The 141,910-nt window shown below is 42.3% G+C and overlaps 12 protein-coding genes across 14 annotated transcripts; 6 read left to right on the top strand and 6 right to left on the bottom strand.

Moving 5' to 3' along the window:
* The first annotated feature begins 1,956 nt into the window (after positions 1–1,956).
* Positions 1,957–4,901, top strand: LOC144707812 (Galactose oxidase/kelch repeat superfamily protein). Its single transcript, XM_078581062.1, has 2 exons — positions 1,957–2,064; positions 3,803–4,901. Exons 1-2 carry the CDS (start codon positions 2,035–2,037, stop codon positions 4,742–4,744), a joined length of 972 nt encoding a protein of 323 aa, XP_078437188.1. The 5' UTR covers positions 1,957–2,034; the 3' UTR covers positions 4,745–4,901.
* Positions 4,902–29,152: 24,251 nt separating this feature from the next.
* Positions 29,153–32,326, top strand: LOC144707802 (Acyl-CoA N-acyltransferases (NAT) superfamily protein). The gene is made up of 4 exons (XM_078581052.1): positions 29,153–29,632; positions 30,020–30,078; positions 31,955–32,011; positions 32,089–32,326. Exons 1-4 carry the CDS (start codon positions 29,192–29,194, stop codon positions 32,186–32,188), a joined length of 657 nt encoding a protein of 218 aa, XP_078437178.1. The 5' UTR covers positions 29,153–29,191; the 3' UTR covers positions 32,189–32,326.
* A 7,440-nt stretch (positions 32,327–39,766) lies between these two features.
* On the bottom strand, positions 39,767–44,079 carry LOC144707785 (uncharacterized). Its single transcript, XM_078581032.1, has 2 exons — positions 43,329–44,079; positions 39,767–43,061 (listed from the first exon to the last, which is right to left on the bottom strand). The coding sequence occupies exon 2, from the start codon at positions 41,934–41,936 to the stop codon at positions 40,992–40,994; it is 945 nt and encodes a 314-aa protein (XP_078437158.1). The 5' UTR covers positions 41,937–43,061; positions 43,329–44,079; the 3' UTR covers positions 39,767–40,991.
* Positions 44,080–44,581: 502 nt separating this feature from the next.
* LOC144707765 (uncharacterized) lies at positions 44,582–66,855 on the bottom strand. Its single transcript, XM_078581010.1, has 8 exons — positions 65,817–66,855; positions 62,115–62,191; positions 46,795–46,963; positions 46,619–46,707; positions 46,384–46,548; positions 46,209–46,286; positions 45,568–45,671; positions 44,582–44,903 (listed from the first exon to the last, which is right to left on the bottom strand). The coding sequence occupies exons 1-8, from the start codon at positions 66,322–66,324 to the stop codon at positions 44,798–44,800; spliced, it is 1,296 nt and encodes a 431-aa protein (XP_078437136.1). The 5' UTR covers positions 66,325–66,855; the 3' UTR covers positions 44,582–44,797.
* A 641-nt stretch (positions 66,856–67,496) lies between these two features.
* LOC144707775 (transmembrane protein, putative (DUF1191)) lies at positions 67,497–69,183 on the top strand. The gene has a single exon (XM_078581022.1). The coding sequence runs from the start codon at positions 67,953–67,955 to the stop codon at positions 68,910–68,912; it is 960 nt and encodes a 319-aa protein (XP_078437148.1). The 5' UTR covers positions 67,497–67,952; the 3' UTR covers positions 68,913–69,183.
* Positions 69,184–83,239: 14,056 nt separating this feature from the next.
* On the top strand, positions 83,240–84,097 carry LOC144702336 (uncharacterized). The gene has a single exon (XM_078574378.1). The coding sequence runs from the start codon at positions 83,240–83,242 to the stop codon at positions 84,095–84,097; it is 858 nt and encodes a 285-aa protein (XP_078430504.1).
* An 8,776-nt stretch (positions 84,098–92,873) lies between these two features.
* LOC144707744 (Leucine-rich repeat protein kinase family protein) lies at positions 92,874–104,416 on the bottom strand. 2 transcript variants are annotated; one of them, XM_078580983.1, is made up of 24 exons: positions 104,199–104,416; positions 104,019–104,089; positions 103,808–103,927; positions 103,482–103,645; positions 102,078–102,228; positions 100,920–100,991; positions 100,654–100,725; positions 100,202–100,345; positions 100,049–100,120; positions 99,903–99,974; positions 99,252–99,326; positions 98,156–98,224; positions 97,964–98,032; positions 97,681–97,752; positions 97,505–97,591; positions 97,361–97,429; positions 96,500–97,005; positions 96,230–96,382; positions 95,642–95,925; positions 95,289–95,340; positions 94,732–94,982; positions 94,482–94,616; positions 93,297–93,680; positions 92,874–93,015 (listed from the first exon to the last, which is right to left on the bottom strand). In XM_078580983.1, the coding sequence occupies exons 4-23, from the start codon at positions 103,576–103,578 to the stop codon at positions 93,336–93,338; spliced, it is 2,847 nt and encodes a 948-aa protein (XP_078437109.1). In that variant the 5' UTR covers positions 103,579–103,645; positions 103,808–103,927; positions 104,019–104,089; positions 104,199–104,416; the 3' UTR covers positions 92,874–93,015; positions 93,297–93,335. The 2 variants fall into 2 exon arrangements, with proteins under 2 accessions (XP_078437109.1, XP_078437114.1); XM_078580988.1 differs by lacking the exon at positions 104,019–104,089.
* A 124-nt stretch (positions 104,417–104,540) lies between these two features.
* On the bottom strand, positions 104,541–107,767 carry LOC144707758 (V-type proton ATPase subunit E1-like). Its single transcript, XM_078580998.1, has 6 exons — positions 107,569–107,767; positions 107,124–107,224; positions 106,658–106,814; positions 105,630–105,823; positions 105,435–105,534; positions 104,541–104,714 (listed from the first exon to the last, which is right to left on the bottom strand). The coding sequence occupies exons 1-6, from the start codon at positions 107,668–107,670 to the stop codon at positions 104,679–104,681; spliced, it is 690 nt and encodes a 229-aa protein (XP_078437124.1). The 5' UTR covers positions 107,671–107,767; the 3' UTR covers positions 104,541–104,678.
* Positions 107,768–108,035: 268 nt separating this feature from the next.
* LOC144707716 (root phototropism protein 2-like) lies at positions 108,036–110,584 on the top strand. Of its 2 annotated transcripts, none has more exons than XM_078580944.1 (4): positions 108,036–108,193; positions 108,276–108,345; positions 108,443–108,823; positions 109,322–110,584. In XM_078580944.1, exons 1-4 carry the CDS (start codon positions 108,174–108,176, stop codon positions 110,447–110,449), a joined length of 1,599 nt encoding a protein of 532 aa, XP_078437070.1. In that variant the 5' UTR covers positions 108,036–108,173; the 3' UTR covers positions 110,450–110,584. The 2 variants fall into 2 exon arrangements, with proteins under 2 accessions (XP_078437070.1, XP_078437078.1); XM_078580952.1 differs by having other exon boundaries at positions 108,110–108,193; positions 108,427–108,823.
* A 1,823-nt stretch (positions 110,585–112,407) lies between these two features.
* Positions 112,408–114,956, top strand: LOC144707726 (serine/arginine repetitive matrix-like protein). The gene is made up of 5 exons (XM_078580962.1): positions 112,408–112,641; positions 112,961–113,066; positions 113,246–113,360; positions 113,480–114,091; positions 114,164–114,956. The coding sequence occupies exons 1-5, from the start codon at positions 112,476–112,478 to the stop codon at positions 114,452–114,454; spliced, it is 1,290 nt and encodes a 429-aa protein (XP_078437088.1). The 5' UTR covers positions 112,408–112,475; the 3' UTR covers positions 114,455–114,956.
* On the bottom strand, positions 114,410–116,420 carry NAP7 (non-intrinsic ABC protein 7). The gene is made up of 6 exons (XM_078580972.1): positions 115,977–116,420; positions 115,753–115,803; positions 115,156–115,377; positions 114,922–115,044; positions 114,671–114,847; positions 114,410–114,605 (listed from the first exon to the last, which is right to left on the bottom strand). The coding sequence occupies exons 1-6, from the start codon at positions 116,403–116,405 to the stop codon at positions 114,519–114,521; spliced, it is 1,089 nt and encodes a 362-aa protein (XP_078437098.1). The 5' UTR covers positions 116,406–116,420; the 3' UTR covers positions 114,410–114,518.
* Positions 116,421–132,058: 15,638 nt separating this feature from the next.
* Positions 132,059–132,385, bottom strand: LOC144702257 (cysteine proteinase inhibitor 1-like). Its single transcript, XM_078574267.1, has one exon. It carries the CDS (start codon positions 132,383–132,385, stop codon positions 132,059–132,061), a length of 327 nt encoding a protein of 108 aa, XP_078430393.1.
* Positions 132,386–141,910: the final 9,525 nt, after the last annotated feature.

Here is a 141,910-nt window from a genome sequence, read left to right as displayed (position 1 = left end):
GATACCAAATTATTTAAATATGTAAATATGTAAATCTATGACTATGTCAATATGAAAATCTATCACTATATAAATACAAAAATTCAATTATAAATATAGAGAAATGTGCACAAATACAGTTTTGCCTTTGATTCTTTAGTGAATCCATGGAAAAAATGGGATCTTTAGGTAGTACAGCTGTTTATTCAACTCTTTTAATTAGTATTTTTACCTAAATTTTGACTTTGATTTTTAAACTTTCAATATGTCTTTTTTTCAGAGGCATGTGACCAAACATAAAGGTTTTACTGAACTGAAACAGAACTCTGACCAAACCAAAACCTTCATTCCCTATTCATCACTCCCTCTCAAAATTCTATAGCCTTCTAGTGTGACTAGATGGTAAGAAGATAAACTAAGTTCTCTCCTTCTCAAAATTCTCTCTTTCTAGTGTTAATAGATAGTGAGAAGATCAACTAAATATTCAAAAAGAGATTCAAGAGGAGATCCTCTATTCAAGTGATTTTGTTGATACATCTAGAGGTAGGACACATGAATGCATTTAAAGTGGTACATATCACATCACAAGAAAAAAGGCCCAAAGCATTTCCTTTTTGTAGAAAGTGTAATGAGGGTCATCTATAAATGAAACAATTGCGCAAATATATACATTCTGATTTAGGATGTACACTGAATGAAAAAAATTTGGAGATGTTGACTATGAAAAGAATATTTGATATCACAATTTGTTGAGTTTAAACCACTAATTATAAAAGCGAATAATACATTTTATCTTATTTCTATCAAATGTTAGGATAATTGACCAGTGGTTAGATCTTGTGAAATATTTATCGAATATTAATCTTCTAGCAAATTGTTGCTAATCCCAGAACTTAAGAATTAAATAGCAAAATCAAGCCATTAAATCCACAATACACATTAAAATCTGTTTGTTAACTGACCTATGACTTTTCTTTGAATTGACTTTTGGGATAAAAGTAGAATCTTGAGTATTCTAGAATATTCGCTGCTCGTGGTTGTTTTGACATTGTTTCTTCTAATTATATTCCATTCATGGTGTGTGATTTATATGATAAACTTAGGATTAGCCCAATATTTTCTCAAAAAAAGAGTAGTATGTAACTGTGTTAATTATAGAGCTTGAATTAAAAGTCAACTTGTTTTTTCAACTAATCCTAAGGCAACAATGTGCCCACCTGAGGTAAAATTTCCTTTTGTGTAGAAGAGAGAAAATCACTCGAACTTCGATTCTTGATCTGACGACAGATTGATGAACTAAAATATTGTACAGCAATTGTTATTTTCAAATCCATTAAAATTGTATTATAAGATATTGGACATTTTCGATAGCATAATGATTCTGATTTCCTTTATTCTATGTTCAACCCATCTAAAAGCTGTCGTCAGTATTCACTCTTATCCCTTATGATTATTTAGATAACCTTTAATAGCTATATAATTGAGGAGGCTCTTTTTCAAAGATGCATATTATAAAAAAATGTTAGTCAATTATTGGTTCCGATGACAGTAAAGGATATTACAAAAAAATGAATATTTTATACATCACAATAAAGGGCCTGCTATTCACGCCTGCCGTACCAATATCTATAGGTTGTGTAGATAACAAATAAAAAGTTGTAACTAAATAAATCAAAAGTTGTAGTTTTAAATCAAACATGTAATTAAAATAAAGGTGCTGAGGGTTACTGACGTACGGGGAATTAAATGATATCATCAACATTGTATGCTTAAACCAGCCATTCTACATCACTCTCAAGAATAAAAAAAAATGGTGTGACATGATTGGCCTACCCATTTTAATCAGAGTTTAGGATGTCCTGTTTCACCTCAGTTACAATGGGAAAACCACGAAGCACATTGGAAACCATAAACCGCTGTGATCTCCATTTTTGTCCTTCCCAATAATAAATCGTATGGTGGGAATAATATAACGTATATAAAGACTAGATTGTATCTGTGGCATGATTGAACCATCGAGAAGATAGAGAAGAGAGAGAAAGAGGAGAGAGATAGATGGCGGAAATCAGTGGGAAGTGGCTCAAGGTGGGTATCCTCTTCTCTTTCGGAAGCATGACCTTTGTTTTTCTTCTGGATTCTCTAAACGCCCTTTAATTCTTGCTTCGACCCTATTCTTCGAACGTTCCGTATTCTTTTTTTCAGCTGAATCCTATTTCCGGTTTCTTCAACGTCTAAACCTGATCTCAATTGGAGAATTCTGTATCGTCGGGCGAAAATATTTTATGTTGTTATGTCATTTGCTGGAAAATTTCTCCAAATCCGTCAAATCTCTGTTGATTATCCGGTCTAGGTTACCGTTGAAAGCGAATTCGTATTTAGATTTCTTTCTTGTTTAAAACTGATCTTTGATCTTGCGAAGCAATTAGTGGTTAGAATGTCTTTCGTTCTCCAACATATTTGTTCATTTCTTGTTTAAACTGATCCCCAAGGAACAAATCTGTATAATTTGGAGAAGACTCATGATCTTACCGAGAAATTAGTTGTGAAATTAAGGGAAATTAAGAGAGAGAGAGAGAGAGAGAGAGAGAGAGAGAGAGAGAGAGAGAGAGAGAGAGAGGTCAGGAGGCGTAGACGCGAAGAAGGGGGAAGATTAAGGTGTGAGACGAAGAGAGAGAATTCAGAAGGAAGGGGAAGATAAAGGTGTGAGACGACGAGAGAGAAGTCAGAAGGAAGTAGGTGCGAAGAAGGGGGAAGATGAGAGTGAGAGACGAACAGAGAGAGGTTAGAAGAAAGTAGATGCGAAGAAGGGGGAAGATGAAAGTATGAGACGAACAGAGAGAGATTAGAAGGAAGTAGATGCGAAGAAGGGGGAAGATGAAAGTGTGGGACGAACAGAGAGAAGTCAGAAGGAAGTAGATGAGTTTAACAGGGAAGATACAAATGTGAGACGAAGACAGAGAAGTCGGAAAGGCGTAGATGCGAAGAACGGGGAAGAGGGAAGTGAGAAGGGCGTGGATTTGAAGACGGGGGAAGAAAGAAGTGAGAATGGCGTAGATTCGAAGTCAGGTGAAGAAAGAAGTGAGAAGGGCGTAGATTCGAAGACTAGCGAAGAGAGAAGTGAGAAGGACGTAGTTGCGAAGCATTGGGAGGAGAAAGGCGTATGAGAGGAAGAGAAAGGTAAGAGGGTTACAGATGCGAAGAAGATAAAAGAGAAAGAGAGACGCCATAAGGCCGTACATGCGAAGAAGGGGGAATAGAAGGTGTGAAACGAAGAGAGAGAAGTCAGAAGAGTGTACATGCCAAGCACGGAGAAGAAGAGAAAGGCGTGCGAGGAAGAGAGAGAGAAGGGGCGCTCTGGACGAGACGAGGGAGGGCAGACAACGGAAGAGAGAAGAAAACTGGGAGACGGCGAAGGGAAGAAGGTAGTTGTAATGAAGAGGGTCCTACAGGTAGAGGACGCCCAAGAAGGTGTTTTGGAGCCTAAGGCATTGTTGTACTGAGGCCTGAGGTTTCCATAGAAAGACAGTTAGTGAAGATGCAAAATACTGGAAGTTGGCGGTAAACTTTGGAATACGGTTGGAGAGCAAAGAGAATAAAACGTAAGCAAAAGCGAGATTGATAGATAGTGTTATATAGAGAGATAGAGAGTTTGATAGAGATAGATATATTGAGGGGTAGATATATTTAGAGAGAAGAGAGAGAGAGAGAGAGAGTTTAATGGGGTATTGAAAAAGGCTCGGAAGATTGGAAATTTTCCCGATTTGATGGCCCACGACACGTTATTGCATGGCAAGATAAATCCCACTGTCGTCCCATCATGCAGCTGGAGCAAAGAGGATCCGGGCCAGGCGCGAGAAGCTCTCACGCCATCACAGTAATCGGCAGCAAAGCCTACGCTTTCGGAGGAGAATTCGTCCCCCGCGAACCCGTAGACAACAAGATCCACGTCTTCGACCTGGAAACTCTCACCTGGTCCGTGCCAGACGTCGCCGGCGACGTACCTTTGCCGAGAGTCGGCGTCACCATGGCCGCCATCGGAGCCACTATCTACGTTTTCGGCGGCCGAGATAAAGACCACAAAGAGCTCAACGATCTCTACGCGTTCGACACGGCGACGAGCGAATGGTCTCTGCTCTCAACCGGCGACCTCGGCCCTGCCCACCGTAGCTACCACTCCACGGCGGCGGACGACCGCCGCGTGTATATCTTCGGCGGCTGCGGGCTCTCCGGCCGGCTGAACGATCTCTGGGCCTACAACGTGGTGGAGAGGAAGTGGGTGGAGCTTCCTAAGCCTGGTAAGAGCTGTCTTCCAAGAGGAGGAACCGGGCTGGCCGTGGCCGGGGGGAAGATCTGGGTCGTGTATGGGTTCTCCGGGGAGGAGCTCAGCGACGTCCACTGCTTCGACCCGTCTACGATGGAGTGGACGAAAGTGGAGACGAAGGGGGAGAAGCCGTGCCCGAGGAGCGTGTTCTCCATTGCCAGCTTTGGAGAGAAGGTGTTGGTTTACGGAGGGGAGGTCGACCCCAGCGATCAAGGCCATCTTGGGGCTGGAAGTTTTGTGGGTGACGCGTATGAGCTTGACGCGGTGGGCGGGGTTTGGCGGAAGGTGAAGGATGAAGCGGAGGGAGAGCATCCTGGGCCGCGCGGGTGGTGTGCCTTTTCGGTCGGTCGCAGGGAAGGTAAGGAAGGACTGCTCGTTTACGGTGGGAATTCCCCCACTAATGATCGCCTGGGTGATATCTTATTCTTCACCCCCCACCTCTAAAACTGCTCTGGTTGAGATGATTATGTCATCTGCGGGCAGTCATGAATAAGATGATGGAGACATCTCCCTCTGTGTCCCTCTCCTTCTCTCTTTATGCGTCTATTTGTAAAAGTCCAAACATTCCTAGTTCACGGCAACCTCGATGGATTTTTCGCCATTCCTGTCAAAAGCTTGTTGTCTGAATGATGGGTTGTATCCGTGGAAAGCATCAAGCATATGACTCGGTGTGGCGGTAGACTAAACAATATAACAGCGCTTAAGCAAAACCCATTCAGAATTTACTGCTTTCAGATTTCAATACTTGTCATTCCATGTGCTGGACAATGTAAAGTATGCTTCAAAGTTAATCAATGAACCTTAAACCTCGCTTGGTAGTTCAAGGGTCACAAGGGGTAGTGAGGGTGTGATTTAATGAATTATAATATTGGTTTTTTTGTGAAATAAACGGTATATTCAATAAAGTGATTAATATCCCCAATTACTAAACAATTGTGTTTTCTTTCAACTTAATGCGCTCTAACTGCACAAAGGAAGATACGACGCTTATCTGTTTAGAAATGTATGAAGCAATTTTCAAAAAGATACTAAATCTCAGATACAAATAAATCATATATTTTTGTGGCATCTTGAAGCCAACGTCTCACATTACAGTCAAATAATGCGAGCATAGTTACTCTATAATAAATACATATATTGGTTATTACCCAGATGAAGACGGATGAATAAAACTAAACTAGAACTTTCAAAGATTAAAGTTATATTATTCTTATACATAAGATTAAATCAGTCTCACATAAGATTAATAGATTGATATCTCTCAAGGATTTTTGGATAAAAACATAATCCTCTTTGATATAACTATATTTTAGTGAATTGCACGGGCATCTAATATTTCTTATTTTATTGATCACATGATAATTATAGACTTTCCTTTTTAATTATGGTTATTTGATGCAAAATGATTTTCATGGATTCTAATAAATATCTAATATCAAAATTTTGAGATTTTTTATTAAAAGAAGAGTTTTGTTCTTCTTCTTGGGCAAGAAACACGTTGCTAGGTATGACCGATCCAAGGGTCATGCTCTTAGACTGATCCAGCTGTACCCAAGATGCCACCAGGGGATTATTTATGTGAAATTAAGTGTTTGCAAGAGTTTTGGGTCATGGGACAAGGGTAATTATCCCAATTGTGCACAGATCCCCTTGTCCACGCCCGCAAAGATAAGTAAAGAGATAGAATAGAGGTACCACGATAGGTCACTGAGGATTCCTTGGGTTCCACCAGCAAGTGCTTATCCCCTTGGAGTTGACGATCCATGGATGAGGTGCTATCATCACACACATCAAATGTCTTCCGGTTGGCAGCGCAATATTGTCCATGCCTAGGTAGGATGTCGACCAGTCCCTCTTCTATTGAGTGGATCCAGCGAAAGGGAGATGATGCAATGAAGTTCTATGTCAATGCGATGGAATATTGGAGAAGAGTTCTCCAATGATTTCAGAATGCATCAATAAGATGAGTGATTAGGATTTGATTGTTGACCATAACCTTGGTTATCTTAGGCGGATTAAGTGGATAAGGGATTTTATGTACATGGTAAATGATGAAAGAAAGGTTACATGAGCAAGTTAATGCACTTCTTTATATCTTCAAAAGCATATGATGTAGCTTGGAACACCACAATTGAAAATTCAACCTATCAATTGGATTAAATTAACTTATAACATGATATATATAACTAATTTGGAAGGGAAATAAAAGATATTGTGCAAATAGACTCATTAACTAGACTGATACATGGGCCTAAAGGGTCACCCACAAATGTTCTTTTAGATATATGATAGCATACAAATAAGCATGATAATTTGTGTTTATTTCATGCATTTTAGGGCATAATTAAGCTAATTTTATTCATGTTATCATGAATTTTATGTAATTTTCACAAAAAATACAAAACCCATTAAATAATAATTTTTGCATTAAATTCTGCATATTTTATTGTTTATAATGGATTAAATGGAAATTATATTTAAAAAGAATTAACTTAGTAAAATTTTCACCCAAAAAGGAGTTGTAGATAAAGAGATATACAATTTTAAATTTTAGAGGATTTTCTGGATTATATTTGATATTTTCCAAGTATTTTTTAGGTTAAAAAATGGCAAAATCGAGGCCCATTAAGGAGGGATGATGTGGAACAACCTGGTGGCTCTCTTTTCTTGTGGAACAAGTCAATTTTGTGTGCTACAATGATGGATGATGTGGCAAGCTCTGGTGGCTCCCTATTCAAATGGCTATAACTTTTGATCCCATGGGTAGTTTTGGCTGAAATTTCATGGGGAGACCCTCCTCTTATTTCTCTTTTCGTGATCTATGGCTGAGCCAATAAATAGAGCCTATAAAAATGTGGGCCGCCACATGTTGCCATTCGAATTGATCAAATGATGATCAATCAAAAGCATTTCAATGATCAGCTGCATTCATCATTGTGAAATGGTGAAATTATGGCATCATGAATCGCAATGCCATAATGCCCCAATCATTGCCTGACACGTTCCATTTATTTTATTTGTAATAGAAAAAATATGGAAATTAAAACACAATAAATGTGATGCAATAGTCAATGAAGAAAAGAATAAAAATAATAAGTGTTCAAAAGTCAATATTTGCGGAGGTACACGTGGCGCACATGTGTAATTCCGTCACTGGTTTAAAACATATGCAATGCTGACGTGGCATGCAGAAATGTGTTGTCATGCAGAAATGTGTAACCGCCATGTCACACAATGATTACTTCATAAAAGACATTTCATTTTATCTCTTCATAAAATAATGGCACGTGTCATCATCTCATTCAAATGAAAAAGAGAGATGATATTTGACGTGGCACGCGGCAACATGCTGCCATGTCACAAAATGTTGCTTAATAAAAGATGTTTTATCTTGTATTTTCACAGTGACACGTGGTGCTCTCAGAGCGCAAATTCATGGAAGATGAGAAAATCATGCCGATCAACAAATCATTGAAATTGGATTCCTCAATCGCCAATAGAAAACGAGGAATAATGTATGGCTAAGATTCCTTCAACTTTAAAGCTTGATATATGAAGATTTAAAAGTCTGACTGAGATCAAACTTTGAGGGATGATTTGTCTTCACCCCCTCTTTCCATCTATACCCTCTGATATGTAAACATAGTTGTGGATCCTTCTCAACATCATCCTTAAACTTGCTTCCTACCTATGTGGACTGGTTCAAAGATACTGAGTTTCTGAGATCCATCAAGCATGTTCTTGGTGTCCTGGGAGTGTGGGAAGAGGGGGAGCTTACCTGCACTCCCAAATCCCTGTGATCCTGGTGAAATGCAAGGATCTACGTTAAGTATCATTGCCTTATGTTGTTCTTTCTCGACCACATCGTTAACTTTGATTGATTTCACTATCATGGCTCACCTTCATATCACCTCTATACACTCTCTAATCACATCTTACCACCTTTACGTCACCATCTCATCATTAGCTTACTCATCATTTACCTTATACAGGCTATTCGTTACCTCACTCCCATCATTCTTTGCGTAATCATCACATCATCCTCGCACTCACTCAATCTTCTCAATATTAATTATCACTATGTACTAACTACTATTATCGTCTTTATTATAGTGCTAATTATCACTATCTTACCTCATATTTTTCTCGTCACTTGAATTTGTATTTTATAGGTATCTCATCTCATCACAATAATCACTATTTTAAGAATATTGAATTCATAATCATCATGCCCTGTGGAAACTATCCATACTCATCAGTGGCTAAAATTAATGAGTACATACAAGTTTATATATTTATTGAATAATCTTAAAAACACTAATGATGAATTAAAACCCTAATCTTTTAGGTTATCATGTGCCAACATATAATTTTATAATTTTTCCCCTAAAAAGGAAAAAAAGTAACATTGATAATCATCATAATCTTATTCTTCCTTTGTTTTTGTTAATTTTTTATTTGCTTCACGGAAGTTAAAGGAAGGACCTTTGATGGAGAGAGCTGATGGAAATTATAATGAATCCTCTTGGGTGATTTGATTTATTTATGTCTACCTTTCTTTTTCCATGATCCTGAATTACCTTGAAATATCTTACATATCTAACACTTTTACCATCAGTTGATAGAAATAACCAAAAAGACATAGTGAAGACATGATAAATGAGACATGATAAAGATCACAAAAGATAGTAAAGAGTGATATAATGCTTCATTAGAAAGGTAACCCATAATGATCATTAGAGATATGATGGAAATATATGTGGCTGGTAAGCCAATCTCGCATTTCATATCTTGTTCCATGTTCATTGATACAATGTATTCATTATTGTACAAATGTGATGCTGATCATGAAGTCCATGAATACGTGATCTGACTAAGTGAATTATGATGATATTTCAATCTGTAGATCACTAGTCTTCAAGCATGTGTTCCAAATATTCTTATTCTAAGGGTACTTAATAAAGACATCAAACTATCCTAAGGAAACACCACTATCTAGCCTCACTCATATAATGAGTATGGATTGCCCCACAACCATTAGAGTGGAGACAATATAGATAGATAGTGGATGATCTTTAGTGGAAAGATTTCACTGAATTAATCCGCTGGAATCCCTGAATGGTATTATACCAAGCTATCAATCATGTTGATTCACATCATGATTGTGTAACTGGTCCTTAGACCTAAGACACTAAAGACGTCTTGTGGATGAATAGTTGCACTTTGACTATGACCTATGCGTCTCTAATCGTGGGATTCTAAACAATCCTAATTTGGGTGTATCAAGAAGTTCATGACGATGATTGATTATAAGAGGAGACAACTAAAGGAAGATGATGCGATGAAGTCCTTGGCCAAGGTAGTGAAATATTAGAGAAGAGTTCTCATATTATTTTTGAATGCATCAGTGCTAACTCGGAGGACCGATTAGGGTTTGACAATTGACTATACCTTAAGTTGTCTTAGGAGAATAAATGGATGAGGGACTATTCATACACGGTAGCAGATGCCGAACAAGCTCCTTGAGTGATTGGATACACACTCCTTTGTATCATTTGGAGCACGAGGTGTAGCTTGGCACCCCACGGGTTGGAGACTCAACCTATCGATTGTGTTAAATCAATCTGACATTAATTAATCTATATGATGATATAATTGATTAATTTAGAAGGCTAAAAAAGGTTATTGGGCAGATGGAATCATTAAGAAGAGTGTCACACACTAATGGTCTTTTGGACATCGAAAGATATACTTATTCTTTGAGTTTTTTTATAAAAATACCCATTTAGTACAAACAGGAGAAGGCCTTGAAGGAAATTAACCCAGGACAGAATTTTTCAGGGGCCTTCCCCTTCTTGTCCCTTATCTCCATAGCTCCTCTCCATCTCGATGGTGATCAGGACAACATAACAATGACGATGGCGCTTAAAAGGAGCTCATCAAGATGAAGGAGGTGATTCGACATGCTGTGGATTGTGTGGATGTGTCCAAAGGCTGAACACATGAGTAGCTCAACCCAATATACTCAATGATCAAAGGAATCATGAATGTGATCCTTGCCTAGGTAATTGAATTCATATTTTTATCGATGCCATTGTGATTTTTTTAAAAGATCTTCTAGTGCGAATCTTTCTTAAGTTTCATACAGATCAAGGCCCTTGACCCAAAAATGCCTTAGTCAATTAAAACAACAAAAGGTAATATAAAAAATTTCAACTAAGTGAATCATGAATGATCAAAGGAATCATGAATGTGATCCTTGCCTAGGTAATTGAATTCATATTTTTATCGATGCCATTGTGACTTTTTTTACATCTTCTACTGCGAATCTTTCTTAACTTTCATCCAGATCAAGGTCCTTGACCCAAAAATACCTTATTCAATTAAAATAACAAAAAGGCAATCTAAAACAATTTCAACTAAATGAATCCAATTGATGAAATAAATATTAGGGGTGACATATTTGCCTTTTGTGAAATTACATTTATACAACAAATCTTATGATTTCTACATGTTTATCTGCATTAAAATTGTCCTATCTATGTGCGTTGTCAAATTTAAAATAATTAAATTACTTTAAGGTCGATATTCTTCTTTTCTCTATTTTTTGTTTTTTAACTAAAGTGTTACAGCTTATTCATACATAAAAAGCTTTTTAAATTGTAATATTTTTATTGGGATTTATTTGAATGGCATCATCAATTTAAAGTGTAGTTCTTGTGATTTAAAACTATCGTGATGTGTTTCAATCTTATCTATTTAGAGGGTGACCAATTAATGAGTTTTGAAAATGATTATCTGGGATAATCATTGAAAAAGATCCATAGTATACCAATCACAAACAAACATGTTAATTTTTTTGTGCATATGACACATAGCATGATGAAAAAATGAGAAATGAATTTGCAATAAATGTGAATTAATGTGTCATACACAAGTCCACACTATAAAATCTTCTAATTAAAATCACCATCGATGTGTTAGTTAGAGAAAAGCTTAATTCCAATTAAAATATATTTATTGTTAAAGCATAATCTGATGGAGCCACATGGAGCCACATGGCATAATCTGATGGGCTGATGGGGAATCAACACTAATAAGAGGTACATAGTTTGGATAATTCAATATTATGCTTTCTAAAAATGGGGTACATTAGCTGGATAGTTAAAATATAATCAAAGAATTTTGCATATATGTTGGACATCTGTAATGTGGGAGACGCAGAGATAAAAATAAGCCACCAGCTCAGAAATTAAACTTCTACATGTGATATCTGTTGAGCCATAATAGAGAGTGTGAGGCAGCTCTATATCTCTCTCCTATTACTCCATACCCTTTGGTATGTAAGTAGACCCACAAATTTGTGTAAAAATGTCTTCAAACTGCTCCTATATTAGTTGTCCTAGTAATAGAAAGTCATTTCATTGTCCATTAAGATTTCTTCGTGCAAATCCTGGATTCAAGTCGGAGGACAAAAGAGAAGTGAAGGGACTCCATTTCAGCAAGAAATCACCTTGATCATAACATAAGGGTTTAAGGTGAGTTCCCTTATGTTATTATCTTCTTCTCACCATTAATCCATCCACATCCATCTACCTCCATCTACTTCCAACCACATTTGTCTACCTGCATCTATACATATACATATCTATCCCTCATCTCTCTACTACCTCTATATTCCTAGTTTTTACATATATCTAATATTAATTATCACCTTCTCAGCTCACCATCATATTTATTCATATTTTTATCTTTTAAAATATCTCTTCTAATCCTCTATTCACCATTTTAAAAATTACTAATATTTCGATCCTTGCTCATCACTATTTCTAAATATATTTTTAAGAGTTAGGATATTAAATTAAATTTATTTATTAGATTAGTTACCGATGATAAAGTATAGCCCTCAATTATCAATGCCAATGGTCTCAGCGTTATAACCTATGGGTGCAATAGCAACAACATCAATGGAGGACATCATGGAAGTTGCAAAAGATGTAGGTGCAACTGTAGCAGTAGCAGTGTTAGGGCGCAACATTAGAGCAGCGACATTAGTGATGACAGCAACATACATACACAAGAGCTACACATAATCATTATGCATGACACTAGTGCACAACATCATTAATTGTTGCATGCTGATAGTGTTATGTAGGATTTGTGGAAGGCACCCAATGGATGTGGTGGGTGAAGTGACAACAACAGGGCCACACAGAAGTTGCACAGAGTTTCGTGTAGTGACTGATGGATATTATGTGGCCGTCAAGCCAATCACACTACCATGTCTATTTAATTTCATTGAATAAAATATTTGTGTTCATTATTATTCTATGTGATGTTTACAATGACGTCCATGAATACATGCAATGACTTAGTGAATTATGATGAGATCATAATATAGTGATCACTAGTCTTTAAACATGTATTCTAAATATTCCAATTCGATGGATAGTCGAGACGGACATCGAATTATCCGGATAAATAGCTCAAGTTGATCCTACTTATACGATAAGTATAGATGATCCTGTGGCTATTAGTGTGGCGACACTAAGGACGAATAATGGGTGCTCTTTGGAGAAAAAGTTCACTAAATTGATCGGTTCGAATCCCTGAATGGTATTGTACCTAAATGTCCATCAGGTTGATTCAAGTCACGGTTGTATAAGTGATCCACTGACTTAAGACACCAAGGACATCTTGTGAGTGGACGACTACATTTTGACTATGACTTACGAGCCTCTAATCATTGGATTCAAATAAGTTATAGATCGGATGTAGTAAGAAGCTTACGGAGATGATTGAGTGGTCAAGATGGGATCATCCGGCCTCGGTATAAGAGGAGATTGACTCAAGGAAGACGATACAAAAAAGCCCCTGGCAAGGGTAGTGAAGATATTGGAGAAGGCTTTATCCAATGATCCCTGTTACGCATCAGTACTAATCGAATGACAGATTAGAGTTTGATGATAAACCATACCCTAAGTCATTCGAGAGTATCACGCAGATGATGGATTATACATATACGGTAACCGATGATGGTATTCCATGAGAGAGTTTGAGACTACTCGGTATCTTCTAGAGCACGAGGTGTAGCTTGGCACCCCACGAGCTGGAAACTTAACCTATCGATTGAGCTGGAAACTTAACCTATATGTTGATATAGTTAATTAATAAGGTCGGTCAATAAATGCTATTGGTGTTGGGTTCTAGAGGCCTAGATTTGGATGAACAAATCAAAATGATGCGCAGCGGAAGTCTTTTTTGCGAATCGAACGACATCAACGAAAACATTGAAACAATGTACCTTTGCACAAATATCATTCGTGATTTCTTTGATCCTGGAGCGAGACGAGTCGGGTTGCTCAAGTGTGCAGCCTCTAGACGTATCCACGCGGTCCTTAGTGCGTCGGATCTCCTCCTTCTCTTTGACAAGCCCCGTTCTTTCTTCGTCGGCGTCGTTACGTCGTCCCGATCACATCAAGAATGGAGCGGGGTTGTGGGGAGAGTGGAGAAGAAGGGGAAAGGCCCCTGAACAATTCTGGCCTAGGTGAACTTCGTTCAGGGCCTTCCCCTATTTATACTAAGTGGGTATTTTTCATAAAAACCCCCAAAACTTAAGTATATCTTCCAACGTCCAAAAGACCATTTGCGTGTGACCCTCTAGGCCCATGTATCAGTCTAGTTAACGACTCGAACAACCCAATAACCTTTATTGGCCTTCTAACTTAATTAACTATATCATCATATAGATTAATTAACGTCGGATCCAATCGATAGGTCGAGACTCCGACACATGGGGTGCCAAGCTACACCTTGTGTCCTAGAAGATACAAAGGAGTATGTATCGACTCACTCATGAAACCTGTTCATCATCGGTTACCGTGTATGTATAATCCCTCATCCACTTGACGCTCCTTGGACGACTTAGGGTATGGTCAACTGACAAACCCTAATCGATCGGCCGAGTTAGTACTGATGCATTCGGAAATCATTAGAGAACTCTTCTTTGATATTTCACTACCTTGGCCAAGGACTTCATCACATCATCTTCCTTGAGCTGTCACCTCTTATACCGAGGGTGGACGATCCCATCTTGACCACTCAATCGCCTTCGTGTACTTCTTGATGCACCCGAACTAAGACCGTTTAGAATCCCATGATTAGAGACTCGTTGGCCATAGCCAAAGTACAACCGTCCGTCCACAAGACGTCTTTGGTGTCTCAGGTCTAAGGACCACTTACACAACCTTGACGTGAATCAACCTGATTGACAATTTGGTATAATACCATTCAGGGATTTGTACGGATCAATTCAGTGAACTCTTTTCACTAAAGAGCACCCACTATCTATCCTTAGTGTCGCCACACTAATGGCTACGGGACCGGCCATACTCATCATATGAGTGAGGCTAGATAGTGCTATTCTATCCGGATACTTTGATGTCCTTCTCGCGTGTCCTTCGAATATGAATGTTTAGAACACATGCTTAAAGACTAGTGATCTCCGCATTACGATCTCATCATAATTCACTAAGTACGATCATGTATTCATGGACTTCATCATACGCATCACACGTGCACTATAATGAATATGTTCTATTAATGAATATGGAACGAGATGTGGAATGTGTGATTGGCTTGCTGGCCACATATATTTCCATCAATTGGGCCACTTAAGTTAATAACTAGAATGATACATGGTCCTAGAGGATCACACTCACAATGTCATAAGGGCATTGGTGGATATATTTTACTTTGTAGGGTTTCTGAGAAAAACCTTACGTAAACTATAAAGAGGGAAAGGAGTCTCATTATAAGCACCCATGCAAGCCTGATTTGAGAGCCCCTCCCTTTCTCCACTCTTCTACATTCATCCAAGGAAGAGTGTCTTCATGGTGAGGAGATCTTCAAGATTTTCAAGAAGAGTTGAAGAAGAAGACGTGGAGATCCAAGCGCCGAGTGATCGTGTGGATACTTCAAGAGGCTGGACGCATTAACAACTTCAAAAAAATCTCGGAGCGACAAAGTCAAGGGTGGAACGAGTTCCCCACAAGGTACATTCAATGTTCGAATTTAAAGATCGATTGTGAATCGATCGACACGCTTCCGCATCCATTGAAACATGTTTTCCATGGACGAACCAATGCACCAAACCCAACAGTGACAATAGTGGTTCCATAGATGATAAACTCAAAATTATGATCAAATTACGTTGTTGTTGGATTTGAGTTTAATCAATTTATCAACTAGTACTCAAGTAAATATACTAGATAGTGGATGAGTATGGGTTGTATCCACATGGAACATATATTTTGAAAATAACTTTTGTGATATGGTGATTTTAAGAGGAAAAGCACTAATACATATAATAAGATGAGAGGGAATGACAAGATGAGGATGTCAAGATGAGATGGAGATAATATGATGGGGGACCATCCAGCTTTGAAGACCTTGTCGAACCAGTTCGTCAAACAAAGGCTCACGCGCGAGACCCAACCTTCGGAGTACCCGGCCTCGTCAACGGGCCACAAAGTTTTGACGATATATTTCCTTATATTTTCATTGTTTAGTAGCCCTTGTATGGTGGCCGTGTATGTGTTTGTTTTTGTTTATTCGCACGTGTTTGGACTGCTGTATGGACCTACACGTTTGCACATGTGTTAGGGCACATGTGGGCATGTTAGTGGTTTTCTCTCTCCTATTAGGAGCCCCAGGCCCCAATTATTCTTAATTGGGCCTTCTCCCCTTTATTTTTAAGGAGGAGGCCCATATTTGCACCTATAAAAGGTGGGGCCCGCCCGTAGGAAGAGAGAATAAAAGAAAGAATGAAAAGATGTGATTTTTAGTGATTTTTCCTTATTTTTTGAGTTTTCATCATATTTATGAAATGCCACTACAAAGTTAGGAGAGAGAAAGGAAACCCTAAAGTTTGCCAAATACCGCCGTCGTGTTTGCCGAGAACCATCACCGTCGCCGTCGCCGCCTTCGCCAGAGTTCTGGCCACCGCTCCTGAGGTTGCCCAGCGCTACCCAACATCGCCAACGGCCGCCCAAGGCCACCCAGCACCGCCAGCAGCCGCCCAGGGCCGCCATCAGCTGTTGAGGGCCGCCCACGCCACCCGCGGCCGCCTCCCCCGCAGCCAACCGGAGGCCACTGCAACCCCGGAGCCAACCGGAAGCCCCCGCCCCACCACCGCCCTGAGGCCGCCACCCACTGCTGATCAAAGGCCGCCACCCCACGACCGATTTGAGGCTGCCCTCCCCGAGGCCGCCCCTCGGCCATCCCGCGGCCACTCTCTCGGTCGCCTCGGCCAATCCTGCGGCCATTCCACTGTCTCCCTTTGGACGCCCTCGAGGCCGTCCCTGCGGCCGCGCCTAGGCCGCCCATGCAACCACCCTTCAGTCGCCTCCTTCGGCTGCCGCACGGCCGCCTTTGCGGTTGGCTCTTCGGCCGCCCCTCAGCTGCCACCTGGTCGCTCCTTGCGTACCTCCACGACCACTCCACGGCCAACCCAGCATCCAGCCTTAGCTGACCGTGTTTCCCATCGCACCTCTGTGCCTTGACGCCTCCACGCCCTGCAGTCACGCCCATTGCTACCCTAGTGCCGCAACCACTGCTGCACCCATTGTTGCGCCCGTCGCTGCGCCTACTTGTGCCCTGTCGCGCCTACTTGCTGGACGCCTTCCACGACTGCCAAATCAGACCTTGCCTGCGCCTACCACTACTAGTACACTCATCAGCTCCCTCTCAACATTATATTATTTCTTCCAGTGCCTACGAACATTTTCTCCACCGCCGGGGTTAAATTAGTGATAGATAGGATTCACGTCCTATCTTGGTTTGGACTATGGAGGCCGTGCTCATTAGCGGCAATAGCCGAGCTCGCACCGTCAGCCTTCAACCCGACGTTCGGATCATCGGGAGCCTAGTGGCATTTCCAGGTCTTGCTTGCCGTAGCCTAGTGGACGTTGGTGTACGTCGACGCCAGATTTATACTTCTCATCAATTTTATTCTCGTATTATTATTAACTTGACATCATCATTACTTGTCTCCGGTATATGATATGACTGCACTTGTCCTCCCTTTGGTGTAACACGAGCCGTTCGATCATGAACCTGATCGTGTTACATCATAATGATTATTTAATAAGAACAAGACCAATATCACCGTGGAACATTTTAGTGCCTTCTACAAATGGAGATCCGTCTAAACTACGTTATGGTAGCTTGTAGATCCTTCTAAACTAAGTTAAAGCAAACTTAGTTATGCATGCGCATTTGTAGATCCAACTAAGCTACCACAAAGAGTTGCTCCGATGTAAGAGCTCGACGATTATACGACGACCCCCCCATCATTCGGTGCAGAGGTGTTGCATTGGTGGAAGACAACGGGTGTCATATAATGTGCATTGTTAGATTAAAAATGTCTTACTTGCCTTATTGAATTTCTGATTTTTTTATCCCCATAACAGGTAAGGTTTCATGCCCCTCATTAGCATTGGTGGTGAAGGAATTTCTAGCAGTTCGGACGACGAGTGCCGCGTGTGAGCGACTATTCTTAGACGGGCATCGTGTAATCAACTACAGGTGATCCAGGCTCACAACAGAGAGCGTCGAAGTTCTGATGACGTTGAAGTCATGGTATAGTAACAAAGATTTGAGACCAGAAGATGACGATGATGGTGATGATGATGACGAGCCATTTGCCATTACTATGTATGCACCCACCAGTTAGGCTCTGTTATTGTTTTCTTCATCTAATGATGTATACTCTATTATAGTTCCTTGACTGATGTATTGCACTCATCATTTATTTAATGAGTTTAAAGTCCCTTGACTAACGAGTTTAAAGTCTTTGTTGTTATCGTCCATGTTTAATTAATTCTACACTTGCCTCAAAAGCCTTCACAATGATCTCAAAGGCGGCCTATGCGTTCTTCTTGAAGTTCTTCTCCATATGCTGAATATGCATCCATAAAGCTCCATGGGATTCTAGGTGAGTGAGTGTCAAAGATGTTTTACTTGATGTCGATGAAGATTCTCCACTTGTTGGTTGAATTCATTGAAGATGTCAGATCATCTCCCTTTGCCCATTATTTTCCTCTTTCAAAATAACCTTACAAATTTCTTTATTAGAGATTTTGACATTGCCCACATGGATTTGAGTTATATGTGTTCACGGGTCGTTAGTACAATGATTATGGATGGTTTTGACAAATGGTGATTTCTGTGGTTTTACCAGGTTTTATTTTTTAAACTGGGGATTAGATGGATTAGTATATTTCATTTATTAAGAATATGTGTTTATCACAGTTTTTATTTATGAAGGGACTTGAGATAATTTTGGAATTTTAATGGATTTGGGATTTTTTTTTGGAATTAGAGTTTATGCGATATTCTTCAATGAATGGCTATATCGGCTTATTACCAAGTTCCGTTTGGGAGTAGCAGAGATATTGTGCATCTATATCCAACCTTCCACCCCTGAAATGTTTTTTTTTTCTATTGTAGTATAACGCAATCCATTTTCGTCTTTTTTTATTCAAGCTCTCTCTTCCTATGTAAAGTTCCTCTCTGTCGCTCTCGTCTCTCTCTCTCTTTCTCTCTTTGTCTCCAATTTCATTTTATTTCTCCCTACCCTAATTTTTAAAGCTCTCTATCTCTCCAATTTCATTTTATTTCTCCCTACCCTAATAGATTTTTTAAGCTCTCTCTCTCTCTCAAGGGATAAATATTTCTCCCTTCGTTACATATCACTCATTTTATATTTACTCTTGCTCTTCCTTTTATTCCCTCTCAATTCCCATCTCTACTTTTTGTTTTCTATCTTTCAAATAGTTTTGTATATCAAATGTCTCTCTCTATTAAGTTTTATTTCCCTCTTTTGATTTCTCAATTGTCTCTCATCCTCTCCCCCCTTTTTATTTATGTTTGCTCTCGTAAACAGATTATTGTTGCTCTCGTAATAGGTCTGGCAACTATAGAAGTATTTAGAAGGTAGTTTAATTATTTTTATCTTTAGCCTGCGAGTCAACCCCAATAGTCAAATTTATCCCTCATTCTAAATAGGGTTCAATCATTTGTTGATATCTGTTCTTCTCCTACTGGTAGACTCAGTGTTGGCTATTAGATTATTGTTGTTTTTGTTGTAGACGTACTAACTATGAGTCTTTAGAAGGTAGTTTAATTATTGGTATCTTTAACCTAAGTTTCAATTCCAGCTCTCTAATTAAACCCCAATTTTAATTATAGTTCACTTGTTTCTTAGTACCAATTTTTATCGAAGAAGCTAATATTAATATTAGCTATTAGACCAATGTTGCTCTTGTGCGAGGACTTGTAACTATGCCCCTTTATAAGATAGCTTAATTTATTAGTATGTGTAACCTAAGAGTTAACACCAACTCTCAAATTTAACCCTCATAGTAATTAGGGTTCACTCATTTGTTAGTAGCAGTTTTCATCTTACAATGTAGAAGCTTTTAGATTAATGGCTCCTAATGAGTGAATCCTTCATTGTAATGATGAAGTCTTTAGCATGTTGTTTAATAATTGGTATTTTTAACCTAGAGCCACTACTTTCTTGTGTCAGTCGTCAACATTGACTCTCAATCAATGGTTCCACGAGTACCAAATCAAATTGCTTTAATTTAGAAGGTAGTTTAATTATTTGTACTTTTAAAACTAGAGTCATTACTCTCATGTATCAGTTGACAGTTCACTATAAACCAATGGTTCCTTTGGAACTAAATGAAATTTCTTAATATGATTATCATGTGCCTTTATTCCATTGCATTTTCTCTTTGGCTTGATAGCACCCATCTAGATTCGGATTTTCACTCTGGTTTGGTTGAATTTTTTGTCCAAATTTATGGTTCTATCATGTTAGGAAAATTATTATCAAGGCATTAATAGATAACTTTGATAACACATGGGATTTTCAGTTGAACATAGGGTCCAATTGTCTGATTCTTTCTCTCTAGAATGAATCACTATAAGTCATTAATTGGGACATTTATTTTCCAAATCAACTGTTACTTTAGTACAGATAGGGTAAAGTTATTATATGTCATTGTACAACAACATTATTCCACTGGCCGTTAACCCAAGTGCAATGATCAAGGCTCTAATTCTATGCTTCCTCAGTAAGTCAATTTTAAATTTTAAGTCAATCTCATCAAGATACCCAACAATTGATAGCAGGATTCATAACCATGAACATATGACAGCCATAACATTACCACACAGATGATACATGTCCATTAAAATCTTATTATTAGGATCATTTGAATAACTACGACTATTTCTTTAATAATACATCCACACTTAATAAGAAAAAATACACAACATTATTTTCAGAGAATTTGCGTGAGTTGTGCGAATTTATAGTAATCTGTGTGAATTTTGCAATTTGTGCCAATTTTGTTCCAATTGTGCGAATTTGTAGCAATTTGTGCAAATTTTACAAATTGTGCGAATTGTGCGAACTTTGTTCGAATTGCTCTAATTGTGCGAAAAGTTGTTGTAATTTTCGCACAAAAAAGGAACAGAACAAAGAACAAGACCCTGTGCGATTCTTCTATGCAAATTTTTTGTTCCTTTCGAACAAACAGAACATAACAACCATGTCAAGTTAGAATTGATATTTTTAGAATTTTACAAAAAATATGAAATAAAAATTTAATAATTTACTTCTGGTTTCAGTCCAGTTTGTCCCTTGGACCTAATCCTGTCTGACCAACCGGCACACCCTCAAATGGAGGACCTACGGTGCAGGTTGGGTTCGGTCAAACCGATCCTCGGTCCTAAATGTCTAACCCTAGTCACCCCCTCACCTCGAAACAATCATTCAGACTTAATCATACACTTGTGGATGAATGATCCAATACATACTATTTTTATGTTTATTTCCTGTCTTACTCTTCTCTCTTGTTCTACGTCAATTCTCTTGAGAGTTCAGACTAGGGAACAGCACATCCGGGACATGACGCCCAGGACGTGAAGGGATGGATGACGATCCATGAGGGACGGTGACATGACAAAAGTTTCGTCATGTCACCGTCCCATCACACGTCCGAGGATTTTGTAAAAATCCATCACGTTTGCGTCACCGTTATGGTTTGCGACGTCCCCGTCACTTCCCCATCACCAGACAGCGTCACCATCACGTGTGACGTAAAACAACCATGCAGAGGAGAGAGAATTCGAGGGGCAGATCTCTAATTCTCTTTGGACAGCATCCTTTTGCGCGCGCAAATTACTGCAGGGACTTTTCTGCAAAAAGCCAAGACATCAAGTTAGCGACTGCACATGGTGAAATCTCGGTCGTCGAAAAGCTTAAATCTAACCATGTTCAAGCTTCTTTGGTCATTTATAAAAATCTGTCACGGGCGTCATCCGTGACAGCCGTCCCGTCACGTCACTCATCCAAGGCCCTCCATCACCGTCACATAACTGTCACGCCCAGTTCATCATCTGTCACCGTCACCGTCATGCCCAGTTCGTCATCCGTCACCGTCATGTCACCATCACGCGCAGTTCATCATCCGTCACCGTCACCGTCACGCCCAGTTCGTCATCCGACACCGTCACCGTCACCATCACCGTCACGTCACCATCACGCCTAGTTCATCATCCGTCACCTTCACCGTTACACCCAGTTCGTCATCCCTCACCGTCACCGTCACGTCACTGTCACGCCCAATTTGTCATCCATCCTCGTCACCGTCACGCCCAGTTCATCATCCGTCACCATCACCGGGCTTCCTAATTTCGTTGCCGGTATGTGTGACGCGACGGATGACGGTTGTTGATTCCCAGAGTTTTGACGGGTTCTATTAAGGGGTTATATCACGGTGTGGCCCGAACTTTTTCGAAAATTCGAGTTACAGCCCTTACTTTTTTTTTGCCGCGACACAGCCCAAAGTCCCATTTGGTCCGCAGCCTGTGACGTGGAGTCTACGTGGGTGCCAGGTGGAGTTCGTGAGTCCACCTAGGCGGAATCACGTGGCAGCCACGTGATTCCACGTCTACAACGCGATTTGAAGAAATAAAGATTTTAGCCGCCCAATGTGAGTCACCGGAGAGAGCTGAGAAAGGCGGCGAAGGAGAAGGAGACGGTGGAGAAGGAGGAAGAAAGGGCGCGAGGAGAAGGGGCTTCCGCGCTGATCAACGCCATCGGCGCCGGAATCGTTGCGAGCACGCCCTCGCCCTCCTCGATCGGCTGAAGCGGCCGCCCTACTCTGTCGCGCCGACGGTCCTCACCTACAACACCGTCATCAACGCCTGCTCTCGGGCCACGGAGGTGCCTTGGGATAAAGAGGAGATGGGCGAGCTAAATTCATGCTCTTCCATACCCATTCGTTCATTTGCGCTTGCTGTTCTAGGGTTCATTGAAATTTGATCTTCAATTCTTCTTCCTCGCCGATTCTTTTTTGCTTTGATCCACGAGTGATGGTAAACTGCGAACTGATTGGATCTCAAATTTCAATCTCTCTCTCTGTAGAACTCTCGCATGAAGGAGAAGGGGGGGAAGAAGAATTCCCGCGGATCAGAGCATTGTCTTCAATTTGCCAAGAAATCAATTCTCCAGACGCAGCGAATTTGTTTTCATATGCTTTTTTTGTCAAATTCTGTTGGAAATTTGGTTTCTCGTGATTTGAATCAAGATTTATTTTAAGTAGTACAGTTATCCGGCGGATGGATTTGTTGATGAACAGATTCATCTTTGACTGTTTTGCTTCTTAGTTTGATTCGTCCTAGGTTTGACGCCTTCTTTCTGTGTCGCCTTTTCTCTTGGTAGATCTGTGCCTTTTCTCTTGCGGTCGTCATGGATTTAGGCTGCTTCAGGATTCAATTTCTTGCTTCTTTAATTGGTGGGTCTCTTTGCAGAGCAGATTCTTGAGAGGATTGAATCGTTGACCCCCCGGTTCCCTCTTGGCCTATGCTGCAAGATCTAATGGAAAGAAAGAAGAACACGACGGATCTATTAGCCGCCGGATGGAAGAAGGTTTTTCTTGCCCCAATTCCCTTTCATGTTGCTTTTTCATTGTTCCAAGCATCAGTTTCTTGCTCTTTACGGATATTTCATGCTATTTTTCTCATTTTTTATCCTCATTTCTATTCAGTTGCAGCAATATAGGCAAAAGAAAGATCATAAATCTCCCATGGTTTGTCGAGCACCTTTGAAGATGTTGTTGCTAGAAATTACCTTGAGGAACGCCAAGCCCTCCAAAAGAAAGCAGAATCAATCAAAAAAGGAGAAACACCTCAGAATAACTTATCCTGCCTTTCCCAGACGACTGATGATGTACATCTGATTGAGATTCTGAAATCTCATCTTTATTTGAGGATTTTCTCCAGTCGCAGATTTCTGAGCTGGTCGATGAACGATAACTTAGTTCTGCTATTGAAATTTTACAGCCCCACGATCTGGCCAAGGCGCATTACAGTTGAACATTATTTTTCCTCCTACAAATGTGAACCTGCCTTTATTTTATTCTCTTTCATTTAACGCTTTTAGATATGCACCTATGTCATTTGAGAATTTATTGAAAAACATATTTAAAATTTCCTATCTCGGTTGATACCGAAATTTTCAGGCAAGAAAAGCAAGTGAGTTGGCTGGATTCTGTGTTCCCCACAAATAAAAAACTCCAACGTAGGAGACTGAGTTCCCCACAGCCGGGCTGCATTCTGTGCCAGGTGAGACGAACAACTATATTGCACCATGCGTTTATTATTAATAAACAGCATTTCAATAAAGTTAAACATTATTCTTGATTGGTAATTTGAATTTAAAATATGTTCTTGTTGGGTGAGAGCAAGGGACGGTGAAGGAGGCATTGAAATGACGGGGAGCATGCAGCTTATCAGCTTATCAGAGAGCTAATGACGGGGAGCATGCAGCTCGACCATGCCTGGAGGTTGACCCAGCACGGACCGGAGATGGCCCGGAGGTGGACTGCTTGGCTCGACCCTACCCGCCCCCTTTGATGTGCCCCGGGCGTTCAATGAGGCCATATCAATTTTGCCGACATCTCGCAAGCATGATGGATCACTTGTATCGAATTGTGAATGAGGATGTATCATTTTCGCAGACTTGTGAATTATATTCTGTTTTGTGACTCAATTTTGAGGTCACGAGGAACATAATGAAATATGTTTTATTGGAAGACAATTTCTTGGTTTATTGGAGAATACGTACTATAAGTAGGCATGACACTGGCCGATTTAGTTCGTAAGAACCTTTTGTTTTACTGTGAAAACATGGGCCACGACGAAGAAGAAGGGCGAACAGGAAGGACGAATAAGTACCGAAATACATGGATTAATCAACGGCGATTCAGAACGGCGAACATGAACGAGACTTCTTTGGAATTGGATAACAAAGTTTGTATCATCAACCGAGAACTGAATCCTGTTCTACAAATGTTTGTTTAGGGCGAGCGATTAATAAGCTTGAGCGCGTTGTGTTTCGTAGCCGAATTGCAACTTCACCGGCGATGGTCTTCGACAATTGGCAGATATGTAGCTTCCTGAGATCCCTGCATGATTAGTGAAACAAGTTAATTGGTTAACGTTCGGAAAAAAACGATGACACATGTAAACAAAGTTAGACATAAAATTGAAACTGTACCTGGCCTCCAGCTTCCATTTTTGGTTGGGTACATGTCTTCCGATTATGCCCAACTTGGTGGCAGAGGGAGCACGTCATGTGCAGGCCTCTCCTCGACAATCTATGTACCGTGGGTTCTTTCTCAGCGACGTCAATCCTCCTCTTCAGCTTAGGCCTTCCAGGTTGTCTCCTCACAAGAGGAGGGAATACATAGCTCCCATCAACTTCACTCCATAGGTTTTTGCCATTCATTGGCGGGATACCATAAGTGTAAGCTAGTTGGTATACGTCTTTCTTGAACCATTCACTGACAAAAATGACGGGGTCCTCCTTGACCCAATGAATGCAACATATAGCATGGGGGCATGGAATGCCCCTTAACTCCCAATATCCACAACTACATGTTCTGTGAAGTACATCGACCATAAACCTGCTTCCCAAGTTTGTGACCTCGAATTGATACTTCCCTGCATGCCTAAGAGTGCATCTCCTGGACTTCTTCTTGTTCTCTTCGACAACCTCCCTTATCTGAGGGCATAACGTATCAGTTCTATTTGAAAACAACTCCCTTTTTTTTGCTACCCTCTGCATTACTGCACCTCTGACTTCCTCCAGCATGTCGATGATTGGCTTAGACCTGGCCTGCATGATGTAGTTGTTGAAGCACTCGCAAATGTTGTTGTCGATCACCTCACACCTTCTGTCCTCATTAATGTACGCCCTGCAAAACTTCTTTATACCTATATCTTGGAAGTCTTGCGCGGCTTGTGGGTTCACACTACTCATCTCCCTCATCAGCCGTTGGAAATCTTCGTGCGTGGTGGCCTTCGCAGCTTTCCAGAATAAGTTCTTCAAAAATGCCGTGGAATGTCCTTTCTTCTTCCAATTCGCGTAGATATGCCGAGCACAATTCCTATGCTCCGCATTGGGCAATAAGGAGGACACTGCGTTCTCTAGTCCCTGCACAATGTTAGACGGTACACATCTATTAATGTACTACACGTGTTTGACAGTAAGCGATAAGAGTCCAAAGAAATAAATTAAGTACCTTCTGCTGATCGCTAATAATCGTCCAGCCATTTCCGTCCACTATTCCTAGATCATTCATCAGTAGCTGAATAAACCACGTCCACGAAGATTGATTTTCACCTTCAACTACTGCCCAGGCGATGGGGAACATTTGATTATTCCCGTCCTTGCCGACAGCACTCAATAGTTGGCCTTTCAGTTCGGTCTTCAAAAAACATCCGTCCATTCCAATGACTCGTCTACAGCCTTCAAGGAACCCTCTTGCTATCGAATCGAAACATATGTAGAGCCTCTTAAACCTAACCAAGGAATCTGGGGTCGCTCTATCGAGAACCAGCTCAAAAGTACCACGCCTATTTACCCTCTTTAACTCAGCAACATATGCGGGAAGCATGTGGTAATGGTCGTCCAATGTTCCTAGAAGCTTCGTGCGCACCTCGGCTCTGGCTCTATAACATGTTTGTTTTGAAACAGTGATTCCGAACAGATCATTTATTTCCCGCATCATATCTGTCACCTTCATATCCAAATTCAGTCGAATTTTCTCCAGGAAGTGTTTCGCAACCCAGTGATAATCAGCTTGGCTATTCCTCGGCGTCCTGCTGCACATATGAGTATCATTAAGCGTTTTCACAACAAACGTCTCTCTCCTAGCATCCAAACTAGCATATATCCTCCACGGACAATTTCCCTTGCAGACGACCTCCACTTTCCGGTCACCGGACCTCGGAAAAGTGATGTTGAATCCGTTCCAAATAGCGTGGTCCTTCACAGCTGCCCTAAATTGCGACGCCGATTCAAACTTCATGCCCACTTGAAATATAAAACTCTCAGTGGGGCATCTCGGATCATACGTATTGCCCCTGTATCTGTACCTTCGATTTTCATCATCGTCATCGGTACCATCGGGGGTTAACATATCATCCTCTGAATCGTCATACTCGCTATGATCTACCAATTCGTCATTCCATTCCTCACTGGAATATTCTTCTGGTGCACTTAAATACACGTCACTTTCCTCAACTTCCTTACAGATATCATATTCTGAGTCATCATCGCTATTATACTCAGAACCGAACACCTTGCACTCGTCATCGGCCCTGTTAAGTGACGGATGGTAAATAGTAATAGAACATGCGTTAACACCATAAATTTTCATCATGCAGGTTTTATAAAAAGATTATACAACCCACAGACATATTTATAACTCTGCAGAGAGTTCAACGCCAAAAAAAGTACATTACCAATTTTAAAAATAATTTGAATCATCAACGCGAAGAGGGTTAGTATCGCGATGTACAAATATATCTCAAATAACATTGGAAATAATTAAAAATTAAAATTATAAGACGTGCAGGAAAAATAGAGATAATAAAATCTTACATTACTTGAATCCAAGCATCCACTGTCAAAGAAGAGAAGAACGCCTAAAAGCGCAAAAAATAGATGACTATGATGAGAAGAGGACAACTCTTCATATTTTTCATAACAGAAAGCAAAACAAATTCAAAATAAATTAAATAGGGATCACACTTCTTGTTCTCACCAATAAGTATGAGAAAGAAACACCATATCCTCCGTGATCAATAGAGAAACACCAGCATCTTTGTCATGAAAATAATCTTATTCATCCAAGAGATATAAAGAGAGAGAGAGAGAATAATGATACACATAATAAGAGAGAATTGCACGAGTGAACTCAAAACATTTATCCCAAGCGAGAGAAAGGAAATACGGGAGAGATAACTTATACGAATGCAAGAGAGAGAACGACACAAATTTAAAAAATAAACATGGTAAGATGAAAAGAAGAGAGAGAAAGTTAACTTTTACACCGAGTCAAAAAACGCAGCTCACCGTAAACATCATTTATGGCAGAGAGGAACTGAAATTTTGAAATGCCATTGTATGAGATGTTTAAACTGATAGAGAAAGTTACATGAGTGGAGTGTGAAAGTTCAACATGAAGGCAAAAATAACAGTCATAAATAATCTTCGATGAAGAGAGAGAGAGAGACTAAAATTATCCAAATGTCATTGAACAAGATGTCAAAACTGATAGAGAAATTTACACGACTGTAGTCTGCAAGTTTTACACGGAGACAAAAACAACAGCCCAAGCGATTCTTCATTTAAGAGAGAGACTGCAATTTCCCAATGTCTTGTTAATCAAAAGAGCAGCTCAAGGAAATCTTCCTTCAAGAGAGAAAGAGATCGTAAAATTTTCAAATGTCACTAAACAAGATGTGAAAAATGAGAGAAAGCAGTAAGAATGGAGTTTGAAAGTTTTACATAGATACAACCAAACAGCCCAAGGTAGTCTTCATTAAAGGGAGAGAGACTGCACAATTTTCCAAATGTTACTGAACAGAATGCTAAAAATTAATAGCAGCCCTGGGTAATCTTTATTTAAGAGAGGGACAGAGAGAAGAACTTTAAAAAGTCATTGAACAAGATCTTAAAATTGACAGAGAAAGTTACATATGGGCTTCAAGAGAAAGAGAGAATATCATCGGTATTTTGAGAAGCAGTAATGCATGTCCATCTGGAGAGAGAGAGAGAAAGAAACCCACATGTAGCTAAAGAATGCGGTAAACCATGAAATCTAGAGGGAGACACAGAAAGTTACATGAATCGAAGAGAGAGCAATAAAATATGGGCTTCAAGATAAAGATAGAAGATCATCGGTATTTTGAGAAGCAGTAATGTATGTCCATCTAGAGAGAGAGAGAAAGCAACCCACACGTAGCTAAAAAAGCAGTAAACCATGAAATCTAGAGAGAGAGAGAAAGTTACATGAATGGAACAGAGAAACCCTACCTCGTGGAACTCCCGTGAGCCAGGAAGAAGCTCGCAACGATTCCCGTAGCCAGAAGAAGCCCCTTCTCCTCGCGCCCTTTCTTCCTCCTTCTCCACCGTCTCCTTCTCCTTCGCCTTTCTCAGCTCTCTCCCGGTGACTCACATTGGCCGGGCTAAAATCTTTATTTCTTCAAATCGCGTTGTGACGTGGAATCCACGTGGCTGCCACGTGGATTCCGCCTAGGTGGACTCCGCCGGAACTCCACCTGGCAGCCACGTAGACTCCACGTCACAGGCTGCGGACCAAATGGGACTTTGGGCTGTGTCGCGGCAAAAAAAAAGTAAGGGGTGTATCTCGAATTTTCGAAAAAGTTCGGGCCACACCGTGATATAACCCCTTCTATTAAAAAGGAGAGACACTTCTCCATCCACTTCTTAGATGGTCTATGGCCTCACCTCCAATTGCCGCTTCCCTGGTCCGCTTGTCTACAACGCCGCTAAACCCAAGAAGGAAGAACGGGAGAGCTCCGCCCATCACCATTTCCACGAGCCCGTCTCACGTCGACGTCCTCCACCTCCGCGAGCTTCTTCACGCAGCTGGGCACTCCTGTTACAGGCTCCCGAGTACTGGGTCAGATGGCCGGCCCAAGCTCGTAGCCTTAGAAAAGCTCCAGAGAGCAGTCGAGCACAGCCCCGTCGTTGTCTCGGTTTTCTGCAAGCGGGATTTCTTGATTGGAGACCAGGGTTTGGAGGAAGATCCTGGCTTTACGGGTTTCGAGCAGATGTTCGAGCGGGTTGTCTCCGTTCCTTGTCCGTCTTCAAAGCTCGTCGGCTTCGGGCGTGCTGTTAGCGATGGCGCGTTGACGGCGTCGATTCATGATGTCGTGGTGAGGACGTCGATCGTCTGTAGCCCCTGGTCGGGTCCGACGAATCATTGAATCGTTTTCATCTTCTTCAGGTCGAATCACGGGTTGAAAACTGATTTTTCTTGCTGTTTCATCGTGTTTCTTTCAAATTGTGTAAATTCTGAGCTACCGGTTGTTATGAATTCTTTTTTAAAAGCTGGACTCAATCTGTACCCCGAGAAGAATTTCCAAGATATATCTGTACGAAGCTGCGTTACCTGTGTTTGTTTGTTCCTGTTCGAATGTGCACTGGCATGAAACTTCACGCTCTATTTATCAATTTTGTCTGTCACATCTAGATAAAGATAGAGAGAGAGAACTAGAAAATAAATTATTTGCTAAGTATAGTTGCGGATCTCTGATTCTCAGGTTATGCCATCACTGCAAAGACTGGGGATCGGCCGTAAAATTGTGCAGAGGCTGGTGAGGTAGGCGCATACCGCAATATTTTCTTTAATGTATGCTCTAGTACATGGAGGCAGACCGATGTTATTTTCTTCTTCCATGTCCCAATTAGCTGTCTGTCTCAACTGTGTGTGTCTCTCTCTATATGTTTTGTTGCTGCTGCTCTTTCTATCGCTATCTATCTATCTATCGATATATCTATCTATCTATCTCTCCCTCTATCTGCCTTTGTTGGTGTTTCTCTTTCTCTCTCTCTATCTCTGTCTATCTTTTCCTCTCTCTCTCTCTCTATCTGTGTCCATCTTTTCCCACGCTCTCTCTCCCTCCCTCTCTCTATATCTCTGTCTATCTTTTCCCCTCTCTCTCTTTCTCACTCTCTCTATCTCATCATCTTTCTCTATCTTCTCTGTCTCTCCAATCCTCTCTCTCTCATCATCTATATCTTCCCTTCACCCTCTCTACGTATCTATCAATCTATCTACCTATGTCATCTATCTATCTATTTCTCAGTATCAGCGGGAGAATACAGTTTTAAATACACAAATATATTTTTGAGATGTTTTCTGTTTTTTTCGCATACCTAAGAGATGAACATCTTTGAAGCTACGGCAGCTGTATGAAAAATCCAACCGGATTTGACTTTCCTTTTCTGGTGGGATATATAAGCCGTCAAGGAGGAGCATTTGACCTATTTATTATGCTGGATTAGGAGTTGAATAACTGCAAGAAATACATGGCTAAATCTGGTGGGAGATATATGGTGTCTAGGAGGAGCAGTTGACCAATTTATTATGCTAGATTTGGAATTGAATAACTGCACGGAATACATGGCTAAATCTTGAAATAATGTCGATTAACTGGTACTGTCAAAGTGGCTCATGTATTTCCTAGGCGTATATATCACATGAAGAATGACGATTTAAGGTGGATAATTTGAGCTTCTCCTCCAAGAATTATAAATATGTCGGCAATGACCCCCTCCATGGGTTGAAGCAAGTCAGCAGAGAACCCATGGAAACGTTTTCTTTTTATTTTATCTTACACCATGTTGATTCACTTTAGAATTCCCATCTTGGCTGAATTTCTTGAGCCATTTCCATGCTTTACCGTGTGAATGGTAACATTACATATGAATTTGGTTTTGGGGGGGGGGGATGGGGGGGAGAATATTGGAATTTTCTGAGTCTTTGTAGAAATATCTTATTTTTTACTACTAAACCCTGGTTCCAAAAAATTCAATGTGGTAAATGAGACATGGCCAGACTTTTTAGATTGCCGTCAGCAGATATCTTGGCTGAAGCATCAATCAGATCTCGCGGTCAGTCATGAACTTTTGAGCAAAGCCACCAAAGGCGCAATTTTAGGAGCAGCAAATGAAGTTCTGTTAAGAAATGGATGTGTAGAAGTAAATGTGCTTCATTCCGACTTCTCAAAAGGGTAGCCTAATAGTGATGGCACTAAGTACTCTTATTTTCCTATGTCACTTGGCTGGCGCGCAACCCCACTCTCATGGAAAGATTGAGATTATTGCTGTGCTACGTATTGGCTGCTGGATTTCGGCTCGGCCATTGCTCTTCGGAGGTCATTGTGGCGTGGCTGAATGTAGAGCAGTCTGTGACCGAAGTTATAAATTATTTATAACTTCGGAAGATGGTCAAGGTAGCTTGCTTCCAAGCCACTTCAGCTAGGCAGAAATATTTTCGCCTAAATGCTATAAATTTTTGAAAAATAAAGTACATGTTTTCGAATAGATGGCTGGTTACATGGTTTATTCACCAGCTGTACAGAGAAGTGATGCCATTTTGACGGTTTTCTTCTCTCATGTGATGACTTCTTTTGTTTTCTGTTTCCTGAATATCCCTATTCATCAAAATCTAAAACCCATGTTGATCCTTCCAGGATTCTCACTAGCAAAGACATATATGACATTTCTGCTCTTTGCTCTGCGGAGGAGAGGTGACCAAGCCAGTTTCTTCTATCAAGTCATGTTTCCATCAAACATCTGATAGTTGATCTATTTCTGACGTATTCAGGTTGTTTTTCGCTGCTTGTGGTTTTGGGGATGATATTCTTGGGTCGACGACGATGATGTACACGCGGCAGGCGGTCATTGGCCCGGATGATGAACAGTGAGGATATATTCACTCCACTATTCATGTATATTCAATAAAATTACCAATGAATGAAATCAGCGAGCTCGGCTTGCATCCAATGTAGAGATCTAAATGGGCCTTCTGAGTCTCTACGAAGTCAACTCTGAGTTGAGTCGAATGGATGATGGGCTCAAGTGTCAAGTTGGCGTAATTGGTTCTGCATCCTTAATGCGATCCCTTCAAATTGAGAAAAAGAGGGATATTGATTTAAAGATTTAGCTTATTCAGATCTAGATCTTGATCTGTAAGAAGATATCTATTTGGTAAGATAGATATAGTACGTAGACAGATACACACATAAATAGATGTAAATATAGATATGGATGACATCGAGTCGCTATTTTTTTAGGAACCTTCTAACGTTTGCTATTGTTTCCTTCGAAGGAGAGAGAGAGAGAGAGAGAGAGAGAGACAGAGAGAGAGAGAGGAGTGCGTGGGAGAGAAAGATGAGCGAGTGAGAGAGAGATAGAAGGAGAGGGAGAAAAACGGGAGGGAAAGAGGAGTTGAGTGAGAGAAAGAAAAAGAGAGAGAGAGCAGGAGAAAAAAGGATGGGAAAGAGGAGTGAGTGAGAGAAAGAAAAAGAGAGAGAGAGCAGGAGAAAAAAGGATGGGAAAGAGGAGTGAGTGAGAGAAAGAGAGAGAGAGAGCAGGAGAAAAAAGGGGGGTGAGTGAGAGAGAGAGATAGAAAAAAGGGAGAGGAAGAGGAGTGAGAGAGAGAGGAAGAAAAAAAGGTAGAGGAAGAGGAGTGTGAGAGAGAGAGAGGAAGAAAAAAGGGGAGGAAGAGGAGTGAGAGAAAGAGAGAGAAGGGGAAAAAAGGGAGAAAAAGAGGAGTGAGAGAAAGAGAGAGGAGAAAAAAAAAGGAGAGAGGAAGAAAAGAGGGAGGAAGAGGAATGAAAGAAAGAGAGAGAAGGGGAAAAAAGGGAGGGAAAGAGGAGTAAGAGAAAGAAAGAGAAGGGAAAAAGGTAGAAAAAGAGTGTGAGTGAGTGTTAGAAAACAACAACGACAACCCAGAAAAACCGGCGAAGGAATGAAATGGAAATTCAAATGAAGTCCACGACAAAGTAATCATTATAATGCTTAATGTCAGGTTGAGGTCGGGAATGCTTGGTATCAGATGGCGGCAGATCAGGTACGGTCTTGGTCTTCTGATTAGGAAACGTGTCTTTAACAGCCCCCCGCAAGCTCAAGCCTGGTTGAAGGTTGAGTTTGAAGCGAAGAAGACATAACTGGACGCAAGCAAGATGCTTTGTCAGAAGGTCAGCAAGTTGATCATGTGTGGACATGAAAGAAAGCTGCACTGATCCTTGTCAAACTTATTCTCGAAAGAAATGATAATCAATTACGATGTGCTTTGTACAAGCATTTAAAACAGGGTTTTTACTAAGATAAGTAGCACCAAAATTGTCACACCAAAGTATGGAAGGTAAAGTTAAATTAATGTGTAATTCTTGAAGAAGGGATTTTCACCATATGAGTTCAGTAGTGGCATTCGCTATAGCTTTATACTCTGCTTTAGTGCTGGAGTGTGCTACGGTGATCTGTTTCTTGGAAGGCCAGCTGACAAGATTACTACCAAGATAAATCAAGTAACCACTAGTGGATTTTCGATCTTTGGGATCACCCACCCAGCCTTCATCACTAAAGATGTGAAGCGTGTTTGGTGAGTAAGAGTAAAATTGCAAGAAAAAATGAAAGGTACCTTTGATGTATCAAAGGAGATGTTTGAGATGTATCCAATGACATTGTTGTGGGTCATGCATGTATTGGCATGCCTTATTCATGACAAATGCAATGCCAGGTCGAGTAAGAGTTAAATATTGTAAACTACCAACAATTTTGTGGTAGAGCATGTTATCACATTCAAGATGTGAATTTGTTTCCTTTAGGACTGAATTTGGAGTTGAACATGGAGTATTGACTGATTTGCAATCAGTCATTTTTGCCATTTGAAGTATTTTAATGGCATAATTTTCCTGAAAGAGAGAGAGACCTACCTTATTGTGTATAAGTTGAATGCTGAGGAAGCTTTTGGCTGGGTCAAGATCTCGATCTGCAAGCTGATTACTTAGTGCTGAGATTGTTTGAAAGATAGAAGCTGTATTAGGACTCAATATTAAAATATCATCAACATAAATAAGAATGTATTGTGGTATTTGATTAGTAAATTTAAAAAATAGTGAGGGGTCTATACGAGAACCAGTGAAATCGTGATGAGGAAATAATTGACTTAACTTTTGAAACCAAGCAGGAGGTGCTTGTTTCAGACCATAGAGTGACTTGCGTAGATGACAAACATAGTTAGGTTGTTGAGGAGATTCAAAACAAGGTGGTTGACGCATGAAGATGATTTCAGACAGATCACCATGAAGAAACGCGTTAGAGATATCAAGTTGACGAATATGCCATTGATTACTAACGACAAGAGAGAGACGAATGCAAAGAGAAGTCATCTTAAGAATAGGAATGTAAGTTTCATGATAATCAATACCTGGGGTTTGACTGAATCCCTGGCCTACCAACCGAGCCGTGCATCGATCGAAGGAGCCATCTGGGTGCAATTTTGTATGAAACACCCATTTGCATCCAACTAATTTTGTGTTGGAAGGTGGAGGAACTAAGTCCCATGTACGATTATTAATAAGAGCAGAATATTCGTCAGACATAGCTTTGTGACATATAGAATCTTGAAGAGCAGTCTTCGCGTTTGTGGGTTCTACGGGGAAGTTTGTGGAGATGAGGTATGACAGAAGAGGATAATTGGTAGAAGTGTGACATAGTTCTGAGACTTTTCTAAAGCGTTTGGGAGGTGTACAACTAGATATTGTGAGTTCAATTGAATTAGGTAATGGAGTGTGGAAGGAGGTAGAAGGTTTAGATTGATTTTTGCTTGTTGGCGAGCGAGAATTGGACTGAGAGATTGGATTAGTACTAGGTAAGTGAGTAGATGGAGAAACATTATGATGCGAGGGTCCAAATTCGACAGGTGTAGATAATGGTGTGGACCAAGGAGAGTTGGAAAGGTATTTGACAAATGTGTTGTGGAAGTGTTTTTGGAAAAAAAGGGATAATATAGTTTCATAAAAAATTACATCTCTAGAGATACCAATTTTATTTGTATGAAGGTTTAGACATCTATACCCAATGTGGCAAGAATTGTAACCAAAGAATACACATCGCTCAGACCGTGAGCTCAATTTTGAAGTAACATATGGCCTGAGATTGAGAAAAAAAAAAGACAACCAAAACTTTTAAGAAAATTATAATTCGGATGTTGATAATAAAGTACCTCAAAAGGAGATTTGAATCGCAACTATGACATTGTAAGGTGGTTGATGAGAAAAGTTGCTGAAGCAGTTGCTTCATCCCAATACAGTTGTTTGGAACAGTTGCATAATGCATCAGAGAAAGTGAAGTTTCAATGATGTGGGGAAGATTTTGTTCAGCAACACCATTTTATAAATGCGCATGAGGGTAGGAGACTCGATGCTGAATGTCATCTTTCGTCAGTACTTGGTGTAGTGACTATATTCACCACCCCAGTATGAGTGAAAAGCTTTAATTTTACAATCAAATTGGTGCTCAACTGAGCATTTGATTAGAAGAAAGTTGTCGAGAAGATCAATCTTTCACTTAAGAGGGTATAGCTAGGTGTATTTACTAAATGCATAAATAAAGGTAACATAGTATGAAAATCCTAGGTGAGGCAAAATAGTCGCAGGTCCCCAGAGATTAGAATGAATAAGTTCAAAAGGTCTCAAAAACACATGACATGAATGACCATAATGCAATTGTTTCGTCTTTGACATAGCACATGATTCACATAAATGTGGCTGATGCAATTTGATCAAAGGAAAAATATAACGTGAGATAATATTTTTCAAAGTACATAAAGCAGGATGACCAAATCGTTGATGCCAAAGCTCTATGGACACTGACCGACAAAAGATTGTGGAGATGCTGAAAATGCCAAATGATATAATTCGTTCTGGACATCACCCTTGAGTAGAATTGCCCCTGTCCGTCAATCCTTGATAAAAAAATCATTTGTGAAGATTAAGCTTTAAGGGCATTTTTAACACTATGTTTTGATGAATGTTCAAAGTGATGCATGTCTCAATATGGGTTGTGATCAAAGCACAATAGGTCCTCAGTCAAGTAGTTGACTGATTGTATGGGAAACTAAAATAAGAGCCTTAGATTTATTAAATGTTATGTTGATATCTTTAGTTAATATTATGTTAAACATATCTAAAATTTTAATATTACTTTAGATCTCAAGTCCTTGGCATAACAGCTAGTTTTGCTCTTAACTCTTGAAAGGTATTTTGAATTGAAGGCAAAATTGTAAATATAAACAAAATCGAAATTAAAATGATTAATATTTTATATTGCTTAATCATAATCAATGAATATGAATGTTGAACTTTTGACATATTACCATTATACCCCTTTCGGATTTCCAAATATATATATACAGTTTTGAGCCTTAATCTCAAATCCTCATCTCCTTGCCCTTTGAAAATCGCAGTCCAAAAGCTAAAGAGATCTTTCAAGTCCTGGAGCAATTTTCAAACAGTTTTTGAGCATTCTTTGAAGATATCATTTGTTTCTACCATCAATCCAAGTCCATATAACTTGAAATCGTGGTTTTTGGTGCAGGGTTTCTCAACATTCGAAGAAAAGAAGGCTGGGATCTGAACTACGCACATCTTTGATCCTGTGATAAGTTTATAATTTTTAGCATATTTTTTATTCCGATTTTGAGTTTTTGATCAACATATGAATGTTCCTAACATCCATACAAAACCAAAAAAAATTGAATCATGTCATTTGGTTTAGTTCTTAAAGATTTACAAGGATTTGAAGTTGAACATGGGGGGAATCGAGCGGTGAACAAAGGATGTTGAAAGATTGATATTTGGATATTTCTATGATTCGTTTTTGAATATCTTGTGTGAGATAATATTTGTGAAAAATTGTGTTACAAAGCCATTGCAGGTAGAATCATTGCATTTGGTGCAGGATTGAAAAAGATATCGGCGTTTTAAGCATCAAAGGTCAAACGCGAATTAAGACTTTTATCCAAGGAAAAACGTAGAGGAGAAAAGGATAGAAGGGAAATCATAGTTAGATTTATGGATATTTAACTCAATATAATTTTGATATAAAAGTTTTTTGTTGAAGTACTTAACATTGATCATTGCCTTGGATACTATTTCGAGTAGCCATCAATACTAAGTGTTGTTGAGGAGATGCATCATTCATGAATATACTGTTATTGCTAGATCTTTGTGATCACTCAGGTCAAGGCTCTGGGGGCCATAAGAAGAACGCTTTGGGGGCTAAGTTGAAGTAGATTAAGCCGTGTCATTCCGTGGAAGCCTTTGAGGGTTGAGGACGACAAAGCTTCATCGACTTTTTCTTTTTCTTGGTATCCTTGTTCAGCCTTATTTCCAAATGATTTTCTTGGGGGGCATTCACACAAACTTGGTTAGGGCACATCATTACCTTGGGACGGATACCCCCGAACAGCATTAAGGATTAGCCTAAGCTGTATAAAAAAAAATAACTGTCTTCCATTTCCTCTACCTCATTTCTTAAGTAGAAAAATCCTTGGCTAATTAAAATAAAAATAAAATATAAATATAGAACCTAATTCACCCCTCCTCCTCTTAGGTTGTTCCTTGGCCACCTAAACTAACTATGTGGATGAAATTCAATACATACATTATTATCAAGCGTGAGTTGATGACCAGATAAAAGATTATTAGTGATCTTGGGAATGTGCAAGATATTTTGAAGAAGAACAAGATGAGATTACATACAAAGAAATGATTTTCCTATGGCATAAATAGGCAAACCTGAGCCGTCACCAATGAACAGTTTGCCTGAGCCTTGGTAGGGTGTTGGCTGATTTATCACTTGAGGATTTGATGTGACATGATGAGTTGCTCTACTGTCAGGGTACTGATGTGTTTGTGTAGTTGTTGATGGAGCCGGAGAAGGTCATGGAGAAAGATAGTATGTTTGAACTGGGGGATGAGGCAACCTGATATTCAGTAATGAAGGAGCATTGCGTGGAGTCTGCGGTCCAAATCTGTCATAACACACATTCGCACAATGTCCAATCTTTGAACAAATTTGACATCGAGGACTTGTTCTCGTTGGTTGAGTTGAGTTTTGTGGTCCATGACGTCCACGCCCACGATCTTCGCGTCCTCTAGTGGATCGTGTTCGTTGCTGATCTGTATGAGCTTTGTTTGCTTGTGGAGGCAAATGCTCTTCCCCTTCCTCCACATTACCAAAGGTTAGCATATTTTCTTCAGACTACAAAGCAAATATTGCATCAAAATAAAGGAGACTAGTGTGAGTGTTCAAACTAGTTCGGAAAGCTTGATATTTGGCCCAAGTATCCCCGACTGCACCAAGAGCATTACCGACTGCACCAAGAGCATTGCCAACGTTGCATATTTCTTGAACAAACTCATCGATAATTTGCGTACCTTGTCGAATGTTGTTTAGCTTATTTCTCAGCTCCATAACTCTTGATTGTGAACTAGAGGAAAGTTCAATGTTGGGTTCTCCATGCTTCGAGAGCAGTCATACTTTCTTATATGATCAGGAGAACTTCGTCGCTCATAGACGACATCATAGTAGCCATAACCGCCATATCCTTCTTCCACCATGGGTGTCCAAGATTTGTGAACATTGGAACAGAAGCAGGTCTCTCGTGGGTAAGGTGCTTACCTAACCTTTGTGCCACCACGGTGGCCTGTACACATCACATCCACAGGGGTTAGTTTGCCTATGTAAGCTTGATGCAACGGGGGGGACAAGTGTAGCTGGGGCTCTTTCAGGCGATCCCGTTCGTCACCTTTGGCGTTGGATAACGCCTTCATTAGAGGAGCCTTCAAATCCCGACGGAGCATGCTCTAATACCATGTTAGAAAACAATAACTACATCGGAGAAAAACAAACAAAGGAATGAAATGGAAACTCCAGAGAATGTTTATCTACGTAAGACCATAAGAGTTTGTATATGTATTTATAATAACGGACGTTTATGAGTTTATAGAATGAGTGAAGGAATTCAAATAAAGTCCAAGACTGAGTAATTATTATAACGCTTAATGTCAGGTTGAGGTCGGCGACACTTGGTGATGTCAGACGTCGTCAAGGATGTTGTCCGGTCGACACCGAATATGATGGTTCGCTGGCGATAAGGGATGATGGTATCAGACTACGGCAGTGTCGTCGTCCGATGGTTCTAAACCCTAATGGGTCAATGTAACTACGATGCGTTGAATGCCCTATGTGTCGTACGTGCAGGCTCCCACTTGAGGGAGGTGCCAAGCTCCAAGCTTGGACGAAGTCACCGAGTGACAGCGATGGTGGCCTCTCGAACCTCGTCGGAGCGACGAAGGCATCTACGGCCTAACAGAATCTATCCGTAAGGCTCGCACGTAATGGACGTACTCGTCCGTACTGGTAAGACACTCAGTTGACCGTAGTTCTCTCAATTTGTCCTCTCTCACCTACTTAGCCTGACCGCGGTGGAGTCAAAGACGAGGATATACTGCAAGAAGTATATAAACAAGCGACAGGAGAGGACGGCATAGCTCGTCGGTGGTGGCTTGTAGTGCAGTGTCGTCGATGGTCAGCGGTGGTTCAAAGCAGGTGGGCGGAGAGTTGCCAGAGAGATCACGGCGGCTCGACATGCGAAGTAGCGCTGGAGCTATTCGTAAAGGTCGGCGGAAGACTCGTTGAGGATTCTGCGCTCGGGGCGACGACCTCTCCGGGGCGGTGAGGAATGGCGTCCAGGGGCGTCATGAGTCAGCGACAATTGTCGGGGTGCAGGGCGTGGTGGAGGTGTCCGGTGGCGGTACCCAGTGAGGTGGTGGCGCAGGGGGCAACGACGTAGCCCAGTGGGGGCGTCCGACGGCGGCGGTTGTAGCCGCCCAAGCGGCTGCGGCTGACCGGTGACTGCGGCGGCGCCCGGCGCCTGCAGTCAGCTGGGGTGGTTGCGGCCACTCCGGCAGTTGAGGCCGGTCCTGACGGCTGCGGCGGCGCCCGCCTCTGGCAGCGGCGCTCACGGCTTGCGGCAGCGCCCGCTCGTCGCGGTGGCGCCCACTGGGACGGTGGCGCCCCTGGCTGGCAGTGTAGGTGCCGCTTTTGACGGCACACGCTGGTCTGGGGCAGCCCGACGACGGCAGCGAGGCGGCGCGGTGGCGGCGCGCCCGCAGCAGCGGCCGCCTAGGGCTCCAAACGGAGCCCTCGAACGGGCCAACAGGCGGGACGGAGCGGGCACGAAACTGACCCCATTCCGTTCTGCCCATTCTCTCTCCTTTCTTCTGTTTTTTTCTTCATTTTTTCCCTTTTTTTGTATTTTCTAAATGGTGAAACCAAGAGAGATAATACCACGACTTTCTTCTTCCTGGTCTGATTTTTTAGGGCGCCCCCCTCTTCCTTTGTATAGGGGAGAGGTTTGGGCCCCCTAAATGGATCAACAAAAAGGGGAGATGATGCCCATTTAGGGGGCCCTTATAAATTGGGTCCCCTCATTACAAAGTAGAAGGGAAATTAAAATAAAGAAAAGGAAGAAATGAAAGGGCATAAGGGAGGGGTTCCAAATTGGCTAAGGATCCCTCCCCGTGACGACAACGACGGGCGTAGAGACGCGTCGCGGAGCGACAAAAACGGGGCGATGAACACGAACAAAACACAAAACATGACAAGAGAAGATGAAAACCAAGAACGGTAATCGAGCATTTCTTTCACCCGGTCTTAGATGACGATGGCGGGTGGCGTGAACGCGATCGTTGACGATCCTTGATGGCATGCGCCATAACTTGGTGTCAGATGGTGGCAGCTCAGGAACGGTCTTGGCCTTCTGACTAGGACACGTGTCTTTAACAGTGAGAGAAAGAAAGAGAGAAGAAAGAATGCGAGAAAAAGAGGAGAGAGAGAGAGAGGAAGAAAAAAGTGAGAGGAAGAGGAGTGAGAGAAAGAGAGAAAGGGGAAAAAGGGTGAGAAAGGGAGAGAAAGACAGAGGGAGGGAGAGAAAAGGGGAGAGAGAAGAAAGAATGCGAGAAAAAGAGGAGAGAGAGAGGAAGAAAAAAGTGAGAGGAAGAGGAGTGAGAGAAAGAGAGAAAGGGGAAAAAGGGTGAGAAAGACAGTGAGTGAGAGAAAGAAAGACAAAGGGAGGGAGAGAAAAGGGGAGAGAGAGGGAAATAAAGAGAGAGAGAAGAGAAGTAAAGAGAGAGAGAGAAGGAAAGAGAGGAAAGAGAGAGAAGGAAAGAGAAGGAGAGAGAGAGAGATGGAAAGAGAAGGAGAGAGAGAAGGAAAGAGAAGGAAAGAGAAGGAGAGAGAGAGAGAGAGAGAGAGAGAGAGAGGGAAAGAGAAGGAGAGAGAGAGAGAGAGGGAGAGAGAGAGAGAGAAGGGAAGAGAGAGAGAAGGAAAGAGAGAGAGAGAGAAGGAAAGAAAAAGAAAGAGAGAGAGAAGGAAAGAAAAGGAGAGAGAGAGAAGGAAAGAAAAAGAAAGAGAGAGAGAAGGAAAGAAAAGGAGAGAGAGAGAGAGAAAAGGAAAGAGAGAGAAGGAAAGAGAGAGAGAGAAGGAGAGAGAGAGAGAGAAAAGGAAAGAGAGAGAAGAAAAGAGAACGGGGGAGGAAGGGAGAGAGAGAGAGAGTAGGGATCGGGGATTCGGACAGATCGTATCGCTTCGATCGGGCATTCGAACGAACGAATCCGAAGACGGATTGTTCCAACAAGATGACTGTTCGGATCGAATGTTCGAACAAGATCCGATTAGAACACGTTGTTCGAATCGGATTGAATCGAACGAATCCGGCAGCGCCAGCGGCCGCCAGCGGCTGCGCTCAGCGCCGGCCAGCGGCCGTCCAGCGCCAGCCAGCGACCGCCCAGCGCCCGCCAGCCGTGCCCAGCAGCCGGCCAGCGGCTGCCAACACAGGCCAGCGGCCGCTCAGCGCCGGCCAGCGGCCACCCAGCGCCAGATAGCGACCGCCTAGCGGTCGCCAGCGGCCAGCGCCGGCCAGCGGCCGCCCAGCAGCCGGCCAGCGGCCGCCCAGCGCCGGCCAGTGGCCACCCAGCACCTGCCAGCGGCCGCCAGCTCCGGCCACAGGCCGCCAGCGCCGGCCAGCGGCCGCCAGCGCCGGCCAGCGGCCGCCAGCGATGCCCAGCGCCGGCTAGCAGCCCCCAGCCCCGGCCAGAGGACGCCAGCGACCGCCAGCGGCGCCCCAAGCGGCGCCAGCGGCCGCCGGAGAGAGTCACTGGCGGTCAAACACGAACGAACCAAATTGTTCGTTCGAAACTTTAGATCGAAGACGAACAAAGGGTTTGTTCGATCGAATCTGCTGATCAAGATTCGAACGATCCGATCCCAGAGAGAGAGAGAGAGAGAGAGAGAGAGAGAGAGAGAGAGAGAGAGAGAGAGAGAGAGAGAGAGAGAGAGAGAGAGAGAGAGAGAGAGAGAGAGAGAGAGAGAGAGAGAGAGGGAGGGAGAGACGCATCAGAGAATCAGCGTCCCGGCGACAGATCTTCAACAAGCGTGAAAGCGTCCCTCCGCGATTGACTTCCAAGCCCACACGACGAAGTTCGTATTCGAGGGACAATCTTACGACGTTTTAACACCTTCCTGCGGAAACTAAAAAAATGGACGGCGAGAACAAAAAAGAAAAGCAGAAGAGAAGCAAACAGAGAACTCGCGGAGAAGAAGCAAAACCATTCGAGAGGGAGACGAAGGAGCCCCCTTCAGTCCAAGCATGAGAGAAATGAGAAGAACGATCTCCCGCTTCATTCACTCATTCACGCGGCCGCTTCATCTCGCTTATTCCCCCGTCTGCGCGTTTGAACGAATGAGTCAGCAGATCATTCAATCTCTGGCCCTCCATGATTGGACTCAACGGAGCTCCTTCCCATCCTCTCCTTCTTTCTCATCGATCACGCAAATTTCTGAATGAGCGATTTATTAAGATTTTGACGAAGCCATAAAACTCGGGAGAAATATCTTACTCGAGAAGACCGCGAAATCCAGATGCCCAGTTGGAAAGATGAGCGATTTATTAAGATTTTGACGAAGCCATAAAACTCGGGAGAAATATCTTACTCGAGAAGACCGCGAAATCCAGATGCCCAGTTGAAAAGATGGGCGGACGAAGCCCTCAGAAAAAGGGAAGAGATTTCCTACAGGAAGCTGTATCAGAGACCCACCTGACATGAAGCTCACACTCAAGGAGATTTTACGTTGAGAGAGAGAGAGAGAGAGGAGGAGGAGGAGGAGGAGAAGAAGAAGAAGAAGAAAGAGAATAAGCGAGAGAGAGGAGAAGAAGAAGAAGAAGAAGAAGAAGAAGAAAAAGAAAGAGAGAGCAAGAGAGAGAGAGAGAGAAGAAGAAGAAGAAAAAGAAAGAGAGAGCAAGAGAGAGAGAGAGAAGAAGAAGAAGAAGAAAAAGAAAGAGAGAGCAAGAGAGAGAGAGAGAGAAGAAGAAGAAGAAGAAGAAGAAAAAGAGAGAGAGAGAGAGAAGAAGAAGAAGAAGAAGAAGAAAAAGAAAGAGAGAGCAAGAGAGAGAGAGAGAGAAGAAGAAGAAGAAGAAGAAAAAGAAAGAGAGACCAAGAGAGAGAGAGAGAAGAAGAAGAAGAAGAAGAAGAAGAAAGAGAGAGCAAGGAAGAGGAGAGAGAGGGAGAGAGAGCGCGAGGAAGAGAGAGAGAGAAAGAGCGCTAGGAAGAGAGAGAGAGAGAGAGAGCGCGAGGAAGAGAGAGAGGAAGAGAGCGAGGAAGAGAGAGAGAGAGAGCGAGGAACAGAGAGAGAGAAAGAGCGCGAGGAAGAGGGGAGAAAGAGCACGAGGGAAAGGAGAGAGAAAGAGAAAGAGATGGCGAGACAGAGAGAGAGAGTAATAGAGCGAGAGAGCAAGAGAGAGAGGAAGAGAGCGACAGAAAGCGATCGCGAAAGAGAGAGAGAAGACCGATAGAAAGAGAGAGAGACCGAAAGACCGAAAGAAAGAGCGAGAGACCGAAAGAGCGACAGCGAGAGAGAGAGAGAGAGAGAGAGAGAGAGGAAGAGGCAACGAGAGAGAGAGAGAGAGAGAGAGAGTTTCGTGATGCGGAACGTAGGTAGAGAAGAGATGGAAACGAGGAAGAGAGGCGGTGGAAGGGTACAAGTCGACGCCGGATGCGCACACGTGATGACACCGATCGTCGAAATAACACGCACATCTATATAACAAAAGTTTTTCCCTTCCCAACAACGACTCTTTGAGAAGACTTTCTCCTGTATAAATACATTTTTTTTTAGAAGACTTTCTCCTGTATAAATGTATATTTTTTGAGAAGACTTTCTCCTGTATAAATATTACTACAGTTCAATCGATAAAATCAATGTTTCCTGTATAAATATTACTCAGTTTAATACACTTCTTCTCTCTGCAGACCGCCTTTCTCTCAGGAAGAACAGTCGGGAGAGCCACCTCTTCTCTCTCCTCGTCTCTCTCTTCTTTGGCTGTCTGACGCATCCAACAGAGAGAGAGGTTTTGGAGAGAGAATGGGCTTCAGACGTGGGAGCCATGGAAGACGAGCTCTGGTTCAGAAGAGCTGGAGGAAGAGGCTGGTCGAGCCGTCGCCGAAGGAGCGGAGCTCTGCCGGTTTCACCGTCGCCCTGCACAGCGGACACGTCCGCTCTCTCTCGAACCTGAAAGAAGACGGTCAAGTGTAGTTCCGGATCGTCCTGGACATGGACGATGACGGGACGGGACGAATTGCGTCCCATCTGACGTCCAGATTCAGTGCAGGTACAGAGGATGGGACGAATTTTTCGTCCCTGTCTGGGAAAAACCCGTCCCGGCCCTGTCTGGGAAGAAAAAATATTATTTTATATTTTTAATATATTAATGTAGATTTTTCTAAGTTTTCTGTCTGGGAAGAAAAAATATTATTTTATATTTTTAATATATTAATGTAGATTTTTCTAAGTTTTCTGGGAAATACCGAGGAGAGAGAATGCAAAGGGACCTATGTACAATTATTTCTGAGCCGGGTCAGTTTGCACAGGCATAAAAATACAGGGACTTTGATGCAAATTGTCATAGCGATTAATAGCCGTCAGATGTGAATCCGGCGGTTTTTTATCCAGATCCGTCTGTCCATCTTCCGAGACCTCCGGACGGATGGTTTTTTCGTCCCACAGGACGGAAACCTACGTCCGACAGTCCCCGGGACGAATTTTCATCCTGAATGGGTTTGGACGGGACGATTTTTTCATCCGGGGATGAAAAAATTGTCCCGTCCGCGTCCCTGCACTATATGGTCAATACGCTGAGGATAGAAAGAGAAGAGCTTTTCAGTTAAGCCCTCACCATTCGGAGACGCAGTCCTCGCAGAACATGTGTTTACACCGGAGAAGAACAGGCGACTGCATCTTCTCCTGGCAAATCGTGCACATATCGCCCGCGGCCGCCACCTGCGCGCGCGGTGCTTACATTGTCAATATTACATCTAGAGACTCGTTACTATTCTGTAATGTTTCATATCTTTCGTACTAGTTGTAACCAACTCATATGATTATCAACCTTCTCTAACTTACATTATAGCAGAATAAAATTCAACCTCAAAATATTAAATATATTTTAATGTTTAGTTATAAAAAATGCGTTTTGCCTTGTTAATTCGAAGACAATCATAACTTACACCACTTATTTCGTATCTAATTTTAAAAGAGATTTATAATTATCGTTGTTTGTTACTACCAGACGATTACTCTAATATGAATGGAATTATTAAAATTGATACGTATTTATATGATGTCAACTTATATAACGAATATTAAAACATGTCGGTAATTATTATGTACATGAAAAACATGAAAATAGGATTTATATACGTGACACTTTAAGATAGAAAGTAACTTGAAGTGACAAACATATCACCAAGAGAAGAAAAAATAAACATAAAATATAACTATTATATACGTATCTGAGAAAATAAACAAGAAGGGTACCTGATCAGCTGTTGCATGGAAGCCGTAGTGGACCTCCTTGTGAGATAAAGCCCTCAGTGCCGCAAAGGAGGATCGGACCTGAAGTAATTTTATAAAAAACAAAATAAAATAAGAGGGATAGACTATTAAGGAGGTCAGAAGGGATGAAATTGTGAGGCGGGTTTTAGATGGCCACCTTATCGACCGTGGAGGTCAGCTTGAAGGTGAGGTAGAGCCCAGTGATGAGAGAAGAGAAGAGGGTTCCATATTCCTTATTAAGAAAGAATCTGTACCAAACTGGCGTTGGAAGCAGAGCTCGGTAGAGTAGCAGGAGATATTCAACTAGAGTCAGCATTTGTCCCTGCAAATAGAGAAGAAATCTTTATTTGAATTGTTAATGGAAAGATCAAAATTTCACATGAATCACAGACCTGTCTTCGGTAGCCAGGCCCCTTGCTGTTCTTGTAATACATCAGGAGTAGACACTTTAAGATCATGGCCGCTTGCCTCACCATGGTATCTGGTGACAAACTCAAGGATCTGCGCATGTCAATAACATAGAAGTGGCATAGAAAAGTAAATAACTCGTACAGAATATTAGATTTACCGTTTAAGATAATGACGAAGATGGCGTGCCAGAAAGGGGGGATAACTCGTGGGGGAAGCATGAACAGTGGGCGGAGAACATCTTCAGTTCTGTACCACCAGTAGACCCCAAACACGTGGAATGTGAAAAGAATTGTGGCACCGAAAAGAACCCAAAGGCTTCTTTCTCCCTGAGAAGAACATACAGAAAAATATTGTATCAGAAATATGCTTGCATCTTAAATGTATCTCAATGTATTACTTTGACTCTCCCAGTTGCTGCACATAAGAACTTTATTTTATACTTAAATTAGATGACTGTAACTAGAGCGAAATAAATTTATTATGGCCAATATAGGCTGAATTTTGGGCTTCAGCCTTATCAAATAAGCTTGCCAAAGGACTTTTGAATCCAACTAGGGAAGACATGTTGACGGCCTTTCAAACTCTGCTCAGAATTCTTGAACTGAACATTCGTGCTGTATCTTAAAATATAGAGACGTTGATGTAGGTCTATATCGAGGAAAGGAAAACTTTGAAGAAAAGTACAGATTATGACAGATTGAGATCAAGCTGAAGAACATAGTTTATACAGTAGCAGTACAGTCCCGGATCAGCACCTTTATATTTCTAGGGATCATCCATACCAGTTGACCATTCCCACTGTCTCCTACTTCTTGTCTCTTTTTCAGAATCCATCGTGACAACTACATCTTCTTGCCTGCTCTTCATTTGAGGGGCTACCTGTATAAAGTGTGCTATGTTAAGGACAAAATACGGAAATACCCCAGGGAGGGCTACTGCAGTGCACCACCTGATCCTGAGATCCAAAAACGACCTTCACAAATCTAATGCCAATTTGCTCTAACATATTTTAACTTCTTGCCATCTGATGTTTCATGGATTCCACTTTTCCTCACTAGATTCCATCGTCTCCTTAAGAGGACATTGCAATGTATATGTGAGATGGGCATGATGATCTGATACCAGCGATAAGATTCTTGCTTTATCAATAGTTTGTTCTCAACAACTGATGGATAGTCCTCGGCAGTTCACACTTCACCCCTTAGACAGGTTACCAGATCGGGACACTATCTCTAATATCCAGTCCAGCTCCCTTTCTCATCAAGAAATTACAAGAATAATAAGAACTTGTGCAGCCGAATCAGCTAAAAACATAACCAAAGTCAGAATTTGGAGGCCATCCTATTATATGAAGTGTGTCGCACGCACCAGTACCTGGCTTTGCTTTTTGAGTCGTCACACATGCAGTGTGTTATGATCCATAGCCCACAATTAAAGGGTAATTTCGTCTTTGTACCCTCTCTTGAGTATGTTTGTCTTTCCCCCTATCTGACTTTCCCCTAAAATACCTGTGGAGTTCCAGTTTCTTTAATTGTCTCCCTCAGCCCAACCTACACTTGGGAAGCTCATATGAGACTCAGGATACCCAACGAACACCCAGATGAAAGACTACATGAGGGTTACTCATGAGCCCAGGTGCCTGCACATGAGGTAGCTGAGGGAAAAGGGCTAGGGCACCATAATAGGGGATTCCCACCATAGCAGGGAGAGCTTGGGCGTTTAAGTCTTGGTTGGAATCATGGAACTGGTCGTCTGGTACATTCTTGAAATGTATCCATCATTGGTGATCAATTTCAATCGTAAATTTCAGTTGAAACTTGATTGATGAATGAAATGGTACAATTCAAGTCAAACAAGTAGATGGGATGAGAGAGAGATAGAGAAGAGATTCACAAGCAAGTTGTCCATAATCCAGATGGTCATTGCAGAAGGTGATAGAGAGGACAGATTAAAAGAGAGTCAGAGAGACAGATAATGGGAAGAAAGGGAAAGAATTCTCACAGAATGATTCTTGCTACACAAATTAGTCTTGCCTTCCCTTTTTATTAAGGGTTGGGTGTCACTGGTCTGGACCAGTTTGGACTTGGACTGATAGGAGGGCATTAACATGATACCGGGCCATTGTTTGGTGTAAGTTATCATATCATGTCTCTCTTATATGAATCTACCATGAGAATACCTAAGGAGAAAGCCCCCTAGACATACACATGCCAACTCAAACAGTACATGAGAAAGAGGGGGCTATTGATGGGAGCATCTGTCTATAATTAAAGGGAAAATGAACCAGGAATGGAGGAAGCTTTCTTTGAGTCAGTTACCGCGGCAACACTGGCTGGAGATCCTCCCTATCTGTAGGAAAACAAGGCCAATCCTGTTGGTCTCTGCTTGTTCCTTAAATCATTCTGTTGACCTTGTTCTCTTGCTGTTCTCTCCACTTCTCGAATTGTTCTGTTCTTGGATACTATTCTATTTTCGTCAATTATTGTAATTCATTGCTTAGATCCTCTCCAATATGTAGCACAAGATGTTACTAATCCTTATTGCCATGGACCAGCACCGTCAGGGGAAAGGCAAACATACGCACAGTACATGGGGAGGTTACCATCGTCGATGACAATGACCAATCTTCTGCATTTCCAAGCCACACACGAAACCTTTGCTGGTGCACACACACCAAGAATCCATCTAGCAACCTGTACAGGCCCTATCCTCCATGGGGCAGAACTAGGAGGCATTGTCTGAAAATACTGATGGAGAGAACACAGTACAACCACGCTGAGCAATGGACATGGCATCCAAGGCACACAGGAGGCAAAAAGGTTTGATCTCATCATCCAGTGGACGGAGATCAAGCAATATTCCTTGGTTCTTCCACTAGGGTGCACCAACGCTATCTCATCGATCAAAATGGCTATGCGCCCAGGCACGTTTTCCCCCGTCTACATATGTAGACAATCCACTGGGTAGGTGGATCATAATCCCAACAGGCAGAGTCAGGCTGAGCTACAATCAGGAGTTACTGTTAGAGCTACGACGGTCAACATTGGCCAACACCATCACAGGAGTCGCGCACTACCAGATGTGGAATGCCGCCACTAGATACCTTTGATTTTTTAAAAGAAAAATAGGGGAGATCACAAAAAATTGGCGACCGTCTCAGTGTAAATAGATAAGGTAATAAGTATGTATAACACCTAATGGGTTGCCCCGCAACCTAGCCAAGGCCCTTTAAAGCATACAGAGGCTAGACTCGCCACTACCTGAACAACAACGTCTAGCAATGCCTCTCGTCCATTGAAGACACCCTCCTTCCTTGCAGCCATATTGCCCAAACCACCACAGAGGGTTGACCATGCCCCTCTTGTCCCTTGAGTGCACCCCCCAGTATAAAGTCCATGACGGCCTCCTTTTCGGAAATGTCCACACTGCTCGGGCAAAAGAGTATTCAAAGAAGAGATGGGCACAGTCTTCTTCTCTGCCTGCAAACATAATACAGTCCCTCGAGGCTTCCAAGAGCCACCTCTTCCTGACGAGCCGATGGTCTGCAGTCTTCCACTATGTCTCTGCTGTTGAACCTCATGTAAGGATCCCCGACATAGAAGGATGTGTCTATCCACCCCCATCTGTCATGTGTTTCTCTCAGTGGACATATGTGTATTACGTTCCACTACATCATGCACTCTCTGGTCGTACATGGGTATTGATCAAGAATGGAATCCAGATGCCATCCCACCACTCCCAAGCTGTGGCACAAGGGGTCCATGCAAGGGTGAACAGGCGTGGGAACTTTGTTTTTAGTGTGCTTAAAGCTGACCGTGCATCTTGCCCAAAACAAAAGGCTGTCCCATCCCCTAGCTTGGCTTTGAAGAATTCCCAATCCTGAGGAAACACTTGCCTCATCCCCTGCCAGAACACAAAGAACACTTGTACCAGAGTCACTCAACTCCCTTGTTCAAGCTAGATCCACAGTTGTCTTTCAGAACCCTTGTAACCATATACTTTGATAACAGCCTCCCAACCAATCAATGCACTTCCCTACTACTCAATTGTTTTTCTTCTTTTACAAAAAATGAAATCAATTAACTGGTTGAGTGGCTGTTAGAGGCAGGCCTGATACGTCACTCCAACAGCCTATTACAGCCTTGCTCTAAAAGTAAAGAGGAAGGATGGGAAGTGGCATTAGGAGGATGTTAAGCTTCTTGTATTTGCTCTTTATGTTTTTTTTTAAATATAAAAGGGGTGAACACCCAATGAATCGGTGCACCCCCTATCAGGACCTTACAGTCCATGCACCATCAATGTGATCATATTCAAACCCTCCCCTCTCCGCCTGTCACCTGCTAGAGCCATGTTGCCTTTAATCCCAGCTTCTTGTATTTGTGCCCAGGTCTCAAGTGATCAATGTAGTAGAAAGACATATCCCTATCCTATTTGTTGAGAAATATGAGTTAAAAGTCCAGAGAAATAAGCCCAAGACAGAGGAGAAGGCCCAAATCCAGGAAGCCACCTATCGGGCTCACTAGGAGACAGTGGGGCCCGCCGCAAAAAGGCTAACGGCTAGTTTTAAACTAGCTTTTAACTAGCCGTTGGGCCAGTGCCCAACGGCTTCTATAAAGCTTGATGAAAACACTATTTTTTGTACCTTTTTTACTTGATGAAATAATATTTTTTCTTCTCTTCTGCACTTCAACAATTCTCCACAAATTGTCACTATTAAAGCTGCAGTTCTAGCTCAACTTTCAGAAATGTTCCATCCTGCTTTCCTGTTAAATCCTTGATATATTTACCGCTGCTATTCTCACTGAACAGGTCCAGGTTTTCGTCTAATTGATGCACAATATGATATTGGAACCTCATTGGTCCCACTTGTCTGTAAATATGGAGAGCATCTAAATTAAAAATAGTACATTCAACGACAGTACATTTAGATATATTCATCCTCCATCATATCCCTATCCTATTTGTTGAGAAATATGAGTTAAAAGTCCAGAGAAATAAGCCCAAGACAGAGGAGAAGGCCCAAATCCAGGAAGCCACCTATCGGGCTCACTAGGAGACAGTGGGGCCCGCCGCAAAAAGGCTAACGGCTAGTTTTAAACTAGCTTTTAACTAGCCGTTGGGCCAGTGCCCAACGGCTTCTATAAAGCTTGATGAAAACACTATTTTTTGTACCTTTTTTACTTGATGAAATAATATTTTTTTCTTCTCTTCTGCACTTCAACAATTCTCCACAAATTGTCACTATTAAAGCTGCAGTTCTAGCTCAACTTTCAGAAATGTTCCATCCTGCTTTCCTGTTAAATCCTTGATATATTTACGCTGCTATTCTCACTGAACAGGTCCAGGTTTTCGTCTAATTGATGCACAATATGATATTGGAACCTCATTGGTCCCACTTGTCTGTAAATATGGAGAGCATCTAAATTAAAAATAGTACATTCAACGACAGTACATTTAGATATATTCATCCTCCATCATATCCCTATCCTATTTGTTGAGAAATATGAGTTAAAAGTCCAGAGAAATAAGCCCAAGACAGAGGAGAAGGCCCAAATCCAGGAAGCCACCTATCGGGCTCACTAGGAGACAGTGGGGCCCGCCGCAAAAAGGCTAACGGCTAGTTTTAAACTAGCTTTTAACTAGCCGTTGGGCCAGTGCCCAACGGCTTCTATAAAGCTTGATGAAAACACTATTTTTTGTACCTTTTTTACTTGATGAAATAATATTTTTCTTCTCTTCTGCACTTCAACAATTCTCCACAAATTGTCACTATTAAAGCTGCAGTTCTAGCTCAACTTTCAGAAATGTTCCATCCTGCTTTCCTGTTAAATCCTTGATATATTTACGCTGCTATTCTCACTGAACAGGTCCAGGTTTTCGTCTAATTGATGCACAATATGATATTGGAACCTCATTGGTCCCACTTGTCTGTAAATATGGAGAGCATCTAAATTAAAAATAGTACATTCAACGACAGTACATTTAGATATATTCATCCTCCATCATATCCCTATCCTATTTGTTGAGAAATATGAGTTAAAAGTCCAGAGAAATAAGCCCAATACAGAGGAGAAGGCCCAAATCCAGGAAGCCACCTATCGGGCTCACTAGGAGACAGTGGGGCCCCATGCAAAGGCTAACGGCTAGTTTTAAACTAGCTTTTAACTAGCCGTTGGGCCAGTGCCCAACGGCTTCTATAAAGCTTGATGAAAACACTATTTTTGTACCTTTTACTTGATGAAATAATATTTTTCTTCTCTTCTGCACTTCAACAATTCTCCACAAATTGTCACTATTAAAGCTGCAGTTCTAGCTCAACTTTCAGAAATGTTCCATCCTGCTTTCCTGTTAAATCCTTGATATATTTACGCTGCTATTCTCACTGAACAGGTCCAGGTTTTCGTCTAATTGATGCACAATATGATATTGGAACCTCATTGGTCCCACTTGTCTGTAAATATGGAGAGCATCTAAATTAAAAATAGTACATTCAACGACAGTACATTTAGATATATTCATCCTCCATCATATCCCTATCCTATTTGTTGAGAAATATGAGTTAAAAGTCCAGAGAAATAAGCCCAAGACAGAGGAGAAGGCCCAAATCCAGGAAGCCACCTATCGGGCTCACTAGGAGACAGTGGGGCCCGCCAAAAAGGCTAACGGCTAGTTTTAAACTAGCTTTTAACTAGCCGTTGGGCCAGTGCCCAACGGCTTCTATAAAGCTTGATGAAAACACTATTTTTTGTACCTTTTTACTTGATGAAATAATATTTTTTTCTTCTCTTCTGCACTTCAACAATTCTCCACAAATTGTCACTATTAAAGCTGCAGTTCTAGCTCAACTTTCAGAAATGTTCCATCCTGCTTTCCTGTTAAATCCTTGATATATTTACCGCTGCTATTCTCACTGAACAGGTCCAGGTTTTCGTCTAATTGATGCACAATATGATATTGGAACCTCATTGGTCCCACTTGTCTGTAAATATGGAGAGCATCTAAATTAAAAATAGTACATTCAACGACAGTACATTTAGATATATTCATCCTCCATCATATCCCTATCCTATTTGTTGAGAAATATGAGTTAAAAGTCCAGAGAAATAAGCCCAAGACAGAGGAGAAGGCCCAAATCCAGGAAGCCACCTATCGGGCTCACTAGGAGACAGTGGGGCCCGCCGCAAAAAGGCTAACGGCTAGTTTTAAACTAGCTTTTAACTAGCCGTTGGGCCAGTGCCCAACGGCTTCTATAAAGCTTGATGAAAACACTATTTTTTGTACCTTTTTTACTTGATGAAATAATATTTTTTCTTCTCTTCTGCACTTCAACAATTCTCCACAAATTGTCACTATTAAAGCTGCAGTTCTAGCTCAACTTTCAGAAATGTTCCATCCTGCTTTCCTGTTAAATCCTTGATATATTTACCGCTGCTATTCTCACTGAACAGGTCCAGGTTTTCGTCTAATTGATGCACAATATGATATTGGAACCTCATTGGTCCCACTTGTCTGTAAATATGGAGAGCATCTAAATTAAAAATAGTACATTCAACGACAGTACATTTAGATATATTCATCCTCCATCATATCCCTATCCTATTTGTTGAGAAATATGAGTTAAAAGTCCAGAGAAATAAGCCCAAGACAGAGGAGAAGGCCCAAATCCAGGAAGCCACCTATCGGGCTCACTAGGAGACAGTGGGGCCCGCCGCAAAAAGGCTAACGGCTAGTTTTAAACTAGCTTTTAACTAGCCGTTGGGCCAGTGCCCAACGGCTTCTATAAAGCTTGATGAAAACACTATTTTTGTACCTTTTTACTTGATGAAATAATATTTTTCTTCTCTTCTGCACTTCAACAATTCTCCACAAATTGTCACTATTAAAGCTGCAGTTCTAGCTCAACTTTCAGAAATGTTCCATCCTGCTTTCCTGTTAAATCCTTGATATATTTACGCTGCTATTCTCACTGAACAGGTCCAGGTTTTCGTCTAATTGATGCACAATATGATATTGGAACCTCATTGGTCCCACTTGTCTGTAAATATGGAGAGCATCTAAATTAAAAATAGTACATTCAACGACAGTACATTTAGATATATTCATCCTCCATCATATCCCTATCCTATTTGTTGAGAAATATGAGTTAAAAGTCCAGAGAAATAAGCCCAAGACAGAGGAGAAGGCCCAAATCCAGGAAGCCACCTATCGGGCTCACTAGGAGACAGTGGGGCCCGCCGCAAAAAGGCTAACGGCTAGTTTTAAACTAGCTTTTAACTAGCCGTTGGGCCAGTGCCCAACGGCTTCTATAAAGCTTGATGAAAACACTATTTTTTGTACCTTTTTTACTTGATGAAATAATATTTTTTTCTTCTCTTCTGCACTTCAACAATTCTCCACAAATTGTCACTATTAAAGCTGCAGTTCTAGCTCAACTTTCAGAAATGTTCCATCCTGCTTTCCTGTTAAATCCTTGATATATTTACCGCTGCTATTCTCACTGAACAGGTCCAGGTTTTCGTCTAATTGATGCACAATATGATATTGGAACCTCATTGGTCCCACTTGTCTGTAAATATGGAGAGCATCTAAATTAAAAATAGTACATTCAACGACAGTACATTTAGATATATTCATCCTCCATCATATCCCTATCCTATTTGTTGAGAAATATGAGTTAAAAGTCCAGAGAAATAAGCCCAAGACAGAGGAGAAGGCCCAAATCCAGGAAGCCACCTATCGGGCTCACTAGGAGACAGTGGGGCCCGCCGCAAAAAGGCTAACGGCTAGTTTTAAACTAGCTTTTAACTAGCCGTTGGGCCAGTGCCCAACGGCTTCTATAAAGCTTGATGAAAACACTATTTTTTGTACCTTTTACTTGATGAAATAATATTTTTCTTCTCTTCTGCACTTCAACAATTCTCCACAAATTGTCACTATTAAAGCTGCAGTTCTAGCTCAACTTTCAGAAATGTTCCATCCTGCTTTCCTGTTAAATCCTTGATATATTTACACGCTGCTATTCTCACTGAACAGGTCCAGGTTTTCGTCTAATTGATGCACAATATGATATTGGAACCTCATTGGTCCCACTTGTCTGTAAATATGGAGAGCATCTAAATTAAAAATAGTACATTCAACGACAGTACATTTAGATATATTCATCCTCCATCATATCCCTATCCTATTTGTTGAGAAATATGAGTTAAAAGTCCAGAGAAATAAGCCCAAGACAGAGGAGAAGGCCCAAATCCAGGAAGCCACCTATCGGGCTCACTAGGAGACAGTGGGGCCCGCCGCAAAAAGGCTAACGGCTAGTTTTAAACTAGCTTTTAACTAGCCGTTGGGCCAGTGCCCAACGGCTTCTATAAAGCTTGATGAAAACACTATTTTTTGTACCTTTTTTACTTGATGAAATAATATTTTTTCTTCTCTTCTGCACTTCAACAATTCTCCACAAATTGTCACTATTAAAGCTGCAGTTCTAGCTCAACTTTCAGAAATGTTCCATCCTGCTTTCCTGTTAAATCCTTGATATATTTACCGCTGCTATTCTCACTGAACAGGTCCAGGTTTTCGTCTAATTGATGCACAATATGATATTGGAACCTCATTGGTCCCACTTGTCTGTAAATATGGAGAGCATCTAAATTAAAAATAGTACATTCAACGACAGTACATTTAGATATATTCATCCTCCATCACATTTACGTCTTTCTGTCTCCCTGACAACAGGTTCCTGAGAAATCTAAACATCAAGACGGAGGCAATTGGGTGTGTGATTTCTTGACTATCGAGAGGATGAATATGTGAACAAGAAGAAATATAATGTTATTATTTCCACACACACGGACACCCCCATACTACACAATGTTCCCCTTTTTAGAGAGGCTGCCAATCGACTGTTGGAGATATATGACCGTTGGAATCAACGGTCATATTTCACTATGATCTGGCCCATTTATAAAACATGGGCCCGGTAATACATGAGTTATTTGGGCCGTATGATCTAACATCCCCCCTCAAGTTGGGTATAGATGTTGATCATGCCCAACTTGGACACCAAGACTTGGAACTGCGGGCCAGGGATCCCTTTGGTGAAAATATCCGCAATCTGCTCCAGAGAAGGAATGTAGTGAGGTATAATGAAGCCCTCATCAATGCTTTGTTTGATATAGTGTCGTGCCACCCTTGCATGCTTCGTCCTTTCGTGTTGGACTGGGTTTTTTGCCATAGCAATTGCTGATTTGCAATCAGAGTACAGAGTCATTCCTTTGTCTGAAAAAACTTTCAAATCCTGCAAGATACCCTCAAGCCACATTCCTTCACATACTCCCTTCTTCAGTGCTCTGAGTTCAGCTTCTGCGCTTGATAAAGAGACCTTCTGTTTCTTACTACGCCATGTAACAAGATTCCCTCCTATGAAACTGCAATAACCAGATGTAGACCGGCTGTCTTCAAATGATCCTGCATAGTCAGAATCCATGTAGAGGACCACACTCGGCTCACTTCCTCTGTTAAATAGTAGACCAAGTCCAATTGACCCCTTCAGGTAAGCTAGGATGCGATCTGCTGCATGTTGATGTGATTCCTGAGGATCATTCATGAATTGACTTCGAGAGTTGACTGCGAAAGCAATATCCGGCCGAGTGTGGTTGAGATAATGTAGCTTACCAATGAGACGTTGAAATGAAGTCTTGTTTACGGGTGTGTCTTTTTCACTCTGTTCAGCTTTTAACTTAACATTACTATCCACTGGTGTAGCCGCTGGTCGACAATCCAACTTCCCGGTTTCCTTTAACAAATCAAGGATATACTTATGCTGAGAAAGTACGATCCCTGCCCGACTGTGTAGTCGACGCAAAGGTTTCGTTGTAGTCGACGCCGTAAGACTGTGTATATCCTTGTGCCACCAAACGAGCTTTGTGTCTGGCCACTGACCCATCTGAGTGATATTTTACAGTGAATACCCATCGACTTCCCACTAGTTTCTTTCTGGGTGGGAGTGGGCCCATCTCCCAAGTACCATTTCTCTTTAGTGCTGCCATTTCTTCTTCCATAGCTGTCTTCCACTCTGCAGATGACATCGCTTCTGTCACATTCTTCGGAATAGATACAGTCATTAGGGCTTGAACCACCTGATTATACTCTGGAGAGAGCCGGGAGTAAGATAGATAATTTTTAACTGGATAGAGTTTAGTCTTCATGCAGTTACGAATTCCCTTGCTTATGGCAATGGACCAACCATCGTTTCCTGAGTCTTCTCCTCCTGCCGGCAGGATTGTTGTTGTGAACAAGAAGGAAAACTTGATTAACCCAAAAAGACAGATTACAATTGTTGATATAGGAGCCCTAATGGGCTAATGAAGGAAAATGCCCTTAATGAGCTAATTACGGAATATAATACTGATAATGGTAGGAGCTATAATGTCCACAGTTGTACTTGAGTCGTCACGTGGTCTATAAGGCTCCTCCTCCTCAGGAGGACGTGGAGGAGTACTTATAGCCATGTCCTTATCATAAGTTTCTGATGCTGAGGAGAGACTTCGCTGCATACTATCATTTTCTTGCTCCGAAGATTCTAAATACTCTTCTGATCGTTCCAAATGAGCATGAAACATTCGGACTTCGTCGAACTTCACGTCTGCAGTAATGAAGATCTTCCTGGAGCTTGGATGATAGCATTTATAACCTTTCTGGGTTGAAGAATATCCCAGAAACACACATCTTAGGGCTCGATGATCCAACTTCCCTGCATGATGAACTTGAACATATACAACACAGCCAAACACCTTGGCCGGGAGGTTAGTTCTTAAAGATAAATGTGGGAATTCAGCAGATAAAAGATCAATAGGAGCATGATAATTTAATGTTTTTGAGGCTGTCCTATTTATAAGATGAGTGGCTGTTGCGACTGCTTCAGCCCAATAGTTCTTGGGACAATTCCCTTGAAATAAAAGAGCCCTGGCTGAAGACATTATATGGCCAATCTTTCTTTCAGCAAGTCCATTTTGCTGAGGGGTATTCACACATGAGGACTGGTGAATTATCCCCTCTTCTTCCCTGTAATTAGTTACTTATCCACAAAAGAATTCTGTTGCATTATCTGATCTAAATATCCGTACTTTCTTTCCGAATTGTGTATGAATCATCTCACAAAATTTGATGATAATAGATGGAATTTCAGTCTTAGATTTCAGTAGATACACCCATGTATATCTAGAGAAATCATCTACAAATAAGATAAACCATTTGTGATGGGATAGTCCAAGTGTGGAGCAAGGTTCCCACACATCACTATGGATACAATCAAATGCTGATTGAGTTCTGTGATCTGAAACTGGAAAAGAAGATCGTTTGTGTTTAGCAAATTGGCAACTTTCACAGTTCAAATTATCAAAAATAATCCCTTTAAACAAATTGGGATGGGAATGTTTCAAAATGTGGAATGAGGGGTGCCCTAGTCTCTTATGCAGGAGATTGATCCGCTCTTCACTCTGGGCAGTATAGGTGGCTTTCTGCTTTTCATCCTCCTCCAATCCATCTAGCAAGAGAAGACCTCCCCTCCTCTTAACAGATGAAATCTTCCGTCCGGTTTCCTTAAGACATAGGAAACAAGAATCTGAGTCTAAGATAAATCACCATCCAGTATCATTTACTAACTGAATTAAGGACAATAAATTTGCTTTCAATTCAGGTACATGCAAAACATCTTTCAGTAATTTCCCTTTGATCTCAATTGATCATCTTCCTGCCACTTCTAATATTCCACCATTGGCAGTAAAAACTCTGAGATTATTAGTTTCTAGCTCATAATTTTTAAATAGCATTTTGTGGGGTGACATATGATCTGTCGCCCCAGAATCTAAAATCCAAGAAACAGTAGTGGGTGTATTATTAGTAACTGTAGTGAAAATAAATTTCTTACCTGACTGTACGAGTGAAGTAGAGCCAAACTTCTGAAGGATCTTGTTTACTTCTGACTGAATAAGTTTCTGAATTTCACCTCCGTCCTCCCCTTTCTTTGCAGCAGATAATTCCTCTCCTTCACTTGCCACATAGGCTTTCTTGTGCTGCCCTGGATTCCACGTCCCTTTCCTGATCTGCTCTTCCTTCCAGGCTAACTTTCTGCAGTCCCTTTTTAGGTGGCCTGGTTTCCTGCAATAGCCACAAGTAAGTTCTGAGGAATTACCTTCCTACGGAGTGGACTTCTGGTGATGAGTAGAAGATGTGGCTGCATTATTTATGTTGTGCCCTGGTTCCCCTTTCTTGGCCAAGTGGGCCACTGAGACAGGAGTAGACACCTCGCCATCCTTAGGGTTAAGCTTCTTCCGCCGCTCTGCCCCTTGCAATTCAGAGATAGCTTCCGCTAAGGTGGGGAACCTCTCTCTGTGCAGCAATTGGCTTCTAAGATTCTCATACTCTGAATTCAATCCCATCAAAAAGGTGAGGGTTCTGAACTTGGTTTCTCTGAGACAAGATGGTGAGTTCTTGTCGCCAGTGGGCCAGAGAAGGTCAAGCTCCCTCCATATGGCCTTTAATTTTGCAGAGTAGGAAGAAATTGATAGATTTCCCTGTTTCAATGCTTTCTCTTGTTCTCGAAGGTCATAGACACGATAATCGCTGTGGGTTTCCGCACATGATTTCTGAATTTCTTGCCATAAGTCTCGTACGCAGTCAATAAGTAGATAGTCGTCTGCCTGATCTGGTTCCATATTTTTGATCATCCAATTGGTGATAAAGGCTTCTTCAGATTCCCAAATTACTCTTTCAAGTTTGGGAGCGTCTTCCGAAGGAGCATCTTCTGTTAGGTGATTCCCCAGGTAGATAGCCTTAAGGGATCTTTGGACCAACGTTATCCACTTCTGCCCATTGATTCCATTTTATTTGATATCCAGGTCCGGTAAGAACAACCTTGGCTGAGCAGGTGTCTCAGCCGGTTTAACGATGGTTGAGGAGGTGATCTCGGATTCCTTCTCAGCCATCCTGGACTTTCCCATCTGGAGATGAGTAGACGGAATACTCCTTAACAAGAGCTGCTGATCTGAGTGTTGACGGAGCAAGTCTTCACTGGAGAAGAACTTCCCCGGAAAATAAACACAACTTCTGATCGGGCAATTTCGCCGTGTGAAGCTTCAAGAGGAAAAAACCCAAGAGCCAAACTCCTCTATTCTTCTGCACAGGTCGTAGCTTGCCCCAAGCGCGGAGTCTTTATGAAACGCGTGGATCGCGAATCAAAAAGTACTCCGGGAGTAAATAGCGAAAGCTCGCGAAATCACGAAATCGCGAAATCGCAGTCTCTGAAATCACCGAGTTCGCCGAATTCGCCAAGGTAGCTGAGCTCACCGAGTTCGCTGATAGAGAAATATAAGAATATTCGAAGAATGAGTTGTCGCCGAAATCGCAAGAACAAAAGTGCAGAATCTCTGAAATCGCCGAGTTCGTTGAGTTCGCCAAGTTTGCTGAGCTCGCCGAGTTCGCCGAGAGAGAAAGATAGGAGTAGTCGAGGAAGAAGTCGCCGCCGAAATTGCAAGAAGAACTCGTCGCTGAAAAATGTTGCCGAAGCAGAAATCGTCGCCAAAATTGCAGGAAGACGCCGCCGAAATTGCCAAAATCGTTGCCGAAGCAGAAATCGTCGCTGAAAGACGCCGCCGAGATTGCAAGAAGAACTCGTTGCCGAACAAGGAAGATTAGAAATTATCCGAAGAAAAAAACTTGTCGCCTTTGGTAGTCCTACGATCGCTGCTCTGATACCATGTGATTTCTTGACTATCGAGAGGATGAATATGTGAACAAGAAGAAATATAATGTTATTATTTCCACACACACGGACACCCCCATACTACACAATGTTCCCCTTTTTAGAGAGGCTGCCAATTGACCGTTGGAGATATATGACCGTTGGAATCAACGGTCATATTTCACTATGATCGGGCCCATTTATAAAACATGGGCCCGGTAATACATGAGTTATTTGGGCCGTATGATCTAACAGGGTGGCCACCAAATACTCAGGAAAACCCCAATAAGAAGACCTGGATGAGTTTATTGAAGAAGAAAGATGAAGAGTCCGACTGAGGGTCACAAGAGAATAAGCCTGCCTAGATGGATACTGATTCAGTATTTCGTGAATAGTGCTTATCCTTTTCTCGACCCTAATCTTCTTCGATACTTTTAGAACCAAAATATCTTTGGCCCGACCTCTCCTCAACTGTTATCTAGATCCCATTTTGGTCAAAAGACCATGGCCTACGATCATCACAGTAAAAGATAAGGGACTTCAGAGGAATATCACAAAACAAGAAAAGACTCTCAGTTCCAGAAAAAATATTTTTTTGGAGAAAAGCAACAAATTAATATTCAGGTAGAGGGATAGAGGGCAATGAATCTGATCCTGTTAAATTATCAGTCTTCTATTGAGATCAATGGCTAATGAAAAGATATATGAGAAGTAACTATTAAAGCATATTAAAAAAGGACCTTTAAAGCAGTTTGTTTACAAATGATGTCGTTGGATTTAAACAACACTGCAACAATCCACATTGTCACAATGAATCCTGCAGGAACATGAGAGGATATCAATTAAAATAACTGGTATAAAATAGGTCAATAAGTATGAATCCCACAAGAACAGAGTCGGAAAAAATAGGTAGACATAAATGAATACTATATTGCAAAACCAGTATTTCCCAGTGTGTTATCTTCAATAGCCTTTTGGGTTAAGCCATTTATTAGCAGTAAATCATTAAAGAAGTTCATAATTTTTTTAAAATCCCACAGAAATCAGATGAGTTGCCCAAAGTTCTGTTTATGAAAGAGAAGCAGGCACACTGAATATAAAATACTATACAAACAACAAAAACTAGCCATGAGCATAAGCCCAGGTGCCTTTCACGATTAGATATTCCTCACTCTTCCTTGCACATTAATTCATATCATTTGCAGTAGTATTCTTATTTTTCTCTAGCTAACTCTGGATTTATGATAATTGAAACTATCTTATTGGCTACATTTAGACAAAAATCCAGGTGCCTTTCACCAAACATTTTCCCAATGTTTGGTGTCTTTGAGAGAATATTGAAAATAAGAGTAGTAGTTGAGAAGGAACAACATGTAATATTGTGCAGATGTATAGTGAAAAACATGTGATTATCCATTAGAAGATCTTTACACTATTGGACAAGATAAACACTATCAGGGCTCTGATTTTACAAGTAGCACATAAAGGTTGGAAGTTTAAAATCCATTAATATCTGGTATCCTGAGAGAATAGATGTATGCAAAAGAATGAGCATCTCGTGAGGAACTCAAAGGAATATGGTACTCGAATGAGTGTGCATCATCTATGCACAATAAGAAATCTAGAATTATGGCTCGAAGCATTTACCTTAAGCACGGAATGTATGACATTCACCAACAATGTATAGCCTGAGGTACCTCCAAAAGTACACATCTCATGGGGTTTTGATGCATTTCTTATGTAGCAATGATATGATTACATTACCAGAGATTATAAGTTGGCTGTTTCTTCCATCAGGGGGTAGCTAGAAGTAATTTATCAAGTAACAATAGGATAAGTATTTCCTGGCTGTGGACTCAGCTGACTTTCTGTATCAACACATCACATCATCCTCTTTTAAAGGGACTGGATGGGATAACAACACAATGCAGTTTTGGATCTCCGTTCTCAAACACTCAAAAAAATGATCCCAGATTCCTCTAGGCAGTTGAATAGCTCGGAGTTTGTATGCCATTAACAAGATTCTATCCCTTCCTCAAGAGTATCCTAATCAGCTAGCCCATCCAGGGCATTTGGTCTTTCGTCACTACGTTTCCCCTTCCCTTAAATATAAGTAATCCTCCCTTTACAATGCCACAGTAAAAGTATCAAGTAAAGTGAAATTGTAATTATCTCTCTTCACTCCTCAGTCTTAGGCCCTTCAATCCCCTATCATTGCATGTTTCCCTGATGGAAACTCCCTCACCAGAACTTCAGCTGGTTTCCTCTATATGGATCTATTTGATCCCATAATATCCTTCCTTCTAAAGGTTCCTATCAATTGGTATCAGATCAAACAATCGTTCAGCTTTTTCACTGAGAATGAACAGCAGCTAATGGAGCCTTGATTTGAGACTTACACCTCCAAGAATGGTACAAGCAGTGGCATCTCAAAGAGTTGAAGCCTTGGATTAACAGATGGAGGTTAAATTGGCGCCCATCTTCCAATCGCAGCATTTTCCCCCTGCTGAATAGGCCCTTCTGGAAGCTGCCAGAGATGACATCTCTTCAACCCCAGGCAGTGGCTTTGACTGCAACACCGAGGTGCCACCACCTACCACTGGTATCATTCAACATTGAAATAGCCTGTTCTCAAGCCCAACCTCCTTGTCAAAAAGAAGGATGGAGACTATCATTTCTGCATTGGCTACAAATTTCCAATCCCAGTTACCAAGGAAATATTGGAGAGCAACATGTCAGACGCATTTTCCAAAGCTTGATTTAAGATCAGGCAGCCAGTTAGAATGATTTCAACACACATTACTGCCATTCTGAATTCAAGATAATGCCTTTTGGGATGTCAAGTGCCCCTGCAACCGTTCTCACCCCTTCCACAGAATATTGTATTAGTCTTATTTTACAACATTCTGATTTATCACAACACTGAAGAGGACCATATGGATAACATGATGCATGTTTTCCATAAACTGGAGGCTGTTTCTCTTTACATTTATATGAAGACGTTTGCTTGCAGTCAGCGCGCATCTAGTATTCGCGCTACTGGATCTTTCTTGAGGATACGAATACAGACAGATCTAAATTTTTGGTAATCATAAGTTGGCCTAATCCCAAGAGCGTTAGAGAGCTTAGAATTTTGCTAGTACTCATTTATTAGAGATGTCAGCAAATTGAGAGCCCAGCCCAAAAGGGCCCAGTTAAGGATGCTAAAAAAGGGAACTCCCTCCCAACCAGGGTAATCAAAGAACAGAACTGTGGGTCTCTCTTCTCTCTCCCTTGATCTCTTTAATAAAGTCCTTTCTCTCCCGTATACTGACTTCCTGCCTCCCATCACAGACGACCTTTCCTGTGTGTGGCAGATCTGTCTCTACATCCTAGAGAAGCTCTTCTGAAGGATCTCCCTCCTCTATCCTTAATGTTCTCTCTTCTTGGCGATCAGGCAATTGGAATTACCTAATTTTATTTGCAGACATCATCTTTTGCCTGAAGATCAATTTTCAGAGCAATCCTAATCTCAATCGATTAAGATCAACTTGTAGTTATTTGCAGACACTTCTCATAAATTTGTTTGATTTGCAACTGCTACCTTTCAAAGTATTAAAGATGAAATATGGGTGTGTTTACACCTACTTACAAGAAAACAACATACTTTAAGGAGTTAAAATCTCAATCGATGTTTAGGAAATTTTTATGCTTTTCACTGCAGAAAGTCAGTCCTACGATGGTCTCATGCCCTGATTATACACATCATAACACATCTAGATTTTGGTTAACTTTCCTGGATCAGCTAATCAAAGGACATAGATGAAGAACATCAAAAAGTTTAAGCAAAATTGTAGTTTGTCCGGGCAATGGAAATTTATCCCGAACTAATTTCGCATGAGGAACTGAGAAGATCGATGATGTAGAAAGGCACTGGAAAACAAATTTCTGAACGGCTTCATCTTCCCAAGACTGATCTCGGGGCAAACATATATTTACGCATTGCTTTTTTCAAGTTCTAAGTTAAAACCGTTCTTCACACAACTGGGACTTAAAAAATGTCAGACTTCTCAAAGGTGGAACAGATTCCGGGTATTCAAATTTGAAAGACAAAGCCCTTCAATAAAACCCATGAAATTTGTATTTCTTTTGGCGTTCAATTACGAGATGAGACTCCATTGTACCAGCTTTAAAGTGTCCGTTCTCAGAAACGCCCATTAGTTAAGGCGATAATTAAAAAGCAAATATCATGAATTAACTGTCTGAAAAGCAGCTTGAAAGTTTGTACAGTCTAAAGTAGTATGGAAATAAAAAACGTAGCAAACGAGGAGCTAAGTGAGACCCATATTCCAAAGCTGAAATTCCAGTACCGTAAATCAAATCCCCAGACACCAAACTTTAATTTGTTTTTTTGAAGAAAACACCAAACTTTAAATTGCACCACTAAAAAGGGAAGCGCGTACCTTGCAAATGTTGCCGAACGAACACCACTAACAGGAGCAACGAAAACGGAAGAACCTGCTCGATCCATCTCGCAGCCTGCTGAATATCATATCTCCGAGGTGATGAATCGACGTTGCTCACTCCATCTGTGCTTGCAGAACTCCCAGAAGAGCTTGCGGGAGAAGAAGAACCATCAAGCAGTCCCCCATCACCCCCTTCCTCCGCACTTCCATGATCAAAATTCGCCGTGGACGACGGCTCTTCGGAGGAAATCCCATCTGCTCTTCCTTCCACAACAATCTGCTGCGGGCGCCGAGCCCCTGACCCATCTTGATCTGCAGCGCCTATAATTCTTATAGAAAGCTCTCCTCCCACACTATCCAGGGCACCGGCCCCAATTGAACTCTCGCCGTCGGGGTGACTCGAACGGCGAAGGATACCAGAGTACTCCAGCACTGCGGAAATCGGAGCCTGAAGGAAATTCGATGGAGAAAACTGAGCCGCATACTGCCTAGAAAGGGCGTCCATGGCCGAACGCGTCGCCCTCCTGTTCTGACCCCGTTCTGGAACAAAATTTCCGAAGAAATCCTTGCAATTCACCAATCTCCTGGTCTGAACCCGCTCTGCAACAGAATTTCAGAAGAAATCCTTGCAATTCACCAATCTCTTGTTCTGACCCCGCTCTGGAACAGAATTTCAGAAGAAATCCTTGCAATTCACCGATTCACAGGAAATTTCCCAGGGCATCACGGTCTATGTCGCAGAGATCGGGACAGATCCAGAGGTATGCTACAGGCCGCGCACATTCAACGTCGCTGTTACACCAGCGGAGATCGCTGACCTCACGATCCACGACTCATCCCAAAACGTCAAATCAACTTTCCTACCGTCCGCATCACATCCTTCGACTCCGAGTTCGAATTTCGGGGGAACGGATCGACGACATTAAAGATGAAGCGCGTTGCGATCGATCTCCCCGCTCCACAGCAAGAACGCGCCATGGCCGTCAGCTTCTTCATCTTCTTCCTCTTCTCCACCACCGCCATTCAATTCGCCTTCCTCCAACCCCACCGCGGGAGCTTTAAATAACCAGCCACTCGCTCAACAAACGTCAACATCGCGTCAACGTCATCGACTTCGTTGACGATGACGATGACGAAAGTTTTGGGCGGGGGAGTCTATAACTCTGGCCCAATTCGCTACATGGTGGGATTGGAAGACGACAAAACGCCAGGGTGGAGCCTGAGATCTCAGCTGTCAAAATCCTGACGTGGCACTTTTCTGCCCTCTGATTCGTGGGGTTAAATCTGAGCAGGAACAGCTGTCAGCTTGACTGACTCACCGGCCCATTACTCGGCCCAGTAAATAAAATTTTTCTAAAGACAGCTGGGAGAATCCAGACCGTTCGTTTCTGTCCACCTTGAATTCCGCAAAATCCGACCCTCGGATAAACCCTGGACGGGGCCCACGGGCCCGGGCCGTACGCGAGTCAAAGCTCGGTCAAACTTATCTGGCGAAATTATCGACCGGACTCCCTAGCTTTAGGAACGATCTAACGAGAGGGTTTAAACCGAATTAAAAGAATTAGCGGGCGCTCGGAGGAAGGAGGGATAATTCGTTGGATATTTACGGGAAAACCCCCAAGGGTATATTGGTCCAATCGTGGAAAGTACAGGGGTTTTGTCAGTGTTTTTACTCTCCACCGCTTGTGAACAAACCTTCCAGCCGTCGTTCGCCAAGAACTCGCGTCGCGATCTTCAAGGCAGGAGAAAGATTTCTTCTTCGGCGGAGCGATCGATCGCCGCTCGATTCTTCTCTCTTCCCAGTTCGCCTCTCGAGATTTGGGAGAACGGGCTGTCGGGGAAATCTCTCCTCGCTTTCATTGATGCCGGATTCGATGTTCTTAGGGTGGCGGAAGATGCAATCGCATGGATTCAATCTATGATGCTTCCATTTATCCCGCAAAGATCACTCGGCTGTCACGGAGTTCAGATCGAAGGCCCGAATCGTCGGGAAAGTCGCCAGAACGCCGGCATTATCAGATTTTCCTGCATTTCCGCGATCTTGATTATGTTTCGGCGGATCATGGTAGAGGACGGATCTAGGGTTCCGCACGAAGATCGCAATGCCGGATCTCGCGCTCTCAATCGGAGGCGATGAACAAGGATCAGATTAAAGCAGAATTCATGGCTTCCGCCCGCTACTTGCCGCTCACAATCACAATCCTCGGGCTTCTTGCTGCGTCTCAATCAATGGGCGTTCCCGGATCGAACTTCTCCTCTGCTCGTTCCCTTGACGGTCTTCTCCAGAGCTACGCTTACCGTGCATTCGATCGACCTCGGACTGGGAAGCCTTACACAGCCGTTACCCCTTCAAATCTCTCTGGAATCAGCCTGACGGTACTTAGACTGAGAAGCGGGAGCTTCAGATACAGAGGCTACCGAACCTTCAAAGAATTCGACATCCCCGTTGGAGTTTTGGTTGAACCCTACGTTGAGCGGCTTGCTCTGGTTTATCAGAACCTCGGCAACTGGTCTTCTATCTATTACCATCTCCCCGGCTACACTCTGGTAGCCCCCGTTCTGGGTCTTCTTGCCTACGAAGCTGCCAATCTCTCTGCCATTAACTTGCCAGAGCTTGATCTGATCGCTACTGGTAAACCCATCTCCGTTAGATTCACAGAAGTTAGCCGAGCAAGAGGAATGACAGTAAAGTGCGTTTTTTTCTATCTGAACGGGACGGTTGGAATGAAGAACTCCACAGAAGATAACGTCTGTGAGACTTACATTCAGGGGCATTTCTCCATGGCTGTGAGTTCTTCCGAGGTCCCTCCTGCCACTGCTCCGATCTTAACTCCTGCTCGATCGAAGAAGAAGGTGGTTGATATGGTGTGGAAGATTGTGGGGATTGCCGTTGGAGGGTTTTTGTTCTTGGTGGTGGTTTTGGTGCTGGTGTTGTGGGTTGTCAGGTTGAGGAAGAACAGGAGGATGGAGAGGTTGGCTCAGAGAGAGGAAGCGGGGGAGGTTTTGCAGAGGAGAAGAGTGGGTAGCGCTCAGCTTCCGATGGCGTCTATGATAAGGACTAAGCCGGAGTTGGAGGATGAGCAAGTGCCTTAGGACTGTTCTTGGCTCTCTGTTCCTGCTCCTTGCAGCGTGTGCAGAGATAGATCACCATGGAAGATGATGATGATGATGATGATGATGATGATGATGATGGTTTGGTGGTCTCTGCAGCTGTGGTACATTCTTTCCTTGGGCATTTTTGATTGTTTATTCAGCGTTCTCCTGGAATGATCCGATCTCATTATTTTGATTTGGCATTTTTAGTGTCATTCTGAATCTGTTATTGTGCTCTGGTCTCTTAATGCGAAAAAGGGTTTTTTGTTTTTCTCCGAGAAAGTGGGAGATCCGAAGCTCTGAGATCATTGGGTCGAAAGAAGTTTATCAGTGGGTCTTAGTTTTGTTTGCCTCGGTTTGATCTGGACTAATATGTTTTGTAGGCTTAAAAAATGGGGCCTGCTGATGAAATGCCCAAAATAGATAATTAAGTGGGTAATCTTTCAGAGATTGGGCCTTTAAAATGACGGAAATGCGGTGAATTACTAGAGCAAATACCTAAATGTAGACCTAAATTTTGGTTTAAATTTACAATTCACTCGTGACTATTAGCTAAATAGAAAGTCACGGTCACCTAGTAACGTGCATGGTGGATATTTTAAAAGGTTAATGTCAAATTCAAAACAATCAAGTCAAAAGGTTACCCTACATATTTAATGTCGTGGAAATTATATGGTTGACCTTTGATTTATACGCCGAATCAGTAATAAGGTTCATGAATGGATGATGAAAAGTCATCCGACCCACCACAGATCTCAATCAGTCATCTGTCCGAACATGTGGATGATGGACCAACTCTTTGGAACGGCAGTAGGTACGTCAAAAAGTAAAAAACAGTTTGGATGACAGAGTAGGACCCAAGCTATTGATGACCCCCAAAGTTTTTAATTACTTAAACTGTATGTCTAGCTATATATTTATATTTATAGTGATGTCTACATCTTGTCAACGTCCATATATATTTGTATATGTGTTTCGATATTTATATCTAAATCTTATCTATTTATGTACGCATATATATATATATATATATATATCTGTACAGGCATCTATAATCAATATATGTGTATATTTGTAACTCCTCCAAATATATAACTATATCTGTGCACATCAACAGCTAGAGAAATATACATTTATTTAACTGTCTATATCAAAATCTATAAGTATACATACTTATCTATTCATATTTATAAGTATATACTTTATATGTAAACATATATGTACTTGTGTATAGATATCTATGTATGATGTATTTTTCATATGTATATATACTTACATATTGATATCGAAATGTAAATTAATACTTACATTTTTGCCTTATTTATATTTATAACGTTTACACAATTCAAAGTCTGTAGATATCTGATGTCCATAGATTGACATGTAACTTCTACTTGGATTTTATGGCCTAGATTGACTAGACCCGAACTCGACCGCATAGTGAAATATCAAATTAAATATGGATCTAACAACTACTAGGACAAAAACTATAACATTTGAACGAACTGAATCCGTAATTTTTTGTTTCCTTGAATGAGCATCTTTAAGCCTTTCAGATCTCCAACTCTAGACATATTCATGTGATCTTCAAAATGATGAATCTCCTCTTCTTCCCTCAAACTGTGCTCTCTCTTTCCCCGTTAGCTCTCTCAATCCTCTCTTTCTAGATCCCCCTCATTCACGCTCTTATTTCCCCTCTCTCTCACAGTCGTCTCTCTTCCTAATTCTTTCTCGTTCGCCCTCTCTTTTCCCGTTCTCTCTCAATCACTCTCTCTCTTTTCCCGTTCTCTCTCTCAATCGCGTCCCGTTCTAGATCCCCTCTTTTCTATCGCTATTTCTCGCGTGCGTTCTCTCTCTCTCATTAACTCGTTTATCTCTCTCTCTCGTGCTACCCCTCTCTCTATCACATTCTGTTTGGCATTCTCCCTCTTTCTCTATCGCTTGCCGCTTCTCCGGTACGTTCCCTTATTGAATTGCGCTCTCTCTCTCTCCTTACCGTTGTCTCTCTTCTTCCCTACGATATTCTCTCGTTAGATTTCTCTCTTCTTTATTTCTCTATCTCTACCGCTCTCTCTCTTAATCGCCGTCTTTCCTTTCTCTATCGCACTGTTTTCTTTCTCTCTATCGACTCTTTCTCTCCGGTTCTCTCTCATTCAATTCTCTTTCTAGACTGCGTCAGGTCCACCTCTCCCTCTCTCTATCGTGCTCCCTCTCTGTCCCGATTTGTCTATCGCGCATCCTCACTCGCCGTCGCCTGCCCCCTCTCTTCTGTCGCCTAATTCTTCTCTCGATCACGCGCCCTATCATTCACGCTATCCTTCTCTACCTTCTCTCATTCTATCTTCTCTATTTTCTCCCGTTATCTCCCTCATCAAGTTTTGTTCCTACAAACTCGATCTCTCTGCGGATCCATCGAATTATCTCCGTCTCTTTCTTTATCGTGTGGTTATTCTTAAGGAGTCGAAGACTTGCGAAGACGAAGGCAGCCGGATAGGATCTTAATCAAGATTAGAGTAGTAATAAAAGGCACTATAATTATACTCGTTAGAGGTTAGAATATTAGGAAATCATATAAGTTCAAACATAGACTAGGATCAAACATAGTAAGGATTAAGCATAGATAGGAATACACGGTCAGGATTCAATCTAGTATATCCGTTATAATAAAAGGGTACACGGCACCGATCAACGGTGGTGATCGGTGCACCCAAGTGATTATAATGGTTGAGATCTAAACAGTAATTCAAAATATGTATCCGTTGTAAGTCGTTACAACGGATACATATACGTTATAAGTAATTACTATATTTAGACTATCTATGGACAATATAAATGGACAACCAATGTTTTGCAGATTATTCTGTGGAAATACAACGATCTTGGGTATTTCTGTGTGCTCTCTCTCTCCCTCTCTCTTCTTCTTCTCTCTTCTCTTTCTTCCTTCCTCCATTCTTCTTGTGGCGAGATCGGAACTTTTCAATTCTTACCCTCTTTCTCAAACTTCTTTCCCCTCTCTCTCTCTTTCCCGTTACTCATCTCTCATTAACACCTTCTTTCTTCCTCTCTCGGTAGCGCTATTTCTCTCCCTCTGACCCTCCCTCTCTTTCTCTCCTTTTTAAACATCTCTCTCTCTCCGACTAGTCTCTCCTTGGTCTATCCACCCTGTTCAGTGATCAGTCAACGGTCAACTCTATGACACATCAACAATCAACCGTCATCCAAAATCTCCATCTACGGACTCCTGCAACCTGTCGACACTAGACTGTTGACCCGCGTCCACAAGGCCATCCTGCATCAATCTAGGAAGAGCAAGAGAAGCAAGGGAGAGCACTCAAAATGTTTTGCATAGGTATCAAATCAGCATGTCATCTTCTGTTTATACTCTCTAAGATTTTTTTATCAAATTCATATAGAAATTTTCACAGAAGTATTTCATAAAATACCTTAGCTTAGAGTAAATCCACCAACATCTAAAAATCTTTCATGCGCAATCCTAAAGCCCCATGTATCAATCTAGTTAATAATTTCAATGGCCAAATAATCATGTATCAATTGTTGAACTTATCGATTAACTATCTCATATAGATTGATTAATCAATGATTGATTTATTCCAATTGTTGGAGTTTGATAGAAGTTAATTTGACGGGCAACCCAATCACATATTACATATCTTGTTTAACATTCACTGATACAATATGTATTCATTATAATGCACATTTGATACTTATGATGAAGTTCATGAATACATGATCTGACTAAGTGAATTATCCTGAGATCATAATACAGAGATCATTAGTCTTTAGTCAAGTTTTCCAAATATCATAATCAAATGACACTCAAGAATAAAATTAAAGTATTTGGATACATCTATTCCCATGCATATGATTAGTATGGTCCATCTCATAGCCATGTGGAGACACTAAGGACATAAAAATAGTGCTCTTGAACAAAAATACTCCATTGAATTGATCCCTACGAATCTCTTAACGACATCATACTTAACTATCTATCAAGTTGATTCATGTCACAGTTGTGTCAGTGGTCCTTCGACATGATTTTGCATGAATTATTTAATGATCATGTCAATCACGAACTCAAAATCTAACAGAAACCTATCATAATAAATTAAATATATATTTCAAATAATTTCTAGATCAAGAAATAAATGGAAATAAATTCAAATACCCTTGGCTGGTGCCATAGGAGATTTTACAAGCAGAATTTGTTGGAAGAGGCACACTTATGAAAAATGCTTTAATTTTTTATCCATGTGAAATTTGTGGGTGTGGTTAGTGATCTTGGAAATATTTCCATCTAGGTTTTCCATTAGAATTTTTTATAGAAAAATGTGAGAAAATTTAGTTATAAAGACCAGACAACGCACAGAACTCGTTGTCACTTCCCTAAAAGGTTGAGTGGTGATTTCATAAAAATATTGATCATGTTTAAACCCTCTCTACCAAAATCTTGAAGAAAAATAAGAGATCTAAGAAATATGATGTACTTGAGCACTAACGACATCTTGGGAGAAAAAATCCAAGATGAAATAGAAGGGATTAAAATAGAAGTGCCTAAATTTAAAGTGTCATTTAGTTCCACAACTCTTGCATTTATTTGGCCCAGCTCTTAAGTGGGTTTATAGTGCTCCAAAAATGATATTTTGTGTATTTGGCATCTATTTTCAGATATTTTGTGTATTTTTTCTCTTACTTGGTTGACCTCCTAGATTGGTTTTCTATTTCCCATTATTATCCATAAATATACATTTAATTTCAAGGTTTATATTTGAGTTAAAATTCAAAGAAGATGTGAGATTTTTTAACTCTAATGATTCAAGAGGGTTAGTCTCAAAAATCAGTAAATACATAAAAATAGGATCTTAGAAAATAATTCATTAAAATAGGAATTTACGGAAATGGGAAAATGGAGATATGTGATATTGGAGTATTGATAAGCCAAAAATAGGGGTAAATTTTATGCAATTTTAAACCCTTGTCGTTGTCAATTTTAGCTTATACAATAAATTTATAAAAACTATACTTAAGATGTGTAGTGATAAGTACGAGTGTCGTCCAAGGGAAGCTAGTAAGGAATCCAATTGATATTATTCTTGAATAATTTGAACCTGATTGGGGTTAATTTAATCTTCAACAGAGATTAAATCACCCTAATTAGATGAGAAATTTGGAAAGGGGGGTAGAATAGATGAGAGAAGTTGAAGAAATAAGGGGCTCTAAATTGAATTAATTGATCCAATTGAATGGACCAAAGAAGTCAATTAGAGAGATTAAGAAGAATATTTAGATGTGTTTTGGTTGATTCTGTAGATTTGATAATTCAGGAACAACTACTCTATTGAATAATGGAATGGGAAATTCAATCTCCTAGAAAGTTAACCCTTTTATATTTTTTTATAGTTTTCTTGAAATGCACTTGAATAGCCAGGTAAATCTCTCAATTTCTCCTCTCAATCCTAGTCAGGGCTTGTGCATGCTGCTCAAGCCAAGCGATTTAGAAGTTCAGAGAGCAATTAAGAAGAACGATTACGAGATTCAACTAACAACATCCAAAATACACCAAAAAATTCAAATACAATGAAGGAAAAACTACCAAATAGGTTGATCCAAGTTGGAGCTCCTCTCTGTCTTCCAGCTGTGATAGAGCACCATCAAGAATGAGCTCGCCCGCTCGAAATTTAGCTTTTATACTTAGGTTACATGGTAAAAATCACCATTTTACCCCCGTTTAGTAATTAATGTTTATCTATCAATATGGGCTGGATCTGAATGATCCAACCAAATAGAAAGAGGGGATCAAGACGAACAGATCCATAAAAGAATCATCTCAATCGGACTTTAGGATAAAAAATTATTAATAAATCAATTTTAAACCAATTTAATCCATTGGATTTAAATTGATTTATTTATTCATTTCTTTTTTTAACACCATGACGTGTCACTCTCTCATTGGCTAGCACATTTTGAATTCTCCTTTTTGTAGAAAAGTCCTTAAAAAGCCTGGAATTGCTGCTGGACGCCGCCCAAAAGTAATTGTGTATATACCCCTTGCGCACTCTCTCTCCTCTGGTTTCTCCTAAAACCATTAAAAAAATATTAAATAATTGCAATAAAACCCCATAACATTTTAAATCATATCTTTACGCCTACAACCACGACCGAGAGCTGTTTTGAGGGTATCATTGCAGCAAAACTTTACAAAAAGGCCCTTCAAAGTTCGAAAATAATGTTAATACTCTTTTTACTTATAAATATATCTTTTTTCTTAAAAAAATGAATTTCTTCTTCAAATACATCTCAGAAAAATCCTAGAATATTCTAGAAAATTTCCTGATTCGTCCCTGTACTGATAAATCTCAAAATTAAATATTAAACTTGTCGTTTTCATTCAAAAATAATCATTTCAAGCTCAAATAAATCCCTTAAAATTCATAGGATTAACAGAAAATTAGAGAAAAATCGGAAATCACTTGAAAACAATATTTTCATGTAAATAGATGATAAAAACCCTATTTTAAGCTCTTTAACTGCATAAAATTGTGCTAATAGCATCAAATAAAGACCGAATTTAGGGTGTTATCAAGTATCACCCAAAAGATACAGACATGGATTAAAATTATTGAACCTCTTATTGAACCTACAAAAGTTACAAAATATAGAGACATTCAAGGTTTGAGGAACTGGAAAATTAATCCAGGACCGTTGCATTACAAGCATAATATTGTACTCATTACTTGGAGGCCTCCTCAAGGGTTATTGTATAAACTTAATGTGGATGGAGTATCAAAAGGAAATCCTGGTAAAGCAGCGGGAGGAGGAATAGTACGAGATGATCAAGACTTAATGATTTTTGCTTTCTCTCAGGGGTACCCAAATAGCAATAATATGGAGGCATGAACGTGGTCACTACTAGATGGATTAAGACTCTATGGACAAGGAGGTATTCAAAAGATAATAGTGGAATCAGACTCTACAGCACTTTGTCACATAATTAAAAGTCGTACGTGCCTATTATGGAGACTTAAGCCATGGTGGGACCAAATCCTTCTACATATAAATAAAATCGAGCACATGACCCACATCTATCATGAAGGTAATTCTGTAGCTGATGCATTAGCTAACTATGCTATTAGAAAAAACGAGAACTTTTTGTTTTGCAGGATTGAAGAATTGCTTCTCCAAGCCAAAGGTAACTATCGGATGGACAAATTAGGTATGCCATGTATTAAATACTTTAAATCTATGAGATAGGACTTAATGTTATTGAAATGATAGGTATGGTAAATGCAAGCATCATATAATATCTGTTGCTTATGGGTTAAAATTAATTTGTTTAAGAAAAAATTATTTCCAAATGAAGAATATGAACTTTAAATATTATGTTTAACATAATGATTCTGAAAACCTCCAATTCAGCTAGCCATAAATTATGTTCTACCCATGCAAGGTACTCTATGATCTTAAATAAGATTTCTGAATTGTGATAGTATTTATGTTGATTTACTAAATTCAATGTAATACAGGTTTCAGAGATATTTCCTGACTTACAGATGTAGCATATTAATTGACAGTTCGAGAATTGGGGACTGCTGGGGTGTTGTGGCCAATCAGTAAGTACTAGAATTTTGATCCTCAACGCAGTACTACAGATTCTGTAACAGAAAAAGTCAGAGTATATGTCTTTGTCTAGGGGTTTCCCATCGAAGGAATGTGTCAATGACTGGGGAACCAAGACTAGCAGCAGGAAAGTGATACATGAATGGGATGAACATGCCAAAAAATTCAAGAAAGTATGTAAAGGTTGGAGACCTCGTTAGAAGCATTTCAAAAAAGCCTACAACGAAGTAAGAAAATCAGAAAAGACATGCATGAGCAATGAAAAGAATGACTACAAAAAAAAACAATACAGCAAAAGTGAGATACCAAAGCAAAGGCTATGATGCACAAATAATTCAATGCAGCAAAACTATGCTGAACTTCTCAACAGTGAACAGTCAAGGTGGAGGATATCTCTCTTTCCCAATAAAGGTCAATGCTAACCCTTCTCAACTACACTTCCTTGGACACCGAGTCTATACCCCAAGAAATATACCATGGCTGACTTTGTTACAGAATCTGTGTTATTGAGGAGATGGTCATTTTTCACTACTATGGATTGACCTCAACATTGCCTCCAAGTCACCGTTCAAGGCCTATAAGATTATATGAGCATTATGGATGAAGGTAATATCATTTGAATTGCATGACTGTCACAATCTTGAAAACTGATAACATAAACTAGATGGTATTTCAAATTGATTGATAAAAATGCTTTTCATTGCCTTTCTATGAAATTACAGCTCTCATGTTGATCCTAACATTTATCCAAGTTTTATTTGAGATACACATCTGTGTTTTAGTGTTTCCATTTGGAACAGCTTAAGCTTCCAACAAAGAAGGTTGACAATGAAGCACGAAAGAGCATTTTTTCATCACAACTGGTCCAAGCAAAGGAAACAATAGAAAGAAGAGAGGGATGGAGAAACAAATCCAGCCCTGTATATGAAACAATCACCCAGAGCCGCAAAGAAACTTTGGGTGGTTCAAACAGACTGACATGATGCATGCAAGAAAAATTCACAGATGAAGATAAATGACAGTAAATCTTATCCTACAAGACAGCAACTACCACCAATGGAGCATCAACAAAAGCAATCAGCAATGCATCACATCAATGCTTGTCAACAGCTCAATGCTCTTCAAGTCACATGTTCACCGGAGCTAAATTCTCATACAAATGGTGTTTGCCCAAGGGCACCTAAAACAATTACTTGAATGTTCACATCAATAAATGTTTCATTAAAAAAAGACAGATAGACAGATAGACGTATAGATAGATAGATAGATAGATAGATAGAAAGATAGATAGATAGATAGATAGATAGATAGATAGATATATAGATCGATAGATAGATAGATAAAGACACATATAGGGTAGAGAAATATTGGGATAAAAATAGCCAGAGATAGTGATACACATAGAGAGATAGAGATAAAGTTACAGATGCAGGTACAAATAAAGTGAAAGAGATGGAAAATCATAGAGATACAAACATTTATAGATAGAAACAAATAGAAACATAGAGTGAGGGAAATATAAAGTGATAGAGAGATGTAAATACAGAGAGGTAAATTGAAATAACAGAACGTGGTAGAGAGATAATACATATACATATAGATTTAGAGAGGTATCATCAAATAGACATATATTTAGAGTGAGATAATGCCATAAATATATATGGAGAGTGATCTAGAGCCAATGGTGGTACAGAAATATAAATATATCAATAAATTGAAGAAGAATATGCAGTACGTAGGTTATTTGGACTGGGGGATTACATATAGCATGCTATATTCAAAGCAAGGTGTTTATAATGCCACAAACGGAGAAGACAAAATATGAGTTGCTAAAAGGGAGGAAACCCATACTCCAGTACAGTCGACCATTCACATAAATGCGATGAATGAGGACATAGCTAAGTTAAAAAAGAACAAGTTCTGGGATCTAGTACCAAGACCTATACACAAGTTAAATGCACTGAGTGGTTTTTTAAGAACAAGTTAAATGAGAAAGAAAAAGTTGGTAGAAACAAGGCACTACTTGTTGCCCAAGTGTATGTTCAAATTCAAGGAGTCAATTATGAGAAGATGTATGCTCCAGTTGGAAGACACAACACCATTAAGATATTTTTGGTCGTTGCGTTGTGTTGAACTCAAATTTAGGGTAATAATTTATTTTTATTTGAGTTAATCAATAAAAAAAATAAAACCTTGGCTCATAAAAGAATTTGACTAGTCAGTGATGAACAAGAGTCTTATCCACAAGGAATGATTAGGTGATGAGAAATTATATTTTGGGTGTAATAATATAGTGAGATGAGAAGGATAATAATTTCAAGATAGTTTTATGGAATAACTATAGATAGATTGAATGAATGGAATAAGTTGATGCAACGAATGATGCTGAGGGATCAAATAGATATGGATGGATGAAGTGTATGGATGTTATGGATGAGATGGATGTGGAAGGGTGGATGTGATGAATATATGTGGATAGATGTGGATGACATTGACAAGATGACACCAAGTAAGCACGAGAAGAATTCTTGTAGATCCTTATATTATGCAAGAATCAAAGCAATTAATGATAGTGGGCAAGCTCTAACTTCAATAGATGATGAACACCAATAATACTGGATGGATCTTGAAATCACTGTACTTTGCTTGGTCTACTAAATTAGGAGATATTATAGAATGATGTTTACATCAATCAAGGAGTCTATCTATGGATAAATTCATGTACATGGAAAGAGGAGGGGAGATTAAGCTATTCTCAAAATTTCAGCCTAAACTCCTTATGGATATCAGATGTTGTGATTTGACGTTCAATCATTCTCTGCCCTCTAATTCTCTCTCCTCGATTCATTTCGCAGATTTCCAGTGTGGCATGAAGTTTGGAAATCCCAAAAAGTCACAAAATGCATTAAACAATTCCATAAATATATTTTAATTCATTTAAATGTTAGAAACAAATTTCTTGACTTTAAAATTAATATTTATTTGAATATAATGTCAAAATTTTCTAAAAATAAATGTTCTATTTATAAAACTATTTTCTTCATGAATGTAATGTCAGAAAATATTAAATAATAAATTCTGACCAAGAAAATTATTTTGTCATGAATAACATGTCAAAAAAATTAGTAAAATATATAAAATGTAAACAAAATAAAAATATCTGTCTACAAATATCTTTAATTATTTTAAGTTTGATAATCCACATGTATAATTAATTCAGTGGAAACAAACATGAAAAATAAATGATATTAGTCTAATATACAGTGTGTTATGAATGTGCCAATAATTTTAAAATATTATAAATGGATGTGAATTGTGCCTTGATGAATAGAGAGACTAAGAAAGAAGTGTACATGAGGAAACCACTTGGCTTTGAAGATCTAGAGAAACCTAAGTGGGTCCTTAAATTGCTTAAGGCTTCATATGGCCTTAAGCAGGCTCCTAAAACCTGTTATGAGACCTTAAGTACACGGTTAACTTCTCGTTGATATGAAAAGTTATAGATACTACTATCTTCATCAAGAAAGTAGGAAATGAATCAATCTTAGTCCAAATCTATGTTGATGATATTATGTTTTGATCTACAAATTCAAAGTTATGTGAAGAATTTTTACAACTCATTCTATGCTAGGAAAAGTTCAAAGTGGAGCATTTGGCATGAAATTATACACATGTTAATGGAATTTTAGGATCATTTTATGTGTATTACCTTCAAATTTACAGGAGTTTCCGTCTCATGTACTAAATAGAGCAAGTGATAAAAAAATGTATTTTAATGTAATTTTTACATATTTTACAAGTCCAGGTATTTCTTGGTAAAAATGTGTTAATTATAATGAGATTAATGCCCCTCTAGTATGTCAATCTATGCTTTTTCAGGGAAGAAGTCAAAGTTGAAGAAATAAATAAAAGAGAGAAAAATAGAAGAAGAACATATATATATATAAAGAATAAATAATTGGTTTTAGGCGGCAACTAGGGCTGAGCCAGGGCACAACAAAGCCCAAGCCAGCCACAGACGCGTGAACGCAAGGTGCTCAAGCCCACCTGCAACCAGCAAGGGCCAACACCCGGCACAAGCCCTAGCAAGCCCACTAAGGAGCCCCACAATAGGCCCATAGAGGCACATAGAGAGATACATGCACGCACAAGAGGGAAGTCATTTATTTCCTTTGATCTATAATATTGGATGTAATTTATATGTCATTACTATTCCAAGAATTTATGGTATGGGATTTTATCTGACTATCTCTTTCATTTCCACACTGGGCTGGGCTGACAAGTGGCAAGACGGATCGCGGCCCAACGGGCTGGGATCTTAAGATAAATGAACAAAAAGATTGGTCGGGCTTTGAGTCGACTAGGCCTGAAGCCTTTGGATGATCAAATTAGGGGCCATGACACCTCCAAGAAGGCTTAGCTCACTCAGGAAGACGTCAAAGAGGGAGTAAATTGAGCCGCATGCGATAGTCAGGGGATGGCGAACAATGTCCCAATCCTCAGCTGCCCAAATCAGGGCATTCCAGGTGATCCTCTGAAGCTTTTTTGGTAGATATCTAGTTTGTATATTCAATTCTGTGTAGATTTTTTGTAGAAATTCATATTGCAATCCTGTTTAGACTATCGTTCAATACTTAAGCTTTATTGAGGTATTTTCACAAATGGCTTCTGGGCACCGATGATTTCCAGTTATTTTTATCCCAATTTTATATTGTAAATAAATTACTAAAAATACCTATTAAATGTATTTACCCATATATATCATATTTCTACTATTTTATGGTAATCACAAATATAAAAAAGCCTAAAATACCTTCTAAAATTCATCCTAATAATCCGATTACTTCTTATACCTCTGCTTAATCTCAATGAAGAAGAAGAGGAAGAATGGGATTAGAGTTTTAATCGATCATATTTCTACTATTCTATGGTAATCATAAATATAAAAAGCCTAGAATACCCCCTAAACTTCATCCTAATAGTCATATTACTTCTTACACCTCATCTTCATATCTCCCTCCCTATCTAGCTACTTAATTATATTATAAATAAGATTATTCCTTCTTCTCTCCCAATCTCTCTTAATCTTAATCTTAAACTTTTAGCATATACAAATAACTATCTAGCTCACTTATCTATACCTAATTACAAAATCTCTCCCTATCTATTAAAACTCTGCTCCCATTTTATTCTTATTACATCTTATTACAATAACTATTCCTATTAATTAAATCCTTAAATATTTCTAAGAATAAAATTAATATTCACTATCTAATTAAGTCTTAATATTCATTATTACTATACGTATCTCCTACCCTTTATAAATAGTACTTTACTATTCTATATATATCTTATTAATCTTCAATACTTCTTCCAGTATCTCCATTAACATCATTCATAATTATAACCCCATTACTTCTTTCCAATCATCTTACTTATTTATTATTTCTAATATCTGTAAATATATATATATATAAATAAGATCTAATACTCTCTTTCATATCTAGTTCTCTCATCCACTTAATATTTCCTTACTTACTAACTACTTATCACTTACTATAATCAGTATCCTTATTATTATTATTACCCATTAATGACTCAACTAATAATTGTACCTCTAAAGGCCAGTCCCTGTGGAGACAACCTAACTCCCATTATACATTCGAGTGAGTTTCTATTTTTATCAAATTTATTTGATTTACGCAAATTAAAATTACAACGACATTAAAAATTAGTATGCAATTTGCCTTCATCATTGTATTGAACAATGTATGTATAGAGGAATGATCAGATCATCATTATACTTGAGAGAAATACACCAGATATGCTATTTAGTGTATGACTTTCAGCTAGTTTCTAGAGTGATCCTAGAGAGTTACATCAGAAAGCAGTAAAGAGAATATTGTGGTACTTAAAGAGACCACTGATTTTAGAATCTTGTACCCTAAGAATAAAGAGTTTATGTTGGTCAAATTTTGCGATTCAGATTTTCCAAAATGAAAATTTGATAGAAAAAGGATAAGTGGCACTTGTGCATTTCTAGGAATATGCCTCATCTTTCGGACATCTAAGAGGCAAACTTATATTGCTTTGTCCATGGAAGTGGCAGATTTGATAGTAAGGGGACGATGTTGTGCTCAAAATCTTGGCTAAACAACACTTAAAAGATTATAGGGTCATAATGAATGACTGATAAGCCAAAAATAGGGGTGAATTTTACTAAATTTTATCCCTTGTCGTTGTCAATTTCAGTTTATACAATAAAATTTATAAAACCTTAACTTAAGATGCAAGTGATAAGTGAAGGGTATCTGTCGAATAATAAGATATTTTGGACTAAGCTCGGTGGGGCCCACTGTCTGATTTTTAAATCGGGCCCATAACGGCTAGTTTTACTAGCCGTTACGAATGTTCAAATTAGTCGTTAACCGGCCTGTATGTATACATATATGAGCAATGAAAAAAATGGTCTTTTTTCTTCCTAAAAACTCTCTCTCTTCTTTTCTCTTCCTCTACTCCATCTTTTCCCTGTTCATTATTGCTTCAAGAGAGTCTACTCAATTTGTCATGGTATCAGAGCGGGCTTGATCTCTTTTACTTCAAGTTTTGCTACAATTAGATCATCCTACGGGAGGATCTCGATCTGCAAAAGCTAGGGTCATCCTACGGGAGGATCTCGATTACAAGGCATTATGTCTGAGGAGTCAATGAAGATCCAGGCTCCGGCTGTATCGTCTACATCATCTGGGCATCAGTTAATTGTTCTTGATCGATGGCTGACGCATCTCCCGGTGCTTGCAAAGTGCAATATTTTCAATGGCCACAATCTCCTTCTGTGGGAGAGAACAATCAAAGCTGCCATGAAGCCTCGTAATCTCCTACACCTCTTGACTGAAGATCGTCCAGACGAAAATCATCCAGACTTCCAGAGATGGACCATGGAGGAGGAATTCGTATTTGGCTGGATGCTCGATTCTCTCTCTTCGGAGCAGATCACAAGGTACACTTCATATGCAACCTCTAAAGCTTTATGGCAGGCCATCCATAGAAATCATTCGAAGAAGAATGACAAGACGAAGATAATCACTCTCATCGTCCAGTCATATACTCTCATGCAAGGAGACATGGATGTGCTTACCTATTCTAATAAACTGAGAGATATTCACAATGAGCTGGATCATTGTCGCCCACCCTCCTCTGACCCAGTGGCTAGAGCCCATGAGGCAACTAATCGCCTCTGCCAATTCCTTAATGGCCTTAGACCAGAATTCGAACTGATCAGGAGTCAGCTCTACAATCGAGAAGATGAACCTTCATACGACGAGGCTGAGTCCAAGGTGATGCAAGAAGAAAGTCATTTAAATTCTGTTAAAGGAGCTATTGAGACTAAAGCTTATATCACAAAGGGTCACCAGCAGAAGGGTGATCAAGAAAAAACTAACAAGGAGGATATATTTTGTAACTACTGCAAAAAGAGAGGACATACCAAAGAAAAATGCTGGAAACTACATGGAAAGCCTCCTCACATTGCAAGAGCGCATCTAGCATAGTAGGAGCAAAATTCTGGTAATATTCTTCCCTTAATGCAGGATCTCCAAAAGGTGATGGAGGAACTTCAAAATTTGAAGACGATCATCCACTCTGGGTCTGTCATCGGCTCCACCTCAATGGCCAATACTGGTAACAATGATTTTTTAACAAAAATAGCTTTGTTTACTAAGGATCTAACAACTGCCTGGATCCTAGATTCAGGAGCGACGGATCATATGTCATCTAGGAAGGAATCCTTCATGACATATGAAAAAATCACTCCTGGGAAGCATGTACAAACTGCTGATAGAACACTACTTCCAGTAGTGGGAATAGGCAATTTGAACATACATCCAATTGGTAAACTCCAAAACGTTTTGCATGTGCCAAAGCTGTTTGTAAATTTAATCTCCGTACAACAGTTAGCTAAGATAAACGAGTATAATGTTATGTTTGATAATCTGGATGCTTATTTGTGTCATAAGGAACTTGGGTGGAGGATTGGACTAGCTAAAGTCCAACAAGGACTCTACGACCTTCCATGCAAAAAACATGGATCCTTAGGAGGAGACCAAACGAGAACAGTAGCTACTGCTACATCAAAGGAGTCACTCATGGAAATTCATCAAAGGATGGGTCATCCATCTCTCTATCTCTTAAAACACATGCATCCTCACTTATTCAAAAACTTTTTGGTGGAAATTTGATATGTGAAGCTTGTCAATTGGGAAAATTCAAACGCACTACTTATCCACCGAGTAAATCTTATTCAACTAAACCTTTCCAAATAATTCACTGCAATGTTTGGGGATCCTCTCCACAACAGGATATACTACGATTCAAGTATTTCCTGGTATGTGTAGATGACTATAGCAGATATACCTGGGTGTTTCTTCAGAAACACAAACACGAAGTGACTCAAAATATCAAGGGATTATGTGCTTTGATCAAGAGACAATTTGGTGACTCAGTACAAGGACTTAGAACAGAAAATGCCAGAGATTTACTAAACAATGGATTATTAGAATTTGTTACCACTGAAGGCATAAGACATGAAACTTCATGTCCTTATACTCCACAACAAATGGAGTCGCTGAAAGGAAAATTGGTGATATAGTGGACAATGGAAGAACCCTACTAGTGCAGGGAAATGTCCCAGCAAACTTATGGGGATTTGCAATCATGACAGCTACACACTTAGTGAATAGACTTCCTTCAAGGGTCCTTGATTTTAAAAGCCCCCTTGATTTAGTGGAATTGCACTACCCAAATGTGTGATTAAAGACAGGATTACCTGTTAAAATATTTGGATGTGTTGCCTACGTATACAATCATACACATAAACAAAATAAGCTATCAACAAAAGGTCTGAAATGCGTATTTATTGGATATTCCGTTACTCAAAAGGGATACAAGTTATATCATCCAATTACCCAAAAGTACATTGTATCCAAAAATGTAGTATTTGATGAGACATCCTTCTACTACAAACCGCATGGTACTGAAGCTCATAAAGATGTAACTCAGTTACTCACTAGTGAAGTGACACCGACACCAAATATGGACACCAACCAAGAGTCACGTGTAGAATATAGATTACCAGAACAGGAATTTGATAATTCTTTTACTGAGACAAATGAAACCGAACCTACGGATCTGCATCAACCAAATGAAACAGAAGTCACGACAGGCGAGCTGGAAGGGATACACCAATTGACCCCATATCCCAATACTATCAGAGGAAGAAGAAGGAAAAATTGACAGACCCTGTGGATTTGAGTGAAGGGGGAGTAAAAGACACAGTCACTGAAATCGAAACCGATAACGGTGAGACAGATTGGCCATAGCCCTAACGAAGGAAAAACGAGCTTGTGTGAAACCTGTACCATATTCAATGGTAAATTACTTGAACTTTAAACAGGTCTCACCTGAATATAAAGCATTTCTTACTACAATCCAAGACATTCAAATACCGAAATCTCCAATTGAGGCCATGAAGAACATTAGATGGAAGGAGGCTATGGATGAGGAAATGAGGGCACTACTACATAATAATACATGGGAAATAGTTAATTAACCAAGAGACAAAAAATCAGTGGTCTGTAGATGGGTATACACGATAAAGTGTAAGCCTGACGAAAGTCTAGATAGGTATAAGGCACGCTTGGTAGCCAGAGGGTATACACAGACATATGGAATTGACTATCAAGAAACCTTTGCTCCAGTTGCAAAGATTAATACCATTAGAATCCTTATTTCATTAGCAGTAAATTTAGACTGGCCACTAAATCAGTATGATATAAAAAATGCCTTTCTTAATGGAGATCTAAAGGAAGAAATTTATATGGATATTCCTCCTGGATATGAGGACCAACTGAGTCAAGGTAAGGTATGTCGACTTCGCAAGGCCTTGTATGGTTTGAAACAGTCACCCACGGCTTGGTTTGGAAAGTTTGCCCAAGCCATGAAGAGCCTTGGCTATAGCCAAAGTAATGGGGAACACACTATGTTCTTTAAACTTCTACATGACAGAATGATTACAATTTTATTAGTATATGTGGATGACATTATCATTACTGGAAACAATCTTAGAGAAATTGAGAATCTTGAAAAACGTTTAAACAAGGATTTTCAGGTTAAACAATTAGGACCTCTAAAGTATTTCCTAGGCATAGAGTTTGCAAGATCGAGTAAAGGGATAATAATGACACAACAGAAATATATTCTAGATATTCTGAAAGAAACTAAACATATAAATTTTCTTGCAAGTGAAACTCCAATAGAAGTCAATCACAAATTAACTATTAGTGAGGATGACCCTAAGGTCGAAATTAGTTCTTACCAAAGCATTGTGGGAAAACTATTATATCTCTCACATACACGACCTGACATATGCTATGCAGTAAATGTACTTACTCAATTTATGCATTCACCTAGAAATTCTCATTTTCAGGCAGTTAACAGAATTCTCAGGTACTTGAAGGGAACCCCTGGGCTGGGCATTACATACAGAAAAACAGGTAAGTTAGATCTTATTCTATACACCGATTCTGACTTTGCTGGGTCTCGTCTTGATTACAGATCTACTACGGGATATTGTACATTCCTTGGAGGAAACGTAGTCACATGGAGAAGTAAAAAACAGAGTGTAGTCGCGAAGTCAAGTACTGAAGCTGAGTTCAGAGCAATGTCAAAGGGTATCAATGAAGCAATGTGGATCAAAAGCCTACTTGATGACTTGAAGATTACATATTCGACACCACTTATTATCTGCTGCGACAACAAGTCTTCCATCAGCATTTCTCATGACCCAGTTTATCACGATCGAATGAAGCACGTGAACATTGATAGATTTTATATACAAGATCATCCGGAGGAAGGAATTCTCAGGACAGAACACGTCAACTCTGAGGAGCAGTGTGCAGACATCTTCACCAAGGGCTTACCAATTAAACATATGCAATATCTGGTGTCCAAGCTTGGAATGACTAGTATACATTCCTGCACTTGATGGGGAGTGTCGATAATAAGATATTTTGGACTAAGCTCGATGGGGCCCACTGTCTGATTTTTAAATCGGGCCCATAACGGCTAGTTTTACTAGCCGTTACGAATGTTCAAATTAGCCGTTAACCGGCCTCTATATATACATATATGAGCAATGAAAAAAATGGTCTTTTTTCTTCCTAAAAACTCTGTCTCTTCTTTTCTCTTCCTCTACTCCATCTTCTCCCTGTTCATTATTGCTTCAAGAGAGTCTACTCAATTTGTCAGTATCGTCCAAGGGAAGCTAGTAAGTAAATTCAATTGATGATATAATTGAGTAATTTGACACTAATTAAAGTTAATTTGATATTCTATGAAGATCAAATCACCCTAATTAAATGAGAAATTTAGAAAGGGAGGTAGGAGAAATGAGAGGAATAGAAGAATATGGGGCTCTAAATTGGCTTCTTTGATCCAAAGAAAAGGGTCAAAGGGTCAATTAGAGAGGTTGAGAGGAGAAAATTTTGATTTGTTTTGGTTGTTTCTGTAGGCTTCATAATTCAAAAATAACTATTCAAATGGATAATAAAAAGGGAAATTTAATCTCCTAGAAATTTAAGTTTTTTATAGTTTTGTTTTAATGTGCACTTGGAATAGCTAGGAAAATCTCTCAATTTCTCCTCTCAATCCTAGTAAGGGCTTGTATATGCCGCTCAAGCCACGCGATTTAGAAGTTCAGACCAGAATCAAGAAGAACAATCAAGAAATTAAACTAACATCATCCAAAATACACCAACAATTCAAATACAAAGAAGGAAAAAGTACCAAATAGGTTGATCCCAGATGGAGCTCCTCTCTGTCTTGCAGCTGTGATAGAGCACCATCAAGAATGACCCCCTCTTGTCGAAATTCGGTTTTTATACTTATGTTAAATGGTAAAAATTATCATTTTACCCCTCATTAGTAATTAATTTTTTCCAACAATGTAAGCCTGATCTGAATGATCCAAGAATACAAATAGAAAGAGGGGATCAAGACAAGAAAATCCATAAAAAAATCATCTCAATCGGACTTCAGGATCAAAAGTTATTAATAAATGAATTTAAACCAATTTTAGCCATTGGATTTAAATTCATTTATTTATTAATTTCTTTTTTAACACGCCATGATGTGTCGTCTTCTCATTTGCGGATGCATTTTGAATTCATTTTGCCAGGTTTGATCTCTGAGCGCCACGTACCCCCTGGCGAAAGAAGAAAACAAAGAGAAAAAGTCAGAAAAATAAGGTTGGTACGCATTGCCATGCACCTAAGATGCGTTCTTCTCAATGCGTTAACCATTCCCAGATCGCCAAGTCACCGTCCGTGCACACGCGTCATACGCGCAGCGCGGGCGGTGAACTTACCTCCTGTAGCGCCATATCATCAAGCGCCGTCAGATTCGCATGCGACGGCTGAGATGAGCCACGTCGACTCTCGAAAAATCAATTGGACATTTTGCGTAAAAGTCCTTTTTAAAATATGAAATTGCCGTTTGACGTCGTCCAAAAGTAATTGTGTATATGTCCAATGCGCATTTTCTCTCCTCTTATTTTTCCTGAAATCACAAAAATACCATGCTCATTTTCACTTAAGTCCCTGCTAAATTTACAAAATGTGTCTATGCCACTACCAAGAGCTTTTTTCAGGGATATAATTGCAACTCATAATTACGAAAAGCCCCTGGAAGAGTAAAAATTGTTTTAAAACTCGTTTTCTCCTTATAAATATATCCTTTTCCTCTTGAAAAATTCATTTCTCACTTAAATAAATCTCAGAAAAATCCAATAAAAGCCTAAAAATCCTATAAAATTCCATAAAATTCTAGAAAATTCAGTAATTCCTCCCCATACTAGTTAACCTCGAAATTAGATATTAAACCGCCATTTTCATTTAAAAATAACTATTTCAAGCTCAAATAAATTCCTAAAAATTCATAAAATTAACAGAAAATTAGGCAAAAAATCAGAAATCACTTGAAAACATTAATTTATGTAGATATATGATAACAACCCATTTTAATCTCGTTAAATGCATAAAATTATGAAAAATGACTTGAAATAAAGACCAAATTTAGGGTGTTATCAATGACATACATATTGTGTGTGATAATAAGATTGCCATGAATTTGGCCCAAAACCCCATTATGCATTCACCTATAGAGCATATTGAACTGTAGCATTGCTTCATTAAATATCATATCATGAATTGTGATATGGACCTTTGCGTCATTGAGTTTGACAAGCATATTGAAGACATCTTCATTGAGTTTGAAATTTGATATGGAATATAGGTTTAGCATTCTACGGTAAGAGCAAGGTATTACTCATGCTAGAGATTTGTAATCACTTCCCATGTACAGTTTTATTTGGATGCTTTTATTCATATCCACAGAGGATAACACACCACATGTGATGTTCCTAATCCCTTGTGATAGATCCTATAAATTTGACACACTTGGAGAATCTACTTGTCCTGACACATTTTTTGTATTTTTTTTGCTTTTTCTGGTTTTCAAACTGATTTAAATGCATTTGAATTTTGTGTTTTTCAAAATAAAGGGATTTCCCTTTTCATTTTCGAAGCCCATATAGGCCGATTTAGTCTTAATTTCAAGTCACCTCTTCTCATTTTGTGGTGAAAATTTCGCTACAAAGAGTGAGATCTGGTATTTTGCATAAAAATGTACGCCATGTTCTTAAAGAATTTTTGAAAACCAAGTTTGTTTCTAACATCATCCCAGATCTGTAGGATTTCAAGCCACAATTTTTGGTTCAGGGTTTAAGAAGTTACAAGAAGAAAAATAATGTGTCCAAGAATTCACTTAATTAGCAACCTCACTCTGAAGATCATCATTTGGAGATTTTTCTGATAGTTTTTAATTTTTCATTGAGCATAAAGTTTAATTTTAAAATCCACACAAATTCATAATATCTAGAACTCTACCATTTGATGTTGGATTTAGAATTTTTAAGAAGCGCAATATTGTGCTTCAAGATTCTCACCATAGGAATTCTTGTCATGAAAATCATTCTTTATAATTTTGCTTATTTTTTAAAAAATTATTTACAATAATATTTATTTATAACATTCACAAACGTTTACATTCTTTACAAGCATGTCATTTGACATAGGATTGAATAAGTTATAAGGGGTAAAAGGAGAGCATTGTGAAATAATAAATAAAAAGAAATGGCCGCATAGGAGATAATTTACAAGAAACTCACTCAAATAATTATCACAAAATTAATTTATAATTCTTCTGTTTCTCCTGGTTACATGGATAGCTTATTCATTATTTTTTCGTGTAGTATTTTCAAAGTTACAAGCACGAGGAGGGTGCTCAGATAAGACTTCAAAAGAAGAATCTTGATTTACACACATATTCAATTGTTGTTGACTTTGATTCTGAGAAAGATAAAATATACATCAACATACGAGAGTAGATAGATATTACAAGAAGGTAAGAATATAACAAGGAGATAGGTATAAGCTATATTTATGGAACCATGTTATTATAGTTTATTGAATATTTTAAGTATTTTTTATTGAAATACATTCAATGATTATTTCTTACTGAATATTCTTGAAAATATATTTGGTTGAAACTATGTGCATATATGTGATTATTTGAGTACTAAATATACAGGCTTAAATTGAATCCTTATAGACTTTGGGGGTCAACTAGTTGAAGGCTATGGGGGCTGAAGGCTTTGACAGGTGAGACCAAGGAGACCATGCACCGTCGCACCATGGGAGGCTTTAGGGTTGAAGGATGACAGAGCTTCTCCAATATTTATTTTCGTGGTATATTGTTACACCTTATTTCCAAGTGTTTTTTTGGAGGGCATTCACACAAACTTGGTTAGGGCTCATCATCACCCCCTACATTATTAATGACTAGCCTAAGCTGTATACAAAAATAACTGAGACTTACCTATCTTACATCTTATTCCCAAGATAAGTGGAGCATATTTCACACAATCAACTAGATTAGAGTGAATCAAATTTTAAAAACCTAATTCACCCCCCTTGCTAGGCCATACAATAGCCACTTAAAGTAACAATACCAAAAACAAAAACTAATTAAATTTTTTAATAAGTAGGTAATTTTTTTAAAGGAAGCCCCTAAATTCAAAGATGACCATGAAGGAAGATGTTTGTTTCAGCTAGACAACCTTAGAAAAACAAGAAAATAGTATTAATACCCATGAAATGAATTTATTTTCAAGGAAAAAATCTTCAATAAGGTACTCGGCCTACTAAAGATTCCAAGGGCAAAATTTGTCATCAGGAAACCAAATGCATCATATTTTTTTTCTCTCTATATACATAAAAATAAATATATATCCACTTGAGGTGGGTATCCACTTGATGGATAAGTAAAAAAATGTGTGATATTCGGTTTGTTCACAAGGTGGATATGAATCATGGGAAGGATTTGAATTCGGGAGCAATGAGGAGCCAATTTTTAATTAGGTACAAAATGAGTGACTTAGACTGCAGTATTATCAGATAGAAGGGAGACCAAGATCAGACCACTCAAAGAACATCTGAGTACTAAACCAAATTATCAAGGATTGGATTGTACCAAAAAAATATTCACTATGGAGACAGCAAGTTTTTCCTTTTTTCCATCATCCCATGAGAGGATCAATTTATTATATGTCATACATCTAGTCCAATTCATTAGAGAGAAGGGTCGGAACCAAAAATTTGATCCGCTATGAAAGGCAGAAAGCAACTGGATTATATAATGTTCCTTTATCTAAACACTTCAGTCCACTCTGAAACCCTGAATGAATTATATCTTGTTTATTTATCTAAAATTATATAGTGCATATTCTATCCTCTCTCCTCTAGCTTGAACTTAGCTTGAAAAATAAGGAAAACCTTTTTGGCCCTTGTTTGCGGTGACTTGACATGTAAATGTTTCTGACCTTCAAAAAAAAACTCATACTCCTTATAAATATTTGCTTTATAATCCTTGAAGCTGCGCAGGCTGAATGGTAGACTTTCAGTTTCTATTTTACAAGCAATCATTTATCTTATGAATGGTAAACTTGTGATTTTTTCTCATCCATATCAGGAGTCCATGACAAAACTAGCAGGATTACCATTTAACATCAACCTTTTAAACTTTTCAATTGACTCTATTGGCTTTCACTGCGACTTATAATTTGACCAATACACATCAGGGAAATCTTAGTTTCACTGGATCTTGCTTGGGGAACAGGATTGATCGTGAACCACTCCCCCCACCCCCAAAAAATGCTTCATAGGCGGTACTAAATGAAGTTGAAGTTACCAAATTTTGTCTCAAAGTTTTCTTAAGTCTTTTATTTCATCCTTCTATTCTGAGATATGTCACCCTTACCTCCGTACGGGCTGCATGGAGCATCAATAACTGGCATCTGCAATGGACGATTCAATCAAGGTCAGGCCAGATATCTCATTTCTTCAGCGTTTTTTTAACTGATCATCTTTCAATAATCTCTATTCATTGCTTGACAGAAATTAAGTTTATCAAAGAATGAGATCATCCAGGTTGGTGTGATTAGGGGATGATGAAAGATATTTCACTGTAGTAAAGCCTTGATAAAATCAGTCAAATTCTTTGCAGAAAAGGAGAATGGCGGCAATTTGATTTTTTTAAAGTGCAAGTGTTTGCATCCACGTGGAAATTGAAACTTACCTCTATAAATACAAGAGAAATGAGATTTTTGCAGCAGCATCAGCGAGGACCAACAGTGGGGATGACTCCGCTGCGGAGATCACTACCCGATACATCTGACGAAATGTCGAAAACTGTGCTGTGATTTAATGAAGACGGAGCAGGAGTGCTTCGGGCAGGAGTACTTTTCTCTGATGAAGATAGTGCCACATTTTTTTGCTGAAAGATGGCTGATATGTTCTCAAGCTCCCTGACAACCTCTGCCATTGACGGCCTTGAATTTGTTTCATCTTCGCAGCATCTGAGCGCTAGAACCATGAACATCTCCACACATTCAGGAGGATATGACCCCATGCGCCGGTCGATGGTAGAAAACACCATGCCAGACTGATATGCTATGTGAACCTGCATACATAGTGTCAGCAGCCAATCAGCCGAACATGCTTACTGAAGATGAACTGGGCAGAGCATTTGGCATGTTTCGGACAATGCGGACATGATACTTCAATGGTGACGTTGACGACTGGCTGTCGATTACTTGTCACCCACATCACCAGACGTCAACGTCATCGTCCAAATTGTCCTCGCCGACTGCTGAAAAACTCACCAACGTGAGAAGGGCGATGGATGATGAAATGCCATATGTTCCATCCTTTATCGTCATCTGTCATCCGTCCTGATATTGAAATGGAAAACAGAACAAAAGCCTTTGTGCTTTTCTTTCAGTCCCATTAAGTCATTAAGTCCTATTCTAGGTTTACAATCATCCTCTGTTCATTGCATCATTCTTTCCGTCCAGCCACTTCAACAGAAACAGAAAGAAACTGCAGACTGTGAAGGATGACTGTCTGAAAAGCCATTATGTGCCGTCCCATCCCATCCAATTCGTCTAATTCCATGCTGACCTGGGACTTTGACGACAACATCGACTGGTTGATGATATGTCTTTATTAACATCAACGGCCCTAGATATCAGCTATCCAAGGAGTTCTCACTGGCTGCCAGAAATGCATGTTTATCTGGGATATCCTGCTGACATTGATGATTTTGTCAATGCCAACCGTCAGGGCACCTATCATCGTCATCACCCACGAACCTAGAAACCATCAACATCAGCATCAACAAGGGGTGATGACGTTGACATCATGTTGATGTTGACGGTTGCTGAACTCTAACTGGGATACTAGAAATATGATCCATGCTTACCTCCCGAACTAAATTTTTTCCTTGCGATATAGGCAGCAACCCAGTCAGAAGCTCCAAGAAAACCACACCAAGGCTGTATACGTCACTTTTGTCAGTCAGCTTGTGCGTTAAGAAGTATTCTGGATCAAGGTAACCCTGGTGAAATTAAGTGGGGTAAGTACTTAGGAAGGTAAGAGAATCAAATAATTCTTTCTACTAAATTATTTAATTAAATCAAATAACTATAGGAATACTCAAGATTGGGACTCACTGGTGTGCCTTTGACAATGGTGGACACATAGCTAGGTGTTGTTCCAGAGTTGTCTGGCACAGGAGCGAGTCGCGAAAGTCCAAAATCAGCAACTTTGGCGATAAAGTTGGAGTCTAACAATATATTGGTGGCTTTGACATCTCGATGGAATATGGGAGGATCTGCCTCCGCGTGAAGGTATAAAATCCCCTTTGCAGATCCCAAAGCAATGTTCAATCTCATGGAAAAACTTAGAGGGTCGTCCCATTTGCCTGCCCATCACTCGACTGTCAGTGAAGATCTTGTGGTCTAGTATTACGGCAATATACAAGAAAATTCAATAAAATAAATAAGGCAAGAAACTCATCTTCAACGTGTTTTCTACTTCAAGAAAGCAAGTGGTATTCTTCAAGTTTTTTTTCTATTTTCTGTATTCATTCGTACTAGTATTTAGCAATGGAACAATTGAGGATTATTAGTGAGGAACTTCTGTAGTCTTAGAGAGATTGTGGCGCTGAGCACATATTTCTGATTGCCAAAATTTATTTAATGAAAATCGGATTTCCTCAAAGACTCACCAGAAAGATGATCCCGCAATGTCCCATTGGGCATAAACTCATACACCAACATCTGCAGAGCAGCAAAGTCTATCAGCCATGCACTGTCTTCTGGCGCATTGACCAGAAAAAGAATAATCCTTTGTCCAGACTTAGAAGTTGACACACAAAGGTAAAGATGAAATATCCGAAGAGCTATAGTACTTTCCACGGTTTGTAAGAGTTGTAGACTTAGTCACGGTTTGTAAGGTGAAAACTCTTCTAAAAATGGAAAACATAAAGCAAAGTTCTTTCCAAGGCCAATACAGAGTGGTGATAAGTTTTAAAATAGTGGCAGATAAGATTTTGATGAAGATGGGAGAAAAGAATTGTACCTGTTCGTCCCCTTCATCACAAAATCCGACCAAGGAGACTAGATTACGGTGATGCAATCTAGACAAAATCTCAATCTCAGTGAAGAACTCTCTTGAGCCTTGCAAAGATCCCACTTCAGCCCGCTTAATGGCCACTAACGTTCCATCCTCTAAAATGCCTTTGTAAACCTTGCCGTACCCACCAATCCCAACCTGAGAAGAGTTGTCAAAATTCCTTGTAGCCTGTGCCATTTCGCTGAAGGCAAACGACTTCAACCCATCAATCTTGACTTTGATTCTGGAAACTGCAAAATAGATAGCACGTTTTTTAGTTTGACCTTGGTGAGCAAGAAACTCTCATGAGACCGATAGTAAATGAAGTTACTGCCTAAGCTATTTCCTTGCAAATGAGCTCGACAATGAGAAAATGAAAGTCAACATTTCTTATTGAAAGTCTGAGATATCCTTTATCTTAGTGACTGCACTAGTATGGAACACAAATATCAATGAGAAAGAGATGTAAAATAACTTTATTAGTACTATAAAAGAATGTTAGTACGAAAGGGAATTTGGACTTAGAGCAATTACAGCAATGGTTATCTCACTTACATCGTCGTCTCCTTGCCCCTGAACCCATGTAACGCCTTCGAATAATAATGACCGAAATCACAGAACATAAGATGAAAGCACCGAGGAAGGTTCCCACAACAATTCCGGCCAGTGCACCTCTGTTTGTTCCAGATTTTGATGTTGTGCCAAATACTGAACAGAAAAAAGTTACGGAGACAATTTTTACAGAAGGTCTCACAATTAAGATTCAATTAGTATCAAGAAATATGAATATCAGCACTCGATTCTCTCATTTATAGGTTTTCATACCATCAACATAAGGTTTCAGAAGAGTAAAGTTGAGCAATTCGTAGGGGCCGAAGATGTCATTGTCAGGAATGCGCCATCCTGTGAAGTCACTTCTGATGCGAGCTATTTCAGTTGTATTGAACATCGAGCTGTTATAGGGGAAGAATTTCAAGTACATCCTCAGCCTGGGCCCTTTTTCCCATAAGAATGAATCAATGGTGAGCTGGTAGGACTTCAGACCTAGCCCACTTGTTATATATTCCTCGAAGCTTACTTTGTACGGGACAAAGTCGTAAATTCCAGGACTTTTCAAGCGATAACCAACTCTTAGAGGTGCCGCACAAGAACACGGAATAGGATCAGCGGCATTAAACTCATAGCCATCAGCTACTGGGCAGGACTGTGGCCCACAGAGAATTGTTGTCATGTTAGTTGCTGTCCCAGAGGGTTGCCCTCCGACTGAAACTCCGCAAAACTGAGTGAGATTCTGCAGATTTGAGTTTCCACAAAGAGGATTTCCTTTCAACCTGAACATAGAACACCTTGTGGATGAATACCTCGATGTGGCCTAGGCTAGTGACATAATTTTTTTTCCCAAGTAGACGTTCTGATAATTTTTTTTGGTTTCCAGCGTTTCAATCGAACTATAAAGGAAGATGAATAGAAAATTTTATACAGAAAATATGACCGGGAATACACAACAGTCGAAAATGGAAGAACCAATAGAGACATGAGAGGGGAAATTTGTATGGTTTTTTTCTTTTTAAAAGTAGTTGCCATCAATTGGATTGAGAAATGGAAAAAGCAAAATGTGAGAAGAAAAAGATGGAGAATGTCATAAAATAAAGGAGTAGCTATTATGAGTGAGAAGAGGAAACTTACACTACCGTTATATTGACAGGAGGATTTACGATACTCGTGATGTTTGTCAAACGGTTGTTTTCAAAATCTCTGCAAAATTTAAAAGTGGATGGTCACTTTATTTCGTCAAAGGAAACGATTAAGTCACATAACATCAACTCTTACAAGATTAAGCTTTGGTTTCCAATCAACTTGGCCTTTGACCATAGAGACGAGGGTACTGAGCCACTGAGTAGATTGTTGGCAAGAGACCTCCAAGAACAAGGAACGTGGGAAGGCAGAGTCAAACTCGTTCACATCTCCAAAAAACGCATTCAATTCATAATAATAGAGAGACTTACAACTTCTGAAGAGATGGTAGATCAGAAAAATTTGAAGGAATCGAGCCATTGAGCTTGTTACTAGATAAATCGCTGCATGAGTTGGAAGATCGACGGTAATGGGTGAATATAAATACAATTTAAAGGCGAAGAGCAGAATTAGCACAAGGCATCGAAAGCATCTGACCTAATCAGATCAGAACAAATACGTTCATGATAAGTAGATAATGTGGTTTTTTTAAAAAGAAAAGCAGATAAGATGATTAAAAGAGTCAAGTGTTTCATGTCAAGAGAACTATCGTACATTGTGGTTATCATGGAAGAAAGCTTGTTCGTCGGTATGGGACCTTCCAGCTCGTTTCCACTGAGATCTCTGATAATAAAATATGCCCCAATAAATAGGTGAAAATTGAAGGTGAAAATATGATCAAAGAGTGTATGCCGATGATTCATGAAAAGCCAACTTAAATAATTTATTGAAACATAATTGACTTACAGATATAAAAGTTGTGGGATTTCACTAAAATCAGGAAGATTTCCTTGCAGACCACAGTTTCTCAGACTCCTGGTGAGATGAGAGCAAAACGATTAAACAAAATAAATTGATAAATCAATGCATCTGGAGCAGGGTAGTTTAGAGACTGAGGAAGTCGCAGTAGGGAGTTAAGGATAAACTCAAAACGAAACGCCTTACTTTTTATTTTTTGACACATTTGAATCAGTTACGACGAGAAAGATGAAGTTGCCCTAGGCCCCGGGATATCAGTACATTCTTCTTTTCTTTAGCATATCCCCACTGACTCATTCATGAAGCCATGGCACACCAAGAAAAGGAGTGAACACGATAGACAAGGAAAGAACAGTAGGATATCAATATGTGATCCTGCTAATACCTCGTTTCTGAAGCATACAGAAATACTGAAAACCTTGGACCATCTTTTTCTGTTTCTCTTCTCTCCATCTCCCTCGCTAATTATATACATTTCTATAATTATCTGTCTACATCACTCTCAGTTTTCCCTTTTACAGCCATCTCCCACGGACATTCTTTCCTTCAAGAACTTCGTCCAGATGCTCATATGGTCAACCGGTCGAAATGTGACTTCTGTGTGACTTCCTCTAAAAATGTTTATCGGGCAATAGCTTTCTCCCAAGCTCATCACTCTAAGCTGAGATTCTACACTGCCTTACATCCGTCACCATGTAGGCATGTTAGTGACAATCGCTCTCACGTAGCTCACAAACATTTGTTTTTTTTCTCCATATTAACGGAATATAAACATCTTTAAATTAAAATCTAGAGAATGAAGATAAGCCCAGGTAGAAGATGGAGAACGTCAGGATTCTTAATTTGTGAACTTAATTAATAGTGCAAATTCAATTCTTCCAAATAGTTTTGCGAGTGTTGATAACATATCTACTATGGTAACAAGTCGACCCTACTTTGAAAAAGAAAACAATTAGCTACAAGAGTTTGATCAAGGTTTAGAAAATTACAGGTCTTTGGATTAAATTACAAGTATTTGGCCCTTGGTCTAGAAGGAAATGGAGTCGCAGGAAGAACATACAAGTCTGAGGCCAGAAAAGCTTACAGTTTCAGTAATTTTTCCGTCTTGGCAAAAGTGGATGGAAACAAGCTGCCGCTGAAGTTGTTATTATCAACTTGGCTGCAAAACAAGCAGCGTGGTCAGAAAATGTGAAGAATTCTTGTCTTGCGGTTATTCAAAAAAAAATAGTTATTTCTGCTTCGTTCTGTTGTAGAGTCGATCGTCAAATTTTCTGCTGTTGCTGGAAAAATAACACTTCACCGTGACCAATGACAGGTGGGTAAGCTGAGAGTAGGTGTTCAGCACATCCTCACAACATTAGCATGTGACGGTGACATTGAGGTTGATTCACGGTTTGCCAATGGCATCTTCAATGTCAACCACCCATAATTAGAGAAAATATTCATCTATGCCATCGTCAACTAAGCCAGTTGACATTGACGACACTGTTGATATTGACCAGGTTGACAATTATTTTCACAAAAAATATACTAAATTTTTTACTGATGTTGACTGACAGCATCTACCTTCTGAGATACCCTGTAATCGTTACCTCAACCATCAACGATAACCTCAACAATGTCATCGTCACCGTCAATAGGGGTATATGAAGTTGGTGTTAACAAGAGCCCAACCCTAGCTGACGGCAGTTGAAGGTACATGCTATAGGGATGCAAGTTCCCCAGGGAGACTTACAAGATGCGCAGGTTGGGCAGTTCAGCGATCTGTGGAGGAATATAGCCGGACAAGTTGTTGTTGTCCAATAAGCTGCGAAGTCAAAATTTTCTTCAGAAATTGCATAAGAAGCTTGAATATAGAGAGGACTACCAGTAGTTTCTCACAAATGGACGAGACTTGGCAGCCTGGAGAGCTCCGGTGGAATTTGCCCGCTAATTGAGTTGTTGTTCATGTGGCTGCAGAGTTGTTAACATTCTCATTGACATGTGTTTTAATGATCTCTCTTCAACGTGAAAGAGAAATAACCAGCCACTTACAAGTGCTTAGTTTTGTTTAGGTTCGCAAACGATTTTGGCAATGGTCCTGATATTTGATTCTGGTCGATTTGTATTCTGTCCAATACTGGAAGATAACCCAGCTCATCCGGCAGGGGTCCTGATAGTTTGTTGCCATTGAGAAGACTGCGGATACAAGAATAAAATACAACAGGTTAAAGTTAATGTTAATATACCTTTCGGAAGTCGAATATTAATCAATTTCATGTTTTAAAGAGAAATATCATAGGCCCCACCAATGCACCCAAAGGTTCGATTATTTTTTAATGTGGTTAAAATAAAATGAATTTTACAATTAATTTTTAGATATGAAGAGTTTTTACTATAGAGAATAGCACAAGGAATGGTCATTTCAAATCATGTAAGATTAATTATTAACAAACAAAATATCTAAGGCAGGACCATTCGCCGAAACATTGGGAAAACCAACGTACAGGAGCGTCAGAGTTTTTACATCACCAATCTCCTTTGGTATGCTGCCACCAATTTGATTCCACATGAAGTCCCTACAAAAGATGAAAGACAAGAGTAAATGTTGGAAGCAACTTGAATGTATGCTCTTGAAGTACGGGCCATTAAAAAGTCTAATCGATTTCAGACTCCATTAAAAGCTCAGAAATGAATGAAAAGAGAAATGGAAGAAATATTCGAATGTTTTCTTCAGAAAATCAATAGTGTCAAACCACGAAGAATGGCTTACAATATTTTTAGCTCTGAAAGCTGGCCCAATTCAGGTGCTAGAACTCCAGATAAGTTTATGTTGAGCAGGTGGCTGCAATGATGACAGATATATCGAACATTCAGTAAAGTCCTGTATAGTCGAAAATCTAAAAGGGCTAAAATTTTTCAAATAAGTAGTGGGACAAATAATGCACATTTTGAAGAAGTACCACAGTAACAGGGAGCCCTAAAAAAGATACAAGATGAATGCCTTTGAAAAGTAAATGAAGAAACAAATGGTGTTCAGCATTGAACATCATTTCTGACAGCAACAAAAAACTCGATGAATTGCAATCACAATCTGAAGTGTTAGTGTAAGTTGATACACGGGTATCATTATAATAGTTCACAGAGTTTGTGTGAAAACCCAGGAATCCCCCTCTATTTCTTTTCAGACTTTTCTAGAGCCTGCTAGGGTTTTTGGAGTCACCTCTACTGTCAAAGGGCAGCTCATGCAGATTATCCACACAATCTTGCTTGAGAGGAATGTTGGTGTTTTTCAAAGTTATTTATCTTAAAGCGCTTGTTTTCGATTTATCTATATATGGGCCCTAAGGTAGCAATCAGACTTGAAATCCTAGTCTTTGTTTTCTTCACATAAATAACCAAGGACCCAAAACTTGCCACACAGCCAAAGATAGACTTAATTAATAAAAATAGATAATTAAGTGCTTTAAAGAATCATCAAAGTGATGGCGGCCACCATGACACTATTGTTTAATGCAGGCGACTTGTTTGCAACGTCAATGAATGAAAAAGTCCTAAATAGGGAGAATATTCTTACTCTCTATGGACATTGTTATGTAACTATTAAACATTCGTAATAGACCCATAACCTTACTTGCATAGATAATTCACTGATTTTCCTTCAAAAGTAACGGTTGTATTATGTCCATGCCATTGCATAAATCAGGACTTGCCTGGCAGTATTTTATCTACAAGATATCGCACTTTTCGGAAGATTGTCTAAGGAAAATGACAAAATTATAAGAAAAATTCCTTTAAAACCTAAGAAACACGCTACCATTTTGGAAGAAGCATTGCTAAATTGTTCAGTCGCAAAATTAACGGCATTAAATAGCTCCACCTGGGCATTTTGTCAAGTTAAACACAGGAAAACGAACGGATCGGTACTCACAGCTCAACAACATGCAGATATCCATCGGTGTACGTGCTGTTTCTGCAGAAGACTCCTCTCCAATTACCTTTGCAAGGATCTCCCTTATTCCATGAGGCCAGAGCGTTGATAGGGTCATTTAAGCTTCGACGAACAGCTTTTAAAGCGCCAACTGCAGAAAAGTATGATAAAACAAAGCACAATTTTCATAAGAATTATGATGTATCATATTGTATTATACCTTAAGGGCCCGAGCCCATATCTCTTTCCTACTTGATGCATCATTGTGTATTATTGGATAAGTCAAAAGGTATTATTGGAGTTTCAATCCTTCCAATGAGAAAAAAGAGAAAAAGACACGGAAACAGAACCACGCCTACTTATTAGAGCCTAAGCCCAAAGAAAACAACATCATGTATGATAAGTAAAAGAAAATAATCTTGGACATCATATGGTAATCTAAGGGCCAAAGCCCATCTCACTCTATCTCTCCCTCTTCTCTCTCTTTTTTCTCTCTCCCTCGCTCCCTCCCAATTTCTTCTCTCTGCCTCACGACCCCCATCCTCTTTTTTCGCTCCCCCCCCTCTCTCTCTCTCTCTTTCTCTCTCTCTCTATTTATCTATATATACATACACACATCTCTCTCTCCATCTTTCTCCCTATCTCCAAATCTCTCTCCATCTCTCTCTATCTCTTGTTCCATCTCTCTCTCGCTCTCTCTATCTGTTGTTACATCTCTCTCTATCTGTCTCTTGCTCGCTCTCTCTATCTCTCTATCCACCTCTCTCTCGCTCTCTCTATCTCTCTCTCTCTCCCCCTCTCTCTTTCTCTATATCCATCTCTCTCTTGCTCTCTCCATCTCTAGTTCCATCTCTCTCTATCTCTTTCTCCATATCTCTCTCAATCTCTATCTTCATATCTCTCTTGCTCTCTCTATCACTATCTCCATATATCTCTCTATATTTCTCTAACTCTATCTCCATCTCTCTCTTTCTCTAACTCTATCTCCATCTCTCTCTCCCTCTCTCTCTTTCTCTAACTCTATCTCCATCTCTCTCTCCCTCTCTCTCTTTCTCTAACTCTATCTCCATCTCTCTCTCCCTCTCTCTCTTTCTCTATCTCTATCTTCATCACTCTCTCCTTCTCTCTCTTTCTCTATCTCTATCCCCATCCCTCTCTCCCTCCCTCTCTTTCTCTATCTCTATCGCCATCTCTCTCTCCCTCCCTCCCTTTTTCTATCTCTATCTCCATCTCTTTCTCCCTCCCTCTCTTTTTCTATCTCTATCTCCATCTCTCTCTCACTCCTACGTAAGACATCACCATGTGTTCTTGAATGATTAGAAAGTACGAAACAGCAAATTGAATATTTGGGTTTTTTAAAAAATGGTCAGCAAGAAGATCAAACTCTCAAAAAGCAAATTCCACCTTCTGCAGGATGAGTGACTTGTCCTCCCACACAAAGGAAAAGCCAGCACACTGCCCCAAGGGTAACAATCCTCAAACGAGAGTCTTTCAATCCCATGATCTTGTTGCAGCTCTTGGGCGAAAAATCAATAGCCCTAGCTAAGTTTCTCTTTTGAATTCATCACCTGAAGAAAATCAGAAGGGTAAAAAGAAAAGAAGACAAGTTATACGTCATTGTAAGAAGAGTGTAAATGAACCAGGAGCTGGAGATGGCAGGTTAAACAGTTTCAAGCAATCGAGAGCAAGAGACTTATGCAAAAGACTCAATAAAGTCCAAACGATTTCACCTCAGTCCTCCGCGCTGATCAACCTGGGCGGTCTCAAAGCCAAAAAAACATGGACTCTTTCCTCTGCTATAGAACTCCCAACTTCCGAGCGATCTCGCCTCAGAGCTCTACACGATCACCCTGCGTTGATCCACCAGAAAACTCTATAAGGTCGCAAAAACGAAAAACGCGAACTATTTTTTTTCCCATTTAATGCTCCAACTGCACCTACCCCGGAGATTCCAGAATCCGAACAGAAATCAATCAGAAGATTGCCAAATTACTCGAGCAACTCAACCTCAGCTGCTTGCAGAAAACGAATTCATGGGAAAAAAATCTCTCGAGAAGGATGACAAGTGTCGCCACACTGGGGAGATCGGATTAAACAAAAAACGAGCAGAAAACACCTTACTTTAATTCGATTTCTCCCTTTTGACCAGCAGCTTCATCGGCCCCCCGCGTTGTCGTCTCCCCCGGATCTCGCCTTGAACGCGACGTGGGAGACGCGGTAGATATTGTTGAGAACTGGGGTAGAGTCCAAATCCCCAATTCAAGACGGCATCGAGCAGTAGACCTTGACTTGGCTGCCATTACCACGCTCGATCGTCACGTTAGATCGAAGAAGCGACGAGACGCCCGATCGCAACCCTCCATAAACCAACGTAGACTGTTGCAGTGTATTTATATCTTGGCTAACAGAACTGCCGCGTGGTCGACGATGATTTGCTCCCAAGTAATATCTAGAGTTGACTCATTAAATGAAATGGGTTTTTTAATTTTCCAGAAAAACAAAGAAAAACATGCCCTGGCCCGGCCTCCCTAACAGGCGGAAGGAAAACAGAGATTAAGGGTCTAAGCAGGCGTTTTATTACATGTATGATGGGTGGGAATATCACGCGGTTGACTTTCCCACGAGCAGCTTCCTGATCTGAGAAGGAACGCAGGAAACGGGACGTCAGATATACTCCACGCGCCTTCTCTCCAACTTTCTTAGAGAAGAAACACAAATACCTTGGAAAAAAATACAAATATCTAAAAGTAAAAATATATATAATAAAGATAAAATCTCGATATTAAGTTTTATTTAAATAAAAAAATTATACATATAATATATATAATAAAATACCTAAAAATTAAAGATATCTAAAAATAAATAATAAAATTAACTAAAATAAAACATTGAAATTTTAATATATAAAATACATAAATCTAAAAATTAAAAATATATAATAAAATTCCAACAGTGAAAAATAAAAAATCTAACTGTAAAAATAAAAAATATGTGAAAATAAATATTAAAAATCTAAAAAGAAATATAAAATATCTAAAGAGAAACATACAAATATCTAAAAAGAAATACACATATATCTAAAAAATATATACATAAAAATATCTAAAGAGAAATATACAAATATCTAAAAAGAAATACACAAATATCTAAAATATATATAAAAAAAATATCTAAAAAGAAATATAAAAATATCTAAAAACAATACACAAATATCTAAAAAAAATATACAAATACATAAAAATAAATATACAAATATCTAAAAAGAAGTATACAAAAATCTAAAAAGAAATATAAGAATATATAAGAAGTAAAAAAATATCAAAAAATAATTATAATACTAAAAGTAAAAAAAAAAACCTCGGGAAGCTTCTGCCTGAAGACAACTTCTAATCTTGCGTCAAGAGTGTTCTCGCAGACTATCTTCCCGTCTTGAGAAGCCAGAACCACCCCACCCGAGCTGTACATAAATATCCATAAAAAGATATAAAATATTTATCAATATAGAAATAACTGGGCCTTTTACCAAGGAAAGAAAAGGGAGGCGTATTTTACCAAAATAGGCCTGAAGACTGGTATTGACTGGGAGGAGGAAGGAACACTTCTTGGTCGACGTTGACATTGGGTTGGTGAATGTTGGCCTTGGAAGCGTACTCTCGCTTGGCTTCTTCTAAGATGGACTCCACCAGAGCAAGATCAGCTTCTCTGCAACGCAGCAACACTGACGGCTCTTTCAGACGTAACAGAGCCTGAAGTTGCCCCCAATCTCAGATTAATTCAGAATTTCGAATTACGAAGGTCAAGAAACATTAACATGCATCTGGCAAACATTTCCATACATCCGCAATGAAAAAAATTGAAACAATGGTGAATAAAAATCAAGTTTCTTAGTGTGAAGGTTCCTAGTGTCTGATCGAAAATTCAATTACAAACCAACAAACAAGACAAAACCAAATATCACTAACAGTTTAATAAAACCCATTTGCCTAAATTTCTCTCTCCAGATTTCATTCTCCTCATATAAAGACTTTAAGGGCATAAGTTGAGATTCTCATAAAAAACAAAACTTTCTCGAAACCAAACAGAACTTAAAATTCAATTAAAACCCATTAAACCATCTTTATCTCTTTAAGTTTCTCTCTCCTTATCCGAAGATTCTCAGTGGCTGATTTTAAATTCTATTAAAAATCATCAAAAATTTCAAAACCAAATATCACTAATAATCTAATGAAACCGTTTAGCCTGACTTTCTCTCGCTAGTTTTCATTCTCCTCATCTAATGACTATGAAGCAAGATCAGCTTCTCTGCAACGCAGCAACACTAACGGCTCTTTCAGACGTAACAGAGCCTGAAGTCGCCCCCAATCGCAGAATTCAGTATTTCGAATTACGAAGATCAAGAAAAAATAATATGCACCTGGTTAAGACTTCCATACGTTTGCGATAAAAAAATTGAAACGACGGTGAATAAAAAAGAAGTTTTTTAGCTTTTTAATTAATATTAGAAGTTAAATACAACGTTTTGCATTAATAATTCTATCCCTAGAAGTTAACACTTCCATAAACAGAGCATCGCTGCTTACCTGAACGATCAAGTCTTTAAGGAGTCTGATATATGCAGCGGTGTCATCAGAAACATGAAGAAGTTCCTTGATTGCAGAGTCCTTGATGGAATTAACAAGGTCGTCTTGGGCTTGCAAAACTTTCAAGCGCGATGAATTCAGCTGCATAGAATATTCGCTGCCACGAATATTAAATATATTTTTAGAATAAGGATAATAGACAGAATTGAAATTTTACGGAACATGAGAAAACTAGTGAAACTATAACCAAGCAAACGCTTTCTTTATATATTGTTGGGGGAATCTAACAAGTCAACGTCCTCCAAGTTTCAGAAGTTACAGCATGGTAGTCTGCCGTATGAAAATGGGTATTCTAAAATGTAATCCCTAAGAAATTTCGATTCATTCGATCCCCTCCTGCTTATCAGAAAGCAGAGCAGACTTTAATAAATTTTCTCAGATTATGACAGAGATACCAAAGACATACATCCTCCTGCGCACATCCACCTGCTTCTCCTTCCGCTCGTATTCCTGTCGAATTTTTCGCCTATCAGCCTCAACAAGTTGCAACTTTTCTATGTTGAACTCCTGCAAGAATCATAAAACATCAACATCTATATTCTCGATGGTAACGAAATTTTACCTTTCTCACCGACCAGGCCTAAACGAAAAATTCAGAAAAATATGCAAGTTTTACGACATCCAGAAAAAAACGAGACATTCAATGGGCATTTGTCGGTTAACTTATCACACACAGGGACTACACTAACCCTTGCGTCACGACATTCAATGTACGGAGTCAATCCTATAATACAAGAGAAAAGAAAATTCATATAACCCCAAAGATCGTAGTAATGTTCAAAAAGTAAGCAAACCGATCGAAAAAAATAACTCGGAAAATCTAATCGTCGACGGAAAACAGCGAAACGAACCTCCTCCGCAGAAACGGAGATCTCATTAGCTTTCTCCTCGGCTTCCTGCCGGATGAACTTGACCATCTGCTCGATCTGCCTCGACACATCGCCCTCGTTCATCGTCCCCTCCGCGATCGCCAACAACGAAGCGCGCTTATACCGGTAAAACCCCCGCGAAGAATCTCTCTCTAGAAGATTCCCGTTGCTCCGCTTTCACTTTACGACCGCAACGGGCCCGTGACGGATCCGTTATGGGCCTCTTAATGGGCCAAAAAGGTACCCGGCACGGGAGATGACGTCGGCGGATAGCGGCAGTTGACCGCTTGGTAAACCTCCATAGGGCCCACGCGGCGAATCGGACGGCCGGGATTCTCTGGGCCCCACCAGCCTTATCCTCAACGCGAGTCCCGCCGGGTCGCGTGAGCTGGGGCGGGCCCCACGGCCGCCACTTACATTAAATAAATAGTTTTTTTCTTGGGAGTTTCCTTGTTCATCTACGGATGGGGGATAATCGCCGCTAAGATCGCCGAGAGAGAACAAAATCCGGATGATACAGTCTGGTTAATCGCGATTCGGATGCCGCTATAAGCGAGGAATAGTCGTCTGTTGGCATTCTGCTCGCCATGGAGAGATCAGCGCAATGGTGAGCAATCGCTTCCTCGATCTCCGATTCTATCTTTCTCGTACGAGCACGTTCATAATCCGCGCGAATTGTTCATCTGTAGGGTCGTCTCGAAGGGAATTCACACCGACGTCGTCGTCACGGTGGGCGAGTCGACGTACTCGCTGCACAAGGTGCGATCCGAGTGCGAACAACTCCGAATTCGATTTGAACTGGTTTAAATCGCGGTCGTTTTTCTCCCGCATCTGATTTAGGGATTTTTGGGGGCAGTTCATGCTGGTGGCGAAGAGCGGCTACCTGAGGAGGAAAATCATGGAGTCGGATCAATCGGGGGGGATCACGGCGATCGACCTCTCGGACGTCCCCGGCGGGGCCGAAACCTTCGAGAAGGTGGCGAAATTCTGCTACGGCGTCAACTTCGAGATCACCATCAACAACGTCGCGGCGCTCCGCTGCGCCGCGGAGTTCCTCGAGATGGAGGAGATGTTCTTCGAGGGCAACCTCGCGGCCCGCGCGGAGGAGTTTCTGAAGCGCGCCGCCCTGAAGAGCATCCCCAGCACCGTCGCCGTGCTCAACTCCTGCGAGCCGATTCTCGCCATAGCCGAGCACCTCCACGTCGTCCAGAGATGCGTCGACGCGCTGGCGATGAAGGTCCGTCCCGTCTTCCCGTCTTACCGTCATCCGTCCGTTGTCATGTCTTCCTGGCTTCCGTCATCCGCCCCGTCCGCCTTCCTGACTTCCTTCATCCGTCCCTCACGTCTTCCTGACTTCTGTCTTCATCCGTCCGTCCGTACTTCTGTCTTCCTGAATACATAGTTCAGGGATGCGAACGAGACGATTTTTTCACCCTGAGAGACGAAAATATCATCCCGTCTGAGGATAAGGATGAATTTCGGGACGAAAATTCGTCCTCCGGGGGGAGGGGGGACTGGACGGGACAAAAAACTGCCCCCGTATGATTGGACGGGACGGTTTCTATCGTAAACGAAAAACCGTCCTGTCCTTCGTCCCTGAACTTAGTCTGGACGTGAGACACGGACGAGATTTTTCGTCCCGTCCATCGTTAACGTCCATCATCCGTCCTGACATCTTCCTGACTTACGTCATCCGTCCTTACGTCTTCCTGACTTGCTCTTCTGCCGAACCCAGGTCTGCATCGAGTCTAAGTTCCCGTCGCGGTCGCCGGAGTCGTGGTGGGCGTACGAGCTGGCGAGCCTCAGCCCGGCGATTCTGAAGAGGACGCTCGCCGCGGCGCAGGCCCGCGGTGCCGACAACGAAACCGTCGTCGTCGCGGTCTGCGCTTACGCGGAGAAGAAGCTGCCGGAGATTCTCGCCGGGAAGCCGCCGCCGGCCACGGAGGAGGCCCGCCGCCACGTGAGCGCCATCGTGTCCCTTCTCCCGGCCACGTCGGCGCTCCACGTCGGATTCCTCTGCTGCCTCCTCCGCGCGGCGGTCTTCCTCCACGCGCCGGAGAGCTGCCGGGGGGAGCTGGAAAGGCGGGTCTCGGACCGCCTTGACCAGGCCACGGTCAACGACCTGCTGACCGTCGCGCTGGACTACGGCGGCGACCGGGTCGCGGACCTGGGCGCGGTCCGGCGCGTGGTGGCCGGGTTCGTGGAGAGGGAGGCCCACGGCGGGGCTATCTACGGCGGCGCGGGGGCGATGCAGCAGGTGGCGAAGACGGTTGACGGGTTCGTGGGGGAGATCGCGGCGGACGAGAACGTGACCGTGGGCGAGTTCTCCGCCGTCGCGGGCGTCATCCCGAAGACGGCTCGGCAGTTCGACGACGACTTGTACCGCGCGGTGGACATCTATCTGAAGGCTCACCCGGGGCTGGGCGAGGCGGAGAGGGAGAGTGTCTGCAGCGTGATGGACCCGCTTAAGCTCTCCTACGAGGCGCGTATACACGCGGCTCAGAATAAGCGGCTGCCTCTGAAGATCACCCTCCACGCCATCTACTACGACGAGCTTAATCTTCGAAGTGGCGAAGGGGGGGTGGGGGAGGTGAGGAAGCAGGTCATGGCGGACTCGGCGCTGATCAAGGAGAACGAGGCGCTCAAGTCGGAGCTGTCCAAGATGAAGACGTACGTGTCGGATATCAAGAAGGCGCAGCTGGGGGGTGGGGGTAGGGGGACGAAGAAGCCCACCCTTTTGGCTTCCTTCTCTAAGACGCTCGTCAAGCTCAACCCCTTCCGGCAGGAGTTTAAGGACACGTCGCATCTCGACGGCACCGCCTCGCCGGCTAAACCCCGCCGCCGGCGGTTCTCCATCTCTTGACTAGCTGACTGCCGGCGGTTCTGGGAAAATCCCTTTGCATGCGGGACGATATCTGGTTCTTTGATGAATTTATTATATGTAGATTGCGTAGTATTGATCATTGCTCGAGAATTTTAATCAGTAAACAATTCCGTCTGGGCATGTTTATAACCGAAAATGGGCTCGGTCGTTCAGCTCTTTTTGTGCGAATTGTTCGTCCTGTTCGGTTTTCAGAATAGAATAAAAACGAATTCGAACAGAACATCGCGCAGACCCGTGTGTGGTTCTTTTGTTCCCTTTGTGCTAATTTTTTTAGTTCTGTGCGAATGTGTGCTAATTTTGCTCGTTTTTTTATAAGAACAGAACAAAGAACAATGCCCTGTGCGGTTCTTTTGTGCGAATTTTTCGTTAGTTTTAAACGAACGGAACAGAACGACCATGTCTATAGAGCACTAATCGTTTCATGCTATGTTTCACTTTGAAAAATATTTTTACTGTTTTTTTTTATTTTTTCATGTGGGACGACGGGACAATAGTTTTATTATTCCAAACCGATAACGGGATGTCGGATCCTCCATGTCCTGACCCTTAGGATATCGGATGGATATTCGGTATCAGTTCCATATCTGAAATCATCTTGATTTCATCCGGATACAGGATATCAGTTGCTCTATATCAGGTATCACATTAGTTAGAACCTAATAACTTAGAGATCAATCGATGTCTGCCTTGACTGGAATTTGCTCAGTCTGAGGTTTGGACGCTTAATCAGTTTTCCAGTATTTCAAACATTGCTATCAATATATTTTCATTTATTTCAATACAATAAGTGATGTTTTGTTCAAAATCGGATGGCTTGTAATCTAGATAAATTATATCTCATAATTGGGAGTGGTTTGTAATCAAATCAGGGTTTCTCTCATTAATTGGAATGCTGGGTCACATGACAGCACGAGACTAATTGAAACCTTGTGACTAGTGCTCTCCCATCCGATTGAAATCAAGACAATCTCAGATGCTGGCATGCGATATCAGACTGATATCTTATATTTACCCAGTACCACGATAGCTGTATATCAGGTTTTGTCCCTTATAGAAAAAGAAAACAAACAGTCTTAATTTAGTGCAAATGAATAATTCTGCTTACCAGTTAACTCAAACATAGAGGGGGCAATGGTCCAATGACATTAACTTCTTCGACTTAATTGAATTCCATTGACTAACATAAAATTTATCAATTTCATTCATACATATTTATATGTTTCGCATTAATTTAAAAATTATCGATTGTGTTTTAATTTGCGTTGTCTGATATCCACAAATTTGATATCTGACAAAACGGATAACCGTATCGGATTTAGGTAGTGTATCTACCGATCTATGATATCCGAAACATGGAACGGATACAAATGACTATATCCATTTTATACGTTCCCGTTGACCTCCAGCGGACTTCGCCGTATGGGTGCTTTTCAGGAAGCCGGACACGTGGCGCTTCGTCATTGGCTTCAACAAGGAGACAAGTTGGCACGTGACAGCGACCACACACGAGGCTAGAGTCGGTAGATCGATTACATCGAAGACCTGACAAGCGCCTAATAGCTGGCCGACGTGGCCGCCGCTCATCCTTCCGATCGTCGAGCGTTCTTTAATGTTCAGCTGCATCGCAGCCGTCCAATGGAGTCATCCCTTTCCCACCATCTGCGACAAGCAAGTCCGAACTAGCGCACGTTCTCCTAGGGGACCACTTGACTTGACGGACCTGCGGAAGTGGACCCCAACGAGGACACGTGGCGTAGTTGATGACCGTCGGATCTGTGATCCCTAGAGGATTAGCCGCGGTCTCATAACCGCGGATAACTGACTTTTCAGGCGGTAACCGTTAAAACTGGTTTTTTTTTTCCTTTTTTTTGGTAATTAACTGGGTCTGATCTGAGAAGCTTCTGTACAGAGCGGCTATAAATTCTCGACCCCGCCCTCCGCGACGAAGGTGGTGAAAACTGAAAAGGGAGGGCTCGAGCTCCGAGGTGGATGATCGGAGGAAGGAATGTTCAGGCAGAGCTCTGCGACGCTGTTGCAGCAACAGCAGAGGCGAGATCGGAGCCGTTCGATCGGTAAGGAGCCGATCCGAGCAGACGAGGCTTTGGATCTCTTCTCCACTACTCGTCGGAGCGCGTCGATCGTCCACGCCGAGGCATTGGATGGAAAGAAAGGTACCGGTGAAGGTTTCTGTGCGTTTTCCCCTCCGCAATTTTCTCGAAATTAGATGGATAAGTAATCTTGAAGGCGTTTCGTAGCGGCATTTCTGTTTTTTTTTTTTTGCGTAGATCTCTTCTCGGTAAAATCTCGTCCGGTATCACAAATTTGCTTGCGACTCCTGAGTATTGACTGTGATTTTGGATTGGATAATTGCTGCAATTTTTCTAGTGGACGCCGTTTTTCCCTAATTGCTGTTTGATTTGTGTCTTCGGTAGTGTACTAGCATCTTTTCCTCGCCGTTCTAGCTAGCTGAAATCTTAGATTTCATCGCAGTGGCGCCAAATCTGGCGCGGATCTCCATTGGATCAGCCAAAGCTGGGAGGAGAGGGCTGGACGATCTGTTATCCGCCGGGGACACCAAGAAGCACGACTATGACTGGTAAATTTCCAATCCTCCACCGTAAAACATCACGGAAAATCATCCGATTTTACTGAATCCTCAGACCGGGGAGGGGATCGAACGCGTGAATATTTACAAAAAAAATGATACTCCATCGCCATTTACCGCACTCACGGGCGGACGATGATCTCCCCTCTTTCTCGTGAAAAATTCCACAGGCTATTAACGCCGCCGGGTTCCCCACTCCACTCGTCGCGGGATTCAATGGAGGCCCCGCATTCGTCGGCAGCTTCTAGGTCCACCAGATCGGCCTCAGTCACCAAAACTTCGAGGGTACGTCTGTGAACAGTGTCGATTATTCAACATTCTCCATAACTCATTTTCTTCTTCCAAACTAATTAAATCTCTAATTTTCTTTCTGGAATAACAAATTCGATGACTACACTTTTCAGATAACTCCGCCGCAGAGCTCGACGAACACGAGAACGATAAGCAGGATTCCGGCGAGGGCGACGGCGGAGAGGAGCGGCTCCGTCGCCCGCGCCGCCATCCACGTGGCCAGAGCCGGGACCCCGGTGACCGGCGGCGCCGGTAGAGCCGCCTCCGCCAGGCCGTTAACCCCGGCCACCCGATCCAAACCACCGCCACAAACCGCCATCTCCAGGTCGACAGCCGGTCACCGCCCCGCCACTCCAGCGAAGACCAGGCCGATCGCATCCCGACCGTCCACGCCGACGGCGAGGCCGCAGCTTTCAGTCTCCGGCCACCGCCCGTCCACGCCGACCCGACGCGTCCCCACCGGCGGCTCCGCCGCCAAGCCGGTCCCACCCGTCGACTTCCCTTCCCGGGCAAGGCCACCGGAGCGGCCGGTCTCCGCCGGCAGATCTCGGCCTCGGCTTCCTCTATCGGCGGCGCCGCCGCCGGAGAACGCGCCGCGCTGCAACTCCATCTCGCCGGCGCGGCCCTGGCTTCAGACCCCGAAGCAGAAGCCCGCCGCGGCGGAGCCCGGCGGGTTCGGCCGGTCACTCTCCAAGAAGTCCCTCGACGTGGCCATCCGGCACATGGTAAATAAACCTCCCCCTTAACTACCGTCTCTACCGAATCCGCCTGCCTATAACTAATCCCGTACTGAGCAGGACCTACGGCAGGGCATGGCGGGGGTGCGCGGCGCCGCTCTCTTCCCCCACAGCGTTCGGGCTGCGCCGCCGCCGGAGAAGGCGGCGCCGCCGCCGCCGCCGCCCCCACGGGAGGCGGCGTTCCTCGGGCGGGCCATCGGACGTGACGTGTTCGAGAGCTCCCGGTATGACGCCATCCTGCTCAAGGAGGACGTCAGGAACATGAGCTGGCTCCACAGCGGAGAAGACAAGCACGACCACGGTCTCTTCGATCTCAGGCTGGAGCCTCTGCCGGAGCCCTTTGTCATTTGACTCGGAAGAAGAAGAGTTTAAAATGTCATCAAGTGTCATCCACCGTCCATCAGACGAGAGGCGATCAGACGGCCGAGATCCCGCGGTAGCCTTCTCTCTCCAGTTGGTCCGCCAGAGAGAGGTCGCCGGTCCTGATAATCCTCCCGTTCTCCTGCAAAAGAAATCACGGAAATTAACGCGGATGAAGCGACACGTGGCGTTCTCAGATTCGCTTACCATGACGTGGATGAACGTGGGAGCGACGAAGTCGAGGAGACGCCGGTAGTGCGTGATCATCAATACGGAGTTGGTGGGCGTCAGAAGGGCGTTGACGGCTTTCGCCACGTCCTGCATTGCGTCAACGTCCAACCCGGAGTCGATCTCGTCCAGGATCGCCAGGTCAGCCTCTAGCACCTGAGTCAACGAGGGTCAAACTTTTTGTTTTTGTGAAAGAATTAGAAAAATCTGAACCGAATTATGATTTTTACCGCAAGTTGTAGAATTTCATTGCGCTTCTTCTCCCCGCCGCTGAATCCTTCGTTGACGTTTCTGTTTAGGAACTTGGGGTCCATGTTCACTGTGGCCAGCTTCGGCTGCAAAAACCCAAAAAACTGCAAAAAAAATAGAATAAGCATATATTTTAACAACCTGCTAAGAAATTTTCAGCATATATACATAAAAGATTATATGTATGCTTAGATATATTGGAACGGAAGACGTACTTCAATTGGAGAGAGCTCAGGAAGTCCACGCTTCTTCCTCCGGGCATTGCAGGCCATCTGAAGAAAGTCTATGTTGCTGACGCCGGGAATCTCTATTGGGGACTGGAAACTCATAAAAAGTCCGCCATGAGACCTCTCTTCTGGGTCCATCTCGAGCAAATTCTCCCCCCGAAATTCAACGCTCCCACCTACGACTTCATAGTCTGGATGCCCAACAAGAACCTGAAATAAATCTTGTATTTTTCACATGAATCTTTGCATCCAGCGAGCTTTTCAAAAACTTGACCCACTTTCAAAATCCCATTTTTGGGGAAAGAAACTTTGAGGCGAAATGTCTATGATCATCATCCGGCAGCTGTTTTTAGATTTTTCTTCGCAAGTCATCCGGTGGATTATTACTTGAAAACCTGCTCATCGTTCGACCAACATGTTTTGAAACTTGAGCAAAGGGAGAAGAGGCTAATCTCTACGGTTTGACATTTTGAACCGAACTTTAGGTAAGGTTGAGGCCTACAAATCTCTGATGAGGAATGAACATTGCGGGCACATCATGCAAATACATGCGCTATAAATTGGGACAAAGAGCAATAAACCCACCTTGGAGAATGTACTCTTCCCAGAACCGTTCTTCCCCATGATCGCATGAACCTGAAGAATCCACGGACGTTTGTAAGCAAAATTCGAAAGCTTATACTATCCTGTAGATCCAAAATTAACCATAAAAACCTAGATTCAATCTGCAGCGACAAATACCGATCTCAAGAGCGGAATCGAATCAGATAATTAGAAGCGGTCAAAGAAGGAATAATAAAGATGGAAACCTCGCCCTCGCGGACTGTAAGATTGATCCCTCGTAGCACAGTCTGCCTCGTCTCAGCAATCACGGCCTTGAGATCCTTAACCTCGAGAAGAACTTTTCCGGAGCCGGAATCGACTCCGCTACGATCGGAAGCGGGAGAATCGACGGCGAGCGTCGCCCTAGCCGGCTGAAATCGATCGAGAGAGCGGAGTGAACGGAATTGGAAGCGAGAGGCGGGGGATTGAGAGAGGGTACGAATGTAAGGAATGTTTGAGGAGGGGGGAGAGGAGGGGGAGGAAGGGAGAGGGCAGAGGAGGGACATGCGAGCTGCGGCGGGCGCCATGGAAGCTGCGAGATGAGAGAGTCCCCCGCGCTGATCGTAGACGAGGGGCAGTAGATAGAGTCTTTCAATTTGGGCCTGATTGGTGATCTTGAGCTTGAATTGGCCCATTTGGGATAATACACCTCTTAAACAGTCTAGAGTTCCATCACTTGGATTGACATTAGTGTAATAAGATAAATGTTGGAAGGTTGAATCATATCCCTTTTTCCCAAAAGGATTATGGATTTTTGCCTCAAATCTACCCATTGAAAATTAACGAGGTAAAATTAACGAGGAGGACTGCTTTGCTCCAAATAACTTGTTTTGACTGCCACTTAATTGAAAAAAAAAGTTAGCCAATCATGTATTTTTTTAGAATAGGGGGGAGTTAAATTGTAGACTGTTCCGATGGTGATAATAAGCAATGGTTTTATTCTTTTTTTGTAGAATCATTCTCTCAGGTATTTGTACTTACATGTCCCATGTTGATGTAATGGAAACATCTGATGGATAATAAATGATGGCATGTGTCTCTTCATTTTCTTACCTTGGGTATTCTACCTCCGAAGGATTATAAAAGTATATTCCAACACATAAAATCCAAAAAATGTATTCTGATTTGAAATCATTTTCTTGAAAAATATTACAAAATAAAAATTGTAAATACATTAAGATTTTAATTCATTTACAAATACGATGTTGAAACATTCCATAAAAATACCAAAGAATAATGTAAAACTGGGTTATTATTCTAAAACTTGATTTAATAACTTTAATTACGATGACATATGTGTATTTTAATCTAAATAAAAATATTTAATATATTAAAATTTGTTAAAATCAGTCAATTAGTCAATTGACCTGACATTAGTATGACAATTGACTTGTTATCAATCAGTCAATTAAAATTTGTTACATTAACAAACATTATTTCTCAGAGCAGAAATTTATATTGAATAACATTTATTAATTCAAAGGAATCATATGACCAATGAAAATACTTTGTCATCTCAGTGAAAACAAATCATTCAACATTTGTACGTTATATTTCTAAAATCAATACAAATACATATCAAAATATATCTAGAGTAAGAATTTATGCTCAATTAAATAATTAAAATTAATTTAATTATAGAAAATATATTATAAGTTTAATATAAGAATTTTTTTACAATATGGTCTATATATGTATCTCTTTTCCCACAGAGATGACTAGTCTTTAAGTATGTGTTCTAAATATTCATATTCGAAAGATACTCGAGAAGGACATCAAATGTATCTATATAGAGTATGGATGGTCTTGTAGCCATTAGTGTGGAGACACCAAGGATAGATAGTGGGTACTCTTTAAAGAAAATAGTTCACTAAATTAATACGTATGACTCCCTGATGGTATTATACCAAAATATCAATCAGGTTGATTCACGTCACCGTTATATAAGTGTTCTGTAGACATGAGATACCAAAGATAGATAGTGGGTACTCTTTAAAGCAAATAGTTCATTGAATTAATACGTATGAATCCCTGATGGTATTATACCAAAATATCAATCAGGTTGATTCACGTCACGGTTATATAAGTATTCTGTAGACCTGAGATACCAAAGATGTCTTGTGGGCGGACGATTGTACTTAAACTATGATCTATGTGTTCCTAATCATGGCATTCTAAAAAATCTTAGTTTAGGTGCATCAAGAAGTTCACGATGCGGATTGAGTAGTTAATATGGGATCATCCACCCTTGAATAAGAGATGAAGATGCGATGAAGTCCTTTGAAAATGCAATTAAATATAGGAGAAGAGTTATTCAATGATTTCCTAATGCATTAGTACTAGCTTGGATGAAGAATTGGCGTCTTAAAGTTGACCAACCCTAAGTTGTCCTAGGAGCATCAATTGGATGAGGGACTATACGTACACAATAACAAACGATGCACATGTTCTATGAATGACTCAATACACACTCCTTTATATCTTTTAGAGCATGAGGTGATCTGTGTCGAGGTGATTTGTTTTATGATTTAATGATGTCGTAATGATTTTGCTTTAAGTCTTCCACTGCAAATTATTCTATGTTTTTCATCCATATTGAGGCCCTATAACCCAACATAATAATATCTTCAACTCACTTCACCACCTATTTATGTGTTCCAAAATTTAGCATCTATAATGTATTTTTTAATTATTTTCAGTATCGTAGGCAACACAATCAGTAACAAATAAAAAGATAAATAACTCACAATATCATGCTTCATCAACTTCCCCTTTTATTTTTGGTTCTGATATCTTTTTGGCAAGATTGATCAATTGAATTTTTAGAAAAATTAAACATTGTTGCTTTTTTTTGAAAATATTATTTTTGAACCAAGAAAGAATGAACTTGATTAAACAATAAATGAGTGCTTGTAAATAATAAATAAAGATGTGGAAAATAGAGCGGGATTAAGAGAGATAGATAGATAAATTGAGAGAGAGAGATAGGTAGATAGATAGATATATAGATCAAGATAAAGAGAGAGTCATAGTCAGAGAGAGAGAGGGAGAGAGAGAGACAGAGATAGAGATAGATAGAGATAGATAGATTGAGATAGAAAGAGAGTTAGAGACAAAGAGGGAGACAGAGAGAGAGAGAGAGAGAGAGAGAGAGAGAGAGAGAGAGAGAGAGAGAGAGAGAGAGAGAGAGAGAGAGAGTCAAAGACAGAGAGAGAGAGAGACATAGAGACACATATAGAGGTAGATAGATAGATAAATATACATAGATAGATATATAGATCAAGATTAGGTAATGGACGTCTGATATCCGTCCGATATCTGGTATTCAACATCCGATATCCGATAGAAATCAGGATGGTGTCTGATATCGAATATCGGATATCGAATGTGTTGGGTTCGGTGCCTTGGTTCGGCCATGGAAAACACATTCCATGGATGCGGAAACGTGTTGATTGATTCACAATTGATCTTTAAAATAAACCATTGAAAATACCTTTTAGGGAACTCATTCCACCCTTGACTTTGCTACTCCGAGATCGTTTTCAAGCCGTTCACGCGTCCGGCCTCTAGAAGTATCCACTCGATCACTCGGCGTTTGGATCTCCACGTCTTCTTCTTCAACTTTTCTTGAAAATCTTGAAGATCACCTCACCATGAAGACACTCTTCTTTGGATGAGTGGAGAAGAGAATGGAGAAAGGGAGGGACACTCAAATCAGGCTTACATGGGTGCTTAAAATGAGACCCCTTTCCCTCTTTATATTTCACTTAAGGTTTTTCTCAAAAACCCTACAAAGTAAAATATATCCACCAATGCCCTTATGACCTTGTGTGTGTGACCTCTAGGCCAATGTGTCATTCTACTTGATAACTTTAGTGGCCCAATAACATTTATTGAACAACCTTATTATTTAACTTCATCAACATATAGATTATTAAATAAGGATCGATTTATCACACTCGATAGGTTAAGTTTCAAGCTTGTGGGGTGCCAAGCTACACCTTGTGCTCTAGAAGATACCGAGTAGTCTCGAACTCTCTCATGGAACCTTTACCATCATCAGTTACCGTATATGTATAATCCATCATCTGCGAGCTACTCTCGAATGACTTAGGGTATGGTCTATTGTCAAACCCTAATCCATCATACGAATAGTACTAATGCGTAACGGTGATCATTGGGGAATGCCTTCTCCAATATCCTCACTACCCTGGTCAGGGATTTTTTTGCGTCGTCTTCCTCGAGTAAATCTCTTCTTATACCGTGGGCAGATGATCCCATCTTGACTACTCAATCATCTCCGTAAACGTCTTACTACATACGATCTATAACTTATTTGAATCCCATGATTAGAGGCTTGTAAGTCCTAGCCAAAATGTAGTCGCCCACTCACGAGATGTCCTTGGTGCTTAGGTCAGTGGATCTCTCATACAACCGTGACTTGAGTCAACCTGATTAACGTTTAGGTATAATACCATTCAGGAATTCATATATTAAATCAATTGAGTGAACGCTTTCTCCAAAGAGCACCCAGTAATAGTCACAATATCAGCTATACTTATCGTATAAGTAGGATCAGCTAGTGCTATTCTATCCGGATAATTCGATGTCCGTCTCGACGATCCATCGAATAGGAATATTTAGAATACATGTTTAAAGACTAGTGATTACTGTATTATGATCTCATCATAATTCACTAAGTCATTGCATGTATTCATGGACTTCATTATAAACATCACTTGGAATAATAATGAACGCAAATGTTTTATCCAATGAACTTAAATAAACATGGTAGTGTGATTGGCATGACGGGCAGATAATGTCCATCAGAATGGACATGGAAATAGACATTTAGGTGTAAATGGATATGGGGATGGATATCGAATAGGTAAGGACGAGGCAGATATTGGATATTGGATATCGGCTTTCGATATCCGTATATTGGAACCGGTATCTGGATATCGATATCAAATATTAAGAGAAAAAATCAATAATCAACATGATTTTTTAGATGTTTAACGTTAACAATGCCCAAATCTTTTTGATGCCGGACATCGTCTAGGACATCGTCTAGTCGACACCATATATGATGGTTCGGTGCCAATAAGGGATGATGGTATAGAAAGTTGACATTGTCGTCGTTCGACGGATGAAACCCTAACAGGTTATGTAACTACGACGAGATGAATGCGTCCTACATGTCGTACATGCAGGCTCCAACTCGAGGGAGGCGCTGAGCTCTTAGCTCGGACGGGTCGCCGAGTGACGGCGATGGTGGCCTCTCGAACCTTGTTAGAGCGACGAAGGCACCTACGGCCAAATGAAATCTATCCGTAGGGCTCACACGTAACACACGTACTCGTCCGTACCGGTAAGACACTCAATGATCGCAGTTCTCTCAATTTGTCCTCTCTCACCTACCTAGCCCGATCACGGTGGAGTCAAGACAAAAATATACTACAAGTGGTAAATAAACGAGCGACGGGAGCGGACGGTATACCTCGTCAGCAGTGGCTCATAGTGCCGTGTCGTCAACGGTCAGCGGCGATTTGGAGCGGGTGGGGCGAAGAGTTGCTGGAGAGATCACTGTGGTTTTACAGGCGTAGTAGCGGTGGAGCCCTTCGTAAAGGTTGGTGGAAGACTCGTTGAGGACGTCTTGCGCTCGGGGCGACGACCTCTTCGGAACGGTGAGGAATGGCGTCCAACGGCGTTGTTCGTCGAGACGTCGCAGGTTAGCAACGATCGGTGCGGCGCATGGTGCGGGGAGGAGTTCGGTGACGGCACCCAGTGAGGTGGCGACGTGGGGCAACGGTGTGCGCGGTGGCAGCCTCAGGCTCCAACGGTTGCAGTCACCCTAGCGGTTGCGACTGCTTTGGTGGCTGCGGCGATGCCTGGCATCTGCGGTCAGCTGGGGCGGTTGCGACCACTTTGGCGATTGCAGCCAGTCCGGCGGCTGCGGTGGTGCCCGCTGTTGAAGGCGTAGGCGCCGCTTTGGGCAGTGCTTGCGGCTGGGGCGGCGGTGCCCGCCTTTGACGGTGCCCGCTAGTCTAGGGCGGCCCGATGGTGGCCGCGAGGTGGTGCGCCCATGGCGGCGGCTGCCTAGGGCTCCGAACGGAGCCCTAGAACGAACGCACGAGTGGGACGGAATGGGCGTGAACCCGTTCCCGTTTCGTTCTGCCCATTCTCTCTCCTCTTTTCTATCTTTTTTTCTTCTTTTTTTCTCCCTTTTTTCTCCCTTTTTTTGTATTTTCTTAACGTGAGACCAAAGATAGGCTAAAAAAACAACTCTTCTCTTCCTTGGTCTAAGAACTTAGGGCGCCCATCTCCTCCCTTATAAAAGGGGGGGGGGGGAATGGGCCCCTAAATGGGCTATACAGGGGTTCTTTAGGGGAACCCTTATAAATGGGCTCCCCTTTACAAACAAAGAAGAAACTAAGAAAATGAAGGGGAATTAGGAAAAATTGGGAAAGAAAAGGGAAAAAGAGAGCAAGACGGACAGAAAGAGAGAGGAAGTAAAAAAGAGAGAGCGAGAGACGGAGGTTCGAGAGCAAGACGGACAGAAAGAGAAAGGATGTAAAAGAGAGAGATACGAAAGAGATTTGAGAGCAAGACGGACAGAAAGAGAAAGGAAGTAAAAGGGAAAGAGGGAGGGAGGTTCGAGAGCAAGACGGACAGAAAGAGCGAGGAAGAGAAAGAAAGCGAGCGAGAGCGGGTTCGAGAGAAGGACGTACAGAAAGAGAGAGAGAGGTTTTGGAGAGCACGACGGAGAGAAAGAGAGAGCAAGATGAAGAGAAAGAGAGAGGGAGGTTCGAGAGCAAGACGGACAGAAAGAGAGAAAAACACAAAGAAAGCGAGCGAGAGCGGGTTCGAGAGAAGGACGTACAGAAAGAGAGAGAGAGGTTTTGGAGAGCACGACGGAGAGAAAGAGAGAGCAAGATGAAGAGAAAGAGAGAGGGAGGTTCGAGAGCAAGACGGACAGAAAGAGAGAAAAACAGAAAGAAAGCGAGAGAGAGCGGGTTTGAGAGAAAGACGTACAGAAAGAGAGAGAGAGGTTTGGAGGGCAAGACGGACAGAAAGAGAAAAGAAGATGAAGAGAAAGAGAGAGGGAGGTTCGAGAGCAAGACGGATAGAAAGAGAGAGGAAGACAAAGAAAGCGAGCGAGAGCGGCATCGAGAGCACGACGTACAGAAAGAGAGAGAGAGAGAGAGAGAGAGAGAGAGAGAGAGAGAGAGAGAGAGAAAGACGGACAGAGAGAGAGAGAGAGAGAGAGAGAGAGAGAGAGAGAGAGAGAGAGAGAGAGAGGGTTGGAGAGCAAGGCGGACAGAAAGAGTGACTAAGATAAAGAGAAAGGTTCGAGAGAGAAAGTGGGCATGAGAGAGACGTGCAGAGAGAGAGAGAGAGAGAGAGAGAGAGAGTTTGGAGGGCAAGGCGGACAGAAAAGAGACTAGGATAAAGAGAAAGAGAGAGGGAGGTTCGAGAGCAAGACGGACCGAAAGAGAGAGGAAGAGAAAGAAAGAGAGAGAGCGGGTACGAGATGAAGACGTACAGCAAGAGAGAGAGAGAGAGAGAGAGAGAGAGAGAGAGAGAGAGAGAGAGAGAGAGAGAGAGAGAGAGAGAGAGAGAGAGAGAGAGAGAGAGAGAGAGAGAGAGAGAGAGAGAGAGAGAGAGAGAGAGAGAGAGAGAGAGAGAGAGAGAGAGAGAGAGAGAGAGAGAGAGAGAGAGAGAGAGAGAGAGAGAGAGAGAGAGAGAGAGAGAGAGAGAGAGAGAGAGAGAGAGAGAGAGAGAGAGAGAGAGAGAGAGAGAGAGAGAGAGAGAGAGAGAGAGAGAGAGAGAGAGAGAGAGAGAGAGAGAGAGAGAGAGAGAGAGAGAGAGAGAGAGAGAGCGAGAGAGAGAGAGAGAGAGAGAGAGAGAGAGAGAATGAGAGAGAATGAGAGAGAGAGAGCGAGAGAGCGAGAGAGCGAAGAAAAGTAGCAGAGAGACAGAGAGGGGCCTCGGGAGGTAGACAAATCGAGAGACAGAGAAGAAGAGTCAGAGCCCGACGGAGAGAGGAAGAGAGGGTGCGAAAGCAAACGTTTATGTATGTTCTTACGGCATCGGCAAACGTTTGTCGCTCAGGTTAGTGGAAAGCCACACGAGTATTTTATTCGGGTGTTACAGAAAAGGGAGGAGCGACGCGAGGGAGGCCGAAACACTTGCGGCGAAGCCCTGGTTCAGGCTTACGCCACAAGGAGGATCCCCTTCCGCGCATCACCGACGAGTTCAATAGGCGATGTTGAAGTAGACGAGCTCCAAATGCTTTCTGGGGCTCTTCCAAGACAAGGGTCTCGACTCTGCGGTAGGCGGCGCCATCCTCACCTGGATGAACAGCTGATAGTACTCCCCGTCGACGTATCCCTGATCCAGCGCACGAACTCGAGCTTCTCTCCCGCTTCCTTGTTATGCGCGGCGACGGCGAAGCGCGCGACGCCCACGGCGTGGTTGTAGTCTTCTACCGTCTTTATCCGAGTCCAGTCTGCGCGCGACGGAAGAGCGGCGGCCGCGAGGACCGCAAAAAGAAGAATGGCTGCCACTTGGCTCTTCATTCTCACTGCGATGTCGAAAGCTTTCTAGGAGTGGCTGTGCGTTGCGTCTACCCTTCTTTCAGCCGATGAGTAGAAAGACGAGCGACCACCACGGTGTTATATAGCCACCCAGGCGGGTCACGCCCGCCCAGAGCACGTCTGATACATTGCCCGTTGTCTAGTCGTCTGCGGCCCCCCGACGACGAGAGGAGACGATAACGCGCAACCCATTCCTCCACGCCCACAAGTATCTGCAGTACAAGGAATAAGAAACGCAATACAGAACCATGAGGCGATGAGGGTCGAAACCCACGGTCGGGTGCCGCGACCGTCGTGGACCAAATCTATCTTCGGACGGCGGGTGGGGGGAAAGTCCACCGTGGATCTTCTGACCCAAATGTCTCCCGCCTCTGTTTCCTTGGAGGCTTTTCACCGTTGGATATAGACGTGGATGTCCGCGGTTAGGTCTCACTAATCAGACGGTATTGTGAGAAACTATAACGGAAACTACGCCGTGTTCCAAACCTTGAACAGAGTCCTATAATTTAGACATAATGTGTGCTGTCTTATCTGGAATACCCCACCTAAGCCTGCAGGGCAGCATTGGAAAAAGGGATTTGACCGCTCAAGCCTTAACGACCTGACCCATCAGTTTCGATTTCACCATATAAAATTTCATTCTTAGCTTGTTTGCTCAAAGCCTATAATTCTTACGTCTATAAGTCTATGATTCTTAAGTGAAGGTTGGACTGATCCTTCAGCATACTCCGTCACCCCCCGAGATGCCTTGCAAAATTCACACAAAATAATACGCCTCCCGCACTCCTCCCCTGTCTCGAGGGCCAATGGAGTCACCCGAAATACTACTCCTCCCGCACTCCTCCCCTGTCTCGAGAGCAAATGGAGTCACACAAAATACTACTCCTCCCGCACTCCTCCCCCGTTGCCTTGCTTTATTAGAGCGGAGATACGCTCTTGCTAATGATTCATTATGCGCCCCACAACTCGTGGAAAACTGGGGCTCACATCTCACCGCTTTTTGGCTCTAAACCGAGGTGATCGGAGCACCCGTACAAATGAGACCCCTCGGTGGGGTGCGGTTAACACCCGCGTCCACCAAAATATTCTCGTTTTACAACACCCCTGGAGGTGGAAGTGTTCTGGACGGGGACATACCCTTTCGATAATTCCTCTAAAATAAATCTCCATCCCCAGAAACCCCGTGCTCGAGGATCCGCATGGCTGTCCACTTCGACGGTAAATTCAAAGCCGCATGGCTCGCCGGGGATTACATTTTAATTTTCATTCCAAGGCTCCGAACGTTCACAGTGCTCAGGTGGGCGTGCTGACGCGAAAGCCTCTGATTCGCGATTCTAAATTAGCATAACTTAGGAGGTTTTCGCGACTGTTCGGAGCGTCCATTCACTCCTAATGAATGAGGCACGTTTACCTCCATCGGGTCGCGTCAAACACACCTACATATTTGCCTTTCGAAATTCACTTTCCATGTTCCCTCTCTTCATAGTAGGAACGATACACGTTCTCTCCCTCCGGCATCCATGATTCCTCGGGTCCCCACTCGTCTTTGACCCATCTCTTTAACGTTCATCCTCTTATATCCTGCGACGGATTCATTCCGATCCGTTTTCGTCCCCGGCTCGTTCATCTCGATTTTGGTCTTCCCCGAGCGGATTCTACATGCTAATCCGTACCCTCCGAGCGGCCGATCTAGTGTTTTGTTCCCAAAACATTTTTCAAAATACAGCACCGAGCCATCTCTAATCTTGTCCTCGATTCCCAAGCTCTTGGTTCCCTCTCGCCCAACACGTTCTCTCCCCAGTCGACTCTGATCTGGTCTGGCACAGTTTGTTCCTTTTTCTTCTTCACACCTCCGTCGAACATCAGAAGGCGCCCTTCGGCATCGCCTCTGGCTTCTGTTCCATCCCTCGGTTGTTTATGTTTCCGATTTGAGTGTCGAGTCACCTGTCTCCGATTCGGATGTCGACGTCGAGCCGTGTCGGTCGGTTTTTTTGTTTTGCCTGCTCCGGTCCTGCTCATAGGATCTTCCGAATTTGCGTCTCCCGTCACGTATGCCCTCTATTGCTGTTTGTCCGCTTCCGGATCTGTCATAGTGTCTGCCTATTTCCCGATCCGGCGGAGGCTTGTCAGCTCTTCCTTACTTTCCCTTGGCGTACGTTATAAACATTCTAACCCGGATATATCTACTCTCCGGTCTTCCCCTCTCCGGCGGTACCTATCATCTACGTTGTAACTATTCTGTCTGGCGTTTCTAGAGTCTTTGGGCACCCGATTCCCAAGCCTCCCGTCTCTTAGGGCCCACAATTGCAATCGAGGGTCGACGCCTTCTGTCTAGTATGTCCATAATTATTGGATGTATCGCTTTTTGGTATCGAACTCCTGGGCGCCATTTGGTCCTGCTGCGTTTCGCCTGCGTTCCCGATCAGAGATCTTAACTCTGATCGGCGACCCGTACTTCTGAGCGTAAGTATGCTATCTTGATTCTTCGATACGTAAGCGCACGCTTCTCAGGGTTCATATATTCCCGAGACAACGCGGGTCTCTCATTCCTCCCGTGTCTCGAGGGCGCGGAGAGTCGTATAAGTCTTTTTCACTGTTCCAGAAACTACTCTCATGTAAATCAGTCGGACTCGTAATTATGATCAGATTTCGAGAAATGGTGGGGGCGTTGAATCGGGCGACAATAGACTGGGCGGACCCCTGGTTCCGAACAGCGCTTAAGTCAACATAGCACAAAAGGATAGAACCAGTCGATGCCGCTACCCCACTTCATTCGAGCCAAGATGTGGTCTCGATGCTGATTCACGACGCGCCGCACAACTCAATAAAACCGGATCTCACATTTATCGGCTTTCTAGCTCTAACCCCGTGAAAGCAGAGTGTCCCTACCAACAGAACCCTTCGACGGGCGGTGTGGCTACCACCTGTGCATACCAAATTATGTCATTTGAAGTCACCCAGACGAAAGGTCTGGGGAGTGAAGGCGGCGCGAGATCGAGCCGCGAATCCATTGTATAAGATGTCCTATCTTCGGAGGGGGAATGGAGTTAAGAAGTTAGTAAGGAGTCTAAAATTCATGGGGAAGACGACAAATATTTGCTACTTGGCCCCTTGTGGGTGAGCAGGAAGTCGTCCTTTGGACTCACATAGGAGAGGAGAATTTAACCGGTTGTCCCGCAGCCCTAGAGTGGGGCAGTAGGGTAGGTCAAGATACTGGCTAACGTCGGCACAGCTCGAATATCCAGTACCGGTCGCGACGTACTAGAAAACGACAGATGACTCATCGCCGTCCATGCACGTCCAAACGGAGGTCACGTCCAAACGGAGCGAACCACAGATGCCCAAACGGGAGACGGGATTTCTTGTTTGATTTCTCTCCCACCGCATGTGCCATCTTCGTTAACTGGGGGTCTACGATCTCTGCACCTTCTGCTACTTCTGGGACGGTGGCTCAACTACGTCAGGAGACAAAGGACGATGACGCCGCCGCAAACCACCGGAACCAAAGCACAACCCTCATTACCTGGGGCTGACTTTTTTACCCGCTCACAGAGTTAAGGTGGATGAAATCTTGGTTACTATATCATGCCACAGAATAAAAACTAGAATAAAACGCTCCGCTCGCATTTTTTGATTAAAAATCAAAACCGTGCTCTCCCATGGGACCCATAGTGTCGCGTCATGCTTGCGTCATCTGGCGGGATCGCCGAGCATCCAGTTAGACGTAGCTTTGCTCTTTCCAATGCGGACCCTTTCTCGCCCTCTCGCCTTCTTTTTGTCCATATCTGTCGCTCCCACGGTCCCTCTCCGGTCTCTCCTTATCCCTCGCTGTTTCGCGCGCTCTCTCTCTCTCTGTCTCTCCCCGATCACTCTCTCTCTCTCTCGCCCCAATCACTCTCTCTCTCTCTGTCCCCCAATCACTCTCTCTCTCTCTCTCTGTCCTGCCACTCTCTCTCTCTCTGTCCCGCAACCACTCTCTCTCTCTGTCCCGCAACCACTCTCTCTCTCGCTCCCGCAACCACTCTCTCTCTCGCTCCCGCAATCATTCTCTCCTTCGCTTCTTCTAGCCTGCGTTTTCGCTCTCAGTTTCTCTCTCTCCCTCTCTCTCAGTCTCCCACAATCATTATCTCCTTAGCTCCTTCTAGCCTGCGTTTTCCTTCTCTCTCTATCTCTCGGTCTGTCGTTCCCGTTTCTCTTCCTGCGTTTTGTTCTGTGTTCATCTCATGTTTCCCGGTCTTGCTCCGTCCCGTCCCGTTCTCTTCCCTCTCTCTTTATTACGCTCTATCTCTCTCAATCTTTCCGAGCGTTTTCCGTTTCTCTTTCAGTCTCCCGCAATGATTGTCCCTTTGATGCAGTCCCGAACTCTTCTTCACTCGCTCTATGAGTCGGTGGGTCTGTGTCTGTCTCCGTCTCCCTCACGCTCAGTCACTCTCAGTCTCTCTGGCTCTGGTTATTCTACGACTCATTCGCCATCCTTCGCTATACCCCTCCCTCTCTTAGTCTCCGCGTCTGCTTTTCTGTCACTCGGGCGTATGCTCTCAATCTCTCTCTCTCCCCTCTCTCTCGCCCACTGTCGGTCTCTCTTACGCGCTTCATGCGTCTTTTTACTGCCTGTTACACTCTGTCTGTCGCTTTCTCTATTACTCTCCCTAATGCGATCAATTTATCTGCGTCCCTCTCTCCCTCTGTCTTTTGCTGCCTCTCTCTCGTTTTCTCTCTCGCGCGCTCTTTCTTTCTCACCCTCGATATCTCTCCCTCACCCACTCTCACGCTCTGTCTTTCTCTCTCCTTCTCTCCCAGCCTCTTGTTTCCGCTGTTTCACCTTCTGTCGGCCTCTCTCGTACTCAGTCTCTCTATTTCTCTGGCTCTCTCCTCCATCGTCTTGTTTTCGCTGTTTCACCTCCTGTCGGCCTCTCTCATGCTCTGTCTCTCTATTTATCTCGCTCTCTCCCCGATCCTTTTCTTTCGCTTCTCTCTATCTCTCGGTGCCTCTGCGGTGTGGTTCTCTCAGCAGCGACAACCACTGGCCGCTGTGGCCGCCGCCACCGGCAGTAAGTCTGCGAGGAGAAAATTGAGAAAGGGGAGGAAGACGGAATTATCGCAAGTGTGAGAAAGCGGGAAAGACAGAGGGAGAAGGAGAGAGGGTGCGAATGGGCTTAAGAGCGAGAGAGACAAAAACAGAGAGAATAAGAAAAAAGACAGAGAGAGATAGAGATAGCGACAGACGGAGAGAGAGAGAGAGAGAGAGAGAGAGAGAGAGAGAGAGAGAGAGAGAGAGAGAGAGAGAGAGAGAGAGAGAGAGAGAGAGAGAGAGAGAGAGAGAGAGAGAGAGAGAGAGAGAGAGAGAGAGAGAGAGAGAGAGAGAGAGAGAGAGAGAGAGAGAGAGAGAGAGAGAGAGAGAGAGAGAGAGAGAGAGAGAGAGAGAGAGAGAGAGAGAGAGAGAGAGAGAGAGAGAGAGTTTTCGAGAGCAAGCCGGACATAGAGAAAAAGAATAAGAGAGAGTGAGAGAGAGAGAGAGAGTGAGAGAGAGAGAGTGAGAGAGAGAGAGAGATTGAGACAGAGAGAGAGACAGAGAGAGAGGGAGCCTCGAAAGCAAGACGGACAGCATTAGAGAGGAAGAGTAAGAGAAAGAGGGAAGGGGGTTCGAGAGCAAGACGGACAGAGAGAGAGAGGAAGTAAAAAAGAGAGCGAGAGACGGAGGTTCGAGAGCAAGACGGACACAAAGAGAGAGGAAGTAAAAAAGAGAGAGCGAGAGACGGAGGTTCGAGAGCAAGACGGACAGAAAGAGAAAGGATGTAAAAGAGAGAGATACGAAAGAGATTTGAGAGCAAGACGGACAGAAAGAGAAAGGAAGTAAAAGGGAAAGAGGGCGGGAGGTTCGAGAGCAAGACGGACAGAAAGAGCGAGGAAGAGAAAGAAAGCGAGCGAGAGCGGGTTCGAGAGAAGGACGTACAGAAAGAGAGAGAGAGAGGGATTGGAGAGCACGACGGAGAGAAAGAGAGAGCAAGAAGAAGAGAAAGAGAGAGGGAGGTTCGAGAGCAAGACGGACAGAGAGAGAGAAAAACAGAAAGAAAGCGAGAGAGAGCGGGTTTGAGAGAAAGACGTACAGAAAGAGAGAGAGAGAGGTTTGGAGGGCAAGAAGGACAGAAAGAGAAAAGAAGATGAAGAGAAAGAGAGAGGGAGGTTGGAGAGCAAGACGGATAGAAAGAGAGAGGAAGACAAAGAAAGCGAGCGAGAGCGGGTTCGAGAGCACGACGTACAGAAAGAGAGAGAGAGATAGAGAGAGAGAGAGAGAGAGAGAGAGAGAGAGAGAGAGAGAGAGAGAGAGAGAGAGAGAGAGAGAGAGGTTTGGAGGGCAAGGCGGACAGAAATAGAGACTAGGATAAAGAGAAAGAGAGAGGGAGGTTCGAGAGCAGGACGGACGGAAAGAGAGAGGAAGAGAAAGAAAGAGAGAAAGCGGGTACGAGATGAAGACGTACAGAAAGAGAGAGAGAGAGAGAGAGAGAGAGAGAGAGAGAGAGAGAGAGAGAGAGAGAGAGAGAGAGAGAGAGAGAGAGAGAGAGAGAGAGAGAGAGAGAGAGAGAGAGAGAGAGAGAGAGAGAGAGAGAGAGACGGACAGAAACAGAGTGGAGGAGAAAGAGGAGAAACAAAGGGCGCGAGCGGGTGGGAGAGAAAGACGTACAGAAAGAGAGAGAGAGATAGAGAGGTTTGGAGAGCAAGACGGACAGAAAGAGAGAGGAAGAGAAAGAGTGAGAGAGAAAGCGATGAGGAGAGAGAGCGATACGAACGGAAAGAGAGAGGATGAGAAAGAGTGAGAGAGAGAGGGATAAGGAAAGAGAGCGAGAGACGGACGGGAAGAGAGCGAGCTTGAGAGCAAAGAAAGGGACCGAGAGAGTGTGAAATACAGAGGCGGTTCGACAGCTGAACCAATAGAATGAGAGAGAGAGAGCGAGAAAGAGAGAGAGAGAGAGAGAGAGAGAGAGAGAGAGAGAGAGAGAGAGAGAGAGAGAGAGAGAGAGAGAGAGAGAGAGAGAGAGAGAGAGAGAGAGAGAGAGAGAGAGAGAGAATGAGAGAGAGAGCGAGAGAGAGAGAATGAGAGAGAGAGAGAGAGAGAGAGAGAGAGAGAGAGAGAGAGAGAGAGAGAGAGAGAGAGAGAGAGAGAGAGAGAGAGAGAGAGAGAGAGAGAGAGAGAGAGAGAGAGAGAGAGAGAGAGAGAGAGAGAGAGAGAGAGAGAGAGAGAGAGAGAGGAAGAGAGAGAGAGAGAGAGAGAGAGAGAGAGAGAGAGAGAGAGAGAGAGAGAGAGAGAGAGAGAGAGAGAGAGAGAGAGAGAGAGAGAGAGAGAGAGAGAGAGAGAGAGAGAGAGAGAGAGAGAGAGAGAGCGAGAGAGCGAAGAAAAGTAGCAGAGAGACAGAGAGGGGCCTCGGGAGGTAGACAAATCGAGAGACAGAGAAGAAGAGTCAGAGCCCGACGGAGAGAGGAAGAGAGGGTGCGAAAGCAAACGTTTATGTATGTTCTTACGGCATCGGCAAACGTTTGTCGCTCAGGTTAGTGGAAAGCCACACGAGTATTTTATTCGGGTGTTACAGAAAAGGGAGGAGCGACGCGAGGGAGGCCGAAACACTTGCGGCGAAGCCCTGGTTCAGGCTTACGCCACAAGGAGGATCCCCTTCCGCGCATCACCGACGAGTTCAATAGGCGATGTTGAAGTAGACGAGCTCCAAATGCTTTCTGGGGGCTCTCTCCAAGACAAGGGTCTCGACTCTGCGGTAGGCGGCGCCATCCCTCACCTGGATGAACAGCTGATAGTACTCCCCGTCGACGTATCCCCTGATCCAGCGCACGAACTCGAGCTTCTCTCCCGCTTCCTTGTTATGCGCGGCGACGGCGAAGCGCGCGACGCCCACGGCGTGGTTGTAGTCTTCTACCGTCTTTATCCGAGTCCAGTCTGCGCGCGACGGAAGAGCGGCGGCCGCGAGGACCGCAAAAAGAAGAATGGCTGCCACTTGGCTCTTCATTCTCACTGCGATGTCGAAAGCTTTCTAGGAGTGGCTGTGCGTTGCGTCTACCCTTCTTTCAGCCGATGAGTAGAAAGACGAGCGACCACCACGGTGTTATATAGCCACCCAGGCGGGTCACGCCCGCCCAGAGCACGTCTGATACATTGCCCGTTGTCTAGTCGTCTGCGGCCCCCCGACGACGAGAGGAGACGATAACGCGCAACCCATTCCTCCACGCCCACAAGTATCTGCAGTACAAGGAATAAGAAACGCAATACAGAACCATGAGGCGATGAGGGTCGAAACCCACGGTCGGGTGCCGCGACCGTCGTGGACCAAATCTATCTTCGGACGGCGGGTGGGGGGAAAGTCCACCGTGGATCTTCTGACCCAAATGTCTCCCGCCTCTGTTTCCTTGGAGGCTTTTCACCGTTGGATATAGACGTGGATGTCCGCGGTTAGGTCTCACTAATCAGACGGTATTGTGAGAAACTATAACGGAAACTACGCCGTGTTCCAAACCTTGAACAGAGTCCTATAATTTAGACATAATGTGTGCTGTCTTATCTGGAATACCCCACCTAAGCCTGCAGGGCAGCATTGGAAAAAGCGATTTGACCGCTCAAGCCTTAACGACCTGACCCATCAGTTTCGATTTCACCATATAAAATTTCATTCTTAGCTTGTTTGCTCAAAGCCTATAATTCTTACGTCTATAAGTCTATGATTCTTAAGTGAAGGTTGGACTGATCCTTCAGCATACTCCGTCACCCCCCGAGATGCCTTGCAAAATTCACACAAAATAATACGCCTCCCGCACTCCTCCCCTGTCTCGAGGGCCAATGGAGTCACCCGAAATACTACTCCTCCCGCACTCCTCCCCTGTCTCGAGAGCAAATGGAGTCACACAAAATACTACTCCTCCCGCACTCCTCCCCCGTTGCCTTGCTTTATTAGAGCGGAGATACGCTCTTGCTAATGATTCATTATGCGCCCCACAACTCGTGGAAAACTGGGGCTCACATCTCACCGCTTTTTGGCTCTAAACCGAGGTGATCGGAGCACCCGTACAAATGAGACCCCTCGGTGGGGTGCGGTTAACACCCGCGTCCACCAAAATATTCTCGTTTACAACACCCTGGAGGTGGAAGTGTTCTGGACGGGGACATACCCTTTCGATAATTCCTCTAAAATAAATCTCCATCCCCAGAAACCCCGTGCTCGAGGATCCGCATGGCTGTCCACTTCGACGGTAAATTCAAAGCCGCATGGCTCGCCGGGGATTACATTTTAATTTTCATTCCAAGGCTCCGAACGTTCACAGTGCTCAGGTGGGCGTGCTGACGCGAAAGCCTCTGATTCGCGATTCTAAATTAGCATAACTTAGGAGGTTTTCGCGACTGTTCGGAGCGTCCATTCACTCCTAATGAATGAGGCACGTTTACCTCCATCGGGTCGCGTTAAACACACCTACATATTTGCCTTTCGAAATTCACTTTCCATGTTCCCTCTCTTCATAGTAGGAACGATACACGTTCTCTCCCTCCGGCATCCATGATTCCTCGGGTCCCCACTCGTCTTTGACCCATCTCTTTAACGTTCATCCTCTTATATCCTGCGACGGATTCATTCCGATCCGTTTTCGTCCCCGGCTCGTTCATCTCGATTTTGGTCTTCCCCGAGCGGATTCTACATGCTAATCCGTACCCTCCGAGCGGCCGATCTAGTGTTTTGTTCCCAAAACATTTTTCAAAATACAGCACCGAGCCATCTCTAATCTTGTCCTCGATTCCCAAGCTCTTGGTTCCCTCTCGCCCAACACGTTCTCTCCCCAGTCGACTCTGATCTGGTCTGGCACAGTTTGTTCCTTTTTCTTCTTCACACCTCCGTCGAACATCAGAAGGCGCCCTTCGGCATCGCCTCTGGCTTCTGTTCCATCCCTCGGTTGTTTATGTTTCCGATTTGAGTGTCGAGTCACCTGTCTCCGATTCGGATGTCGACGTCGAGCCGTGTCGGTCGGTTTTTTTGTTTTGCCTGCTCCGGTCCTGCTCATAGGATCTTCCGAATTTGCGTCTCCCGTCACGTATGCCCTCTATTGCTGTTTGTCCGCTTCCGGATCTGTCATAGTGTCTGCCTATTTCCCGATCCGGCGGAGGCTTGTCAGCTCTTCCTTACTTTCCCTTGGCGTACGTTATAAACATTCTAACCCGGATATATCTACTCTCCGGTCTTCCCCTCTCCGGCGGTACCTATCATCTACGTTGTAACTATTCTGTCTGGCGTTTCTAGAGTCTTTGGGCACCCGATTCCCAAGCCTCCCGTCTCTTAGGGCCCACAATTGCAATCGAGGGTCGACGCCTTCTGTCTAGTATGTCCATAATTATTGGATGTATCGCTTTTTGGTATCGAACTCCTGGGCGCCATTTGGTCCTGCTGCGTTTCGCCTGCGTTCCCGATCAGAGATCTTAACTCTGATCGGCGACCCGTACTTCTGAGCGTAAGTATGCTATCTTGATTCTTCGATACGTAAGCGCACGCTTCTCAGGGTTCATATATTCCCGAGACAACGCGGGTCTCTCATTCCTCCCGTGTCTCGAGGGCGCGGAGAGTCGTATAAGTCTTTTTCACTGTTCCAGAAACTACTCTCATGTAAATCAGTCGGACTCGTAATTATGATCAGATTTCGAGAAATGGTGGGGGCGTTGAATCGGGCGACAATAGACTGGGCGGACCCCTGGTTCCGAACAGCGCTTAAGTCAACATAGCACAAAAGGATAGAACCAGTCGATGCCGCTACCCCACTTCATTCGAGCCAAGATGTGGTCTCGATGCTGATTCACGACGCGCCGCACAACTCAATAAAACCGGATCTCACATTTATCGGCTTTCTAGCTCTAACCCCGTGAAAGCAGAGTGTCCCTACCAACAGAACCCTTCGACGGGCGGTGTGGCTACCACCTGTGCATACCAAATTATGTCATTTGAAGTCACCCAGACGAAAGGTCTGGGGAGTGAAGGCGGCGAGATCGAGCATGAATCCATTGTATAAGATGTCCTATCTTCGGAGGAATGGAGTTAAGAAGTTAGTAAGGAGTCTAAAATTCATGGGGAAGACGACAAATATTTGCTACTTGGCCTTGTGGGTGAGCAGGAAGTCGTCCTTTGGACTCACATAGGAGAGGAGAATTTAACCGGTTGTCCCGCAGCCCTAGAGTGGGGCAGTAGGGTAGGTCAAGATACTGGCTAACGTCGGCACAGCTCGAATATCCAGTACCGGTCGCGACGTACTAGAAAACGACAGATGACTCATCGCCGTCCATGCACGTCAAGCGGAGGTCACGTCCAAAGCGGAGCGAACCACAGATGCCCAAGCGGAGACGGGATTTCTTGTTTGATTTCTCTCCACCGCATGTGCCATCTTCGTTAACTGGGGGTCTACGATCTCTGCACCTTCTGCTACTTCTGGGACGGTGGCTCAACTACGTCAGGAGACAAAGGACGATGACGCCGCCGCAAACCACCGGAACCAAAGCACAACCCTCATTACCTGGGGCTGACTTTTTTACCCGCTCACAGAGTTAAGGTGGATGAAATCTTGGTTACTATATCATGCCACAGAATAAAAACTAGAATAAAACGCTCCGCTCGCATTTTTTGATTAAAAATCAAAACCGTGCTCTCCCATGGGACCCATAGTGTCGCGTCATGCTTGCGTCATCTGGCGGGATCGCCGAGCATCCAGTTAGACGTAGCTTTGCTCTTTCCAATGCGGACCCTTTCTCGCCCTCTCGCCTTCTTTTTCTCTATATCTGTCGCTCCCACGGTCCCTCTCCGGTCTCTCCTTATCCCTCGCTGTTTCGCGCGCTCTCTCTCTCTCTCTGTCTCTCCCCGATCACTCTCTCTCTCTCTGTCTCTCCCCGATCACTCTCTCTCTCTCTCGCCCCAATCACTCTCTCTCTCTCTCTCTGTCCCGCAACCACTCTCTCTCTCTCTGTCCCGCAACCACTCTCTCTCTCTCTGTCCCGCAACCACTCTCTCTCTCGCTCCCGCAACCACTCTCTCTCTCGCTCCCGCAATCATTCTCTCCTTCGCTTCTTCTAGCCTGCGTTTTCGCTCTCAGTTTCTCTCTCTCCCTCTCTCTCAGTCTCCCACAATCATTATCTCCTTAGCTCCTTCTAGCCTGCGTTTTCCTTCTCTCTCTATCTCTCGGTCTGTCGTTCCCGTTTCTCTTCCTGCGTTTTGTTCTGTGTTCATCTCATGTTTCCCGGTCTTGCTCCGTCCCGTCCCGTTCTCTTCCCTCTCTCTTTATTACGCTCTATCTCTCTCAATCTTTCCGAGCGTTTTTTCCGTTTCTCTTTCAGTCTCCCGCAATGATTGTCCCTTTGATGCAGTCCCGAACTCTTCTTCACTCGCTCTCTATGAGTCGGTGGGTCTGTGTCTGTCTCCGTCTCCCTCACGCTCAGTCACTCTCAGTCTCTCTGGCTCTGGTTATTCTACGACTCATTCGCCATCCTTCGCTATACCCCTCCCTCTCTTAGTCTCCGCGTCTGCTTTTCTGTCACTCGGGCGTATGCTCTCAATCTCTCTCTCTCCCTTCTCTCTCGCCCACTGTCGGTCTCTCTTACGCGCTTCATGCGTCTTTTTACTGCCTGTTACACTCTGTCTGTCGCTTTCTCTATTACTCTCCCTAATGCGATCAATTTATCTGCGTCCCTCTCTCCCTCTGTCTTTTGCTGCCTCTCTCTCGTTTTCTCTCTCGCGCGCTCTTTCTTTCTCACCCTCGATATCTCTCCCTCACCCACTCTCACGCTCTGTCTTTCTCTCTCCTTCTCTCCCAGCCTCTTGTTTCCGCTGTTTCACCTTCTGTCGGCCTCTCTCGTACTCAGTCTCTCTATTTCTCTGGCTCTCTCCTCCATCGTCTTGTTTTCGCTGTTTCACCTCCTGTCGGCCTCTCTCATGCTCTGTCTCTCTATTTATCTCGCTCTCTCCCCGATCCTTTTCTTTCGCTTCTCTCTATCTCTCGGTGCCTCTGCGGTGTGGTTCTCTCAGCAGCGACAACCACTGGCCGCTGTGGCCGCCGCCACCGGCAGTAAGTCTGCGAGGAGAAAATTGAGAAAGGGGAGGAAGACGGAATTATCGCAAGTGTGAGAAAGCGGGAAAGACAGAGGGAGAAGGAGAGAGGGTTCGAATGGGCTTAAGAGCGAGAGAGACAAAAACAGAGAGAATAAGAAAAAAGACAGAGAGAGATAGAGATAGCGACAGACGGAGAGAGAGAGAGAGAGAGAGAGAGAGAGAGAGAGAGAGAGAGAGAGAGAGAGAGAGAGAGAGAGAGAGAGAGAGAGAGAGAGAGAGAGAGAGAGAGAGAGAGAGAGAGAGAGAGAGAGAGAGAGAGAGAGAGAGAGAGAGAGAGAGAGAGAGAGACAGACAGAGAGAGAGAGAGAGAGAGAGGGAGCCTCGAAAGCAAGACGGACAGCATGAGAGAGGGAGAGAGAGAGAAGAGAGAGAGAAGAGGGAGAGAGCAAGACGGACAGAGAGAGAGGAAGTAAAAAGAGAGAGAGACGGAGGTTCGAGAGCAAGACGGACACAAAGAGAGGAAGTAAAAAGAGAGAGCGGGAGACGGAGGTTCGAGCGCAAGACGGACAGAAAGAGAAAGGATGTAAAAGAGAGAGATACGAAAGAGATTTGAGAGCAAGACGGACAGAAAGAGAAAGGAAGTAAAAGGGAAAGAGGGCGGGAGGTTCGAGAGCAAGACGGACAGAAAGAGCGAGGAAGAGAAAGAAAGCGAGCGAGAGCGGGTTCGAGAGCACGACGTACAGAAAGAGAGAGAGAGAGGTTTTGGAGAGCACGACGGAGAGAAAGAGAGAGCAAGATGAAGAGAAAGAGAGAGGGAGGTTCGAGAGCAAGACGGACAGAGAGAGAAAAGGAGAATGAAAGCGGGAGAGAGCGGGGTAGAGAAAAATACGTAGATAAAGAGAGAGAGGGGTTTGGAGGGCAAGAAGGACAGAAAGAGAAAAGAAGATGAAGAGAAAGAGAGAGGGAGGTTGGAGAGCAAGACGGATAGAAAGAGAGAGGAAGACAAAGAAAGCGAGCGAGAGCGGGTTCGAGAGCACGACGTACAGAAAGAGAGAGAGCGGAAGAGAGAGAGAGACACAGAGAGAGAGAGAGAGAGAGAGAGAGAGAGGGAGAGAGAGAGAGGGGTTTGGAGGGCAAGGCGGACAGAAATAGAGACTAGGATAAAGAGAAAGAGAGAGGGAGGTTCGAGAGCAGGACGGACGAAAGAGAGAGAGAAGAGAGAAAGAAAGAGAGAAAGCGGGTACGAGATGAAGACGTACAGAAAGAGAGAGAGAGAGAGAGAGAGAGAGAGAGAGAGAGAGAGAGAGAGAGAGAGAGAGAGAGAGAGAGAGAGAGAGAGAGAGAGAGAGAGAGAGAGAGAGAGAGGGAGGGAGAGAGAGAGAGAGAGGCAGAGAGCAACAAGACGGACAGAAAGAGAGAGAGAGGAAGAGAGAGAGGTTTGGAGAGCAAGACGGACAGAAAGAGAGAGGAAGAGAAAGAGTGAGAGAAAGCGATGAGGAGAGAGAGGCGAGACGAACGGAAAGAGAGAGGATGAGAAAGAGTGAGAGAGAGAGGGATAAGGAAGAGAGGCGAGAGACGGACGGGAAGAGAGCGAGCTTGAGAGCAAAGAAAGGGACCGAGAGAGTGTGAAATACAGAGGCGGTTCGACAGCTGAACCAATAGAATGAGAGAGAGAGAGTGAGAAAGAGAGAGAGAGAGAGAGAGAGAGAGAGAGAGAGAGAGAGAGAGAGAGAGAGAGAGAGAGAGAGAGAGAGAGAGAGAGAGAGAGAGAGAGAGAGAGAGAGAGAGAGAGAGAGAGAGAGAGAGAGAGAGAGAGAGAGAGAGAGAGAGAGAGAGAGAGAGAGAGAGAGAGAGAGAGAGAGAGAGAGAGAGAGAGAGAGAGAGAGAGAGAGAGAGAGAGAGAGAGAGAGAGAGAGAGAGAGAGAGAGAGAGAGAGAGAGAGAGAGAGAGAGAATGAGAGAGAATGAGAGAGAGAGAGCGAGAGAGCGAGAGAGCGAAGAAAAGTAGCAGAGAGACAGAGAGGGGCCTCGGGAGGTAGACAAATCGAGAGACAGAGAAGAAGAGTCAGAGCCCGACGGAGAGAGGAAGAGAGGGTGCGAAAGCAAACGTTTATGTATGTTCTTACGGCATCGGCAAACGTTTGTCGCTCAGGTTAGTGGAAAGCCACACGAGTATTTTATTCGGGTGTTACCGCAACGGGAGGAGCGCCGCGAGAGGCCGAAACACTTGCGGCGAAGCCCTGGTTCAGGCTTACGCCACAAGGAGGATCCCTCCGCGCATCACCGACGAGTTCAATAGGCGATGTTGAAGTAGACGAGCTCCAAATGCTTTCTGGGGCTCTCTCCAAGACAAAGGGTCTCGACTCTGCGGTAGGCGGCGCCATCCTCACCTGGATGAACAGCTGATAGTACTCCCCGTCGACGTATCCCTGATCCAGCGCACGAACTCGAGCTTCTCTCCCGCTTCCTTGTTATGCGCGGCGACGGCGAAGCGCGCGACGCCCACGGCGTGGTTGTAGTCTTCTACCGTCTTTATCCGAGTCCAGTCTGCGCGCGACGGAAGAGCGGCGGCCGCGAGGACCGCAAAAAGAAGAATGGCTGCCACTTGGCTCTTCATTCTCACTGCGATGTCGAAAGCTTTCTAGGAGTGGCTGTGCGTTGCGTCTACCCTTCTTTCAGCCGATGAGTAGAAAGACGAGCGACCACCACGGTGTTATATAGCCACCCAGGCGGGTCACGCCCGCCCAGAGCACGTCTGATACATTGCCCGTTGTCTAGTCGTCTGCGGCCCCGACGACGAGAGGAGACGATAACGCGCAACCCATTCCTCCACGCCCACAAGTATCTGCAGTACAAGGAATAAGAAACGCAATACAGAACCATGAGGCGATGAGGTCGAAACCCACGGTCGGGTGCCGCGACCGTCGTGGACCAAATCTATCTTCGGACGGCGGGTGGGGGGAAAGTCCACCGTGGATCTTCTGACCCAAATGTCTCCCGCCTCTGTTTCCTTGGAGGCTTTTCACCGTTGGATATAGACGTGGATGTCCGCGGTTAGGTCTCACTAATCAGACGGTATTGTGAGAAACTATAACGGAAACTACGCCGTGTTCCAAACCTTGAACAGAGTCCTATAATTTAGACATAATGTGTGCTGTCTTATCTGGAATACCCCACCTAAGCCTGCAGGGCAGCATTGGAAAAAGGGATTTGACCGCTCAAGCCTTAACGACCTGACCCATCAGTTTCGATTTCACCATATAAAATTTCATTCTTAGCTTGTTTGCTCAAAGCCTATAATTCTTACGTCTATAAGTCTATGATTCTTAAGTGAAGGTTGGACTGATCCTTCAGCATACTCCGTCACCCCCCGAGATGCCTTGCAAAATTCACACAAAATAATACGCCTCCCGCACTCCTCCCCTGTCTCGAGGGCCAATGGAGTCACCCGAAATACTACTCCTCCCGCACTCCTCCCCTGTCTCGAGCAAATGGAGTCACACAAAATACTACTCCGCACTCCTCCCCCGTTGCCTTGCTTTATTAGAGCGGAGATACGCTCTTGCTAATGATTCATTATGCGCCCCACAACTCGTGGAAAACTGGGGCTCACATCTCACCGCTTTTTGGCTCTAAACCGAGGTGATCGGAGCACCCGTACAAATGAGACCCCTCGGTGGGGTGCGGTTAACACCCGCGTCCACCAAAATATTCTCGTTTTACAACACCCCTGGAGGTGGAAGTGTTCTGGACGGGGACATACCCTTTCGATAATTCCTCTAAAATAAATCTCCATCCCCAGAAACCCCGTGCTCGAGGATCCGCATGGCTGTCCACTTCGACGGTAAATTCAAAGCCGCATGGCTCGCCGGGGATTACATTTTAATTTTCATTCCAAGGCTCCGAACGTTCACAGTGCTCAGGTGGGCGTGCTGACGCGAAAGCCTCTGATTCGCGATTCTAAATTAGCATAACTTAGGAGGTTTTCGCGACTGTTCGGAGCGTCCATTCACTCCTAATGAATGAGGCACGTTTACCTCCATCGGGTCGCGTTAAACACACCTACATATTTGCCTTTCGAAATTCACTTTCCATGTTCCCTCTCTTCATAGTAGGAACGATACCGTTCTCTCCTCCGGCATCCATGATTCCTCGGGTCCCCACTCGTCTTTGACCCATCTCTTTAACGTTCATCCTCTTATATCCTGCGACGGATTCATTCCGATCCGTTTTCGTCCCCGGCTCGTTCATCTCGATTTTGGTCTTCCCCGAGCGGATTCTACATGCTAATCCGTACCCTCCGAGCGGCCGATCTAGTGTTTTGTTCCCAAAACATTTTTCAAAATACAGCACCGAGCCATCTCTAATCTTGTCCTCGATTCCCAAGCTCTTGGTTCCCTCTCGCCCAACACGTTCTCTCCCCAGTCGACTCTGATCTGGTCTGGCACAGTTTGTTCCTTTTTCTTCTTCA

Source organism: Wolffia australiana, chromosome 1, assembly GCF_029677425.1.
Source record: "Wolffia australiana isolate 7733 chromosome 1, ASM2967742v1".
Lineage (NCBI taxonomy): Eukaryota > Viridiplantae > Streptophyta > Magnoliopsida > Alismatales > Araceae > Wolffia > Wolffia australiana.
This window is presented reverse-complemented; position numbering and strand designations above follow the sequence as displayed.

Bases quoted from the DNA above. Each gene is read 5' to 3' on its own strand.
- LOC144707812 (XM_078581062.1), top strand. From the start codon at position 2,035: ATGGCGGAAATCAGTGGGAAGTGGCTCAAG. The intron at 2,065-3,802 runs GTGGGTATCCTC...CCCATCATGCAG, and splicing joins TCAGTGGGAAGTGGCTCAAG to CTGGAGCAAAGAGGATCCGG.
- LOC144707802 (XM_078581052.1), top strand. From the start codon at position 29,192: ATGGCCTCACCTCCAATTGCCGCTTCCCTGGTCCGCTTGTCTACAACG. The intron at 29,633-30,019 runs GTGAGGACGTCG...TCTGATTCTCAG, and splicing joins CGTCGATTCATGATGTCGTG to GTTATGCCATCACTGCAAAG. The intron at 32,012-32,088 runs GTGACCAAGCCA...TGACGTATTCAG, and splicing joins CTTTGCTCTGCGGAGGAGAG to GTTGTTTTTCGCTGCTTGTG.
- LOC144707785 (XM_078581032.1), bottom strand. From the start codon at position 41,936: ATGCCCGATCGAAGCGATACGATCTGTCCGAATCCCCGATCCCTACTC.
- LOC144707765 (XM_078581010.1), bottom strand. From the start codon at position 66,324: ATGGACGCCCTTTCTAGGCAGTATGCGGCTCAGTTTTCTCCATCGAAT. The intron at 45,672-46,208 runs GTACCCTTCTTG...CCGCGCGCGCAG, and splicing joins TCCATGCAACAGCTGATCAG to GTGGCGGCCGCGGGCGATAT. The intron at 44,904-45,567 runs GTGAGGGCTTAA...GTCTTCTTTCAG, and splicing joins GAGGACTGCGTCTCCGAATG to GTTCGAGAGAGAGCGGACGT.
- LOC144707775 (XM_078581022.1), top strand. From the start codon at position 67,953: ATGAACAAGGATCAGATTAAAGCAGAATTCATGGCTTCCGCCCGCTAC.
- LOC144702336 (XM_078574378.1), top strand. From the start codon at position 83,240: ATGTCTGAGGAGTCAATGAAGATCCAGGCTCCGGCTGTATCGTCTACA.
- LOC144707744 (XM_078580983.1), bottom strand. From the start codon at position 103,578: ATGGGATTGAAAGACTCTCGTTTGAGGATTGTTACCCTTGGGGCAGTG. The intron at 100,121-100,201 runs GTAAGTGGCTGG...ACAACTCTGCAG, and splicing joins CTAAACAAAACTAAGCACTT to CCACATGAACAACAACTCAA. The intron at 98,225-99,251 runs GTAAGCTTTTCT...TCATCTCACCAG, and splicing joins ACGGAAAAATTACTGAAACT to GAGTCTGAGAAACTGTGGTC.
- LOC144707758 (XM_078580998.1), bottom strand. From the start codon at position 107,670: ATGAACGAGGGCGATGTGTCGAGGCAGATCGAGCAGATGGTCAAGTTC. The intron at 107,225-107,568 runs GTTCGTTTCGCT...TGATTCTTGCAG, and splicing joins TCTCCGTTTCTGCGGAGGAG to GAGTTCAACATAGAAAAGTT. The intron at 106,815-107,123 runs GTATGTCTTTGG...TATTCGTGGCAG, and splicing joins GTGGATGTGCGCAGGAGGAT to CGAATATTCTATGCAGCTGA.
- LOC144707716 (XM_078580944.1), top strand. From the start codon at position 108,174: ATGGAGAGATCAGCGCAATG. The intron at 108,194-108,275 runs GTGAGCAATCGC...GTTCATCTGTAG, and splicing joins ATGGAGAGATCAGCGCAATG to GGTCGTCTCGAAGGGAATTC. The intron at 108,346-108,442 runs GTGCGATCCGAG...TTTTGGGGGCAG, and splicing joins CGACGTACTCGCTGCACAAG to TTCATGCTGGTGGCGAAGAG.
- LOC144707726 (XM_078580962.1), top strand. From the start codon at position 112,476: ATGTTCAGGCAGAGCTCTGCGACGCTGTTGCAGCAACAGCAGAGGCGA. The intron at 113,361-113,479 runs GTACGTCTGTGA...TACACTTTTCAG, and splicing joins CAGTCACCAAAACTTCGAGG to ATAACTCCGCCGCAGAGCTC. The intron at 114,092-114,163 runs GTAAATAAACCT...CGTACTGAGCAG, and splicing joins ACGTGGCCATCCGGCACATG to GACCTACGGCAGGGCATGGC.
- NAP7 (XM_078580972.1), bottom strand. From the start codon at position 116,405: ATGGGCCAATTCAAGCTCAAGATCACCAATCAGGCCCAAATTGAAAGA. The intron at 115,045-115,155 runs GTACGTCTTCCG...TTTTTTTTGCAG, and splicing joins CTGAGCTCTCTCCAATTGAA to TTTTTTGGGTTTTTGCAGCC. The intron at 114,848-114,921 runs GTAAAAATCATA...TCGTTGACTCAG, and splicing joins ATGAAATTCTACAACTTGCG to GTGCTAGAGGCTGACCTGGC.
- LOC144702257 (XM_078574267.1), bottom strand. From the start codon at position 132,385: ATGAAGAGCCAAGTGGCAGCCATTCTTCTTTTTGCGGTCCTCGCGGCC.